Source organism: Rattus norvegicus, chromosome 8, assembly GCF_036323735.1.
Source record: "Rattus norvegicus strain BN/NHsdMcwi chromosome 8, GRCr8, whole genome shotgun sequence".
In the NCBI taxonomy this organism is placed as follows: domain Eukaryota; kingdom Metazoa; phylum Chordata; class Mammalia; order Rodentia; family Muridae; genus Rattus; species Rattus norvegicus.
Window position 1 is genome coordinate 23,878,374 of NC_086026.1, and position 144,179 is coordinate 24,022,552.

A 144,179-nucleotide genomic window follows, 5' to 3' on the forward strand; every position below is an offset into this window, starting at 1 on the left:
CAATTCCTTTACCTTCACTGGATCATTTCTAAAATACTATCCGACACTCCAGGAAGTGAGTGGCCTCCTGTAAGTCATCATAGTTTGTATCTAAAAGCCTACAGCTTAGAATAGAACTACTACCAGGGATTTTTTTTAAAGTATCAGGTTTATGATTTTTTTTTCATGTCCATGTAGATGTCTTGATTCAAATCTTAAAAAGGTCAACTCAAAATTACAGTGAGATATGGGACTTTTTGGATATTTTGAGAGGGTCTTGTTTTCTAGCCCAGGCTGGCCTAGAATTAGTGGTCCTCCTGATTAGGGGATTATTGATGTGTGTGCCCCCCCCCACACAGCAAAGATGTATTTACTGAAGTCCCACAGCTGCTGCATAGTCATTTGGGAAAAGCAGCTAGAGATGTGCAGTGAAGGTGAACCCTGTCAGACCACTGTGCCTTGTTTCAAGGATTTTCTCAGTTCTCATTCTGAAGATTGTTTCTAGTTGCAAGTTATAGTCAAGCCAGCTACCCAGCCTTAACTCTGTTCAGTGCCCTGTTACTAACGTTTTTAACGGGTTGGTTTCTACATGTTTAAACCATCCAGCAGTTGGATTTTACCTCTTGATAGTTTCCATTTGTCCCTGGTGCTGCTTTTAAAGGTATAGGGCCCTGTGAAGTGTCCAGTGGAGTAGGTACGCAGTTGGCCTGGTAATGGAAAAGCTGCTTTGGAATAGATGTTTACTTGGGTTCCTGTGCAGAACTGGGCAGCAATCCTGGAAAGCTCTGTAAAGCCTGTAAGGAAGGATTTGAAGAGGGCTGCCCTTAAGTCTTTGAACATGAAGCACTTGTGTGCATGCTGTCAAAAGACTGCAGCGATTGTCATCCCAGGCTTCCTGACCTCCAGGAAACACTTGGAGAGCACCAAGGGAAGGGAATTTGCTTGGCTTGTTTTGTCTGCTTTCTCATTTCCTTACCATTTAAACCTGAACGAAACACCCTTCTCCGGTATCTGATCCAGCAAACTCTTGGTTGGGAAGCCCTGTGTTGAATTTTGAGAATGAACCTGACTTTTCGTACAGTGCTTTACACCTGCTAAAACTTAACCTGTTAATGCAGAGGAAGACCTTGAAAGGTCAGTCATCAAATCTGGTTTGATTATTAATAGCTATCTTTTAGGAAGAAGCTTTTTCCCTCTATGTATGATGTCATACTGCAGACTTAAAATATAGACTATCAATAAAATGCACGAAGTAAAAAAAAGAAAAAGGAAAAGAAGGACCCATAGCTGAGAAAATGCCTCCCATGTGATCCAACTGTAAGGCATTTTCTCAATTAGTGATCAGTAGGTGAGGGCTCACTCCATTGTGGGTGGTGCCATCCCAGGGTTTGTGATCCTTGTTTCTATAGGAAGCCAGGCTGAGTAAGTCATGGGAAACAAGCCTGCAAACAGCAAGCAACCTTTTTCATGGCCTCTGCATCAGTTTCTGCCTCCAGATTCTATGCCTGCTTTGCTCCTGTTCTGATTTGCTTCAATGATGGATTATGATATGGAAGTACAAGCCAAATAAACCCTTTCCTCCCCAACTTGGTTTTTCGTTATGGTGCTTTGTCAAAGCAACAGAAACCCTAAATTCATTTTGGCTTTAGAGGCATCTCTGATTTCTCAAGCCTTTCTTTACCAGATGTCTATCTATGTGAGAATATGCTAAAGGCCTTGTTGGCCTGGGTGTTTCTTTCCATTGAAGTACTGAGGGAATCTCTCCTGAGGTACCCTCCTTTTCATAGACAGGACAGTGATTAGAATTAACTGAGTGGGGTTTCCATGTTCTCCCTGCACAAGAAAGCAGGTGACTTCCTACAGTGCCAGAAGTTTTATAGACATAGTCCACAGTCCCTAGGGCCTCATTGAACTTAGAGGGCAAGGGGAAAATATTCACTTTTAATCTCGATGAACATGTTAGAATAGCCTTCAAGTATGGTTATTAAACACCCAAGATCAGTTATACCAGACTGTAGGGCAAGTTTCCTTGATTTTTTTCCCTAATTTTTTCTCCAAAAAAGAGAACAAAAGCCAATCCCTGGGCCAGGATATGGAGATGAGATTTTCAGGGTAGGACAGGAGAGAAAGGATTAGGAGTTGGACCAGGCACAGGCTGACAAGAAGTTGCAGACATGCAGGTTTGCTCAGGCACCATTAGATTATGGCCTCCACAGCCTTCTGAGGCCAAGGAAGTTGGGGCAGGATTTTCTTCACCCACCTAAGGTGTAATTTCAGCTGAATATCTTATGGAACCAGAATAAGATGACCGACCATAGAAGTATTTGCCCCAAACATAGCAGATGTTTAGGTGAAGAAAGGGCAAAGTTTTCAGCAAGCCTGATGTGATTGTAGCATTGTGATTGTAGCAGTTATAGGGATTCCATCGGCTATCCAGGAAGTGCTCCCCTCTGACCTGAGTGAAATAGGTTTTAGGGTCATTTGGAGCTCAGTTAATGTGCCATTGTAGAACTCAATGCATCTTTGGACTCCTCGAAGCCTCTGAGCAGTCAGGGTGGCTGCTCTGGGTGCTAGTCCTTCAATCAAGGCAGATGTAGCCATGCTAAGGGTTTAATGACTGTTAGGGAGGCAAATTATCTCCATCCCCAACATCTTAGGTTTTCTAAGAAAAACATCACATTAAAAGAGGTGTTTACAATAAAGTCTTTTCACTATCATAAAGTGATTTTGTATTTAGTACTATTTAACTAAGAATACTACCTTTCCAAGTCCCTCTAACAAGAGGTAATTCCCTCTAACTTCTTGCAGGTGAAGCTTTAGAGTATGCATTGTCATTAGTGTAAATGAAACAGAAGTAGAGACTAGGTCAAGTCCAGGCTGAAGAAAGATACTCCAGTGTGAAGAAGCAGAAAAGAGAAATATGGACCCCTGATTGTTGGAACAGCTGTCCCCATTGTATGTGAGATGTTTCCTAATATTACATCAGTTTTATGTAAATTCTTGCTGCAAGGAGTTCTGTCTGTTGCAGATACGTTATTTTAAAAATCCATTCTCTTGCTGTTGAGTGTTTTGTTTAAATTCTAGTTGACAGCTATTATGTTTCTAGTTTCCATGACCAAAGCATACCGAGCACAGTGTGGCAGCGATGGCTGGTAGTGTGCAAGAAAATATGGTATGGCTTTGGAACAGGATTTAAATATGTAGCTTAGGGAGAACTGGAACTTGCAGATCCCTGCTGTTCATCCTCCTGATGATGGGGTTACCAACCTTGCCTGGTACAAGTTACTTATATTGTTTATATAGCTTTAATAAACACTACTCAAATGTTAGGGTAGATGGGCTAACTAAATTCCCAACGGCCTCCTTTGAAGGATCTCAGCACCTATGGTTGCTATCATTTTAATTTTAGTTAAATGATGTGTGTCTAATAGTATTTTACCGTGACTTCTTAAAAAAAGCACTTACCATCATTTAAAGAAGTTGAACATCTTGTTACATGTTTATTGATCATTTGTTTTCTCTTCTTTTGTGGAGGGACTAACCAATTTGCCACCCATTTTTCAAACTATTTCTCATGGGTTTTGTTGATATACTTTACTGGATATGTTGGGGTCCAGGAAATCGCCTCATATACATATAGGAATCTCAGTCAAGCAAGCAGTTTATTGAACACACACTATAATACTGAACATCCAGGATCTCAGAATAGCTGCACTCTTATTCTGCTCCCAGGGTAGGCTTTTTATGGGAAAAAAACAGGTTCAAAGGTTGAAAGGGCAAGGACAGGTAACAGTTAGCTCCTAAAGCAAATTATTATCATCCAACCTTTGTGCTGATTGGTCCTGAGTAAAGTAAGGGGGATGGTGCAGGGGTGGTAAACAGGGGAATTTCAGAACATAGAGATAACAGAGCATGAGTTGAGTTTTATATTCATGACCTTTTGGCTTATTAATAGCATTTTTCAGTATCAGCCACTAAAAACACAGTAAGCTTAAAAGTGGGTGCAACTATGGCTGCCTAGTAGTCAGTTCTGACTCTTGATATTTTAAACACAATAGTTTATATTGACCTTAGATTTGATGGTTCCCACATAAAGCTTTGGGGTGTTTCTTAAGAATAGCAAATCTCATACAGAACACTTAGAGCATAAAGAACAAAACAGGGTATGTGGTCAGGACGTCCTTGATCCAAGTCACTTCTCTGTATCATTGACTGGAAGGCCTGTTACAGTAACAATATGAAATAGCTAGCAAGCATAAATAAAAATGGCTACAGTTATTCTGGTGGGGCGGGGGCAGTCATCAGGCCAGAACAGGATACTAGTATTCCACATTGCTTCTCCAACACTGTAGGTTGCTCCCATATTTTTATCTTGTGTGATAAATATTAGCAACTATTATAATTAATGTGTTACAAATTATGATTTTGCCTATGTGTTTTTAATTTACTCTTTCCAAAGAAATTAAGTTCTCCTCATTGATTTTAATGTTTTCGTTCTTCTGTTTTTAAATTAGAGATCTTGATTATCCAGAACCAAAATTCTGAAGAAGAAATTAATAATAGGTTGACCTGGACATAAATTTGGGAAAGCAGAACAAACTGAAATATTGCAAGGTAGTGAATGAAGGACATTTGAAAGTGTAGAACTGAGTGACTTTTTATTCTGTGAGATGTGATTAAAGGTGAAGAATGTGTATCAGGAGAAAAGTATCCAAGCATGCTGAATGAGACTATTTGTTATTTATCTGAGCACTTGGGCAGTGTAGGCAGGAGGAGCAGACACACAAGGTCATCTATGGCTACATGGGAATTATAGCAAGTTTGAGGTAAACCTTGTGCTAGATTAAATGACTCAGAAGTAAAGTCAAACTCCCCTATTGCCAAAACAAACATACAAACAACCCACTAGAGTCAAGTACATTCCAAAGCATGGGAGATAACAAACTGCATGTTCAATCAAATCTGCATATACAAGGAGTCCAGGTTAACAATACTGAAACATATTGTGTTCTATATAAACCAATGCTAATGAAAACGGGAGACATGTGTCAGTGACATTCTTGCTAGGACTCAGGAAGGCCTGGGTTTAACTCCTGAAGAAGAAGAAGAAGAAGAAGAAGAAGAAGAAGAAGAAGAAGAAGAAGAAGAAGAAGAAGAAGAAGAAGAAGAAGAAGAAGAAGAAGAAAAAAAAAAAAGAAGAAGAAGAAGAAGAAAAAAAAGAAGAAGAAGAAGAAGAAAAAAGAAGAAGAAGAAGAAGAAAAAAGAAGAAGAAGAAGAAGAAAAAAGAAGAAGAAGAAGAAGAAGGAGAAGAAGAAGGAGGAGAAGGAGAAGAAGAAGGAGGAGGAGAAGGAGAAGGAGAAGGAGGAGAAGGAGAAGAAGAAGGAGGAGAAGGAGAAGGAGAAGGAGGAGAAGGAGAAGAAGAAGGAGGAGAAGGAGAAGAAGAAGAAGGAGAAGGAGAAGAAGAAGAAGAAGAAGAAGAAGAAGAAGAAGAAGAAGAAGAAGAAGAAGAAGAAGAAGAAGAAGAAGAAGAAGAAGAAGAAGAAGACAATGCTGATATAGCTATGAGTGATAAAGTTTTTAGGGAATTTAGACAACATTGGTCATGCAACTGAACAAGGACTGGCAGCTATCATTAGATCAAAAAGTTTGAGACACAATTCATCTGAACAGAATTCAATTCCTAGAAGTTATATTGACCTCAAAAGGCAGATACATGGGAGCTGGTTCTTAGACTATACTCAGAGATTCTGCCTATGTCAGGATAGCAGGCCAAAATCCCAGTTAGATCAATATAGCACAGGACAAAATCAGTAGACAGGCGTGCCCTGCCCCCACAAACTCCAATGAAAGGCAGTGGAGCCAGCATTTTCATTAGTCTGTGTTTTGTATGCATGGGAATTCTGATTTCCATCAGATCAGCACTGTCAAGTGAGCTTTGGTGTTCTCTGTGCCATCATTAACATTGCTCTGAAGACCCTAGTCACCCAAACTGGCTTCAGAAGTAGTTGATTTTGTTTTCTTTTTAGTGCAGGCATACTTCTTTGATTCCAATAAAATTAAGAATTAAGGAAAAAAAGTGGAAAATAGATGAGACAGCTTGTCTCTTTAGTGCTTATAAGTAGTAAAGGTTGTGGGCAGTGTGTGTGTGTGTGTGTGTGTGTGTGTGGTGTGTATGTGTGTTCCTGTTAAGACAGGATCTCTTTGTTATGTATTTGTGCTGGTCTTGGAATCCACTATGTAGTTTAGGCAGGTCTCAAACTCACAGAGATCTCTACCTGCACATGCCTCCTGAGTGCTGCCCATGCCTCTTGGGTGCTGGGATTAAAGGCATGTGCCACCAAACTTGGCTCAGGATCAATAAGCTAAATAGAGAAAATAGTGACCAGGTGGGTGTGGTGCTTGGAGCCTTTAATCCCAGTTCTCAGGAGGCAGATGGAAGATTTCTATGAGGTCCAGGCCAGCTTTGGCTGGGCTAAAAAAGAGAGATCCCATATCCAAACCGACAAAATAGAAAATAGTACTAAATAACAGGTACTGTAGTGGCCTTTCCCATGTCCTATTTTGGGAAGCTCCTTACCACACTCTCACGCATCTTCATGGCTTTACCTTTCACTGTGAGCCAGTCCCTTGTAGCAGATATTCAGCTCAATTTCCACGTGGTTCCCCCAACAATTACAGCGGAGGCTTCCCCTAAAGCTATAAACAGACTGCGGTATCCATGTCTAAACAGGGCTCTCTTTTCTGTCCTCAGTGGGAGAGGATGTGCCTAATCTGGCAGAGAATTGATGTGCCAGAGTAGGAAGATAACTAGGGTGAGCCCCACCCTCTCAGAAGAAGAGTAGGGATGGGAGAGAGCCTTTCTGAGGGATTGGGAAGGGAGTAGCCTCAGGGATGTAAATGAACATACATAAAAATGAAAAATAGTGAAATTAAAAACTAACATTCAATCCCAAATTTTATCTATTCCAGATTGTTGTACTGAAGGATTGGGAAGGAATGATTGTATTTCCCTTGCGTGAATGGGGAATAAAATATGAACATGAGGTTCAGTTTAGGAAACAGAAAATGTCAGAGATACTTAATTCCAAATAACTCCTGTACTTGGGGAAGTACTAATATGTGATTTTAAGAGTATATTTAAAAAAAACCAATGGGTATTACTGTGTTTGGTAGAATTAGTAAAAAAGGTTTACTCCATTGGGGCATTCAGAGGGATACTTTGGTTTCCTGGGAAAATGTAAATTTGGATTCTTACATGTAACGTCAGTATTTGTAAATGTAAATGTATTTGTGACTGTACTCCTCACCTGCTAATGTGCTTGTGTCCATCTCACACAACACTCCCTGTCTTTAGATTCCTTTCCCCAAACTGGGATGCCTTGTCTGGCCTCAGTAAAAGAAAACATGCCTAGTCTTATTCCAACTTGATATGCCAAGGTTGTTTGATATCCATGGGAGGCCTACTTTTTTCGTGAGGAGAAGACAGGAGGGGTAAATGACAAGTAGGAGGAGATGAGAGAAGAGACTGGGAGTAGAAACAGGAGGGGAATCTGAAATCTGGATGTAAAGTAAATATATAACTTAATTTTAGAAATGCACATACACAAAAAGAAATGTCTCTATAACATAAATTAAACGATGATGAAAATATACAGATATCCCAAACCCTGAAATATTTTGTTACTAGTGTTTTCAAATAGGAAAAAAATAATCTTGAGTTCTGGATGTACCTCATACTCAAGGGCAGGGCAATTTTCTCCCAAATGTGTGGCCCAAAGTTTGATCCCCAGCACTGCAAAGCGAAATGTTGAGTGAATTAGAAAATTAAGTGAAAGTAATGTCTAGGAAAAATTGATCCTGTTTACTTCCCTAACACCTGTCCCTGATGAACATATGCATATTTTCTAATTTTATCCTGTACAAAAAGTTTTTTGTTGGATGTGGTCATTAATACCCTTAATCCCAGCAGCCGGAAAGTAGAGATAGAAGGATCCGAGTCTCTTACAAGAAAATCACAAGGAAACCTCAAGGTCAAAGGTTTCCTGAGCTACAGAATTTCAAGGCCAATGTGTGCAATTCAGTCAAGCCCTCTTTCAAAAGTTATTGTGAAAGCACTTGGGGTATAGCGCAGTGATATAGCCATGACCTAGAAATTGCAAAATTGCAAAACTATGAAGAGAACATGAGATATAATATATAGAAAGGTATAAATGAATCTGGCCTCAATAGAGTATACTGTTATCTCATTAGCTGCAGGCAGGTGGATGTATTAATCCTCCAAGTCAGAGTTTCAGAGTGAGACTGTCTCAAAAATACAACAGAAAGAATTGGGGAAAAAAAGGGTATAAGTGAATGTCTTTTCATGAAATCATAAAAGTGGATTTTGAAGCTAGATTATATTAGAATTAAGATTCATAATATAAGCTCAGATCAAAAATAGAATTACATTTTTCCTAAGATATATCATTAGATATGAGTCTTTAAAATGTTTATATTAGGGTGTATAAGAAGGATTAATACCTTAGTCATTAGGGTAGGAACATACACCTGTATGTAATTATACCATGTTTATGAAGAGACAATAAGAATAAGAATATGTAATTGAAGCTGGCCACTGGTAGTGTGGCCCTATACTCAGGAGGCAGAAGCAGGCAGATATCTGAGTTGAGGCCAGCATGGTCTACAGAGTGAATTTCAGCCAGTGGTACACAGAGAGTTTCCTCTGTGTAACAGTTTTGGACATCCTTGAATGTAGACCAGGCTTCTCAAACTCACAGAGATCCAATAGCTCCTTCTTCCCAAATGTGTGGGATTAAAGGTGTGTCACCTCATTTAAATGTTAATTTCTCTAATAACAGTATCAATCATATTTTTTTATTTTGTTTAAAAGACTTGAGCATCCTCAATTCTCATGGGTAGGAGGCAGACTTTCCCTTGGATTGTCCATTGATCATTTTATCCACATAAGTAAAAGTTTCTGCCAGTTTATACACGGGATGGAATATCTATCAACTGATTTATTCCCTGATAGTTATAATACTCATTGGTTTATCTGAGGGTTGGGTTAGCTGAGAATTTTCTTACCTCTTTTCTATATGAAAGGAGGATTGGCGGAGACAGATACTGCCATTTCCAGCAACTCAAGCCTTGTCTGCATCTCTGCAGTGAAACCTTTAGGACAAACTCTACCACAATGGAGGAGCCTTCAGGAAACTCAGTTTCAAGCCAGCCTTTGCTAGTGAGTACTTACTGCACATTATTGTAGAATGTTCATCCTTGTCCTTTATCTTTGTATTTAAACCTCCTTAATTTAGTGCATAGTTGTACTTGACGTACCTGATGGCAGCTGTTAACTGTTTACTGGTGGAAGAAATTTACAATGTACTTCATCAGTCCAAAATGATCAGGCTTTGTTATGTGAAACACATTGTTGGATTGTTTTTTTTTCCTTGTATAGACATCCAGAGTTCTTGTACAAACTTGCATAGTGCCCTTCTGCACTAGTGATGCAGTGTGTCACTGAGGTAGTGATCTTGCACAAACTTGCATAGTGCCCTTCTGCACTAGTGATGCCAGTGTGTCACTGAGGTAGGTTTGGAGCAGCAGCACCCAGTGGCCATAAGAAAGAAAAACGTAGCATCCTTAATGGAAAATAGAGGGAATCTGTGTGGAACTTGTTTGATAGAAACCCTAACTTCATATCCTTGCTAGTCACATGAGTTAGGTGTCCTAAAAGCCTGGAAAGTAGAGTGTTTTTAGCAGCAGTCTTAGGGAGCTAGGCAATGCTGTGATCTGAGACCTAGTTCTTCAGAGAAAAGTAATAGTAGCAGATCCATAAACTAAAAAAAATTCTTTGTTACCAGGAGTAGATTTCATTCTGTGTTTAAACTTCACTCTGTTTTCAAAGGGAAGACTCACAAGAAATATGATACCCAACAAATTACAGAAGACAAGGAAGATCCGAGTGGCCCAGAGCAAGACAAAGACCAAACGTAGATCTGGTGGTACTTTCAAAGATCCTTTGAGGAGGACCAGTTGCATCTTCCCACAGCCTGTGACCCTAATAACTTCATACTCTGAGAATAAAACCAGGTACAGGAGAGATGAAGCAAAGCTGCAGAAACCCGAACAGCTCTGTGCACTGCAGAGACTGGAAAACCTTCAAGTTGGAGAAGAGGACAGAAACCTATCATGTCCACTGAAGCTTGCAAACCCTGTAGAAACAATTGTACAGGGAATGCAGGATGAAGCCAACAACCAAAGTGGTGATAAGGATCAACTAACTCCTGGACAAGTCACCTCTGACCAGCCCCCATGCTTGGAAACAACTGAGCAAGGGGCTCTTCAGCTGTCACCATCATTCTCCAGTCAAGGGGTAACAATGCCAGTACCTCTTCGTCTGTCACCATCGTACTGCCTACAAGAAGTAACTACTGCAGACATCCAGAGACAGGCCTGGAAGGTAAAGAAGGCCAGGAAGAGATTGGCAGAGGCCTTGGAGGCAGACAGGCTTGCCAGGCAGGCAGAGAATATGAGGGAATAAACACGAGTGGGAAACAGGTGTTGAGGCTTCTGTAAGTTCTTGAAGGAACTTTTGTTTTGATTAGTTTTGGTTTGGTTTGGTTTGGCTTTTCAAGTCAGGGTTTTCAGATGTAACCCTGGTTGTCCTGGAACCTTGTCTCTGCCTCCAGATTATTGAGTTTTAAGACAAGTGCCATCACCACCCAGCATTACTTGTTTGTTTTTAAATAACAAATTGAAAAGACCCAACTCACTCCTTTTTAAGCTCTGGAAAGTCAAAGAATAAACCCAGTAGTGTTTTAAATAATGTTTCCAGTTTGGATAGAAGTGTTCTGTAAGAGATTTCCTGTGAAAGCATCCTTTTGGTCAGTTGTGATCCACAGTAGGACTCTGGAATCGATTCAACAGCAGCCCACAGAGCAAAGGAAATGCCTTATTTCATAGAATTTAAGTGAGAAGTGTCTATGTACTTAGCCATTAGTTTTGTAAAGCTACTAGGCAGTTACAAAGCCTTACCTGAGGCTAATTGGTCCTTGTGGCCTTGAGGCCTTGAATTTAATCTTCTGTTGCCTTCTACCATGGGACCTACTACTGGTTAGGTGTTTAGGTTTAAGACTAGACCTCTGGTTGCCTTCAGCATGGGAAGGGACAGAAACTTCAGCACGTATGCTAATTTGCTCTGTAGTGCTATATCCATGCTTTAACAAATAGATCCATTAATATTAGATTTACTGGGAGAAGAGCTCTTTACTCAAAATTGTTCAATCTCTGGTTAGAATTTTTAAAAATCTGATGATTATTGGAATCTCACCATGTTTACCAGGTAGACCTTGAGTTTGATCCTCCTGGTGAATTTTATTAATACAGGAAGAATCCCATACCCGATTGTAATTATTTTAATTCACTTTCATTCTACAAGAATAATCTAGCATGAGGGGTTATTTAGTGTTTTATACTAAGTATTTAAGTTGTTATATTGCACTTATATTAATGAACATTGATCCATGAGATGCATCTTTCTACAGCATTGCCTTAAGACTTGTTTGTTTTTGTGGAACTCTGTTGCAATCCTAAACTATCAATAAAGATTTCCATTTTAAATACAAGTCTAGTGTATCTTTTAACTGATAGTAATTTGATGGCATAAAGATACTATTATAGATGCTGTTATACCTGTCATCTATCTGTCTATATAAGCTCTCTATTATGAGCTACATGTCCATGTCCTATAGCTAATTAAAAAATACATCCATTTTGTTGTTATATAAAGTCACATAAGGTTATTTGCATTTGAGACCAAAACATGACTGAGAGTGGTAGCATATAGCTTTGATCCCAGCAGTAGCAGGCAGATCCCTGTGAGTTTGAGGCCAGTGTGATCTACTGAGCTGGTCCTAGAAGAGAAAGAGCTTCTCAGAGAATCCCTGAGTTCAAAAATTAATAATGCACTTTGACATATTTGTTTATATCCCTCTACCATACTATCCTTCTTGTCCTATAGTCATTTCCACATCTCTTTTTTCCCCCATAACCCCCCCCATCACATCCCCAATCTGCCTTCTCCTATGAGGGTGTTCCCCCACCCATCCACCCACCCCTTTCTGCTTCTTTACCCTGACATTCCCTTACACTGGGGGATTGAGCCTTGGCAGGATCAAGGGCTTTTCCTCCCATTGGTGCCCAACAAGGTCATCCTCTGCTACATATGCAGTTGGAGCCATGGGTCTGTCCATGTGTATTCTTTGGATGGTAGTTTAGTCCTTGGGAGCTCTGGTTGGTTGGTATTGGTCTAATGGGATTGCAAAACCCTTTAAATCCTTCAAACCTTTCTCTAACACCTCCAATGGGGACCTTTTTCTCAGTTCAGTGCTTGGCTGTGAGTGTCTGCCTCTGTATTTGTCAGGCTCTGGCATAGCCTCTCAGGGGACAGCTATATTATGCTCCTATCAGCACGCACTTTTTGGCAACAGCAATATTGTCTGGGTTTGATAGCTGTTTGTATATGGGATGGATGTGAGGTTAATTTAGCTGTAACATCTGACACCCCATTGATCGCTAGGGTTGATTTGGATGATTTGACTGGCTAGGTGGGTGTCCCCTTTCTCCCTCACCACTCCTTGTGCATCCCTCCCGAAGCTGCATACTAGGTCGAAGAGTACCTTCCCAGAATAGAGGAGGACCAGTCTTTGGTCAAGGGTGCATGAGTAGCTGCACTCCCCTGCTAGACCCTCCAAACAAGTCCACTTCTTCTTTCAATTCCTCATTATATTTATGATTCTATGTATCTATAAAATCCAGGATTTAGAAACAAAATGTGTCTCTAAGACTTAAGTATCCAAGAAGATATTTTTCAGTGACCAATCTTGATGTCAGGGCTATTGCCTTCATCCCCACTTTGTCTATATCTTCTTAGATATAAATGAATTAATGTAATGAATCAGAATCCAATGGAACAGAAAGTCCTGAGGAGAGTTTGACTATACAAGGAAGGGAAATTAGCCATGTGGGCATATTGTTATGGTTATTCTTGGTTAACTTGATTAAATGGTAAGATATAAGGCATTTTTGTAGAAGTAAACTTCTGAAACAGCTTTTGGATGCCTATGAGTTCATTCACAAAGTTTATTATATCCTGGAGACTCTGTCCTAATGAATGGCTTAATGCATGAATGCATTCCAAATCTATAGAAGTAGATTGCTAGAGGTTTGTTTTGATGATTACAGACTGTTTTTCCTTGTTTTGGTTCAGTTTTTACTTTTTGAGACAGCATTCCTCTGTGTAGTCCTGGTTGTCCTGGAACACAATGTGTGTACCAGGCTGGCCTGGAACTTGGAGATATACCTGCCTCTGTCTTCCAAGTGCTGGGATTAAAGGCTAGTTTCACTACTCCTAGGCTTGAAGATTACATCTTGATAATAACTCCTACCTCTTGCCTTCAGATTACTAAGCATCACTGGGTGATCATCTGGTACCCATACAATGTATGCCCAACCTTTTGGCATTCTGATGTTATTGTTTACACAGTCCATGTTCAGGAACTGCAACAGAGATTTTAACATGCACAAAAAAGTATTTTAAGTTTGCAGTTTTATGTTGGACTGAAGTCATAGCTTTCCTTAGCTGCAAGTGCCTGCATAGTGTCATTGGGCCATACGTTGGACACACTGTCAGTGATGATACACTGATCCCGTGATGCTTTGCCACACCACTGCCCAGGAACAATAAAGAGATCTAATTATAGATTTGAACTTCTGAATCTGCTTAAAAAACTGCCTCCCTCCTTTGAACCATATTTTTTTAAAATATATGTCACAGTAGCAATGTTGTGTCTGTTCCTGTATGGTTGCCCTGTTTGTGGTGTGTGATTTTTCAGTGCAGATGCAAACAAATGTATATATCCCAGATAGGGCACCAGAGTTAGATCAAAGAAACAATTTTATGAAGCCTGCCTCGGCAAACTAAAGAATAACTGAAGATCACTTATACAAGTATAGATGACTCAGAGGCAGCTCTCACACCAAATGCCCTACCTCAGCTTGGGAGACAAAAATAACTGCATCCTTGGGGCTCCTTTACCAATCTATTGGCAGCTCCACATACAATCTTCCTCTCTAGCAGCAATCATAATGTGGGGGATGGCTTTTGAAAATTTCAAATCCTGAAAGTTTGCTGAGTTTCCTGTTCAGCTTCCCCTCCCAGTGTCATTTAGGAAATTCTTGTTTACCATTGGGTAGAATATTTTAATTCAGCAAATACCTACACTATAGTTTGCAAAACATACTCCATAGATGAAGTGGTATTAAGATAATACACTGCCTTGTATGCAAAGCAGGATTATTAGTCAGAGAACTTAGACAAGTGACAAATGTGTGCCATGTGAACTTCTTAATTGGGAATCTTGGAATAATAACTGAACACAAGGATGCTTATCCAGAGTACTCAATAGTAACCCATAAGGCACTCCAGTTTATCTATGAGAAGCACTACATAGTGTTTGACCATTTATTATCAATGCATTATAGAACTTTATTATGAAAAATGTGGTTCCTGTAAAATAAAAAATACTTCACACACACAAAAATGACACCTAATATTGAATGCAACTAGTTACAGAACAACAAAATAAAATTTAAATTGGTGAAATCAGAAGACTGTTAATCCATAACCACAGTAGATGACTACTAGGGTTCTACCACCAAATCACTTTAAGAGAAATTAGTTTGTTCATACCATTAAAATAGACTACATTCACGTGCATATACCCCATATAAACATGCAAGAGAATATATATTATTCTCAAAGAACTATGAATATCATTTGATACATAGGTTTACCAGCTAGATATAGCACTTTGCTGGAACTGAGTGTCAACTCAAAAACAAACAGCAAATCATGTTGTGTTGTGGATTGCCCATGGTGCTGTTTGTATTTTGATGCTAATTCTGCTTCCCCAAAAAGGGCTGCCCTGGACCCCAGTACTGAGGTCACTTCATGTAAACCTTTCCATTTTAACTTGTAAAATAAAAGCTAGAGCTAGTGACTGGGCAGTGGAAGAGAAAGGTGGAACAGATGGAGGGAGAGAAAGGAGAGGAAAGAGTAAGAGGAATACTGATGATGAGGAGGTGGAAGGAAAAGGGAGCAGGAGCACATGACCAAGAGAAATTGCAAGTTATAAGGAATCTCATAGCTGGGGAATGGAGTAGTATAGTGGTAGATCGGTCCAATCTAGATGCACAGCTTGTATTCATATTAATTGAGTCATGTTTTCATTGCACAGGCTTATTTGGATTAGATATTTACTGCAACAAATTGGGGCCCATCATTTTGATTAGAGCTAACTAACCCGAGATAAAAGTTCACACCCCCAACCCCCTTCCCACCAACCCCTATAAAAAGCTTAAGCATCAACTTAGGCTGCAGCAGTGTGCATATTGAAAGTTGAATGGGTCTGAAGGGCCTACAGAGAGCTGCAGAAAGGCTCCCTCCCCAACCCCCAGGCAGAGAGCTAAGGCTGGGGCAGCACCCCAGCCTGGAAGTGGACTTGGACAGTGCCATGTAAGAATCACAGGGAGGGAAAGGAGATCCTTGAGCACAACTGCCTACAAGGTAGTTTTCCGGCAGACACAGAGAGCTGGTCAGACATTCATGCCTGAGAGAGGCTTTCTATGTTCATTTCAGCATATTCTACTCTCCCTGTCCCCAACATCACCACCCTACTTCCCACCCTGCACATGTACTCAGGAAACAGAGAGCCAAATTGAATTTCCCGACTGCTTGTTTGCAGTGCAGCTGCCTGAGATCAATACACAAGCACAGGCTTCCAGCTCTAACCCTGCTGAAGTACAGAAGCAGGAGTCTTTCTACAGTCTGCCATGCCTGTAAATAAGAGAATCAGAGAGGACTGAAATGTTATGAATTGAAGAGCAGAGGGAAAAAAAAAAAAGGTGTAAAGGGCTCTGGATCAGGTAATACATTGATAATAAAAAGAGATATATAAGTTTTTTAATATGTAAAGATAAGAAACACAATAAATACATTTTGTGTTTTATGGGATGGTATTTTGAATGATTTGACAGGGATCAGTTTAAAGGAAATAGACACCCTGCACCCAAATCCCATGGGGAAGGGAGTTGAACACCCAGAAGTGCTGACCATCCTAAGAGTGCAGGATAGACTGCAACTTCTTCCCACCTTTGCCCACATTCTTTGTTGAAGAGGAAAATGCATAGTTCATAGTTCCTCTGGACACAGGAATGTAGGAAAAGTCAGCTGCCAATACCCGCAGTTCTGGTCTGTGCCCAAAACTGAACTGAACAAGTTAAACAGCTCCCTGTACCCAAATTCCATGAAGGAGAGAGCTGGACCTTCAGAAGTGCAGACATTCCTGAGAAATCAAAGGAAACTACCCTCTGCCCACATTCCCAACTCAACAGTGAATCACCTAGTGCCAGGTTTGCCCGATGGCTGCAAGAACCTAAGAACAGTCAGTGGCAGGACCCTTCCGATCCCTGCCTGTGCCAAGAGCTGAAAGACAGTCACCAGGAGTGCCTACACACCTAAGAGCAGAATACCTGTGCCCAGAAAGGGCTGAAAGAAAACAGGAAAACAGTTCTACAGGAGTGCTGATACAGAGGCCTACAGGTGCGTCAAGACACCATCAGAAACAGCAAGACAAGTTAACACTAGAGACAATCTGATGGTGAGAGGCAAATGCAGAACCTACACAACAGAAACCAAGACAACATAGTATCATCAGAGTCCATTTCTCCCACCAAAAAATATACTGGATATCCAAACACACCATAAAAGCAAGATGTAGATTTAAAATCACATTTTATCATGATGATGGAGGACTTTAAGGAGGACATAAATAGCTCTCTTAAAGAAATGCAGGACAACACAGGTAAACAAGTAGAAACCCTCAAAGAGGAAACACAAAAATCTCTGAAAAAACTATAGGAAAACACAACCAAACAGGTGAAGGATTGAATGAAACCATCCAGGATTTAAAAATGGAAATAGAGACAATAAAGAAAGCACAAAGGGAGATAACCATAGAGATAGAAAACATAAGGAAGAGATTAGGAATCATAGATGCTAGCATCACCAAGAGAATATAAGATATAGAAGAGAATCTTAGGAGCAGAAGATAGCATAGAAAACATTGACACACCCTTCAAAGATAATGTAAAATGCAAAAAGTTCCTAGCCTAAGACATAGAAGAGAGTGAAGACTCCCAACTTAAAGGGCCAGTAAATATCTTCCACAAAAGTATAGAAGAAAACTTCCCTAACCTAAAGAAAGTGCTGCTCATAAATATACAAGAAGCCTACAGAACTCCAAATAGATTGGACCAGAAGAGTAATTCCTCCTCTCAGATAATCGTCAAAACACCAAGTGCACAAAACATAGAGAGAATATTAGAAGCTGTAAGGGAAACAGGTCAAGTGACATATAAAGGCAGACATATCGGAATTACACCAGATATCTCGCCAGAGTCTTTGAAGGCCAGAAGATCATGAACAGATGTCATACAGACTCTAAGAGAATATAAATGCCAGCCCAGGCTACTATATCCAGCAAAACTCTCACTTAACATAGATGGAGAAACCAAGATATTCCATAACAAAACGAAATTTACACAATATCTTTCTACAAATCCAGCCTGACAAAGGATAATGGATGGAAAACTCCAACACAGGAGAGAAACTACACCATCCAAAAAAGCAAGAATGTAGTCTTCCTGCAATGAAACCAAAAGAAGAGAGACACACAAATATAATCCTACCTCTAACAATGAAAATAACAGGAAACAACAATCACTATTCCTTAATATCTCTCAACATCAAAGGATTCAATTACTCAATATAAACACATAGGCTAAGAGATTGGGTAATAAAGAGGACCCAGCATTTTGCTGCATACAGGAAACATACCTCAGAGACAAAGACGGACACTACCTTAGAATTAAAGACTGGGAAAAAACTTCCCAAGCAAATGGTCTGAAGAAACAAGCTGGAGTTTCCATTCTAATATAAAATAAAATCAACTTTCAACCAAAAGTCATCAAAAGAGATAAGGAAGGATCCTTCATATTCATCAAAGGAAAAATCCACCAAGACGAACTCTCAATCCTAAATATCTGTGCTCCAAACACAAGGGCACGTACATTCTTAAAAGAAACCTTACTAAACCTCAAAGCACACATTGCACCTCACACAATAATAGTAGGAGATTTCAACATCCCACTCTCATCAATTGACAGATCATGGAAACAGAAATTAAACAAAAACATAGAGAAACTAACAGAAGTTATGAACCAAATGGACTTAGTGGATATTTGTAGAACATTCCATCCAAAAGCACCTTCTTCTCAGCACTTCATGGTATCGTCTCCAAAGTTGATCATATAATCGGTCACAAATCAGGTCTCAACAGACACAGGAAGAGAGAAATATTCTCATGCACCCCATCAGATCACCACAGACTAAGGCTGGTCTTCAATAACAATAATAAGGAAAGTACGCCCACATATAAATGAAAGTTGAACAATACTCAATAATAACTTGTTCAAGGAAGAAATAAAGAAAGAAATTGAAGACTTCTTAGAATTTAATGAAAATGAAGGTACAACATACACAAACTTAAAGGACACAATGAAAGCTGTGCTAAGAGGAAAACTCAGAGTTCTGAGTGCCTGCAGAAAGAAACAGGAGACAGCATACATCAGCAGCTTGACAGCACACCTAAAAGCTCCAGAACAAAAAAATCAAATACACAGAGGAGGAGTAGATGGCGGAAAATAATCAAACTCAGGGCTGAAATCAACCAAGTAGAAACAAAAAGGACTATACAAAGAATCAACAGAACCAAATGCTGGTTCTTTGAGAAATTCAACAAGATCGATAAACCCTTAGCCAGACTAACCAGAGGTAACAGAGAGTGTATAAAAATTAACAAAATCAGAAATAAAGAGGGAGACATAACAACAGAATCTGAGGAAATTCAAAAAAATCATCAGATCCTACTACCAAAGCCTATATTCAACAAAATTTGAAAATCTGGAGGAAATGGACAATTTTCTAGACAAATACCAGATAAAGTTAGATCAGGAACAGATAAATCATCTAAACAACCCCATAACTCCTAACGAAATAGAAGCAGTCATTAAAATTTCCCAACCAAAAAGAGCCCAGGACCAGAAGGGTTTAGTGCACAATTCTGTCCTACCTTCATAGAAGACCTCATATTAATACTGTCCAAACTACTCCACAAAATAGAAATAGATTGAGTGCTACCATATTCCTTCTATGAACCTTTAATTACTCTTATACCTAAACCACACAAATACCCAACAAAGACAGAAAACTTCAGACCAATTTCCCTTATGAATATCAAAACAAAAATACTCAATAAAATTCTTGCAAACCGAATCCAAGAACACATCAAAATGATGACCAATCATGATCAAGTAGGTTTCATCCCAGGGATGCAGGGATTGTTCAATATATGGAAAACCATCAATGTAATCCACTATATAAACAAACCCAAAGATAAAAGCCACATGATCATTTCATTAGATGCTGAGAAAGCATTTGACAAAATTCAATACCTCTTCATAATAAAAGTCCTGGAAAGATCAGTAATTCAAGACCCATACCTAAACAGTAAAAGCAATATACAGCAAAGTAGTAGCTAACATAAAACTAAATGAAGAGAAACTTGACACAATCCCACTAAAATCGTGGACTAGACAGGGCTGCCCACTCTATTCCTACTTATTCAATATAGTACTCAAAATCCTAAGCAGAGCAATTAGACAAAAATATTCATAGGTGGTGATATGGAGGCAAAGTTTGGAGCAGAGACTGAAGAAACAGACATTCAGAGCCTGCCACACATGGGTATACAGCCCATATATACAGCCACCAAAACTAGATAGGATTTATGAGGCTAAGAAGTGCATGCTGAAAGGGACCAGTTATAATCTCTCCTGAGAGACACAACCAGAACATGTCAATACAGAGGTAAATGCTAGCAGCAAACCACAGAACTGAGAATGGGACCCCCTTTGCAGGAATTGGAGGAAGGATTGAAAGAGCTAAAGGGGCTTGCAACCCCATAAGAACAACAATGCCAACCAATCAGAGCTTCCAGGGACTAAACCACTATCCAAAGACTATACATGGACTGATTCAGGGCTCCAAATGCCAGTGTAGCAGAGAATAGCCTTATTGGGGCACCAATGGAAAGGGAAGCCCTTGGTCCTGTCAAGGTTGAACCCCCCAGTGCAGGGGAATGTCTGGTGGGTGGTAAGGGGGGGGTTGACGGGGGAACACCCTTATGGGGGAGGGGTAGGAAATAGGGGGCTTATGGATAGGAAACTTTTGAAATATAAAGGAATATATCCAATTAATTTTTTTAAAAAGGGAAAAATAAAGGAAATAGATGCCTTGTCATTTACCAGTATTACAGTATTTATTTTCTGGATTTACTATGTCTTCTCAAAAGACAGGGCCTTAGAAAAGAGATAATAGGTAACACGAGAACTAAAGGTTCAGGATTTTATAGTACAAAATAAGTTAAATCTAGAGGCTAATTTACTTAAGCTAGCAACTCAAAATCAGGCAGATGCTGCAAAATCAGATTTACAAAATAAAGAGAACCTAAGATTATAGAAGCGAGGCCTAGAACAGAAGATACAGGAAATTATAGAGCAGTGTGAAAGATGGAAATAAAGGTGGGAGCGAAGAGCTGGAGACGATGCTAGAACACAAAATAGAAGAGCTCACTGATCAGACTGAGCAACAAAGAGAAAATAATGAGGATTGGAAGCAAGAGTTGGAGAATAACATTTTAAAATTAATCAATCAAAATAAAATAGTAGACTATCAGAATTGCAATATAAAGAAAAAATCAAAATGAGGAGGCAGAATGAAGAACAGAGAATATAGGAATTCAAGGAACAGGAGGAGTGTCAAAAAGAGAGATATGAAGCATGGACACATATCTTAAGGGAGGAATTTAAAATTTCAATTGAGGAACATACTCAGGTAGAGACAGAAGAGATTAGAGAAGCCAACCTAAGGTTATTAGAAAACAAATTTTAGTCTATCCGGTTAATATACAACAAAGACCTCCAGATGATAATCATCCACAGTGCTATCAGGAATTTGAATAGCAACCCATGAATTTATTAGAAATGAGGAAATTTAAAGAAAGTGTCACTAATTTTGGAATGCATTTGTCATTCGTAAAACCCATCGTGACTCTTGAGCTAATGGAGTAACTTCCCAAGCCTGGAAAGATACGGCAAGAGCAATACTAGAACCTGCTACATATTTACATGTGTTCTCCAGGTGGAGAAATGAAGTTGGGGAGATATCATGACAAAACAGAGCCAGGGGTAAAGAAATTGGTGAAGGTTGCTCTGCTGAGGTATATGAATGAGGCTGTATATGATGAAGAATCTGTGGCATTATGTTGATTGCCAGTCTTAAAACCCTGGGACAAAGTCACAGAATCAGGGAAAAGAATCATTTACTTTAGTCATGTGAGGTCCAAAAGAAACCTTTCCTGACCTTTTGCAAAGGCTATCCTCAACTCTGGAAAGAAGTGTATCAGATTCAGCAGCAAGAAAGACAATAATCAAGTCTTTAACCTTTGAAAATGCAAATACTGAATGCAAGGAAGTAATCAGACCACTGAAGTCAAGGTGAATATTAATAAATGAGTGAAATAGATATACAGCTGATGTTGGGTCTTGTTAGACTGATATGACTGTGATAGGAGAAGATGCCACTAGACACCTAGAGATGACCCAAGATTTTAAATATTTTAATTGTAGTGAGCAGGGTCATCTCAGACATAACTGCATGAAAAACCAAAGTAATACCAAAAAGGGTCCTATGCCTTCTGGAATTTATCAAAGATGTGGGAAAGGCAGACATTTGATTAGGGAATGTAGAACAGCAACAGACAAATGGGGCAATGCCTTACCAAAAATCTCCTAGGGGCCCTCTCACATGCCCCAATGCCAGGCAGAGACAGTTCTCTTCCTCAGGACAATTAAATGTCACTGTTTCAAAAACAGATGTTGTGAGACCAGACAAGACTGAGGCAAGTTCTATAGACAATTCAAAAAACCTAAAAGGGAGTCAAAAATGAATTTTTTTCAAACTTCTATAGAAGATCAAAGGCCAAAACTAACAAAACTAGTAAACAATATTGAGATTGAAGGAGTGGTTGACACTGGGGCAGATGTCACCATTATCTTTTCAAAACCTTGGCCTGCAAGTTGCAATCTTCAAGAAGTAGACATCCAATTTCAAGAGTTGGGACTTTACAAATACAGAAAAGCACCAGATGGCTTAAAGGTATAAGAACAGAAGGACAGGTAAAAAACTTGGAGCCATATGTGGATGGTATAGCCATTAACTTTTGTGGAAGAGATCTATTGCAGCAAAAGAAAACACAAAATAATATCCCCTCAGTTTCAGTCTGGCCATGAAACCAGTTAGGTTGCTAAGTTAGTTAGAGAATGTTATCAAAGGCAGCTACAGAGTGTCCAAGTTGTCCATAAACTAGATAGAGCAGAGGCTGACAATTTAGCTCTACCCAAAGAAGACACTGAGGTTAAGATACCATCAGCCTTACCACTAAGGTGGTTGACTGACCAACCCATTTGGATTTATCAATGATCTATGCCAATTAAAACCTACAGGCATTAGAAGAGCTAGTCCAAGAGCAGCTGGAGGCTCAGCATATAGAGGACTCTATCAGTCCTTGGAATTTTCCGGTATTTGTCATAAAAAAAAAGGCAAATTGAGGATGCTGACAGATCTCAGAGTGATTAATAAGATTTTTCAGCCAATGGGTTGCTAGCAGTCTGGAATCCCATTGCCTTCACTGGCCTAAGAAATGGCCTATCATAGTGATTGATCTAAAAGATTTTTTTAAAAAATGATTTCTCTACATGAACACGATAAGGAAAGGTTTGCTTTCTCAGTACCTCTCTTCAATAGAGGTCTCCCAATAAAAAGATATCATTAGAAAGTTCTTCCATAGAGAATATTTAACAGCCCTACCTGTTTCAGTATTTTGTACAACAGCCATTAGAGATGATTTGTAAACAATTTCCATAATCCATTATATATCACTATGTGGATGACATCCTATTGGCTGATCCAAATGTAAATATCCTGGAAAGAATGCTTGATGAAGTTAAAAAACAAAACTAAACAAAAAACCTTGCTTTGCTAGAGATTGTAAATTGCCCCTGAAAAAATACAAAGAGGGTATTTCTATTAATTATCTAGGGTATAAAATAAGCTTGCAGGCCACATCTCCTTGCTCCAAAATCCTGTGGGAGAGAGAGCTGAACACCCAGAAGTGCAGGCAATCCTGAGACTGCATGACAGGAAAGACTGCCACTTCTGCCCACCTTTGCCCACATCCATGGCCCAAGAGGAAACTGCATAGTACTTCTGGAAATAGGAATATAGGAGGAACTCCTCCGTCCAGATCTGTCCCAGATCTGAACTGAACCAGTAAAACAGCTCCCTGCAAATAATTCTGTGGGAGGCAGGGAGAACACAGCATTTGTTCTCACTGGGTTAGTCTAAGGATATTCTAAATGACAAAGACAAAATACTGAGTCACTGACCTCAATTACCCATTTATATTTTACTTAAAACATACCAATGATTCCTTCCCTCCAGAAGAACACCTTTCAAAACTGTGTTTACTATACAAAATGAAACAAAACCAAAACCAAAACAGTCAACAACAACAATAATAAAATAATCCAGATTCTCGGGATAATCCTGTTTTCCTATCTCATTGTAAAGGCTTATCACGCTAGGCATAAAGTTCTTATCTAATTACCTTTTTGCCAATATCATTTGTCACTCCATTATTGCAGGAGCTGGGCATGAATAAGAGACATGGGGCTAACCCAACAGATAGGTGGTAAGAAGACATTTCATTAACAGGAGAATTACTTTTAATTTCATACAATATACGAAAAAGTTGCCTCAGAAGAGATGCATTTTCAGGTGACATTTTATCTAAAAGACTGAACACAGAGACAGTTATTTTAAAACAAGTATAGTCAATTTGTAAATATGAAGGAAGGGAACAGAGTAATCATATATGCAGGGTGCTTTGAAAATAAAATGAAAGAATTTGTACTCAAATTATTGCTTGAAATATTTACCCAATTCAGAAAAAAGACAAATATAATTGGAATATGAAAGTAAGACTATAAACCTTGGCTACTGTAATTCACACTGTAACTCATACTCTTTTGAAAGTGTCTTTCGTGTTGGTCAATGACTGAAACCTTTTGCTGTCTGTCAGTGTTCTTAGTAAATGTTTCTGTGATATATAATCTCTAATGTGTGTAAGCAAATGTTACTTCTATTTTGTTGATGTTGTTCAGAGTTTGCCAACAATTACCTCTGCACTGCGGCTAATTTATCTTCATCATTGACTTTTTTGGTTACAGCAATCCACTCATCATATAGTTTTGAAGTCATTAGACTTCCCTTGATGTCTTGGAGGAAGTCCTTATAAAGAGAGGAAAAATTTTTTTTGTGGAAAAAAGTTAAACATGGAAATTATTCAAAGTACATTCACCTGTAAATTTCAGTTTAGTTCCAACTTTCTTCACAGTTCCCCAAATTTCCCCTAGTTAGAATGTTCCATGATATGTGGTCCCAGTAAGTTTCATCTATTCAAACTAGAGACTAAAGAGTAAATTTTCAGATTTACTTGGACTATAGAAAAATCTTTCCTTAGCTCAGCATGCCTCTAGTGGACAGCTGAGCAAACTAGCACATATAAGTGATCGATACTTCAGTTTGAATACTATTTTTAAATGATAGAAACATGTAATTATGATAACCACAATAAAGACAACCATAGGAAGCTATTATCTGATTTCTTAGGAGCAGAAAACCATGGCTGGTACTGGAAATATGGAGGCACATGTGGTCATGGTTCTTAGAGAATGTCCTGCCCTTATTTGACTACACAAGTGTGACTCCTAACTCAATTATAGACATTTAACTTAATGTTCACAGATAATACAGCCCTTACCCATCAAATAAGGTTCTCTTTGAAATGGATGGAGACTATTACTGAAAACCACAGCTGTTTAAAGTACCAAGCCCCAGTTTGCTCTCAGCCCCAGATTGCACATATACATTATAACTCCTGAACCTTGGGCTCCAAGCATAGGTTGAGACATTCAGAAGAATTGTACACCAGAGGATAGGGACATTTTCTGTGAGACTGGATCTCCTAGAAATGAGGGGAGGGTTCACTTTTGATAGTTCAACAATCACATTGCTTAAACAATTTCTGAACAAAACATCATCCATGTTATTAACACTAACAATGGAGACTTTGAGCATATCAGATTTCTCTCATACATATCTACTGTCACTCAAGGAAATGCAAAATGAAGTAAACTACTCCCATAGACTCAGAGGAATCCTGAGGTGGATGATGGAAGGACTTTCTGTACCTTAAAGATCCAGGTCACTACATAAATTGATTTGCTTGTTTATATCCACCTCTTCTTCTGAATCCAATTTGTCCTTTACTGTTTGGAACAAAATTATACTCGGAGGTTCTATAAAAACACTCTTGGTTGTGGGCCCTTTCTTTTTTAGTATGTACAGCATGTCCTGAGAAGAAGATAGAGAAATACCTGTTAGGCTTCACACAGCACAGAGCACTATTTGCTCCTCGAGAACAGGAACAATGGTGTGCACAGGTAGTGAAAGTGCTGGCATGGACACAGAGGACCTCAAGCTGGTTTTTGCCTCAATCTTTTGTTGTACATGTCCCACCCTAATGTTGACCCTTAAAGGTCAGGCAACATTTCTTCATATCAGATTTTCCAAAATAGTTAAGAGATTAAATCCAACTTTTCCAATAGATGGTTTCTGAATAGCCCTCTCTCATCTTCCTATTGGAAAGCCAATGATTTGAGACACAATTTTTACTCCACATAGTGATAGAAGTGAAGGGGTCAGGTATTTAAGAAGCAGGATTTTGTCTTAGGAGAGCCAGAATGTGAGACACACCAGAATTGCTGAAGGCAGGTCGCCATCCTGACAAATGGAACTGAGTTCTCTTCCAAACAGTTTTCCTCCCTTTTTAACTGGTGTGATGGTGCATACTTGGTCCTGGTCAGGCACAGAGCTCCTGTCCAACCGAGATGTTATAGAAGTTCTTTGTTTCTTTAAAGTTTTTTTTTCTTCATATATGAGAAGTTGAGATCATTACATGAGATAGTATAAGTTATAAAGATCTTTTACAAAACCAAATTTCAATTGCAAAATGTCCCTTATTATAATGGGTTAATCATCCTGTTGTGTTTATGTAACTTTCTTCCCATATTCCCTACACTGTTATTAATATTAGTGGTGTCTCTAAGACATGGTCCTGTGTTCTGTAGTGGTAATTCTCACAAGATGGTGCTGTCAAACTCCATACTGTATCATGAAATACTAGATACATTGGATGAACAAGCACCCTGAACTTTGTACAGGCTGTTGCTTCAAGAGTTACATCCATTTTCATAGCCACCCTCACTTTTATTCTCATTTTAAAATTTTCTATTTTTTTCAAATGTCATAGTGAAGCTCTTCTCATCCTTAGTTTTCTTGTTCAGAATTTTGAAGAACCATTGTTAAGTTTATTTCAGCAGCAGCATGTCCCCCTCATGAGAAAATATACATGACTGTACACTATAGTGTAAGTTGACAGCTGAAATTAAAGTTTCTTTTTCCCTTCTGAGTTTTCTTTTAGAATATTGGACTATAATACAATTTTAAATGTTACTTAAAGCAAATAAATTAAAAGTAAACAAATGAGTCATATAACACAATATAAAAGTCTTCTTCACTGTAGAACATATTGTCTGCCTGGCTATCTAATTCAAAATTATGAGGACTGAAATCACAAGTAATATTATATAGATTGACAAAGATGTCTGAGTGAGTGTTTGTGTGTGTGTGTATGTGAGTGTTTATTTATATATATGTATTGATATATCACATATCAAAAACACATACCAAAACACATATCAAAATTTTTGACTCAGAATTGTTTCTGTCTAAATGCATGGACAAAAACTGGAGCAGAGACGGGAGGAAAGCCATTCAGAAATTGCCTCAACTTCTGATCCATTCTAGGCATAGACACCAAACCATGACAGTGTTGATGATGTACTGATATGCTTTCAGACAGGAACCTGACATGGTTGTCCTCTGAGAGGGTATACCAGTTTCTGACTGAGACAGATGCAGATACTCTCAACCAACCATGTGACTGAGTCATGGGACCATGAGTTAGGGGAAAGAATGAAGGAGGAGAAAGGGATAGCAACCCCATAGGAAGAATAATAGTATTAATTAACTTGACCCCCTCAGAGCTCCCCAGGTCTTAGCCAACAACCCAAGAGCATACATTGCCAGTCTGCAGTCCCTGCTACATATGTAACAGATAGCTGTCTTGTCTAGCCTCAGTGGGAGGGGATGTTCTTTTTCCTGTGGAGGCTTGATGCCCCAAAGAAGGGGGATGCTAGAGGGGTAAGGTGGGAGTAGGTAGGTTGGTGGGGGAGCACCCTCTTAGAGGCAAAGTGGAAGAGGGATGAGGTGGGGTATTCTTGGTAGGGAGACCAGGAAGGGGACAACATTTCAAATGTAAATATAATAATTAATAAAAAATAAAAAAGCAAATTTTAAAAGAAATCAAGGGTATAAGTGGGAGGTTTCAAGAAAGTAGAGTAAGGAGAAATAATAAAAGTATTCTACCACTTGAAAAAATAATTCAAAAATTCCAGTCTATCAATGTTAGGGCCATTTTGAATCTAGATATAGGTCTAAAAGATATTTTTATATGATTTGAAATGAGATTAGAGACTGGGCTACAAGCCTAAGGTGATTTCTATTCAAGCCAGCAACAGATTATCTTCAATCCCACACATATAGTTTTTCTATGTAGATTTCATTGCAATAGTTTGTCAAAATGTAGTTCATAAGTAATTTTGATGGGCAACATATCAGGATCAATTTCTTAGAGCTGCTATTCTAATTGGACAAAAATGTGTGTACATAGTGTCTTGGCATACCAGTTTATGGTGAATATCTGGCTGGAAAAAATGAAATGTTCTCCCTATAACCCAGACTAGTCTTCACATCAGAATTTAGAGTTCTCTTAATATGGACCTGAAACATATTGTTTTAGTGTTTTGTATTTTTTTTACAGTGCCCCTTTCCTAAGCAAGAAAATGATAGTATGCTGTGATATTTTATGACAAATTAAAATGGGAACTAAGAAAAGCCACCTGAAGGAAGATGATGGACTCACTTTTATGCTGCTGGCTTCTTGCTGAGTTTCGGGGCTTTAAGATGAATTTTCCATGTTTATCAGCATTTAGATATTTCATGATTACCCCAGGTAGGGAAGGGAAATCTGTTAAATTTCTTAAGTTCCGTGAACTGAAGTTCTTTTGAATATTTATCATTCTAATGTCATGTGGATACTCATGCCCTATGAGAAAAAAAAAACATGAATTGTAACTAATGTAACTGAATATGGGAAACCCTTCTGATACCATTTAGAATGCTTTGCTGTATTTCTCCTCCTCCTCCTCCTCCTCCTCCTCCTCCTCCTCCTCCTCCTCCTCCTCCTTCTCCTCCTCCTTCTCTGTCTCTTTTTTCTCTTCCTCCTCCTCCTTCTTCAGGATAATGTAGACTGTACACACTAGAACACTAGAACCCTTACAGGGATACTATAATAAATTGAGCTGATAACTCTAAAAATAATGAGAAACTTTTCAGTGTATCACTTTGTTTAGGGAATAAAGACCTAAGAGTGCCCTGTGTAGGAGGGACTTTTGCTGTATTCTTCTCTAACCATTTTAAGACACGCTTGTTCGACTATTAATATCAATAATATTTTTACATCGTAAGAATCCTACTTCACTTCTCTAGCTTTATATCATGCAACTTAAATATTTCACACTGCATACATAAAATAAAATATGAGCACTAATTGCCTTCACAAAGATAATTGTGATATCGTATACTACCAACTTAAAGCACAATGAAAAACCTAGATGAAAAAGAAGAAAACAAACCAAAAAGAAGCAAATGGCAGGAAATAATATTAGGTCTGAAATCAATTAGAAACAGAATGTGTAAAACCAGGATCCTGTTCTTTGAAAAAAATCAACAAGACACATAAGCCTAAACTAACTAAAATTCTCAGAAATAGCATGCAAATTAACAAAATCAGAAATGGAAAGGGAGACATAATGGAAATTGAGGAAATTAAAAAAAACCATCAGGTTTTACTACAAAAGACTATACTTGACAAAAGTTGAAAAATCTATATGAAATGGATGATTTTCTAGACAGTTACAATATACCAAAGTTAAATCAAGATCAGATAAACTAATCAGTCCCATAACACCTAAGTAAATAGAAGAATTCATTAAAAACAATCAATAACAATAACAGTAATTAAAAAACCCAGGGCACGATGGTTTTAGTGCATAATTCTACCAGACTTTCAAATAAGAGCTAAAACCAAAACTCCTTAAACTATTCTCAAAATGAAAGTAGAACTACAGAACTTGCTGGTGAGATTGTAGAGAAATGGGGATGCTCCTCCATTGCTGGTGGGATGGCAAATTCCACAGCCACTTTGGTAGTCAATCTGGCTGTTCCTCAGCAAAGAGGAAATAGTTGTACCTGAAGACCCTGACAATACTGTTCCTGTGCATATACCCAAAAGATGCTACACAGTAGCACAAAGACACGAGCTCTGCTATGTTATTAGCAGCCTTATTTGTAATAAGAAGCAACCCCCCTTCCTGGTTGCTGCCGCCACAGAGAGCCCGTGGGCAGCACCCCGCGAGCAAACTTGAGCCTCGGGACCACAGGTAAGACCAACTTGTCTGCTGCAAGAGAGCTGCCTGGTGAGATCAGGACACACAGAGACAGAGTTCATCTAGGACCGGGCACTTCCTGTGTTTGCTGGAGGTCCCACGCCCGCGGATCCCGGGCCGCAGCAGCTCTCTGCTCCCAGACCCCTTGGGAAAGAGGCCTCACCGCCTGGTCAGGTGGGCACTCCTGAGGCTGCAGAGCGGAAGAGACCACCAACACTGCCCACCCCTGCCCACATCCCTGGCCCAAGAGGAAACTGTATAAGGCCTCTGGGCTCCCGTGGGGGAGGGCCCAGGAGCAGCAGGACCCCTGCCTGAGACACCGCCGGAACCTGAGGGAAACAGACCAGATAAACAGTTCTCTGCACCCAAATCCCGTGGGAGGGAGAGCTAAATCTTCAGAGAGGCAGACAAGCCTGGGAAACCAGAAGAGACTGCTCTCTGTGCACACATCTCGGACGCCAGAGGAAAACACCAAAGGCCATCTGGAACCCTGGTGCACTGAAGCTCCCGGAAGGGGCGGCACAGGTCTTCCTGGTTGCTGCCGCTGCAGAGAGCCTGTGGGCAGCACCCCATGAGCGAACTTGAGCCTCGGGACCACAGGTAAGACCAACTTTTCTGCTGCAAGAAAGCTCTTGGTGAACTCAAGACACAGGCCCACAGGAACAGCTGAAGACCTGTAGAGAGGAAAAGCCACACGCCCGAAAGCAGAACACTCTGTCCCCATAACTGACTGAAAGAGAGGAAAACAGGTCTACAGCACTCCTGACACACAGGCTTATAGGACAGTCTAGCCACTGTCAGAAATAGCAGAACAAAGTAACACTAGAGATAAGCTGATGGCGAGAGGCAAGCGCAGGAACCCAAGCAACAGAAACCAAGACTACATGGCATCATCGGAGCCCAATTCTCCCACCAAAACAAACATGGAATATCCAAACAGACCAGAAAAGCAAGATCTAGTTTCAAAATCATATTTGATCATGATGCTGGAGGACTTCAAGAAAGACGTGAAGAACTCCCTTAGAGAACAAGTAGAAGCCTACAGAGAGGAATCGCAAAAATCCGTGAAAGAATTCCAGGAAAACACAATCAAACAGTTGAAGGAATTAAAAATGGAAATAGAAGCAATCAAGGAAGAACACATGGAAACAACCCTGGATATAGAAAACCAAAAGAAGAGACAAGGAGCTGTAGATACAAGCTTCACCAACAGAATACAAGAGATGGAAGAGAGAATCTCAGGAGCAGAAGATTCCATAGAAATCATTGACTCAACTGTCAAAGATAATGTAAAGCGGAAAAAGCTACTGGTCCAAAACATACAGGAAATCCAGGACTCAATGAGAAGATCAAACCTAAGGATAATAGGTATAGAAGAGAGTGAAGACTCCCAGCTCAAAGGACCAGTAAATATCTTCAACAAAATCATAGAAGAAAACTTCCCTAACCTAAAAAAAGAGATACTCATAGGCATACAAGAAGCCTACAGAACTCCAAATAGATTGGACCAGAAAAGAAACACATCCCGTCACATAATAGTCAAAACACCAAACGCACAAAATAAAGAAAGAATATTAAAAGCAGTAAGGGAAAATGGTCAAGTAACATATAAAGGCAGACCTATCAGAATCACACCAGACTTCTCGCCAGAAACTATGAAGGCCAGAAGATCCTGGACTGATGTCATACAGACACTAAGAGAACACAAATGCCAGCCCAGGTTACTGTATCCTGCAAAACTCTCAATTAACATAGATGGAGAAACAAAGATATTCCATGACAAAACCAAATTTACATAATATCTTTCTACAAATCCAGCACTACAAAGGATAATAAATGGTAAAGCCCAACATAAGGAGGCAAGCTATACCCTAGAAGAAGCAAGAAATTAATCATCTTGGCAACAAAACAAAGAGAATGAAAGCACACAAACATAACCTCACATCCAAATATGAATATAACGGGAAGCAATAATCACTATTCCTTAATATCTCTCAACATCAATGGCCTCAACTCCCCAATAAAAAGACATAGATTAACAAACTGGATACGCAACGAGGACCCTGCATTCTGCCGCCTACAGGAAACACACCTCGGAGACAAAGGCAGAAATTACCTCAGAGTGAAAGGCTGGAAAACAATTTTCCAAGCACATGGTCAGAAGAAGCAAGCTGGAGTAGCCATTCTAATATCAAATAAAATCAATTTTCAACTAAAAGTCATCAAAAAAGATAAGGAAGGACACTTCATATTTATCAAAGGAAAAATTCATCAAGATGAACTCTCAATCCTAAATATCTATGCCCCAAATACAAGGGCACCTACATATGTAAAAGAAACCTTACTAAAGCTCAAAACACACATTGCACCTCACACAATGATAGTGGGAGATTTCAACACCCCACTCTCATCATTGGACAGATCATGGAAACAGAAATTAAACAGAGATGTAGACAGACTAAGAGAAGTCATGAGCCAAATGGACTTAACGGATATTTATAGAACATTCTATCCTAAAGCAAAAGGATATACCTTCTTCTCAGCTCCTCATGGTACTTTCTCCAAAATTGACGATATAATTGGTCAAAAAACGGGCCTCAACAGGTACAGAAAGATAGAAATAATCCCATGCGTGCTATCGGACCACCACGGCCTAAAACTGGTCTTCAATAACAATCAAGGAAGAATGCCCACATATACTTGGAAATTGAACAATGCTCTACTCAATGATAACCTGGTCAAGGAAGAAATAAAGAAAGAAATTAAAAACTTTTTAGAATTTAATGAAAATAAAGGTACAACATACCCAAACTTATGGGACACAATGAAAGCTGTGCTAAGAGGAAAACTCATAGCGCTGAGTGCCTGCAGAAATAAACAGGAAAGAGCATATGTCAGCAGCTTGACAGCACACCTAAAAGCTCTAGAACAAAAAGAAGCAAATACACCCAGGAGGAGTAGAAGGCAGGAAATAATCAAACTCAGAGCGGAAATCAACCAAGTAGAAACAAAAAGGACCATAGAAAGAATCAACAGAACCAAAAGTTGGTTCTTTGAGAAAATCAGCAAGATAGATAAACCCTTAGCCAGACTAATGAGAGGACACAGAGAGTGTGTCCAAATTAACAAAATCAGAAATGAAAAGGGAGACATAACAACAGATTCAGAGGAAATTCAAAAAATCATCAGATCTTACTATAAAAACCTATATTCAACAAAACTTGAAAATCTTCAGGAAATGGACAATTTCCTAGACCGATACCAGGTACCGAAGTTAAATCAGGAACAGATAAACCAGTTAAACAACCCCATAACTCCTAAGGAAATAGAAGCAGTCATTAAAGGTCTCCCAACCAAAAAGAGCCCAGGTCCAAACGGGTTTAGTGCAGAATTCTATCAAACCTTCATAGAAGACCTCATACCAATATTATCCAAACTATTCCACAAAATTGAAACAGATGGATCACTACCGAATACCTTCTACAAAGCCACAATGACTCTTATACCTAAACCACACAAAGACACAACAAAGAAAGAGAACTTCAGACCAATTTCCCTTATGAATATCGACACAAAAATACTCAACAAAATTCTGGCAAACCGAATCCAAGAGCACATCAAAACAATCATCCACCATGACCAAGTAGGCTTCATCCCAGGCATGCAGGGATGGTTTAATATACGGAAAACCATCAACGTGATCCATTATATAAAAAAACTGAAAGAACAAAACCACATGATCATTTCATTAGACGCTGAGAAAGCATTTGACAAAATTCAACACCCCTTCATGATAAAAGTCCTGGAAAGAATAGGAATTCAAGGCCCATACCTGAACATAGTAAAAGCCATATACAGCAAACCAGTTGCTACCATTAAACTAAATGGAGAGAAACTTGAAGCAATCCCACTAAAATCAGGGACTAGACAAGGCTGCCAACTCTCTCCCTACTTATTCAATATAGTTCTTGAAGTTCTAGCCAAAGCAATCAGAAAACAAAAGGAGGTCAAGGGGATACAGATCGGAAAAGAAGAAGTCAAAATATCACTATTTGCAGATGATATGATAGTATATTTAAGTGATCCCAAAAGTTCCACCAGAGAACTACTAAAGCTGATAGACAACTTCAGCAAAGTGGCTGGGTATAAAATTAACTCAAATAAATCAGTTGCCTTCCTCTATACAAAAGAGAAACAAGCCGAGAAAGAAATTAGGGAAACGACACCCTTCATAAAAGACCCAAATAATATAAAGTACCTCGGTGTGACTTTAACAAAGCAAGTAAAAGATCTGTACAATAAGAATTTCAAGACACTGAAGAAGGAAATTGAAGAAGACCTCAGAAGATGGAAAGATCTCCCATGCTCATGGATTGGCAGGATTAATATAGTAAAAATGGCCATTTTACCAAAAGCAATCTACAGATTCAATGCAATCCCCATCAGAATACCAATCCAATTCTTCAAAAAGTTAGACAGAATATGCAAATTCATCTGGAATAACAAAAAACCCAGGATAGCTAAATAAAATAAATAAAAGGACTTCAGGGGGAATCACTATCCCTGAACTCAAGCAGTATTACAGAGCAATAGTTATAAAATCTGCATGGTATTGGTACAGAGACAGACAGATAGACCAATGGAATAGAATTGAAGACCCAGAAAGGAACCCACACACCTATGGTCACTTGATTTTTGACAAAGGAGCCAAAACCATCCAATGGAAAAAAGATAGCATTTTCAGCAAATGGTGCTGGTTCAACTGGAGGTCAACATGTAGAAGAATGCAGATCGATCCATGCTTATCACCCTGTACAAAGCTTAAGTCAAAGTGGATCAAGGACCTCCACATCAAACCAGATACACTCAAACTAATAGAAGAAAAATTAGGGAAGCATCTGGAACACATGGGCACGGGAAAAAATTTCCTGAACAAAACACCAATGGCTTATGCTCTAAGATCAAGAATCGACAAATGGGATCTCATAAAACTGCAAAGCTTCTGTAAGGCAAAGGACACTGTGGTTAGGACAAAACGGCAACCAACAGATTGGGAAAAGATCTTTACCAATCCTACAACAGATAGAGGCCTTGTATCCAAAATATACAAAGAACTCAAGAAGTTAGACCGCAGGGAAACAAATAACCCTATGAAAAAATGGGTTTCAGAGCTAAACAAAGAATTCACAGGTGGGGAATGCCAAATGGCTGAGAAACACCTAAAGAAATGTTCAACATCTTTAGTCATAAGGGAAATGCAAATCAAAACAACCCTGAGATTTCACCTCATACCAGTGAGAATGGCTATGATCAAAAACTCAGGGGACAACAGATGCTGGCGAGGATGTGGAGAAAGAGGAACACTCCTCCATTGTTGGTGGGATTGCAAACTGGTACAACCATTCTGGAAATCAGTCTGGATGATCCTCAGAAAATTGGACATTGAACTGCCTGAGGATCCAGCTATACCTCTCTTGGGCATATACCCAAAAGATGCCCCAACATATAAAAAAGACACGTGCTCCACTATGTTCATTGCAGCCTTATTTGTAATAGCTAGAAGCTGGAAAGAACCCAGATGCCCTTCAACAGAGGAATGGATACAGAAAATGTGGTACATCTACACAATGGAATATTACTCAGCTATCAAAAACAACGACTTCATGAAATTCGTAGGCAAATGGTTGGAACTGGAAAACATCATCCTGAGTGAGCTAACCCAATCACAGAAAGACATACATGGTATGCACTCTTTGATAAGTGGCTATTAGCCCAAATGCTTGAATTACCCTAGATGCCTAGAACAAATGAAACTCAAGACGGATGATCAAAATGTGAATGCTTCCCTCCTCCTTTAAAAGGGGAACAAGAATACCCTTGGCAGGGAATAGAGAGGCAAATATTAAAGCAGAGACTGAAGGAACACCCATTCAGAGCCTGCCCCACATGTGGCCCATATATATACAGCAACCCAATTAGACAAGATGGATGAAGCAAAGAAGTGCAGACCGACAGGAGCCGGATGTAGATCGCTCCTGAGAGACACAGTCAGAATACAGCAAATACAGAGGCGAATGCCAACAGCAAACCACTGAACTGAGAATAGGACCCCCGTTGAAGGAATCAGAGAAAGAACTGGAAGATCTTGAAGGGGCTCGAGACCCCATATGTACAACAATGCTAAGCAACCAGAGCTTCCAGGGACTAAGCCACTACCTAAAGACTATACATGGACTGACCCTTGACTCTGACCTCATAGGTAGCAATGAATATCCTAGGAAGAGCACCAGTGGAAGGAGAAGCCCTGGGTCCTGCTAAGACTGAACCCCCAGTGAACTAGACTGGTGGGGGGAGGGCGGCAATGCAGGGAGGGTTGGGAGGGGAACACCCATAAGGAAGGGCAGGGGGGAGGGGGATGTTTGCCCGGATACCGGGAAAGGGAATAACACTCGAAATGTATATAAGAAATACTCAAGCTAATAAAAAAAAAAAAAAGAAGCAACCCTGATGTCCTTCAACAAAAGAATGGATACAGAAAATATGGTTTATTACACAATGGAATACTATTCAGCTACTAAAAACAAAGGACATGGATGGACCTAGAAAATATCCTGAGTGAGCTAACCCAGACTCCAAAGGACATGAATAGTGTATGCTCCTTAATAAGTCATACTATCCAAAATGTTCAGAATATCCATGACACTTAAAATTAAACCATAAGGAAAGCCCAAGTAAGGATGCTTCGATCCCACTTAGCAGAGGGAAATAAATAACCATGGGAGGCAGAGGGAGGGAGAGATAAGTGTGACAATGGAATCAGGGGAGAACAGGTCAGGATGAGGTATGGGGGAGACATGAGAGAGGCCAAGGGACCCAGGAGAATGAATGGAAATATATAGCTTTCAGGGTTGGTGGGAACTTCTAGAATATCACAGAGACATGGGATAGGGGTGCTCCCAAGAGTCAAGGTAGGAAATTTTGCCAAAAATGCCAAATCATGCAGATGTAAAATTTGAAGAGACCACCTTTTTTAATCAGACAGGACACTTGTGGATGGATAGGGACACTAACACATCTACAAAACTTTCAACCTCAAATTGCTCCTATCTAAAAGAAACACAGGATAAAAAATGGAATAGAGTCTGAAGCAGTGACCAGTCAGTGACAGGCTCAACTTGGGATCCGTCCCATGATTAGGCACCAATCCCAAACATTACTGATGCAATGTTGTGCTTGCAGCCAGTAGCCTAGCATGGCTGTCCTCTGAGAGGCCCTGCAAGCAGCTGACTAAAACAGATGTAGATATTACATCTACCATTGGACTAAAGCGACAACCTCTATGGAAAAGTTGGGAGAATTGAAAGAACTGAAAGGATTGGAAACATCATAGAAAGACCAACAATATCAACCTGGACCTCTGGGATCTATCAGAGACTGAGCCACCAACTAAAGGGCATACATTGGCTGTGCAGAGGCCACAGGCACCTATGTACAAGAGATTTTATCTGGCATTAGTGGGAAAGCATGCTCTTAAATCTGACTTATGTCACTTGTATGAAGGTCAACTTTATGTGTTTGAGCTTCAAATTTTCAGTACCTTTTAAAAGATTAGCTTTGCAAGCACACTTGGTGATCTCAAATTTTTAATTCTTATTCAAACTTTCATGATAATTTTATTACTATTATTTATTTGGCAATAATCTATTGAGAAGTAAAAGAAGGCAACAAACAGAATAGCTGTAATTAAGTCAGGTTGTCTCCAAATTTCTGAATACGATCTCACATTCAGTTGCAGAATTACTGGTCATAGGAGATGTGAACTGAATATTTTACATGGATTCGGAGAAATGGCTACATTTCTAATATTCATTGCAAAACAATCTACATAATTTGGAATAAATAAAAAATTGAAGATTTTACATTTTAGATTTAAATTTGTTTCTGTGTGTAAGTTTTTTGCTCACATATATACCTGTTTACCATGTTAGACTTGGTGTTTGTGCAGGTCAGATGTGGGAATTAGATCCCCTGAAACTGGAGTTATAGATGGTTGTGAGCTGCCATGTGAGTGACAGAAATCCTTGAGATATCTAGTGAGGTTGATTTTCTGTAATGATCACCAAATTATTTTTTAAAATTGTTTTCTCTAGAAACAATATGTCGAGTTTTGTTTTGTTTTTCTTATCAGGAAAATTCTGTTTCTCAAATAAAAAGCATAGAAAAATTCCTGTCATTCTCAGGCTGTTGCTTATGGGATATTAAATTGTGTCTGAAGGTTATATTAGTTATTAATTATGATTTAAATGAATGAAATTATATTTAAGACATTTTGCTTTAGTGTTTATTTAAGTTTAAGACTAAATAATGAAAATATTGAAAATTCACCAAACTCAGCTATTCCCTCCTTAGATTTCCCTGTTATTACCTTGGAGTGCTCTTGGAGCTTCCCCAGGGCCAGGACAGAACCACAGTTGGTAATCTTCAGTGTTCTGGAAGGCAAAAAGTACCAACAATCACAAATAAACTGATATCAGAGTCTTGAAGAGTCTAGCAATTTCCTTTAATTACCATTTCTAACTCTCTAGCAGGGAAATTATTTAGACCAGTATTAATGATATTTCTTCTGACCACAGGTTTGAGTAAATAGGACTGATTTCAGGAGAAAACCTTTGGGTACTTTCCTTTCCTCTTGGAGGGAGTCTTGATCTACTGATCCACAATAGAATAAGAAGGTGCATTCAGCCATTACCAATAACCAAGAGAAATAGTATTATGAAATTTCTTATGGCTGTGCCGATTGTGTGTGGTATATTGAACTTCGACTTAACATGAGCACACAACCTAGTGCCCACAGAGACATATACTCACAGTGACTATGATGAGTTTAGCAAAGTTAACATTCAAAAGATATGATAACTTTGACAACAGTGAACAAAATAGTCAAAAACAGTTTTTGACTGTGCCTAGAAGTGAAAACAGCCTTTGACTTTAATTGAGAGATGTCCAGTCTGTGGAGATAAAGGACATGTGTCCTGGAAAATAGGCCTGATGCTGAAAAGAAGTTCTAGAACATAATTACTGCACACAGTGTTATGTATCCAGTTGAAACAATCATCTAAGTAGAACATTCTGTTGAAATATTCAGCACAATCCAGGAGTGACTCTAACTGGACTTATTATTATTTTGTCTCATAGAGTTTTTAAGTATTAAACTAGCAGACAGAAAACACTCAAGCAGACACACCAACAAATACCCTTCTACACCTCAACATACAAGGAGAGGTGATAATGAAACAGAAAGAGAAAGAGAGTGAGACAGAGAGGGAGGCAGAGGTAGAGGGGCATAAAAACAGAGAGGCAGACTGACATGTGGATTCTCATTGTACAAACTCACAGAAAGCGATAGGGATGCATAAACACAGAGAAACACACACACACACACACACACACACACACACACACACACGCACACACACTTATAGAGATACACATCCCCATTTAAAAATAGAAAGACATATATACACAGATATGTATGCACAAAAGACATAGAAATGTAGACTCATTTATTAAAGATTTATTAAAAGTTAAAAATAAACACACTAGAACATGTATACTTACACATCCACACAGAGAAATAAAAACAAGAAGAAATGGGAAAGACGACAGAATTACATACCAAATAAGGAATATAGTCTAAATTTCAAAAAACAGAAGAAAGAAAAACATTCCCTCTAACATTGGCATCCTTTAAATTAGGTGTGAACATATGAAAAATTAATCACAATTTATTACACTGGATATTATCAATTGAAACTCAACATACAGCTCAAACCATTGGGGTATGAGTTTCATTTCACATAAAACTAGACACGAATTCAAGAAAAAATGTCACTGAAAGGACTATTATTATGTCTTCAATACTTCAGATTAAAAAGGAGGCATTTGTAAAATATGATTTGTAAATGTATCATGATCAAATTTCATCTGTATTTACACATTTCCACATATGTGGATCTCAAAAGCAAAATTCAATTTTAACTCAAAGTAGATTGAAAGTAACTTACTTGTTTTCTTATCATTGATAGAAACTTGCTGATTATGTCATTCACTGTATTGTAGTTTGTTGCTGTTAAATATAGAGGCTATAGAATGTACAGAGAGAAAAAAATGCTATAAAATAACCTGAAAGCTTATGAATACAAAATTACTATGATCTAATCATTATTTACAATTTTCTTCCCATAGGATAAGTCTGGAAGACACTCAGTCTAACATATTTTTCTTAGAATTTAGTTCTTGGGTACTGAAAAATCAAACATAACTGTAACAGTTTGTGTATGATAAAGAGTGACTGAGAAGCCATGGGTGCTTTCATTATGGCAGAACGTAGTCAGGGAAGGCACTTAAAAAGAGAGCAGAGACGTTTGCTTCCTCTCCAACTGGACTTCCATCATTAGAGCCTTACTTCCATGAGCTTCATATGCACAGTTCTAGGAAAATGAGGTTGAGAAGCAGCATGATTATTTCTATAAAAATTAAAATTAGTGGGCACTCTTATCATATCAGGGTTTGTAAATAATTAGATGGCATACAGATATAATGTGTTGAAATCTATTATGGTGATAGATCTAGGAATCCAAAATGTATATTTTAGAAACAAGACCCCATTTCTTAACACCCCCAGGAAAAAACAAGGTACTTGTACTATTAGCTCTCTACTGCCTCTCACATTTAGAATCTGCTCCAGAGACCTAGGAAAATAGCAGCAAGAATATAGCATGAAATCAAAGCATAGTAATTGGGCAAGAAACCACTGATATACTGGAAATCTAATAATTAACCAGTGAGTAGATAAGTATATTTTTATGAACAGAGTTCTTATATTATTAGATATCTTTGATGAGGATTGTAAATATCTAAGAAACAGTCCCTTAAATAAGAAACACAGGTTGGGGATTTAGCTCAGAGGTAGAGCGCTTGCCTAGCAAGTGCAAGGCCCTGGGTTCGATCCCCAGCTCCAAAAAAAAAAAAAAAAAGAAAGAAAAAAATAGAAAAAAAAGAAAGAAAAAAAGAAAGAAAGAAACACAGCACATGTGCTCTCTCCCTATCCATAACAACCTTGAACCCAAACCGAAGAAAACCACTTCACAAGTATCTCTTTCACAGAGGTTTCATTCATTATTTTTTAATTTTTACTTTTTATTAATCAACTGCTATGTATAACCTATTACTTTGAAAATTATATGAGTGAGTGCGTCTGTGTCTGTGTGTGCATGTGTGCGTGTGTGTGCGTGTGCGTGTGTGTGTGTGTGTGTGCGTGCGTGCGTGCGTGTGTGTGTGTGTGTTTGAGTGGTTCTGTTGATTTATCCCAGACCCCAGTGCTATATGTCAGCTTAGTAGAATTCTATGAACAAAGACAACTTACACTAATTGACTTTGTATCTTGGTATGCAGAGGCTAACAATTATGCAAAAGCATCTTAGAATATGAAAAAAAAACAGCTCTTATCTTGTAGTTGGAATGTAACAAGAAAGGAACCAATGTAAAGCTTTGTTCAGAATGTAAAATTAATCATCTATGGGTGAAAATATAGATCAGGGCTCAGAAATCATATATTCCAGAAGGAAATAAACACCTGTAAGTTTCCTTCTTATGGCACATTGAAATATATACATATATTCATAAACCGCATACTCCCAGGAACACAGACACACATACATACACACATACACAGACACACACACAAACACACACACACACACATACACACACAAATAGACACAGAGACAGACACACATAAAATGTGAGCATAGAACATTAAAGAAAAGTAAAGCTTCTGATATTGTGATGAATATCTGAAAACATTTGTATAATTTTAAGACAGCAAATTTTTATTTTAAAGAATTCCACACATGAGATAGAGTAATAATTCACATAGGACTTTAATTCACATTATTGTAAAATATTTTGTTTTCAGAGCATTAGAAACATATTATTGTCTAATTAATGATTGCAAAGATGTGTACATCTCTTCCTGATGGTGATTTTGTTGATAAAAACAAATTTCTATAAGGCCTCTGGGTTCCCGTAGAGGAGGGCCCAAGAGCAGCAGGACCGCTGCGTCTGAGACACCGCCAGAACCTGGAGAGATCTACCGGATAAACAGTTCTCTGCACCCAAATCCCATGGGAGGGAGAGCTAAACCTTTAGAGAGGCAGATATGCCTGGGAAACCAGAAGAGACTGCACTCTGCACACATCTCTGACGCCAGAGGAAAACACCAAACGCCATCTGGAACCCTGGTGCACAGAAGCTCCCGGAAAGGGCGGCGCAGATCTTCCTGGTTGCTGCCGCCGCGGAGAGCACATAAGCATCACCCCACGAGCAAACTTGAGCCTTGGGACCACAGGTAAGACCAACTTTTCTGCTGCAAGTGACCTGCATGGTGAACTCAAGACACAGGCCCACAGTAACAGCTGAAGACCTGTAGAGAGGAAAAAGTACACGCCCGAAAGCAGAACACTCTGTCCCCATAACTGGCTGAAAGGAAACAGGAAAACAGGTATACAGCACTCCTGACACACAGGCTTATAGGACAGTCTAGTCACTGTCAGAAATAGCAGAACAAAGTAACACTAGAGATAACCTGATGGCGAGAGGCAAGGGCAGGAACCCAAGCAACAGAAACCAAGACTACATGGCATCATCAGAGCCCAATTCTCCCACCAAAACAAACACGGAATATCCAAACACACCAGGAAAGCAAGATCTAGTTTCAAAATCATATTTGATCATGATGCTGGAGGACTTCAAGAAAGACGTGAAGAACTCCCTTAGAGAAACACAGGAAAACATTAATAAACAAGTAAAAGCCTACAGAGAGGAATCAAACTCAGAGCGGAAATCAACCAAGTAGAAACAAAAAGGACCATAGAAAGAATCAACAGAACCAAAAGTTGGTTCTTTGAGAAAATCAACAAGATAGATAAACCCTTAGCCAGTCTAATGAGAGGACACAGAGAGTGTGTCCAAATTAACAAAATCAGAAATGAAAAGGGAGACATAACTACAGATTCAGAGGAAATTCAAAAAATCATCAGATCTTACTATAAAAACCTATATTCAACAAAACTTGAAAATCTGCAGGAAATGGACAATTTCCTAGACAGATACCAGGTACCGAAGTTAAATCAGGAACAGATAAACCAGTTAAACAACCCCATAACTCCTAAGGAAATAGAAGCAATTATTACAGGTCTCCCAACCAAAAAGAGCCCAGGTCCAGTCGGGTTTAGTGCAGAATTCTATCAGACCTTCATAGAAGACCTCATACGAATATTATCCAAATTATTCAACAAAATTGAAACAGATGGAGCACTACCGAATTCCTTCTATGAAGCCACAATTACTCTTATACCTAAACCACACAAAGACCCAACAAAGAAAGAGAACTTCAGACCAATTTCCCTTATGAATATCGACGCAAAAATACTCAATAAAATTCTGGCAAACTGAATCCAAGAGCACATCAAACCAATCATCCACCATGATGAAGTAGGCTTCATCCCAGGCATGCAGGGATGGTTTAATATACGGAAAACCATCAACGTGATCCATTATATAAACAAACTGAAATAACAAAACCACATGATCATTTCATTAGATGCTGAGAAAGCATTTGACAAAATTCAACACCTCTTCATGATAAAAGTCCTGGAAAGAATAGGAATTCAAGGCCCATAACTAAACATAGTAAAAGTTATATACAGGAAACCAGTTGCTAACATTAAACTAAATGGAGAGAAACTTGAAGCAATCCCACTAAAATCAGGGACTAGACAAGGCTGCCCACTCTCTCCCTACTTATTCAATATAGTTCTTGAAGTTCTAGCCAGAGCAATCAGACAACAAAAGGAGGTCAAGGGGATACAGATCGGAAAAGAAGAAGTCAAAATATCACTATTTGCAGATGATATGATAGTATATTTAAGTGATACCAAAAGTTCCACCAGAGAACTACTAAAGCTGATAAACAACTTCAGCAAAGTGCCTGGGTATAAAATTAACTCAAATAAATCAGTAGCCTTTCTCTACCCAAAAGAGAAACAAGCCGAGAAAGATATTAGGGAAATGACACCCTTCATAATAGACCCAAATAATATAAAGTACCTCGGTGTGACTTTAACCAAGCAAGTAAAAGATTTGTACAATAAGAACTTCAAGACTCTGAAGAAAGAAATTGAAGAAGACCTCAGAAGATGGAAAGATCTTCCATGCTCATGGATTGGCAGGATTAATATAGTAAAAATGGCCATTTTACCAAAAGCGATCTACAGATTCAATGCTATCCCCATCAAAATATCAATCCAATTCTTCAAAGAGTTAGACAGAACAATTCACAAATTCATCTGGAATAACAAAAAACCGAGGATAGTTAAAACTATCCTCAACAATAAAAGGACTTCAGGGGGAATCACTATCCCTGAACTCAAACTAGGGATGTATCTGGAACACATGGGCACTGGAAAAAATCTCCTGAACAAAACACCAATGGCTTATGCTCTAAGATCAAGAATCGACAAATGGGATCTCATAAAACTGCAAAGCTTCTGTAAGGAAAAGGACACTGTGGTTTAGTACAAAACGGCACCCAACAGATTGGGAAAAGATCTTTGCCAATCCTACAACAGATAGAGGCCTTATATCCAAAATATACAAAGAACTCAAGAAGTTAGACCGCAGGGAGACAAATAACCCTATTACAATTGGGGTTCAGAACTAAACAAAGAATTCACAGCTGAGGAATGCCGAATGGCTGAGAAACACCTAAAGAAATGTTCAACATCTTTAGTCATAAGGGAAATGCAAATCAAAACAACCCTGAGATTTCACCTCACACCAGTGCGATTGGCTAAGATCAAAAACTCAGGTGACAGCAGATGCTGGAGAGGATGTGGAGAAAGAGGAACAATCCTCCATTGTTGGTGGGATTGCAGACTGTTACAACCATTCTGGAAATCAGTCTGAAGGTTCCTCAGAAAATTGGACATTGAACTGCCTGAGGATCCAGCTATACCTCTCTTGGGCATATACCCAAAAGATGCCCCAACATATAAAAAAGACACGTGCTCCACTATGTTCATCGCAGCCTTATTTATAATAGCCAGAAGCTGGAAAGAACCCAGATGCCCTTCAACAGAGGAATGGATACAGAAAATGTGGTACATCTACACAATGGAATATTACTCAGCTATCAAAAACAATGACTTTATGAAATTCGTAGGCAAATGGTTGGAACTAGAAAATATCATCCTGAGTGAGGTAACCGAATCACAGAAAAACACACATGGTATGCACTCATTGATAAGTGGCTATTAGCCCAAATGCTTGAATTACCCTAGATGCCTAGAACAAATGAAACTCAAGACGGATGATCAAAATGTGAATGCTTCCCTCCTTCTTTAAAAGGGGAACAAGAATACCCTTGGCAGGGAATAGAGAGGCAAAGATTAAAGCAGAGACTGAAGGAACACCCATTCAGAGCCTGCCCTACATGTGGCCCATACATATACAGCCACCCAATTAGACAAGATGGATGAAGCAAAGAAGTGCAGGACGACAGGAGCCAGATATAGATCGCTCCTGAGAGACACAGCCAGAATACAGCAAACACAGAGTCGAATGCCAGTAGCAAACCACTTTACTGAGAATAGGACCCCCCGTCGAAGGAATCAGAGAAAGAACTGGAAGATCTTGAAGTGGCTGGAGACCGCATATGTACAACAATGCCAAGCAACCAGAGCTTCCAGGGACTAAACCACTTCCTAAAGACTATACATGGACTGACCCTCGACTCTGACCTCATAGGTAGCAATGAATATCCTAGTAAGAGCACCAGTGGAAGGGGAAGCCCTGGGTCCTGCTAAGATTGAACCCCCAGTGAACTAGACTATTGGGGGCAGGGCGGCAATGGGGGGAAGATGGGGAAGGGAACACCCATAAGAAAGGGGAGGGGGGGAGGGGATGTTTGCCCGGAAACCGGGAAAGGGAATAACACTCAAAATGTATATAAGAAATACTCAAGTTAATAAAAAAAAGTAAAAAAAAAAAAACAAATTTCTAGACAGAGACATTTTAAATAAAATATTTCTGCAAATAATGTTTTTAAAGCATGAAAATTAAAATAGAACAGGTAGTTTTATTATATATGTTAAAATATTTCTTGACTCATGATAAACTACAGAAATGCAAGCAATTCTTAAGAGAGAAGATCTACCTTACAATAGCTCGCATGTTCCTTCTATGAGGAATAAAATTTTTTGATTGTTCAAAGATAAATAAAAATATTTAATGTAAATATATTTAACTATATTTTCAGACAGAAATAACTTTAAATATTGAAATTACATATTAATAGACTAAATGTGCAACATGAGGTGATACTATCACTAATAAGGTATGAATTTTAAAACAGATTACTAAAATCATGTAGGCATGTAGTAAAATGCTGTCGCCAATCCATGGCATAAGCATTGACTGAGGAGGACAGTGCAGTTGTTTTCTATACAATGCTAAGACCAAAAGTCAATTTTTTATACATTGATAATTGTTGAAGTCAAGAGAAGGAAAGAACATGAATATAGGGAAAGGTTTGGAGATATCTCTGCGACTGTGCAGGTGATTTGGCATTTCTATACTTATATGAAATTATCGAAAAAGATAATTCTAAAATCATCTGCATCAATCTATTTTAAAATATAAGCAGAGTCTGGGAGATCTACATTCAATCTTAAGAGTAAAGAAAAAAGAAAAATTAGGCAGAAAAATCCTAATATCAAAATAGTTAAAACATTTTCCTAATTTATCCATAGAAAAACTTCACAGGTTTATCTTAAGTGTAACGAAATACATTGATGATTTAAAGAATTTTCGAAGTATAAGAAGAAAAGGCTAAAGTATAAACAAAAATAACCAAAGAAAACTAATAAGAAATTGATATATACATATATAATATATATGAAGGATTATTTCTGAATACTCACTAGAGAATATGGAGAAAGAAAATAAGGGAGGATATTTAAGAAAGGTAGAAGAATGTTTTGATGATCTGATAATATCTCTTCAAAGACAAAAAGAAAAAAATATGTAACATGAATAAAAGTTAAAAATTATCTATTACCAATCTTCTGAACTACATGGAATGTTTTTAATAATTATGGTAGGATAAAATATTAAAAGCACTAGAGTCATGGAAGAGAATTAGTAAAAATGTTCATGTTAAAGGAAATGGATCCAATTCATAAAAGTATACAATGCTGAGCATATGCAACAGCTGAAGTCAAACAGCAGAGGCAAGAGAACATTTCCCTATGGGACGTTCTGCTCTTCTGCACTTCTCTGTCCTGAGGACACATATGGTTCAGCCAAGCTAATGAGTGTTCCCTGATTTATGTCCCTTTCTCAAAATCTATTTTATACTATATTTAATTACTGTTTTATATAACGTAGAGCTGGTATGAATAAGAAATTGCTTGGTGATCTAAAATATCTTCATTATATTCACCTGTGCAAGTCTAGTGCAGTGTCCACAGTGACGTGTTAGAACACTGACTCTAGGTCCATTTTATATCCATTAACATTTATGAAAGAGAGAGATGGTGTTCCTCTAAGCCACATTTTATTCTGCTTACAGTAGGAAATGTCTTCAATGCTCTACATGCTACATAGTAGTTAAATTTCTGATCTGCACTAAACCCAATACTGGAAAGTGGACAGTAATATAAGCATTAGAAAAATAGATAATTATTCAATAGATATTTATGTTTAACTCAATGACAGAACTACTATATAGTAATGTGTGGTTGTGAGTTTTATCCTAAACACTATACACAAAGATGAACGTGCGCGCGCACACACACACACACACACACACACACACACACACACACACACACTCACACCACTTTTAAATTTATAAGGGTCATTTCTGAACAGAAGTTACATGCAAAGATACCATCATTACTAGATTATTCAAATGAACATGAGGATAAAAAGCCATGACTTTGTATCTGGTATTCAAAGGCAGGTATGAGGATGCACAGTAAGATACTTAGAGAAATAGCACAGGATGGAGATAAAAAGCTAATATATCACTGAACACTTAGGTATGGAGAGAAATTGTAATGCTTTATGATAATATTATATAAGAAGAATTGTTTACTAGACATAAATATTTTAAAATGAATAAGGAATGGTGGAAACAACACACAGGTCTATATATAAGCAATAAGGCCTCAGGAGGTGGCAGTTTAACTGTAGTAATAATACTTCGTTGAAAATATATGCTATTGGAACTATTTGGTTCAAATTTCAGTGATATTACAAAAAGTATTTCCTCCTTTTGGATCTCTAGTACATGAATCTGTCTTGTTTCATGTTGCTTTCTACATATCACATATGAGAGTCCTAGGTCTGCACTGAATCCAGATATAATTTCCACATAATACTGTCTAAATCCTGTCCCTCTGTCCCACTGTCCCTCTCTCCCCATCCATGCTCTTCTTATGTCTCCATCTTCCATTACTTTACAGACTGTCTCTCTCCTAGCCATGAACCTGGAATATTAGTTTTGGTTTTGTATTCACATACAGTGTCACAGCCTGCAATGTCCTCAGTGAATATCCGCATGGGAAGTTCCATTGTGTTGTGTTTCTTGGCTTCACGAATGGATCTGCCAAATGCAACAAAACATACAATACAGCAAAATTAATTAGTAGCTTATTTCAAGCTAATCCCTGTTAATATTTTTTCAGAATCATCTTAACTTTCAATATAAGAAAATAAGTTCAGCAATATTCATTATTCAACTGGCGAATACTCCAAAATGTTTCAGAAACAGATATAGTCAGGTAGTGACACATTGACCTAAGAAGTATAGCCAGTCCTCAAAATGATGTGCTTGAAACAAACGGAAGGTAGAAATCTGCTTGACCTCAAAGGAGGAAGCAGCAGATGGTTTGAATGTGCATGCTAGAGTGACATCTACTTAGTGGAATTTAAAATAAGACTTGAGAGTACTGTTTACTCTAATACAAAGAGGAAATAATAAATGCAAATCTTCCACAAAATTAAATAAAATAAGGAATGGACAGGAGAATACAAAGCATGTGTGTGTATGTATATATATATATATATATATATATATATATATATATATATATATAACTAAAATGAAGCACATACTGCCATTCCAATATCACCAAGGAATTAAAATATTAACACAAGTAAAATACCTTTGTAGAAAGAAGTACCACCAAATGGTCTGTTCCATGGAACTGTAAATTGAAAAAATTAGAGTCATGATAAATGGTAAAATTATTAAGGTTATTATGCATAAAAATATCTTACGTCTGTGGCCATAACTTATGGTATAAGTGTATTTGGTAGTCTCCACATGACTCCACTTCTTAATGAGCTAATTTTTTGTACTGTCATGCTGTCATGTGACACTTTACCATCCTTAAATTTAATACTTCTCATATTCAATAAGAGAGAAACACTAAGCATTAAATAACAATCTATAGAGATTTAACTAGAGGAGTAGAAAATATTCAGATAACAAAAGGTGATTTTATCTTTTGTCAGGGTCTATGACAAATGCTTTTCAATTTAAAGAGCAAAGTCACAGAGCCTAGAATGCTCACAAAACTTGTGTTTGTGTTATTTGAGTCAACTGTGTGATGACACTAAGTGTTTGGATAGAAGAATGAAAAGAGCTCAAATTTGGGGTATGCATGAACTTTTCATGTGGAAAGAAAATTTGAATTTTGGTGTATGTTTGATTAGAGCAGAAGTTATATGCTACACAATCCCTGTGATTTCATCAACTACACTCAATATAATATCAATAGGCATGAGCACATCTTCTCATGAAAGATTAGAATGCAAATTTGAAATTTTCCTGAATTCTGAAAATTAAACCTGAGTCTGATGGTCTAATGACACTAGTCCTTTTTAATTGACTATAAACAAGTGATATTCTGCTACACAGACATTCAAATAATTGAGTATTGCATGAGTAACTTTTCATCATTCAATTTAATACTAATTTTTAAGAAAATGTGGGAGTGTAGAAAGTATTTGTCAAATTTAATTATACTACACAATATTATTGGAAAGAGATAAATCTGTGTACTTTTAAAACACAGATAAAATCAGATCATTTTGGGGAGAATAGTGTCTAGGATAAGAAAGATCTTGTCCTGTGCACCTCTGTTCTGCCCCATGGATCTTGTGGACTCTTTTTTTTTTTAAAGTTATTAGTTTATTCCCAGTACTTTCCCCAGTACTCTGCTGTTCCTAAGAATCAGTCATAACTGAAGCTGTCAAACCAGACACAACAAGGGGTTGTTTCTTCCAGATGGAAAAGTCACTCTCTATTGAAGTCCAGAAGAGCCAACAAACCACAGGAAGACAGTTCTCTAGGCGTCTGCTTGAAACCAACAGCTACAGTACGACTGCTGGTCTTCAGTGAGAGCCATGTCTTGTGAACTCTTAATGAACATCGCAGATCAAAACATAAAGGGCGCTGGTGCTGGGTGGAGGACCCGTTTGTCCGGTTCTGTGGGCTCACAGGAGGTCAGAGGTAGCTCGTGGCGTCCTGCTGCGCAAGCGCCTTTAAGATGTCCTACATGCTTCCGCATCTACACAATGGCTGGCAGGTAGACCAGACCATCCTTTCGGAGGAGGACTGCGTGGTCGTCATTTGCTTTGGAGGCGTCGGAGGCCCCTCTTGCATGAAGATGGACGGAGTTCTGTACAGCATCACCGAAACAACATGGAAGATAGTGAGAGATCTTCCTCATCTTGTATGAGTTCTGTATGGATAACCCAGCTGTCTGAAAGCAAACGGTGCTGGTGTCGCTTGTGCCCTGTGGCATCCTCTCTGATTCTCCGGAGTCTGATAGGCTTTTCTGCCTCCAATATGAACATCCACTTGGACAGATGACCTGATGAACATACAACACTGCAACCTGCTCTGCCTGCCCGAGAACTACCGGATGAAGTACTACTATCATGGCCTCACGTGGCCCCAGCTCCCTACATTGCTGAGGATGAGGTTGGGAAGATCGTGGGTTCTGTTCTGCCAAAATGGAAGAGGATCCTAATAATGTCACTCATGGACACATCACCTCACTGACTGTGAAGCGCTCCCACTGGCGCTTTGGCCTGGCCAAGAAGCTATTGAACCAGGCCTCCCAGGCCGTGATGGAGAACTTCAGCGCATGCCAGGAGCAGCAACCGAGCAGCTTTGCACCTCTATTCCAACACCCTGAACTTCCAGGTTAGTGAGGTGGAGCCCAAGTACTATGGCAGATGAGCTGAGAAGGCAGCTGGTGCTGAAGAAAGGCAGACGTGTGGCTTTGGGTTCCAGGGAGAATCAGGGTATCACACTTCCTGGTTCCCAGAGGCCTGTCAGCAGGAGAACCTGGCTTGCGGTGACAGTGGCAGTGATGGCAAAGATAGCACTGATGTCCAAGACAGCTTGCAAACCTTGGGGTGTGCCTCTTAGAGCCTGCCTGAGCACTACACATCCTTGTATTTTAGTCATATTGTTCTTGGGAACCTTGTTCTGCAGTCCTGTGACCCAAATGGCTCTCCTCTCAATGCTTAGCAACCTTCTGCATAACCTGTGTGATCATGGGGGCACGCCTGGACACAGAATCTGTTGTGCGGGAGTCAAGGAAGCCTGAGGACTGTCGTGCATTGCCTTTCTTGACTTCTTCATGCTGCCATCAGATTCTGTTCAGTGCTGTACTGGTTCTGTATATCTTGCAGGTTTCCAAAGACTGGGATGCTTATCAGGAAGTGGGCACTACTTGAGAATACAACAGCGTTCTGCCTTTGCCATTGTTTATCTGGGTTTTCCTTGGAGAAGAACCGTCAAGCTAGTCCTCATGCCCTCTCCCTTGTGGGGAGTTACCCACTCTTGCTTTCTGTGGGAACTGCCTGGCCTTGTTCTCCTTCCTTTTGAAGAAGAATGTTCCCTTTACCAGTAGGAGACGGTGATAGGTTCTGGACTAATATGAGAGCAGAATTTGTAGATCTTAAGGAAAGGAGAAGCAGAAATTGCTATCTCTAACCTGAACAAATAAAAATATAAGGAGAACAAAAATCCCCCCCCCAAAAAAAAACAAACCCAACAAAAAACCCAAAAACAGAAACGAAACAAAAAACCATAAAACACCTACCTACATGTGGAAATGGATATAATGAAAAGTATAGAAAATCTAGTATCATCATAGAAGGGGGAAAGTTGAGTTGGCATCCTGTATACAATCAGACTAAAATTGACTCTATTTTTGCAAACATTTTGGGATGATGAAAGCATTTGGTGAAAGGAGTTACTAGATAGATACACACTCTTCAATGGTCACCAATAGCCATAGCCTGATTATTGTTTTCTAATTGGAGAATATTAGAATGAGTATACTCATTCACTGGGAAGTGAATTACACACCATTAGTTTGACCCACAATTTCTGAAGTTATCCTCTTGTGATCACAGGTCCGAACTCTAGTTCTTACCGAAAGGTGGCAACAACATGTCCCATCGGCCAGTATAGGTAAATGGACTTGGAAGCAGCAGTGTTGTCTGACCTGAATGCGTCCACTTCATCACCAATCCACAGGTAAGCCAATGGAATGACATGTTTTATCTTAAATTTCTTCTTATTCCTGTAAAGAGAATCAAATATCTGTTAGTTTCATTTGCATTGTAGTTGGAATTGTGGTAAAACCCAGTTCTTCCTGCCCCAGGGCAAAAAAGGACACATCCATTGCTAAATCTAAGCACAGCGGCATTTACAGAAAGCCACCTATTTCAATATGTCTTACCTTGATTTAGTTAAGGAGTAACTATTTTGCTTTGTTTTTTCCCCAAAATACACAAAGGAAATTATTTCAAGATTTTTTATTTTAATTAATTACATGTAAAAATCTTTCCAGAAAAAACAAAACAAAACAAAAATAGCTCCTTTACAAAACCCACAACGTACATATCACACAAGTAACCACAAAGGCGATCCTTTTTCCCATTAATTTAGCTAAATAATAAGAATAATGTCTTCCTATCAAGCATTCTGATATTATTAGAGGTGTTTTTAAGAAACAATAATCTTTGAAGCATAAATTTTCTTCTTTTGTCATTCTTTTTATGAGTAATTTGCTCTCTAAGAATTCTACATTAAAATACAATGCATTTGATGATTTTTTTGGTCACTTTCTCCTTTCCATTCTATCTCCTGACAGATCTCCTCCCCACACTCATGATTTTTTTTTGTGTGTGTGCTTTCTTAATGATGGACCTAATATTATCTGGTGCATTTGCTGTATAAGCTTAGGTATTGAACTTTCTTTCGAATACTCGTGAGCTAATATGTGTCTACATAACTGAAGATAATGACTCCCTTCTCAAATTCAGGGGACAGAATATCACAAGAATAAATCATGGTTCGTAAATCCTGTATATAAACCTTTAATATTCAAAACATGGGAAGACTAATTGCACTACAGAGAAAGATGTAACATGCTATAGTCCAAATACAAGCCATCATGTAACATTTACTTCAAGATATACATATACACAATGAGACATTTATATTTACATTTTATATTTACCATTTAAACATCTAAATGTACATATACGCATATATAAAAACCAAAATTCTCAAAAAATGCTTGAACCTGAAACCTCTAATTCCAATGTCTGATAAGATAAACTTCCTTGAAAATGGAAATAATGGTAATCGCTTCTTATAAGCTTGATAACCTTCTTTCCATAATGTGAATGAGAATTTCAAAATAGTTTTAATTACTATTGCAACACAACAGAAGGGACCATATATACTGCCTTTAAGAAACCAAACATTTGTTTCCTTTATTCTCAATACAAAGTTAAGTTCACTTCCTTACATCAACTACACTTATATGGCAAATGATCAGTTTGTTTCTTTTTACATTTCAGATGAGTTGATTACTATCTTTTAAAATAAAATGTGAAGATTTCCCACTGTGGAAAGAAAGGGAGCTGAGTAGAAAAAAACAAGAAAGATGTCTGTCTGATAAATTCATGTACTTATGAGAACACCACTTAAGATATTTACTTGATAATATGAAGGCTATGATCATGACTAGTGGATATTATTTATGATGGGTCCCAGAAAACATCGCTATGGTCATAAATTCTAATATAACCAAGTACACAATTTCATTCAATCACATCAGTTTACTCTAGTGTCTACAGAATCACCAAGCAAGACTCAGTGCTAGCAGTTTCCCTGGTTAGTGGAGGGATAGGAGCTGCTTCCTATCTCTTCATGCTAATGTGGAAGCTATGAGGTCAGGAGGCTTACATGTGTACCCCTTATGACCATCTATCTTGCTTCTGCAATCTATCTGTAAACACCAAGCAAGAAGGCTCCTACTTATCATGAGTTTAATATTTTATTTAGAGAAATGTGTCACTGTATAGTTCACAGGGCTCTCATTATGAGTTGTAATGCTCCTAAGTTAGTTTTAAAACATGCTAGAAATGTGGGCACATGCTAGCATAACGGTCTCTTTGGTAGCTTGTCGCTAATCTTTCACCAGATTCTAACAGCAGAGTAGTACCTTAATTAATTTTTTAAATGTGAGCAAAGAATGTGTCAAAACAAATTGAGAAATATATAGGGGTAGTCCAGTAAGCATCAACTCTACTCAAAGAAGTATATGCCACTAAGGATACTTGAGAGTAAGAGAAATCTCCCCTAGGATTGTCAATTGGATTGCTTATTTAATACCAAATACACACTCCTGAAAACACAAATACAAGCAATATTATACTGCCTGAGCAGGTTATATTTAAGTACTATCTATTATGTTTGTGTAACTTATGGTAGCTTACATATAAAATAATGTGTAAGAATAAGTAATAAAAAATACAAAGTCATGATTTTAAAAAAGAACAAGGAGGGGTATATGGAAGAACATGGAAGAGGAAAAAGAAGGAGAATAGTGAAGTAATTATAATATCAAAAATAAAGGAAATTATAAATAGTTTTGTACCTTAAGGCCTTTCCAATGTGTAGCCTCTTAGAGTAAGGAAGGCATGATGCATATACTTACAGTTTACTGGATACAACAAATACATCGTTGAACAGGGTCAGATATCGTTTCTTTCTTTTCCAGCCTTTTCGGATAACCGCAGCGCCTTGGCAAACCACTGTTCGACCTTCTTCTCCTACATCCTCCTCAGTCATGTCTATGTTGAAAAAGAGAGAGTTCTCCTGATACAGACAGAGCTCCACCTAAAGAACAAGTATTCAGTGGTAAGTTATAAAACCGATGTTCATACGATATTCCAAAGGGTGAACGGTGTTAAAATGCAGACTCAGTTTTCCAAGCACAATTCTGTTGAGCTATAGACAGCTTTAAAATGTAACAGAAAATATGTCATGTATGAAGGGAACTATTGGGAACGTATTGAAGAAGTAGGATCTTTTCAGAAGTGGGACCCTTTTCAGAAGTGTCATAGGACTAGTTCAAAGAAGTGTAGTTGGTAGGATATAGAGCAATGGTTCTCAAACTGTAAATGCTACAACACTTTAATGCAGTTCCTAATGTTGTGGTGATAATCTCCAATAAAATTATTCCATTGCTATTTTATAACTGATATTTTGAAACGTTTATAAATCCTAATGTAGATATATATTATGTAAGATGTCAGATATGCTACTCTGAGAAAATGCTGTAATTAACATTTGTAAGCTAACATTGTAGAGGTGCTGAAAATAATCAGGTAATCTTGATTTAAACCAGTTAGGTCTCTGGGAGAGTCCCAGAAATGCCAGGCTTGGTCCACCTCAAGATATAGTAAAAAAAGATTGCTGATAGTTACAAACAAACACCAGTAATAATAAAAATGAAAAAAAACAAGCATTCATCAAAAATTTGTGAAATTGTTCTTGTCTAGCAAAGGTAGACATTTCCCTTCACTGTGGCAAAAGGGACATATGGCTCTCCATTACTTGATCATATTAGGATATCAATTCTCATTTCGAATTTCTTTAATCCTGAAGGGGGGTAATCATATTTGTTATAAATTTAAAATCCCCCATCTAGATTATAGACATTTTCCAACATCCCCATCCCCTTCTTCATTATACTAACTCCTAACATGTGTTAGAACATCCTCCCTTTTTGTGAGTCCTTTTTTTGTGACCAAGCTATTCACATTTTTTTCTCTTATGATAGTCTTCAGTGTCTTTTCCCAGACTTGGTCATATCAAGGCAGTTTCTTTTCTCTATATTTTGAAATTTCCTATATACCTCTGAACATTTTTTCTTTCTTATCCATAATGAAATTGTTCCCTGTAATAAGGGAATGGCTTCTATTTGGTGGTTTCTATATGGTGCCCTGTTCGTTCAGTTTGAATATTTAAAATATATAGTTACTCAAGTGACTATAATTCATCCCACAATGTTACATCTTTCAAAGAATATGTACAGAAATGTCATAGCTTTCACTTAGAAAGGACTTAAGACTCACATGCATCAAAGAGAGAATAGCCAGTATCTGCCATCACCCACATCAAGTATTATTATAAAGATGTGTTTAAAAATAGTACTACCTCAGCTTCATGAAAAAAAATTTAAGGAAACGACCATGTCATTAAAGCTGTGCATGTCTAATCTGAGTCAATGTTAAATTCTGAGCATTAGATTCCAAAGGGCACAACGTGTGTTGGAAATGATAACAATATCTTGAAAAACAGAGAATTCTTAAATTGTGGGTTAGATTTACCAGTTTCTTAAAAAAATTATGTTCAGTCATAGGGGGAAAAGTAATTGTACTGAGCATAAAATAATCCTTACTTCTAACTTGTACACTTTGTAAAACTTTACAGAAATTATTCTCCTGTGCAGCTCAAAATATACCCCTCTCCATGTGATAACTTTGGTTCTGTAGAAGATATGTACTGAATATTTCTACAATGATTACCTTTTCAAGAAGCCACTGCTGAGTTGAGAGTTATTTCATATGATCTTGAATAATCAAGACAGAACACATTGTAATACCATAATTCTATCATGAGATTCAAATTATATAAATGTATACCTTTTTAGTAGAGCCTGGAATGAAGAACTTATCAAACAATGTGAAATTTCTGTTTGCCTTCCTACCTCTAGACACCAAACTGGTGACTGTAGTGGCTAGAAAACTACTGAAGTCTGAGGATTCTGTAGTTGTCAGGCTGAAGAACCATTGTGATGTCAATATTCTAAGGCACATGTCATCAGACAAAGTGGCATGTGCATTTCATTTTCTCTGCCTGTGGCTTTAAAACATATCTTTTGTACACAGGTAGAGCCACAAGTGTTTGTAATGAATAACAGTTTCACAACTATAAATATACATATAGTTGTAGCTATACCTATATGATATATAGAAGACAGATACATGGATAGATAGATAGATAGATAGATAGATAGATAGATAGATAGATGGAAAGATAGACAGATAAAAGTGTATAAGAGCATATTGGTATAAAATATTGTGAAATGTATATGAATCTTCAAATATTGTCAATTCTTGTTTTGTTCAACATAAGGTTCCTTATGAAAAAGGTAGCATGGAGACTTCTTTAACACTGAGAACCTTAGAGCTGAATAGACACAAAATCACAAGGAACTTTGAATTGTAATGTGCTTTACTGTCATAGAATCAGAAACCTTCACACACTTCGGTGAAGCCAGATTACTTTGAAGGATACAGAGGAGGACACACAGCTATCAATATATAGTAAATTTTATTGAGTAAAGCCTAGAGACAAAGAATTGTGATTGAAACAATATGGGAGATACTCTGTAAATCTCAGAATTAATTATGTAGTATACCAGAGAAATGTAATGATTCTAGAATATCATGTAAGATTTGAATGTCTGTATCTTTAAAAAGATGGAATTTTGATGAGAGTAGTAAATTATTCATTCTGCAACTTCATAGTTTCACTGGTATATGTAATAATTCCATACTTATTAAGAGTAAAATTCTATCAAATTGAAGCTTTTTGTAAAGATTTGCTGCTGCTTAAATCTGATTTCAAATGACTGATATATTGAAGTGCAGTAAATAATAGAAAATCATGAAGAAATTTAGGTATTCAAATGCCGCAAATATCAATTTGTAAGCTTACATGAATAGATGTGAAGAAATTATTTAGTTTTTAATTAATTATTTAACTAGTTAGGTCTCAAAAATTTTAAATATCCAGACGCCAGACTCAATCTCCCATCTAGATATCCATCCCTTTTCAAAACTTCCTGTCTTGTTCTACAGTTGGGAAACTCAAATGTTCTAGAATATTTTCTTTATGAAGGCAAATTTTATTCTCACCCAATGACTTTCAATTTATCTCATGATTTTCTCCCTTCTTTAGCAGATAGACTTGGTCACATAAAATTGTTTTTCTCTCTGCCCTGAGTTCTGTATATTTGCACACTCTCATCTATAATAAAAGCCTTCCCTCTACTAATATAGTCACTACTCATTCGGTGGTTTCGCAACTATGTCCTGCACACATAATTTGAATATTTAAAATATATCTTTACTTAAGTGAATAAAATTTTGATTAAATCATATGTTCCCTCTTTCAAGAAATATCGAGACAGCATCATTTTTACTTAGAAAGCCCTTAAGATCACTGAGAATCAGAGTCCTTATATGCATCCAACAATAACATAAAGATAAGGTAAAAGAAATAGGAACAAGTCAGTTCCATGTTAAACAAAATTGAAAGCCAATGAGCATGCTTTCAGCGTCATTCCTGTCTTTCAAAATAATGTTAAATTTTGTTGAAAACAATTTGCAGAAAAACAGAGAGTTCTTATACTTTGGGTTGTAGTCTGAGATGTTACAGAAAATAACTTTGTAATCATGGTGTGTAAATAACTGGATTGAGCATAAAATAATTCTCACTCATAACTTGGACAGATATTTTTTGAAGGTTTACAGAAACCTTTCACCTGTTTATGTCAATGCATTCTACTCCTCACATAACTGTCTTTCTGTAAGGAATTGGTAGGGAATATTCCTAACATAAATAGCTTCTCAAGACACTAGTGAATAGAGTTACTTCACATGATCTGAACAAATCAAGACAGACCACGTCCTAATACTATCAGTCAATCATGAGTATCAAATTTGTTATTAAAATTACCTTTATGGTGAGAAGATATAGAATGGAGAACTCTCAGTTTGTGTGAAATTTTCTTCTGGCACTGAATACCAAACTATGTACAGCAGTTAGTAGACCAACTACTGAAGTCTGAGGACTCCGTAGCAGTCAGGCTGACAGAATATGATACAATAGCAGAGTTCTCATGTACTTTGTGAGATTGTGACACATGTGTTTTTCCTCCTACCCTTTGGTTTTAAAGCATATACAGATATACATGTATATTTAGAGATCCAGATGCCAGACTATCTCCCATCTAGATATCTGTCCCTTTTCAAACCTTCCTTGTTCTACACTTGGGAACTGCATATATATATATATATATATATATATATATATATATATATTTTTCTTTACTATGCCCTGCTCATCCTGCTTGGATATATAAAATATATAGTTACTCAAGTGACTATAATTCATCCCACAATATTTTACATCTTTCAAAGAATATGGACAGAAATGTCATAACTTTCACTTAGAAAGATCTTAAGACTCACATGAATCAAGAGAGAACAGCCAATAGTTGTCATCACCCACATCAAGCAATATTGTAAAGATGTGTTTAAAAAATAGTACTACTACCTCAGCTTCATGAACAAAATTTTAAGTAAATGCCCATGTCAGGAAAGTTGTGCATGTCTAATCTGTGTCAATGTTAAATTCTGAGCATTAGATTCCAAAGCGCACAACGTGTGTTGAAAACAATAATAATTTCTTGAAAACCAGAGAATTCTTAGATTGTGGGTTAGATTTGCCCGTTTCTTAAAAAAATTATCTGCAGTCATGGGGGGGTAAAATAATTGTATTGAGCATAAAATAATCCTCACTTCTAACTTGTACAGTTTTTAAAACTTTACAGAAATTATTCTCCTGTGCAGCTCAAAATGTACCCCTCTCCATGTGATAACCTTGTTTCTGTAGAAGTTTGGTACTGAATATTGCTACAATGATTACCTTTTCAAGAAACCACTGCTGAGTTGAGAGTTATTTCATATGATCTTGAATAATCAAGATAGAACACTTCGTGATATCATAAGTCTATCATGAGAATCAAATTACATAAATATATACCTTTTTGTTAGAGCCTGAAATGAAGAACTTTTCTAACAACATGAAATTTTCGCTTACCTTCCTGCCTCTGGAAACCAAACTGGTGACTGTAGTGGCTAGAAAATTACTGAAGTCTGAGGATTCTGTAGTTGTCAGGCTGAAGAACCATTGTGATGTCAATATTCTAAGGCACATGTCATCAGACAAAGTGGCATGTGCATTTCATTTTCTCTGCCTGTGGCTTTGAAACATAATTTTTGTACACAGGTGGAACCACATGTGTTTGTAATGAATAACAGTTTCACAACTATAAATGTAAATATAGATGTACATATACCTATATGATATAGGTGAGATAGAAGACAGATACATGGATGGATGGATAGATAGCAATATAGATAGATGGATAGACAGATAGACATAGATAGATAGATAGATAGATAGAGAGAGAGAGAGAGAGAGAGAGATAGACAGACAGATGGACAGGCAGATGGATAGATATAGATGTGTATAAGAGGATATTGGTGTAAAATATTATGAAATGCATGTCAATCTTCAAATATTGTCAATTCTTGTTTTGTTCAATATAAGGTTTTTTATGAAAAAGGTAGCATGGAGACTTCTTTAACACTGAGAACCTTAGAGCTGAATAGACACAAAATCAAAAGGAACTTTGAATTGTAATGTGCTTTACTGACATAGAATCAGAAACCTTCACACACTTCTGTGAAGCCAGACCACTTTGAAGAATATAGAGGAGGACACACAGCTATCAATATATAGTAAATTTTATAGAGTAAAGCCTACAGACAAAGAATTGTGATTGAAACAACCTGGGAGATATATAGTATACCAGGGAAATGTAATGATCCTAGAAAATCATGTAAGATTCGAATGTCTGTATATTTAAAAAGATGGAATTTTGATGAGAGTAATAAATTATTCATTCTGCAACTACATAGTTTCACTGATATATGTAATAATTCAGTACTTATTAAGAGTAAAATTCTATCAAATTGAAGTTTTTTCTAAAGATTTGCTCCTCTTAATTCTGATTTCAAATGACTGATACATTGAAATGCAGTAAATAAGAGAAAATAATAACGGTATTTAGGTATTCAAATGCCACAAATAACAATTTATAAACTTACATGAATAGATTTGAAGAAAACAATTAGTATTCATAAGAGGAGATATGGAGACAACATTTGAAGCAGAGACTGAAGAAATAGCAATTCAAAGCCTGCCCCACCTGGGGGTCCATCCCATATGCATATATATATATATATATATATATATATATATATATATATATATATATATATAATATAGCCTCCAAATCCAGACAATATTGCTTATGCCAAGAAGTGCATGCTGACGGGAACCTGATATAGCTGTCTCCTGTGAGGCTTTGCCATAGCCTGACAAATATAGGGGAGGATGCTAGCAGCCAACCAGTGAACCGAGAAAGGGGTCCGAGTTGGAGGAGTTTTAGAAACGATTGAAGGAGCTGAAGGGGTCTGCAAGTCCATAAGAATAACAGTACCAACCAACCACAGCTCCCAGGGACTAAACCACTACCCTAAGAATACCCATGGGCAGACCCATGGCTCCAGCTGCATATGTATAAAAAGATGGCCTTGTTGGGCTCCACAGAGAGGAGAAGCCCTTGGTCCTGCCAAGGCTAGACCCTTAGTGTAGAGGAATTTGAAGGCAGAGAGATGGAAGGGCTAGGTGGTTGGTTGGGGAAAGGGGATAACATTGGAAATGTAAATATAAAATATATATGTGAAAAAAAAGATAAAAATGGCCCTACTGGATTTCAAGTGTTGAAATGGATAAAATCAAGGTATGTAAAAAGCCATATACTTATCAGATTACTGTGTATCAGGACAAGTGATTTAGTTTTCAAGTGTACTAAATGTGAATTAGGAAAATCCAGCTTACAACTCAATGTGACTCTACAAAGTCTGAGATTATGGGATTTGTAATAAAATTTCTTTCAAGTTTAATTTAGGAGTAATTTCAGATTGACTCACTGAGTACAGGTCTATTGTACTGAGTTTAATTCCCAGCAACTATATGAAGAAAGGAACTGATTCCCATGAGTTGTCCTGTGACCTCCACATGTACTGTGAGGCACAAGCATGGGCACATGCTCACGTTCCAAATAAATAAATAGAAATAAAATATAGTTCTCATATTTCATCTTCTCAAATTACTTCAAAATTTGAAATTAAATAATTTGCTACAAAAATATAACACAATGCAAAAATTGACACACAGGAAGGCAGAGGAAAAGGAGAAGAGATGGAGGGGATAAATACCTTTATCATAAATCATAAATTCAAAGTGCTAAGCAAAGTAAACAGGTTAGTTCATCAGTATAGAAAACAGTATTAATGGTAGAAAATTCAATGCCTAGAGAAAAATGTATAAGCTAATAACTGTGATTTGGGGCTTTCAATTTGTAAGGAAATCTGTTTATGTAACAGTGTGTTCTAACATTTTTGACCTTATCAAAAATTATGAATATTTAAAGTTGTCTGTATTTTCCATTCTTTTTCATCCTTATTTTCAAAGGTTAGTGTCAAATTAACATCTTATGATGAGGTCTAAGAATAACAAAGTATAATAAACAATTATATTTATTGAAAAATATTGTTTTTTGAATATTTGCATGTTATTTTTGGCCATTCATGTTTTACGTTTAGCAAGACAATTACTCAAAATTGCCAGTTTTTAACTTGACAATTTGTTATTTTGAGCCATAACATTTTGTTTTATTTTCAGGTATACATTTTTCTTTGGATAAATTATTTAAAGTGCTTTATTCTAAATAATTTTTTATTTTCTGAGTATTGTCTTTTGAAAAATAAGATTTTGACTGAAGGAACACCCATTCAGAGCCTGCCCCACATGTGGCCCATACATATACAGCCACCCAATTAGACAAGATGGATGAAGCAAAGAAGTGCAGGCCGACAGGAGCCGGATGTAGATCGCTCCTGAGAGACACAGCCAGAATACAGCAAATACAGAGGCGAATGCCAGCAGCAAACCACTGAACTGAGAATAGGTCCCCCGTTGAAGGAATCAGAGAAAGAACTGGAAGAGCTTGAAGGGGCTCGAGACCCCAAAAGTACAACAATGCCAAGCAACCAGAGCTTCCAGGGACTAAGCCACTACCTAAAGACTATACATGGACTGACCCTGGACTCTGACCCCATAGGTAGCAATGAATATCCTAGTAAGAGCACCAGTGGAAGGGGAAGCCCTTGGTCCTGCTAAGACTGAACCCCCAGTGAACTAGACTATGGGGGGAGGGCGGCAATGGGGGGAGGGTTGGGAGGGGAACACCCATAAGGAAGGGGAGGGGGGAGGGGGATGTTTGCCCGGAAACCGGGAAAGGGAATAACACTTGAAATGTATATAAGAAATACTCAAGTTAATAAAAAAAAATAAAAAAAATAAAAAAAAAGAAAAATAAGATTTTAATTTTGATGATGTCTGATTTTATAAGTTTTGTTATCACTTATTTTCATATAGTATTTAAGAAATAATTGTTTATGAAAAATCAGCAATATTGAACATCTATCTAGGTAAGCAACATCTCTTAGTATTTCATTATGTTAGCACTTTTACTTAACGATAGGATAATTCTATGGATGGATTTTGAGAATATCATCCTCAGTGTGGTAACCCAGTCCCAAAAGGACATATATCACTAGCAAGTGGGTATTAGCTGTAAAATAAAGAATACCCATGCTACACTCCACAGACCCAAAGTGCTGGATAGGAAGGAAGGCACAAGCAAGGATGCTTGAGCCTGACTTGGAAGGGGGAATGGAATTGAAGGGGAAGGCAGACGGTGGGAGAGAACTGGGTGGGAGTGGGATTCTGGTTGGCTATTGGGAGGGGCATAGGGATGCTTGAATGTTTATTCAAGGGAGTAAATAAAGATCTGCAACCAAAGGTGAGGTGTTGAAGTCTCCCACTATTGATGTGTGGGGCTTCATGTGCAACTTAAGCTTTACTAATGTTTCTTTGACAAATGTGGCTGCTCTTGTGTTTGGGGCATAGATGTTCAGAATTATGATTGATAGATTTTTCCTTTGATGACTATGAAATATCTTTTCTTGTCTCTTTTGATTAATTTTAGTTAAAGCTCTATTTTATTAGATATTAGAATGGCTACTGTAATTTACTTCTTGGGTCCATTAGCTTAGAAGTCTTTTTCCCGCCCTTTATTCTGAGGTAATGACTAACTTTATTTCTGAGATGTGATTTTTATGTATGCAGCAGAATTAATGGATCCTGTTTTCACATCCATCCTTTTAGTCTATGTCTTTTTACTGGGAATTCGAATCCATTAATGTTCAGAGATATTAATGACCAGTGATTCTTAATTCTTGCTAATTTGATGTCGGTGGTATTGGTGTGTGTGTGTGTGTGTGTGTGTGTGTGTGTGTGTGTGTGTGAGCACACGCAGATTTGTGTGCTTTTTGTGTATGTGCTTCCCTTGTTTTTGCAGGTATGGAAGGTATATATGTATGTATTTATGCTCTTTAATGTGGAGTTTTCCTTCTAGTATTTTCTGCAGGACTGGGTTTGTGGATAGATACTTTTTATTTGGGATTTGTCTTGTATATCTTGTTTGTTCCATCTGTGGTAATTTAGCGTTTTGCATGGCATAGTAGTCTAGATTAGCATCTGTGGTTTTTAGAGCTTGCAATATGTCTGTCTAGGCCCTTCTAGCTTTCAGAGTCTCTGTTGAGAAATCATTTGTAAGTCTGCCTTTATATGTTATATGGTCTTTTCCTTTGCAACTTTTAATTCTTTCTTTGTCTCTTATTTTTAACTCATAGCGTTTGAAATTCGTTTCCTTTGACATTACATCAATGCTTTTTACTCTTTGGTTCATGTCAATGGCTACTTTACTGTAGAGAGAAAAGTTCATTTCTACTCATGTATTACTTTAAATAATTGTTATATTATGAAAATATAACCTGATCCAAAACAGGGAAGGAAGTCTCCCATACAATTACTTGTTACTAAACTGGCAACAGAAAGTGGAACTGATGATAGTATTTCAGTGTAAAGTGATCCAATAGGTCATGAACATTTAAAAAATTCTCTCAATCTGTGTCTTTCTTCATGTAATAAACCTATCACCAAAAAAGAAAACCAAATAAAGAATACCTATATATAAGTCATATGTTCTCAGATCCAATTGCACTAGGGAAATGACTTATATTGTGGAAGATTCTGGATCGATTCTCCATTATGAATAACCAGCTTAACAAACATTTAAAAATATATCCCTTCCACTCTTGAACCTCTACTCAAAGGATACTGCATCTTACCACAAGACATTTATCCAACTATATTCATAGTGACTTTATTCATAATAGCCATTAACTGGAAACAATCTGGTTGTCTTTCAACTGAGGAAAGAATAAAGTAAATATGGTCCATTTACACAATGGAGAATTACTCAGCTGTTAAAAATTACACCATAAAATTTGAAAGCAAATGGATGGAACTAGAAAAAAACCATCCTTAGTGTGGCAACTCAGACTAAGGAAGACAAACATGGTATGTACTTACTTATCATTAAGAAATAATCATGATAAAATCTACAGACCCACAAAGGCTAAGTAACAGGGGGACTCTTATGGGGATGCATAGATATATCCAGGAATGGAAAATAGAATAAATTTTGAGGATGGACTGGGGTCCAGTAGGAATGGCTTCAGAAATTAGACTGGGAGTGTTGGTGGCAGAATAAAGTATGGGAAAAATAACTGGAATTAGAGGGCATTTGGGAGCTAATGTGGAAACCTAGTACAGCAGAAACTCCCAGGATTCTAAAAGTCTGATCTTAGCAAGAATGTCTAGTATGGAGGATATAGAGCCTGAACCGGCCATCTTCTCTAATCAAGCAACTCTCAGTTATGGAACTGGGTCACCAACCCAGACATAAAACATTTGACCTTCATATCATGCCTGCTACATGTCAGGGAGCAATGGAAGTGCAGATATTGTGCAAATGCCCAACCAGTGACTGGGCTAACTTGAATCCCAAGTCAAAATGGAGCCCATCCCAAACACTTCTTAGAAGACCAGGAACCAGAGGATGGATAGGCCAGAGACCTAGGATAGAAACAAAATAATTCTAATGATACTTTGTCTTGTCCTTAGATCAGTGCTTCACTTAATAACATTAGAGATGCTATAGTCTATGGCCACCATCCTATGAGAGCATATACAGAGACCCATAGCCAAACATTAGGAGAGCAGAATGAACACATTAAAGGTCTCCATTGGGTCCTACTCCTTGGAGATAGAGGAAACGCGCAGAAGTGGAGGAAGAAATGTAAAAGACAGAGGGATTGAGTTTGCCAGGAGAACATACCCACAGAATCAACTACATAGAGCTCACAGGGGCTCACAGAGACTAAAACAGCAATCATCAAGCCTGCATGGATCTGTGCTAGGTCTTCTGCAAATACGTTGTGGTTGTTAGTTTGTTGTTTCTGTGGGACTATTAACAGTGGCAGTGGAAGTGTTGCTGACTATTCTGACTGCTCTTGGGACCTTTCTTTTTTTACTAGGTTGCCTCATCCAACCCTCATATGAGTGGTTTCTCTTATTCATATTATAACTTACTATGCTTTGTTTGGTTGATATCCTTGGGTGGCCTTATCTCTTTCTGAAAGGAAAAGAAGTAGTAGGTATAAGTATGGGGGAGGGAAGATAAGACAGAATAAGGACCTACAAACTTATCTTATTTTTTTTCAAGATTTAATCCATCACTACTTTGTACAAACCCTTTGCAGAATCAAAGTCAGTATACTGGTGACATTTTACCCAAAAATATTTTTATTTTATTAGTGACATAAGGATAAATTTCTGCACACATACTTACTTTTTTTATATTTATTAACTTGAGTATTTCTTATTTACATTTCGATTGTCATTCCCTTTCCAGGCCAACATCCCCCTAACCTCTCCCCCTCCCCTTCTATATTGGTGTTTCCCTACTTTTTAAATACTTGTAGATACAAAAAAAAAAAAAAAAAAACACAATGAAGCTCAACATTTCTGATTTTTAGATACAAACATAAATATTTTTAGACCAGAACAGTTGGTCTGTTTTGTAACCCTTTCTTCTGAGATTGAAGCATGCTATCCTGTAGGAAAGCTCCTTAAGCAGGAAGGTAAACAACTCAAAATAGCCTCAGGACATCTCTGAATACCACAGACCCTCTTGGCCTTTCCCTGCTAGAGTAAACAACAAAAGTTGAAAATACTTTTACAAACAAACAAACAGTTGCAAAAAAAAAAAAAAGAAAAAGAAAAAGAAAAAGAAAAAGAAAAAGACTCAGACAAACCAAGGTGCAAAGTAGAATATGAGAGCTAACCAGCTTCCTGAATGAATAAAACCCATCCCTGCTATCTGGAAGAGGTTTTTAAACCAACTGAAGCATCTGAGAGGACACTCCAAGCCTTTGAGCAGCCTGCAGGCTGTTCTGTGTCTTTCAGATTCCCAGCTTTTGGGAGTTGTCATCTGTGCTAAGGTTGGTTTTGGTAACCCTTCTTTGAATCATTTCTGCTCCTGTAAGAAACCCCTCATCCATATTTCTGCAAGTAACCTTCCCCAAATAAAAATCCCTGTTATTTCACCAAGGGGAACATTGGTGGCATCCATACTTTAGTTTGCTGTTGGCGCTCTAAGGTGAGTAGACATGATGTGTGTTGCATCTCCCCAGGAAGGTTGGTCTTACAACACCTTCAGAAGTAGGTAAAAGTGTCAGATGACACCAATTTGTATTGATAAATCTAGTATCGTGGATATAGTGGGTTTAATGCTGATGATGAAATAACCTAGGGGACATGTTGTACTATGTTTTTTTTTTGTTTGTTTGTTTGGTTTTTTTTGAAGAATCTAATCTAGACAAATTCTGAACTAAAACAAAAGAACCTTGTCTTTGTGCAGTAAGGTGGAGGAATTATTATTCATTTTGTGCCCTGCCTTGGGAGTATAATACACATTCTTCACGTTACTGAATTTTACCAGTATAGTCATTGGTTTCTATCCAAAGTCTGCTCCAAATCATTATTCTCCATTACACTCAAATGGGTTAAACACATTTCTTAGAATGAACTGAAAGATCCCACGCAGAGAGACCCTTACTCAAGTCTTGGGAAATCGCGGACCCCAGACACAGAGACACCATTTTGGATGTAATAAGAAAAGGCGAGGTTTATTACGGAAACTTATTACGGAGATCTCCAGGCCGACATGTATCCCACGCAGGAGACAGAGGTGTCGACCTGGACTTTTAGAAGCAAGGGGTTTTTATAGGGTGAAGAACAGGGGGATGGGGAGAGTTGGCGCGGGTATAAGTGATTGGCTCATTTAAACATAGCAGGGAGATTACAACACAGCAGAAGAGTACGGGCTAGAAGTCAGGGGCTTATCAGGGTCTGGAGCACATCTGGTTAAAGTGTGACTCTGAGTAAGCTGGGGGAGATGCCCTCCTGCCAGATGGTTTATGAGTCAGTACTGATAGCTTGGGCTGATTCCTGTATTCTTTTTCTTTATCTTTATGGTCTATTAGTCTTAGCGGCAGGGTGGGCCCTGTCATGCCTGGACTTGTCTGGGCTTGTTTTTCACAGTGTCTAGCCCTGAGTCTGTGAATTTTGAAACTTACTCTTTACATTTTATATTTTTAAACCTTAAATCTGTATAATTTTCCATTCAGAACCAATTCAGAACATTTTGAGATAGTTAAATATTACTGTCTATAAAATTTTTTAGTGGAAATGTATCTGAAAGCTACTTTTAAAAGCATATCAAGTTAAATACTCCACTTAAACTGCTTGCTGTTAAAATAATGAAATATATTTGACCTATTATATTTATGAAAAATGGTCAAGAACATCTTTTATTTGGTTCTTGGTCCATCAAAAATTCCTGGTTTTCATCAAACAATTAGATTTTACAATTTTAATAATTGATAACTTATAGAAAATAATTCCTATGTGCTGGATACAAGAAGTAATATGAGAATTTATATGGTTAATTTCAGATTAATTTCTGATGGAATAGTTTGTTGTTTTAGTAAATTATTATTCACCTTTATTATTACAGCTGAATTAAAACCCCATAGCAGATAGATAAAGTTCTGGGTGTGTCTGAGAGTGTGTTGAGTTGACAGATTGATTTAACTTAGGATATTTAGACCATGTATGAATGAGTTAACATTCCATAGACTAGGGCCTAGACAGAATAACAAGTTAAATAGAGAAAGCCTACATCTTATTCTCTGTCTCCTGTGGTACCTGAACATGACTGTCATTCTCACCACCACACTTTCCCACTACTATGATGTGTATTCATCCTCAACATTCGAGCCAAAATAAAAACCTTCTTTTTAAGAAGCTTCAGTTGAGTATTGTATCACAGCAATGGTAAGTGCAATAAATATAGCTTCATATTGCTATTATGACTTCTTCTGGGGGGTCATGGAAAGAACTAATGTTGATTTTTCTTTTAACTTTTAGCTGTTCAATTTGATTCCATGGTCATATTATCCTGACATCTATTGTGTATTTGTTTTCTGATATTCTGCATAAATATTTTCAACTCTCTTAAAGTTCTATATTAGCTGCAATTCTTTTTTTGTGTTATTTTTTTTTAATTTTTTACTTTTTTTTTATTAACTTGAGTATTTCTTATATACATTTCAAGTGTTATTCCCTTTCCCAGTTTCTGGGCAAACATCCCCCTCCCCCTCCCCTTCTTTATGGGTGTTCTCCTCCCCATCCTCCCCCCCTTGTCGCCCTCCCCCCAACAATCTAGTTCACTGGGGGTTCGGTCTTAGCAGGACCCAGGGCTTCCCCTTCCACTGGTGCTCTTACTAGGATATTCATTATTAGCTGCAATTCTTAATTGGCTCAACTAATACATAGCAATGTAATGGGTCAATGTATATTCCCTTGACTCTGTAACATTATATTACAGAATATTTGGCCTTGTGGTCCTTTTATATAAGAATAAAACCAACATTTCAAATTCTAAATTGGAAGATATTTTTGTTATGTAGCCAGGAAGGGAAGAATAGTTATACACTGTTTCCCCTGCTTTCAGTGTTTATCATACACTCCTTTTTTCTGTCTATAAGGAAAGTGCGAAAAGGAAAATAAACCTGTGTGAACAATTAAAAGTCTTTAAACAATTAATAGTCTTTAAAGGTTAAGTGAAAGAAAATTATCAGTAATAGGACTCAGTGACAAAGTCTAAAGACAAGAAGACATAAAAACATTAAAAAAAGGACAACTTCATGACTTGCATTCCTAGAACTTTTATGAAAGACAAAATTTATAATAAAATCCTGTATAAAATACTTAAAATGTTTATACTGATTTTAAGATATTTCAAAAAACTATCATAAGACTTGGTTTTTGTACATAATATAACTTTTGGAAATTTGGATCAATGAACTGAATTAATCAATTAATGCACTTAATTACTTAATTAATTGAAGTAACTAAGTATGGTCTATTGAAATATTTCAAAAATTTATATTGGTTCCATTTAGCTTTATTTTCAGGTAATTTTTTAATGCAGACATTTTCAGATCATTTTTAATGCAGGCATTTCTTAACTAAATCAGTATGGAAGCACTAGCCATATATTTATATATGGCATGTACAAAATTAAACTACATGAGAGTGATACCAATGTGCATAATACTGTAATCTTTTGTATCTTTTAACATCCTTGCATTTTACTGTTGACTGCATTTTCCTTCAACGCCAGTAACAATAACAAAATAATTGTTTTTTATCCTCACAGTCTCACAGTTGAGTTGCAAAAAATTTATAACATGCTGTGAAGTCTGAATTGTGCCTCTGATCTGTGCTTAAATGGGGTCTCTCTGAGTAAACTACATCACGCTCAGCTCTGCTATTTGGTACATTACTTCTGTGAAAAGCTACCTGGGGTCATATTCTGCACTAAGTAGGTTTAGTTTGTTAAAATACTGTATTATTCCATAAAAATAAATTTACATTTTATAGTTAATATGAAGAAAGGAAATACAGTCAGCTAACATTTATAATAGTAGCCAAATCAAGGGGAAAGATATTTTGTTGGTTACAATGATATATAAATAACAAAACTGCATTTAGATTAAAACAAGTAAGTTTTAAAAAAACAAAAATAAAAAATAGTATACTGTTATAAACAGTGTTTTTATGGCATAACGAAGCAATGGTTAGAATTAGAATGATTATTTTAAATCTCTGGTTCTTAGTTTCCAAATCAATTTATACATTATTAGCTATAATTCAACAAGTCTCAGCTAATATCTAGAAATAGTTTTTTTCCTGAGAAATATAACTGAATGGAAGTAACAACACATTAAACTGCAAGGGAATATGCTAGATTCTGGTAGTTGATTACACATATTTTTAATAGATGTCATATAACTGAGAAATCAAGCACTTCCTAAACCTTGTGTTGGTTATGTCCAACAAAGAAATGATGCTATTTTAAATAACTATCACATAATAACCAGCTGAGAACCTCATGTCACCCCCTCTGAGACCCCACTGCATATTCCAAGTAGAAGGGATCAGAGAATGGGTTACATAATGCATGCTCTAGTTCAGAGTCTAATAGAGTATGTGTGATTCTCAGGTTGAGAGACGAGAAGTTGACCAACACTACAATAGAGGTATTAGTTCACTTGTGTTGGAACACCTTTGAAACTGTAGATTTGGATGATTTAACTTTTCTGTGCCTGAGTTCTTGTGCTGTTTTGATTTTTTTTTAATTTTGCAAAAGCAAGGGTCATCTTAGAAGAGAGAACCTTAACTAAGAAAATGTCTCCATCTAATGAGCATGTAAAATATTTTATTAAAAATGGCTGGTGTGGGAGGCTCTAATCCACTGAAAGTTGTAACACCCCTGTGGTGGATGATTTGGAGTTGGATAAGAAACCACACTGTGCAAACCATAGAGAAGAATCCAGTAATGTCATTTTTTTCTCACTCTTATTGAAAATAGATTCGTTTCTTAATATATATATATATATATATATATATATGGTTTGCCAAATACAGTTTCTACTCAATTCTACCACACCTTCCCTCCCATCGAGATCCACACCTTTTCTATCTTTATTAGAAAAGAATAGGTTTCTAATGGATAATAAAACAACAGTGACAAAAAAATAGTAGAATAAAACAAAAACCATCACATAGAAGTTGGGCAAGGCAAACCAACAGAAGGAAAAGTTCTCAAAAAAGGCCACAAGAACCAGAGACCCATTCGTTCACATACTCTGGATTTGCATAGAATACACATCAGACATGATCCAGATCTGTGCACATCTTTTGAATGCTGCTTCCATCACAATGAGTTTATATGAACTTTGATCCATTACTTTGCAGTGATTTTCAACCTTCCTAATGCTGTGTCTTTAACAGAGTTCATCATCATATGGTGACCCCCTCCTCCAACCACAAAATTACTTCCATCTGTTCTTCTTAAGTGCAGTTTTGCTACTGTTATACAGATAGAGGTTTGCAAAAAGAGTTCTGATCCACGGGTTGAGAAGCACTGATTTAAGGTACTTGTGTTCTCCTGGTACCCTACATCCCTTCTGGATCTTACATTCTCTCTGCTTCCTCTTCTGTTTTCTGAGCTCTGAGGGGAAGGGTTTAATGAAGGCATTACATTAAGAACTGTTCCAAGGACATACAGCATAGAGGATCCCTCTCTCTCTCTCTCTCTCTCTCTCTCTCTCTCTCTCTCTCTCTCTCTCTCTCTCCTCTTTCTCTGTCTCTGTCTCTCTCTCTCCGTTTCTCTCTCTGTCTCTCTGTGTCTCTGTGTCTCTGTGTCTCTGTCTCCCCCCCCCCCCGGGTGTGTGTGTGTGTATAATATGTACCAATGGGCCTCTGTATTTGTTCCTGTTTGGTACATGAGGAAGGTTCTCTGAGAGCTTAATTAATCACTGCACTGTGACTACACAAGATCATTACGGTCATTTTTTATATATTTTATGAAGTTTCTACTGTACTGGGTTGTCATGCTACAAATCAAATGGCCCTTACTTCTATCTTGCCCCACATTTCTTTCTCTTTTTTTTTTTGTCTTTTTTCCTTTTTTTTTTTTTTTTCGGAGCTGGGGACCGAACCCAGGGCCTTGTGCTTGCTAGGCAAGCGCTCTACCACTGACCTAAATCCCCAGCCCCTTGCCCCACATTTCTTAACACAACTACCTCCTTTTAACATCTAATTTATTGTGTCCCTATTCCATAAAAAGGTATCCTATGTCTTTCTCCTAGAGAGATCTATGTGTCCTGACAGTGGTTTTCTCTACACCTAACTTCTCTGTTTCTTCAGGTAGTAGCTTACTTATCATTTCTTTATTCTTTATTATTTTTAAATATCTTTATATAAGTGGATATGAGCCATATTTATCTTTCTTAGTCTAGGCTACATCTTTCAGCAATTTTTCTAATAATAATTTTTATATAAGCAGACTTCTTACATTATATTTAAAAGGATCACTAGAGTTTAATAGATAATTCAAAGAACAAAGTCATCCAGGTCCTGTGAAATCATAAAACATTTAGAAAGAGAACACTGTATTCTTCCTTACACAAGGAGATATTATCTTGTTTATACTTCTGAACATAATAATGGATTGTAAAATCTATTGAAAAGTTTCAAGTTTTTAACTGTTTTCCCAGTGTTTGTGAATCTGAACTACAAAAATAATTTAGAAAGGTCTCATTTACTGGAGTGTTCTCTTTTCTGTTTAGTGCTTTCTAATTAGTGTGATTCCAATTCATTTGGTTGTGAATGGCTTTATTAAGTCTGAAGTTTTTTTCTGATTGCTTATATTGTCTTGTTTGCTGGCCATATAATATTTCTATTCTATAGAATGCCTGCCTATGTGGTAATATTTTAAGCATTTAGTAACTGATGATGGAAAAATCAACAGAAATCAGGCCAATCAGAATGCCTGGGTGGAAGGGATACAAAGAGTATTGTACTTTTCTGAATGAATGCATGTTTTTATGTATTCCATCATTTTCTATAAGTGTACAAACAACATTGTTTTTAATATGTATTTCATATATTTTAATCACTGATATATATTAGATCCAGATGCAATGTTCATTTCTCTTTTCTATAACATAATTTTATTGTTAATTTTAACAATTTTTATTAAAATTATTTTCATTTCTTGCCCTTTCTTTATCTGATACTTATATTAAGGAAATCATAAGCCAGGGTCTGAAGCAGATCCCTTCAAAGGTTTTCTTTTAAGTATTTGAGGCATTATAATTATATTATTAAAGACTTATGCCATTAGGGTTTTATTTCCATGTAAAACAAATCACATGACTATCATCCTTTTTTTATTTATAAACAATAAACATTTGTACTCATTTAACTCCCTATATTTATCACATGTATATGATTTTCCTTGCTCTACCTCATTGATTTTGGGTCTTTGTCTATTTAGTGTTCTGCCCCTATAATTGCACATTTACTTCCTTTTGCTTGTCTGGACACTTTATAAGAAAATTCCTCTGTGATAAGGGTGCCACAAGTTTGGAACTTTGAGAAAATTAATGACTAGAACTTTTTCCAACACTTGTTATGGCCCTTTTGGCATTTTAATGGAGTCTTCTGACTATCTAGGCATTACTTAAGCAAATGAACATCTTAAATGAGGTGAGAGGCAGTACATAGATCGAATGTCACCAGATTATATTCAGTATATCTCATTAAAATGTACATTTGTATGTAAGATATTTACATACACACAACTACAATAAACCTTTATTGGAATAAGAAAATAGCTAACAATACTAAGGGTGTGATATATAGTGATCTAACTTGCTGAGGTAACTACATTCTACCATACTGCTGGGAAAGGTGGGATACTTTAATAGGTCCCTCTCTATATTTTTTCAGATGTTCTCCCTTGGAGTATTGTTAAAAATTTCCTCTTTGCAATCTACATTTACAGTCAAATATTTTTAATTATATATCCTCCCAAACTTCTGTTGCTATTTATGTTGTAATGTTTAATTTGAGAGTGGTATATCCCTCCAGTTGCTTTAATATCCCAAGTACTGTTTTATTTCTACTCTCATGAGTTCAAAATAATGAAGGCTTATTTAATGAGTCTTTGCTGTGTAAATACTTCTTTCATATGCTATTTACTAATAGTAATTAGGGATTATTAAAAATTTTAATACACCAAAACTAATTTTAGTCACCCAATCTAAAATATAATGTTTAAAAATACATGAGTAAAAATTCCTCCTGGTTCGACCAGGTAGACTAATAATATTTCACATATGTATGTCCCTTTTAGCAGTATTTGTACAATATTTATACAATTAAAAATGAATTGGAAGGTTTATGACAAAGTAGTCTCCAGATATTGATTCATATAATGAGCATAGTCTGAATGGTGTACCTTCATATGACTGTATAATCTTTACCATTAATTAATCAAATATTTAATTCCATATTAATAAATAATTTTTAATCTGGTTGAGCTCTTTAAATTCTTAGTGGTAGATCTGGTGAATACAGATATGGTCTTGTATTTGCTCTTGAACTTGTTTCTCATGTTTTTGCCTCTGTAAACATATGTTATTTTTAATCAATGCATTTTTCCCTTTAATGATAAAAGCTAAAATGTGAGTCTAAAATCCAATTACTTCAATTTTACTCTAGTAATCATGCAATCATTAAATGTAATTTCAGGTTAAAATGGCAGTTACAGATGATTACATATATATGTATACGCTCATGAATATATGTATATATTCATGAGTGTATATGTATATGTATATGTAAGTATATTGATCAAATTTCTATGTGTGTTTAACGATCAACTTTATGTATCTGGTGTATTCCTTCCTCAAATTTTGTCATTCCTTCTGACTAGAAGATTCCCAGAAGTCTTTCCAACTTGTGTGGATAAGTAAACATATATATATATATATATATATATATATATATATATATATATATATATATATATATATTTCTTTCTTCCTCATCATACTACTTTTTTCTTGTTTTTTTATTAAGATAATGCATTTTTGACAACTTCATACATGTTATAACTCACTATTACTGTGAAAACACACTTTGATTTTTCTCTTGTATATAAATGCCACCCCTTTTGGCCCTACAACTATTAACTTTTCATTTCATATTCTGTCCCACTGAGTTCAACCCATGTATATGACCATTGTTTGGAACTATTCACAGAGCCTACTGAGTTCAACAGTGGCAACATAAGTGATTTCAAAGTCTCTTTCTCTTCTGGGATCTGTTACTTGCCAATAGTTTTGTAAATAGTTGTAGAACTCCATGTACTTCTCTTTTTCTCTAGCTGACTACTCTTTGGGACAGCCTTGTACAGGACCAATACTAGTAAATCCATGATGGTTGTGGTCCTCTTATGCTTAAATTATGATGTTTTGCAACCTTTCTTCAACTCTTTTCTTCTTTCTACTTCTTAGAGATGAACTTTGAGCTTTAAGTGTATGATCAAAAGTCTGGTTTAACACAGCTTCAACATTCAATTATTCTCAGTATCTGTATAGGGATGAATCTCCAAATTCCGCTCCTTATACTGCAAAGACTGTCTTCTATGATTAATGTTGTAAGCCTCTGTCTAGGTTAAAAGCATAGTTGTTTAGAAGGTATTTTGATACAATGGCAGTTTAGATAAGCAGCAGTTGTCAATTCCTCACTACCATCTTAGATCTCCTTGGCCATGGGTTTCTATATTTTTAGGATAGGCATGTGTTCTTTCTTGTCAAGCAAGCCCCAATAACAGTTAAAGAGTTGTTGGTTGCTCACATAAAGTTGTGGCACTATTTGCCCCCTGGACATATTTTGCTTGAATGGTTGGAGTTCAAAGTTGGCTAAGAATTGATGCCTGCATAGAGTTGCCTGGAGCTGTGAAAAATGGCAGAAAGAAAATTTCTAATTCAGCTCCAGCTTGATTTCTGTATATCTTGCATCCAAAAAAGATTATGTCTTCAGATATCGGAATGTATCAACTAATCCTGGTGGGAACGCAAGCAACTTGCCAATGGCAAGGTACTGTATTGGTATAGTTTGAGGAATACTTTTTATCTTTTATTATGTCTGAAATTTAAGTGCTTAAAGCAATGATTCTCAATGGCATTTGGCATTTTGGCATTTAAAGACCTTTTTAGAGGGGTCATCCAAGGTCATCAGAAAACGTAGATATTTACATTTTAATTCAAAATAGTAGCAAAATTACAGTTATAAAGTAGCAACCAATGGTTTGAGGTCACCACAACATGATGAACTGTCTTAAGGGTCTCAGCAGCTTTGAAGTGAAATTGAAGTGCAGTCATGTCTTTTTCTCTCAATTACTATTTTGTAATATTTTCAATTCAATTAAATGATTTGTAGTATCATTTTCATTTTTAGATGAATCCAAAATGTTTCTTGATATTTCACTTTGGGATTTTATTTTTATTTTATGCATTACAGTTTGATTAGGTGGGAGCAACTCAGTGACAGGAGATTTGGATATCATGTGTTAAAGCCTGAGAATAATCCTTTGAATTTTTCAACATGCAGTAAGTATTTAAAAAAAGGTGTTTTCTTTGAACATAGGATAGCATTTATTTTGTTTTCAATTAAATTTTGTTAATTTTGAAATTCCTTCACTAAAATATGTTAAAGCATTTTGGAATATTGACTTTCATGCAAAAGTATATTAGATGACATGAAGGGATAGTCATTCACTATGCCAATCCTCATTTTTTAAAATAAATATTTGAAGAAATATCATTATAAAATGTATTTATTTTTGAAGCTTTTAAAAATATCTCTCTGTCTCTGTCTCTGTGTCGGTCCCCATTTCTCTCTCTCTCTCTCTCTCTCTCTCTCTCTCTCTCTCTCTCTCCCTCCCTCCTCTCTCTCTCTCTCTGTGTGTGGGTGTGTCTGCAGAGTCCAGAGGGAGTTGGGAGTTAGACCCATGAACTGGAGTTACAGTTAGTTATGAGGTAGGAGATGAGTTCTAGTCTTTTCTACAAGTGTACTCTTATCACCAAGCTTCTTTTAACTTCATATGTGTGTGTGTGTGTGTGTGTTTGTGTGTGTGAGTGTGTGAGCGTGTGTATTCGGGGTTGTGTATGTGGGCATAATGTCTGGAGGTCAGAGAACACTGCAGGAGTTGACTCTGTCCTTCAAATGCATGAGTTCATGAGGTCAAACTCAGTTCTTCAGTTTAGGTAGAAAGTACATTTACCCTATAAGCGATTCAAAGACCCAAAATATTGTTGTCATTATTATTGTTATTATTATTAATCATTATTATTACTACTATTTAACTTAGTACAAAATAGAAATATATGAAATTAAAGCATTATAAAAAGTATTTATTGTATAATTCTTTAATTGTTTTCATAATCTTTTTGTTACTTTTGTTCCATTTTTATTTTAAATGTTGTAGGATCTTATATATTCCAGCCTGTCTAAGGATTCATTCTGCTCATTTGTAGAAAAAGATGACCCTGAACTCTTGGTCCTTTTGTCTCTTCCTCTCAAATTCTGAGAATTTAATTTTTTGAAATGGTTGTTTAATAATAACAATGATAATAATACATTCAGTTTAAAATAATAATTAATTATCAATGTATTGTTAGTAATATAACATTAATATTAATAAATTCAGTTTAAAAAATACTGAATGATGAGACAGTGCCCAGATCTGAAGGGACCCAGTCAACAGCTCCCTGCACCCAAATCCAGTGGGAAGGAGAGCTAAACCTTCAAAGGGGCAAACACACCTGGGAAGCCAGAAGAGACTACACTCTGCCCACATTTCTGACTCCAGAGGAAAACACCTAAGGACATCTGGGACTCCGGTGTACTGAGGCACCTAGAAAGACAGGGCAGGCCCTTCCGGTTGCCACCCTCACAGAGAGCTCAAAAGCAGCCCCCCAGGAGCAAAGTCAGCCCTGGAACCAGAGGTAAGACCAACTTTTCTGCTCCAAGTGACCTGCCTGGTGAACTCAGGACAAATGCCCACAGCTGAAGACCGGTAGACAGGAAAGACTACATGCCTGAAAGCAGAACACTCAGTTCCCATAACTGGCTGAAAGAAAACAGGAAAACAGGTCTATAGCACTCCTGACATACAGGCGTATAGGACGGTCTAGACACTGTCAGAAATAGCAGTACAAGGTAACACTAGAGACAACTGAGAGGCAAGTGCAGGAACCCAAGCAACAGAAACCAAGACTACATGGCATCATTGGAGCCCAGTTCTCCCACCAAAGCAAACACTGAATATCCAAACACTCCAGAAAAGCAAGAACATGATTTCAAATCACATTTGATCATGATGATGGAGGACTTCAAGAAAGACATAAAGAACTCCCTCAGAGAAACACAGGAAAACATAAATAAACAAGTAGAAGCCTATAGAGAGGAATCACAAAAATCCCTGAAAGAATTACAGGAACACACAATCAAACAGGGGAAGGAATTAAATATGGAAATAGAAGCAATAAAGAAAGCACAAAGAGAGACAACCCTGGATATAGAAACCCAAAAGAAGAGACAAGGAGCCGCAGATACAAGCATCACCAACAGAATACAAGAGACAGAAGAAAGAATCTCAGGAGCAGAAGATTCCATAGAAATCATCGACACAACTCTCAAAGATAATGTAAAATGGAAAAAGCTACTGGTCCAAAACATACAGGAAATCCAGGACTCAATGAGAAGATCAAAGCTAAGAATAATATGTATAGGAGAGAGTGAAGACTCCCAGCTCAAAGGACCAGTAAATATCTTCAACAAAATTATAGAAGAAAACTTCCCTAACCTAAAGAAAGAGATGCCCATAAACATACAAGAAGCCTACAGAACTCCAAATAGATTGGACCAGAAAAGAAAGTCCTCCTGTCACATAATAGTCAAAACACCAAATGCACAAAACAAAGACAGAACATTAAAAGCAGTAAGGGAAAAAAGTCAAGTAACATATAAAGGCAGACCTATCAGAATCACACCAGACATCTCACCAGAGACTATGAAAGCCAGAAGATCTTGGACAGATGTAATACAGACCCTAAGAGAACACAAATGGCATCCAAGGTTACTGTACCCTGTAAAATTCTCAATTAACATAGATGGAGAAACCAAGATATTCCATGGCAAAACCAAATTTACACAATGTTGTAAAAATATAAAAATAAAAAAGTAAAGTTGTCTTTTACCCCACTAGCTCTGGCACCATAGTGTCCCAAGATGTCTGCTAGATATCTTGGTGGAATCACATCCCAAGTCTGCAGAGGTCCATTGTCTGCTGCTGATGCACACTTTCCTACACTCAAACCGTCACATAAAAGAACACACAACCCAATAATTTTTGACCCAATTGGTAAGATATAATTGCCCACTCAAGCGTACAATGCCCAGTACCATCCATCCCTTAGGAACATTGATAATAACCCGTAAATACACAGAGCAGAATCTAAACATCACCTGCCATGGCTTCTCACCCTCTCCTCTCCCTCTCTGCTCTAGTCTCCTCCTCTTCCTTCAAACTTCTCTCCCGCCCATTGTTCGTTCTCCTCCAATGATAGGCCTCCTTCTATCCTGTACCTGACCCTCACCTGTACTTTACAAATTCAAAGGGGAGGTGCTTCTGGTGAAGTCACCTGAGTTCTAGGTATGTGACTGAGCAGCTGTCCTTGCGGCAGTGGAAATAGCATCAAAATACAAATAATTTCAGGACAATCCACAACAACACAATATCTTTCTATAAATCCAGCCCTACAAAGTATCATAAATGGTAAAGCCCAACACAAAGAGGCAAGCTACACCCTAGAAAAAGTAAGAAACTAATCATCTTGCAACAAAACAAAGAGAAGAAAAGCACACAAACATAATCTCACAACCAAATACTAATATAACAGGAAACAGCAATCACTATTCCTTAATATCTGTCAACATCAATGGCCTCAACTCCCCAATAAAAAGGCATAAATTAACAAACTGGATACGTAATGAGGACCCTGCATTCTGCTGCCTACAGGAAACACATCTCAGAGAAAAAGACAGACACTACCTCAGAGGGAAAGGCTGGAAAAGAACGTTCCAAGCAAATGGTCTGAAGAAACAAGCTGGACTAGCCATTCTACTATAGAATAAAATCTATTTCCACCAAAAGTCATCAAAAAAGATAAGGATACTTAATATTCATCAAAGGAAAAATCCACCAAGATGAACTCTCAGTCCTAAATATCTATGCTCCAGATAAAAGGGCACCTACATACATAAAAGAAGCCTTACTAAAGCTCAAAGCACACATTGCACTTCACACAATAATAGTAGATTTAAACACACCACTCTCATGGATGGACAAATCATGAAAAAAGAAATTAAACAAAGACATAGACAGACTAAGAGAAGTCATGAACCAAATGGACTTAACAGATACTTATAGAACATTCTATCCTAAAACAAAAGGATATAACTTCTTCTCACCACCTCACAGTACTTTCTCCAAAACTGACCATATAATTGGTCATAAAACAGGCCTCAACAGAAACAGAAAGATAGAAATAATCCCATGCGTCCTATCAGACCAGGACGGGCTAAAGTTGGTCTTCAACAACAATAAGAGAAGAACACCCACATATACATGGAAGTTGAACAAAGCTCTACTCAATAATAACCTGGTCAAGGAACAATAAAGAAAGAAATTAAAGACTTCTTAGAATGTAATGAAAATGAAGGCACAACATTCCCAAATTTATGGGACACAATGAAAGCTGTGCTAAGAGGAAATCTCATAGCTCTGAGTGCCTGCAGAAAGAAATAGGAGAAAGCATATATCAGCAGCTTGACAGCACACCTAAAAGCTCTAGAACAAAGAGAAGCAAATTCACCCAGGAGGAGTATAAGGCAGGAAATAATCAATATCAGAGCTGAAAACAACCAAGTAGAAACAAAAAGGACTATAAAAAAATCAACAGAACCAAAAGTTGGTTCTTTGAGAAAACCAAAAAGATAGATAAACCCTTAGCCAGACTAAAGAGAAGACACAGAGAATGTGTCCAAATTAACAAATTCAGAAATGAAAAGGGAGACATAACTACAGATTCAGAGGAAATTCAAAAAATCATCAGATCCTACTACAAAAACCTATGTTCAACAAAACTTGAAAATCTGCAGGAAATGGACAATTTCCTAGACAGACACCAGGTACCAAAGTTAAATCATGAACAGATAAACCATTTAAACAATGCCATTACTCTTAACGAAATAAGTGCAGTCATTAAAGGTCTCCCAACCAAAAAGAGCCCAGGTCCAGACAGGTTTAGTGCAGAATTCTATCAGACCTTCATAGAAGACCTCATACCAATACTATCCAAACTATTCCACAACATTGAAACAGATGGAGCATTACCGAATTCCTTCTATGAAGCCACAATTACTCTTCTACCTAAACCACAGAAAGACCCAACAAAGAAAGAGAACTTCAGACTAATTTCCCTTATGAATATCTACACAAAAATTCTCAATAAAATTCTTGCAAACCAAAGCCAAGAGCACATCAAAACAATCATTCATCATGGTCAAGGAGGCTTCATCCCAGGCATGCAGGGATGGTTTAATATACAGAAAACCTTCAACGTAATCCAGTATATAAACAAACTGAAAGATAAAAACCACGTAATCATTCCATTAGATGATGAGAAATCATTTGACAGAATTCAACACCCCATCATGATAAAAGTCCTGGAAAGAATAGGAATTCAAGACCCATACCTAAACATAGTAAAAGCTATATATAGCAAACTAGTAGCCAATATTAAACTAAATGGAGAGAAACTTGAAGCAATCCCACTAAAATCAGGGACTAGACAAGGCTGCCCACTCTCTCCCTACTTATTCAATATATTTCTTTAACTTCTAGGCAGAGCAATGAGACAACAAAAGGAGATCAAAGGGATACAGAATGAAAAAGAAGAAGTCCAAATATCACTATTTGCAGATGATATGATAGTATATTTAAGGGATCCCAAAAATTCCACCAGAGAACTACTAAAGCTGATAATCATCTTCAGCAAAATGGCTGGGTATAAAATTAACTCAAATAAATCAGTAGCCTTCCTCTACACAAAAGAGAAACAAGCCGAGAAAAAAAATTAGGGAAAAGACACACTTCATAATAGTGCCAAATAATATAATATACCTCGGTGTGACTTTAACCAAGCAAGTGAAAGATCTGTATGATAAGAATTTCATGCCTCTGAAGAGAGAAATTTAAGATCTCAGAAGATGGAAAGGTCTCCCGTGCTCAAGGATTTGCAGGATTAATATAGCAAAAATGGTCATTTTACCAAAAGCAATCTACAGATATAATGCAATCCCCATCAAAATTCCAATCCAGTTTTTCTGAGAGTTAGACAGATCAATTTGCAAATTCATCTGGAATAACAAAAAACCCAGAATAGCTAAAACTATCCTCAACAATAAAAGGACTTCCAGGTAATCACTATCCCAGAACTCAAGCAGTATTGCAGAAAAATAGTGATTAAAAACTGCATGGTATTGGTACAGAGACAGACACATAGACCAGTGGAATAGAACTGAAGACCCAGAAATTAACCCACACACCTATGGGCACTTGATTTTTGACAAAGGAGTCAAAACCATCCAATGGAAAAAAGATAACATTTTCAGCAAATGGTACTGGTTCAACTGGAGGTCAGCATGTAGAAGAATGCATATAGATCCATGCTTATCACCCTGTACAAAGATTAAGTCCCAGTCGATCAAGGACCTCCACATCAAACCAGATACGCTCAAACTAATAGATAAAAAAGTGGGGAAGAATCCTGAACACATGCGCACAGGAGAAAAGTTCCTGAACAAAACACCAATGGCTTATGCTCTAAGATCTAGAATTAAGAAATGGGACCTCATAAAACTGCAAAGCTTCTGTAAGGCAAAGGACCCTGTGGTTAGGACAAAACAGGAACCAACAAATTGGGAAAAGATCTTTACCAATCCTATAACTGATAAAGGGCTTATATCCAAAATATACAAGAACTCAAGAAGTTAGACTGCAGGGAGACAAATAACCCTAATTAAAAAATGGGTTTCAGTGCTAAAGAAAGAATTCACAGCTGAGGAATGCGGAATGGCTGAGAAACACCTAAAGGAATGTTCAACATCTTTAATCATAAGGGAAATGCAAATCAAAACAATCCTAAGATTTCACCTTACACCAGTGACAATGGCTAAGATCAAAACTAACATGACAGAAGATGATGGTAAGGATGTGGAAAAAGAGGAACACTCCTTCATTGTTGGTGTGATTGCAGACTGGTACAACCATTCTGGAAATCAGTCTAGAGGTTCCTCAAAAAATTGGACATTGAACTACCTGAGGACCCAGCTATACCTCTCTTGGGCACATACCCAAACGATGCCCCAACATATAACAAAGACACATGCTCCACTATGCTCATAGGAGCCTATTTATAATAGACAGAAGCTGGAAAGAACCCAGATGCCCTTCAACAGAGGAATGGATACAGAAAATGTGGTACATCTACACAATGGAATATTACTCAGCTATCAAAAACAATGACTTTATGAAATTCATAGGCAAATGGATGGAACTGGAAAATATCATCCTGAGTTAGGTAACCTAATCACAGAAAAACACACATGGTATTCACTCATTGATAAGTGGGTATTAGCCCAAATGCTTGAATTACCCTAGATGCACAGAACACATGAAACTCAAGAAGGATGACCAAAATGTGAATGCTTCACTCCTTCTTTAAAAGGGGAACAAGAAGGAATAGGCAGGGAATAGGGAGGCAAAGTTTAGAACCGAGGCAGAAGCAACACCCATTCAGAGCCTGTCCGACATGTGGCCCATACAAATACAGCCACCAAACTAGATAAGATGGATGAAGCTAAGAAGTGCAGGCTGACAGGAACCGGATGTAGATCTCTCCTGAGAGAAACAGCCAGCATAAAGCAAATACATAGGTGAATGCCATTAGCAAACCACTGAGAACTGAGAACGGGACCCCCGTTGCAGGAATCTTAGAAAGGACTGAAAGAGCCTAAAGGGGCTTGAGATCCCATATGAGCAACAATGCCAACCAATCAGAGCTTCCAGGGACTAAGCCACTACCCAAAGTCTATACATGGACTGACCCTGGGCTCCAACCTCATAGGTAGCAATGAATAGCTTAATAAGAGTACCAGTGGAAGGGGAAGCCCTTGGCCCTGGCATGACTGAACCCCCAGTGAATGTGATTGCTGGGGGGAGGGCTGTAATGGGGGGAGAATGGGGAGGGGAACATCGATAGAGAAGGGGAGGGAGAGGGGTTAGGGGGGATGTTGGCCCGGAAACTGGAAAAAGGAATAACAATCGAAATGAAAATAAGAAATACCCAATTTAATAAAGATAAAAAATAAAAAAAGATTGTTTTGTGTTTATGGAAATAGAAAAAAAAGATACAGAGTGCTCAAGAATCCCCACTTCTGGGTTATTCTTGTTCTTATTTCTTTATTCGTTAGTATAGTGAATGGTCTGCTTCATAGTCTGATGGTACTGCACTTGTCCTTCTGCATAGACCTAGAAATGTTCCACTTCTTCTGTGTGATTGTACAAATCCTTAAGCTTGCTTGTTCTTACAGTCTCATCAACAACATCTTGATATTCACTACAACTTCAATATTTGCTGGTGTTCCTCTGTTTGGAATAATTTTATCTTATTTTCACATTATTTCTACAGTATTGAAAATGCCATCATCAGAAGGAAAGTACAAATCCTTCTCCACTTGTGGGTCTCATTTGTTGGTTGTTTCCTTGTTCAGTGGAACAGGATTTGGTGTACACATTACCTCAAATGTAACTGATGCACCACAAGAGATTGATGTGGCTTCAGTGATGTATTCAATAGTTCCTCCAATGATGAATCCTTTTATATATAGTATGAGGAACAGGGATATAAAAGAGGCACTGAAGAAGGTAATTGGTAGGCCAGTTTCTCTTCTGTGATACATGATGAACCTTCAGCTTGGCAGTCTAGTGTAAGTCAACATTGCAGGATTTGTCTTGAGCCAACTTGTTTTTTCATCTGTGTTGATTTGATTGTACTTCCTTGAACCTTTACACAGAAATTTATATCTAATATAAGTCTACTTCATTCTTTTTGTTTGGATATTTTACCTGTATGCATGTAAAAATTTCATGATTATGCCTAGTTCTCATATACAGCAGGAGAGTGTGTCAGATACCATGGACCCAGAGCTTCAAATGATTGGTAGCCGCCAAGGAGAGGATTTAGACTGAATCCAGGTCCTCTAGTGGAGCAGGCACTGGTTTAACCACTGAATAATTATCTATCCCATTATAGTTTTGCTTTAGTAACATTTATATGTGGATATGTGTATATGTATATATATGTGTATATATATATATATATATATATATATATATATATATATATATATATATCATATTCAAATATGTACTGAGACCAGGAGAATTATTTTGATTCTGTTGAGCTGCTCAGCTATAGTGCTGAGACAATAACCTCTGGAAAAGCAGCATGTACTATTAAGAACTGAACCACTTCTTCACTCAATTGACACATGCTTTGAAACCTTGAAGCAGATTTTTTATGTATTTGCCTTTTTTTTCAATTCCCAGGCAAGGGGCTGCTTTGTGGACTTTTAATATTACCTCCTCCCCCCCCCTCTCTGTGTGTGTATGTGTGTGTTTGTGTGTGTGTGCACTGTTTGTTTGGATATGGGAACCAATCCACCCCATCTCTGTCTTAGACTTAGTTCTCTCGTTAAGGAAAGATGTAGACGTGGGAACTCTATAAAGGTGTCACTGCCACAAAATGATTGGCTAGGATTATCAATCCTTTCACTTTATTATTGGTACATTTTTATTACCTGATAAACAAAATAGTTTGGGATGGTTGTGAGGTATTTGAATTTCTTCAACGCATATTAAGGATTTTAAATATTTTTGAGAATTTCATACCCATTTCCCATATCTTTCTATTAAACTGCCCATACTTCTTCCTGAAATCCTTTCCAAGTCCTCTCAATATCATCTTTATTTTTAAAAGCTACTGAATAAATTATGGGTTTGAAGAATAGTCATTAATTTCAACCTATTTATGGGAATATACACAATTGAAAAGAAGTTACATGCTTGTAGAAAATAGAATCTCCATTAGAACTTACACAGTGAAATAATCATAGCCATATTGATATGTGTTACTAAAACCATACCTGACTTAAAGAATACTATGCAACAAAGCATAAGGCTCCACTATCCTCATGTAGTGAACAAATACTTGTACTGTGTTCTCTTTCATTTTCAAGGTGAGGGAGAAATTGCAGCTGTTACATATAGTGAAGATGACAGATTTAGAGAATCTCGGGCCATCTCCTGCCTGCTGATAATTTTTTTTTATGGTTAGACTAGATTTTATTTTTCAGTAAACTTAATATGGTACCTACAAGAAAGTCTAATGTTTGTCTTTTTTATAAAAGAATACATTATTATTCATGATAAATGAGAAAAATTCTACCTGCAGAAGATAATGAAATTATCAATGTGATCTAAAATGTAAATTATGTATTTTATTGTAATATAAAAGTATAGAATAAAGCAAAAAGGAAGGGGCATGTTAATGGAAGAAAAAGTAATTTTATTGGTATATTTGGTATTATTGGTATCTGTAGATTGATTGATTTAAAGGTGCTATTTGTGCAGGGTGGAATAGTTCTATCAACTTAGGTATTCACTTTATTGTCAACTTGATTACATTAGAAACACCAGGATACATTGGAGATATTTCTATCAGGGCATATTGAGAGGGTTTCATTTGATTGGGAAGATGCTCCCTCAGTGGATACTATCCTAGGGGCTTATATCTCAGACTAAATATAATAATAGAAAGGAGAAAAGAGAAAGCACATTGACCACTGCCATCTCCCCTTTCCTGTTTATATGTGTGCAGGTGTGGGAGACCACTATTGCCATACATATTCATCATGTTGGACTAAACCTTAAAAAAAATGAACCCCAAATAATCTCCCTCCTTCAAGTGATTTTTATTAGACATTTAGTCACAATAAAAAGCAATAACTCAGAGTACCTGTGAATGTGTGATGAATTTTATGATATATAATGATATAAACTCGGTTGTTTGACTTTGTCAAACATTTGCTGAAATTTTCAATTCTAGATAGACTCAGATTCTCTGGTAGCCAAGGAAATAAATCACATTAGATACCAAACTTATAATTTAATGAATGAATTAAATGTGGTGTTATCTTTTCTCTTATGCTTCCATGACTAATTATTATAAAAAAGTTGAACGGTGGTTCATTTATTTGTTAGGCCTTTGCCTAGTAGTAAACATCCAAATTAGTAAAATCAAAATTAAGAACCATTTTTTATGTTGGTATAAATTTTTAATCTAATTTTTCTGGTTTGGTGTGTAAATACATTTTAATATTTTCCTACATATATTCTGGAGGACATAGAAGGTAGTTTTATTTTTCATTTTTCATTTTCTTTTATTGGATATTTTCTTTATATACATTTCAAATGTTATCCTCGTTCCCAGTCCCTCCTCTGGAACCCCATCCTATCCCCCAACCCCCTGCCTCCCTGCTGGTGCTCCCCCACCCACCAACCCATTTCCTTCTGTCTCCCTGCCCTCCCTTACACTGGGGAATTATGCCTTTACAGAACCAATGGCCTCTCCTCCCATTGATGCCTGAAAAGGCCCATCCTCTACTGCAAATGTGGTTGGAGCCATGGGTAGTTCCATGTGCACTCTTTGGTTGGTGGTTTAGTTCCAGGGAGCTATAGGGTGTTTGTTTGGTTGATATTGTTGTTCTTCCTATAGAAAGTAATTTTATAAATGGAACTTTTTTCCTCCAGGAAGGTACAAACTATCACTAAATGATTGACTCAATTGTTTTCTTATTAACTGAATTATTACCAACCAATCATCACATGAATATGAACCTTTCTCTTAGCAATCTTATGGGTGTATTATATCCAATCATTAATTAAAATTCCTTACATCCTAGAGTTGTTTGTGTATGTGTGTGTGAGTGTGTGTGTGTGTGTGTGTGTGTGAGTATGTGTATGTGTATGCACACATGCGTGTGTGTGTATCTTTGCCTGTGTGTCTTTTTGCCTATTTGATGACATGTCTATGGAGGTTAGTAGAGTGTATTGCAATCTCTGGAGCTGGCCTTAAATTTCTGAGCAATTCATAGTTGTTTAGAACTGAACTCCATTCCACAGAAAAAGCAGAAAATGCTCTTGACCTTACAGCAATCTTTCTAGCCCATATGAAACTTTTAATAATTCAATATAGAATATGTCCATAATTTATTTCTTTATTTCTGTTTTAGAAATTAAGTATAGCATTTAGTACATACAAATCAAGTAATCCATCACTGACCTTCAACTCAGGGACTACAAATGTTCAAGTTTTGTAATGGATATCTCATATGTACTCTGTATTCGTGATGAACTAAGCTTTCAACAAGGTACTTTTGTGGAGCAGATTTTTATTTAATTTCCCAGTCTGGCTGGGAACCTACTGCAAAGTCTAGGTTAGCAATGTTTCCATACCACATTCCCCTAATGATGAGATGAAAATATCTTATAAATCTTATCAACGAATTTTGTGATAATTGTGACTCAAAAGACATTTATTGAAGGAAAATAAAAACAAGGTGCATAAACAAAATCAGCTCTTGTGTGAGTAATCATTGTGATGAAAACAGGCAGAATGTAGTGTTATATTGTTTATGATACTAATCTTTAGGAGTCAAGAACAATAATGTAACAGATGTTTTGCTTCATGCTTTATACTAAAAGAAAGACTCAGTAATGAGCAGTTTGCTCCCTTAATATAATATTTGTAGTTTTGCCTTTTATTTTGGTGACTGAAATTATCTAGAAATTTTTCTCTTGACTTTAAAAATATATTCAATCTTACTCCAAATATTAAGGAGATCATCCATTAAGTGAAATAGAAAATATTTAAATACATAGAAATTTGATAACTTATAAAGAATATGTTAAAAGCCTGTAATTTAATTGAAAAATATGTAGTAAATAGAAGACACATTGGATATATATAGTCTTTCCAAATTAAAGCATGAGGTTATAAATAGACCAAGCATATCTATGAAAAAAATGATATTGAAGCAAGAGTAAACAGTCTCATTCAGAAGGCTAAAGTGTAGAAGACAGTGAAAATCACCCTGCTAATGGTTCTCATTGGGAATATGACACTGAATTTTTATATAAAAATAAACTTAGATAAACTAATGACAAAATTCTGATGAGACAGATACTCGAGAAGTATGCATTTTAGTTAATTTTTGTTTTAAGATGTCTAAGTAAAATTTAATATTGATTCATGCAAGGGTTTCAACATAGTGCATATAAGTCAACCTCTTGTAATTCTCAAAATATAAACATTGGAAAGAATATATGAGGATTATGAAGATGTCTCTTGATAAAGCACTTGCACTACAAACATGAGAATAAGAGTTTTGATTCCAGAATTCACAAAAATATATACTAATGGTAAAATGGAAATTCTCAGCCAAAGAACTACTTATAAATAAAGATAACTGAAAAAGAATTACTCATCCCTAAAGATGAGCCACCTAATTGGTTATCCAATAACAAATGTAGATTTTTGAAATTAAAATCATACATATAACACTAAACAGATTAAGTTGATACATATATTTTCAGTATACATGACACTATATGATTGCTTTCAGTACTTAACCTTTTGGTACTACATGAAAAATTGGTGTCCTTTTTTCTGGGAAAGACCACTTCTCAACTCACAGATCTCTTCAGTTGCAAATAATGCTTTTTGTAGAATTGAGGCCTTGTGAAGTTTTCCCTGTCAATATTGACATTTTAACAAACTTTCTTTAGTGATGGGATTTTCCAGCTTGAATGTTATTGCAACATAACAGTTTAATATCATCAAATTCCATGTGGGAAACAAATGGTAGCAAAAGCTTGCCCACATCTGCATGCCGGGGTATAGAAAGGATTGTTATTTTTTTACTTTGTCTTTTCTTTATTTTTATTCAGTGTGGGACAGAAGTCCCTGGGATCTTATATTAAAATTTCTAGCTAGATCATTTCTCCACAGATAAATATCTCTGGAAATGTTCAAAGACATCTGTGGAGGTATTTATTAAATATTATCAAGTGTGGGCAAGTTGACAATGAAGAATATTTATAATGGGTGGTAAATCGCTTTAATAACACATACACCTGACTCTGGTAATAAATAGCAACTGAGGTAATATGCTTGGTCCAGAGAGTAACAGTAATAGGATTGTGGCCTTGGTGGGATATGTGTAGCCTTCTGGAAGAAGTGTGTCACTGTTAGACATGGGCTTTTAGACCTTCCTCCTAAGCAGGTCAGAGCCACACTTCTGTCTGCCTTTATGCCATGATGTAAAACTTTTGGCTCCACTAGTTATATGTCTGTCTGTAAATGGTCAGGCTGTCATCTGGCTTTAATGAAAATGGACTGAACCTCTGAATTTGTAAACCAGCACCAATTAAATATTGTTCCATATATGAGGTATCTTTGTCATGATGTCTCTTCACAGCAATGAAATTCTAATTAAAACACTAACTAACATGACAAAGTTTTAGTCATATTGCTGCTGGTGGCTTCTATTTTCCTAGTGCATTTCTCATTTCTTTTTTGCAAGAAAATTTGTAATTACATTTGTGAGTCAACTTCGTAATCCCGGAGAAGTCATTTTTTCAGGGTAGAGATTTTCCTCATTCACCATGGAACATATTTTTCTTACTAAATAAATTGTTTATTGGCACAAACATTTCACAAAATTCAAGTTATTCCTTCCATTGGTAACATTAATGTTGTCTAGATTATCCAATACCAAGTAAAATATCATTATATCAAGGGAAGTTCTCTCAGTTTATAGATCTAATATATTGAGATTTGACAACATTCCAGGGATTTGCTGGACAGTTAGTCCATGGGTGAATTCAGGCAAGGTGTATGATTGAAATTGCACTCTCAATTCTTTGGTTGAGAGACATCTGACTTGTTTCCAGCTTCTGGATATTCTAAATAAGTTATGCACACAGTGGAACACTTGTCCTTGTGGTATTAGAGCATCTTTTGGGTATATGCCCAAGAGTATTATAGCTGGGCTTTCAGATAGAACTATTTCCAATTTACTGAGGAATCACCAAATTGGTTTCCAGAGTAGTTCTTCCTGAACAGCAAAGGAGGAGTGTTCCACTTTCTCCACATCCTCACCTACATATGATTTCACTTGAGTTTGGATCTTAGTCATTCTGTGCAAGGTGGAATCTCAAGCTCATTTTGAATTGAATTTTCCTGATGACTAAGGATATTGAAGATTTCTCTTTAGCTCTGTATTCCATGTTTTAATTGGGTTACTTGGATTTTGGAGATTAACTTCCTAAGCTATTTGTATATTTTGGATATTAGACCACTATCATATTTCTCAATCTATAGTTTGCCATTTTGTTCTATCAATGGTGTTCTTTGTCTTCAGTTTCATGAGATTCCATATGTTAATGGTTGACCTTAGAGGCTGAGGCATTGGTGTACTATTCAGGAATTGTCCACCTGTAATAATGAGTTTACAGCTCTTTCCCACTTTCTCTATTATTCAATTCAGTGTATCTGTTTTTATATCAGGGTCCTTAATGTATTTAGACTAGAGCTTTGTGCTCTAGTAAATAAGTGTAATAAATAAGAATCTTCTCATTCTTCTCTATGCAGACCAGCAGTTAGACAAGAAACATTTATTGAAGGTGTTCTTTGTTTCACTGTATGTTTTTGGCTTCTTTGTAAAAGATCAAGCGTTTATAGAAGTGTGGGTTTATTTCTGGATCTTCAATTCTATTTCATTGATTGAACTGTCTGTATCTGTACCAATACCCTGTGATTTTATTGTTATTTTACCTTACAGATTGAGATCAAGGAAGGTAATTTCCCTCAGACATTCTTTTTTGTTGAGAACTGTTTTTTTTTTTTTGCTAACTTTTTTCCCATATGAAGTTGAGAGTTACTCTTTCCATGTCTGTGAAGAACTGTGTCGGAATTTTGATGGGGATTGCATTGAATGTGTAGATTGCTTTTGGGAAGGTGGCCATTTTTATTATATTAATCCTACCAATCTATGAGTTTGGGGGGGTGTCTATCTTCTCAGGTCTTCAATTTCTTTCTCTGGGAATTTAAAATTCTTGTTATACAGATCTTTCACTTGCTTGGTTTGAGTTACACCAAGATATTTTATATTATTTGTGTTGTTTTGAAATGTGTTGTTTCTTCAATTTCTTTCACTGCCTGTTATCACTTGTATAAGTGAAGACTACTAATTTGTTTAAGTTAATTTTATATTCCACCACTTTGCTGAACTTGTTTATCAGCTGTTGTAGTTCTTTCATGGGATTTTAGAGGTTACTTCTTATTTTCCAATTTTTTTGCCTTATTCTCCATTTGTTGTCTAATTGCTCTAGCTACATCTTCAAATATTATATTGAATAGATAGTAGAAAATTTGGTAGCCTTGTATTCTTCTGCTTTTAGTAGGGTTTGTTGTATTTTCTCTCTATTTGATTTGCTGTTGGCTGTTGGTTGATACATATTGCTTTTATTTGGTTTAGATATGTGTGATGTATTCCTGGCCTTTCCAAGACTTTTAACATAAAGGGGTATTATATTTAGTCAAAGTATTTTTCAACATCTAATGAGATGATTATGTGACTATTTTACTTGAGGTCTTTTATAATGTGTGCTATGTTGATGGATTTCTGTATATTAAATCATCCCTGCTTTCCTTGGATGAAGCCTGTTTGATCATAATTAGTGATGGTTTTGAAGTGTTCTTAGATTCAGTTTCTGGAATTTTCTTGAGTATTTTCCATTCATTTTCATAAGTGAAATTTTGCTTACACTCTCTTTATTTGGTGGGTATTTGTGTGGTTTAGGTATCAGAGTAATTATGGTTTTATAAAATGAATTATGTAGTCTTTCTTCAGTTTTTGTCTGTGGAATAATGTGGGGAATATTAGTTTTAGCTCCTCTTATATTGTCTGGTAGAATTCTGCACTAAATCCATCTGGCCCTGGGATTTTTGTTCCTGTTGTTGGGAGGATTTTAATGACTACTTCTACTTCCTTATGTGTTAATCTGAGGATTTTTTGAATTTCCTAGTTGTTTTTTCTCTGTTTTCATTTCTGATTTTGTTAATTTGGAAACTAACTATATGCCCTTTAGCTTATTTTGCTAGGGGTTACATATTTTACTGATTTTCTCAAAGAATCAGCTCTTAGCTTTCTTGATTCTTTGTATTGTTCCCTTGTATCTTATTGGTTGCTTTCAGCCTTGAGTTTGACTATTTCCTGCCATCTACTCCTCTTGCTTGTATTTGATTATTCTCATTCTAGATGTTTCAGATGTGCTGTAAATTGCCAGGATAAGATCTCTCCAATTTGTTTATGAAAGCAGTCAGTACTACGGATTTTCCTCTTAGCACTGCTTTCATTGTCCAAAATTTTGGGTATGCTGTGTTTTTATTTTCATTTTTATACTTTAAAGTCTTTAATATCTTTCTTTATTTGATTTCTGCCAAGTTATCATTGAGTAGAGATTTGTTCAATTTCCATGATTATTTATTGTCTGTCGTTTTGATTTATTTTGATGTCCAGCCTTATTCCTTGGTGATCTGATAGAATGCCTGCAATTATTTCAATCTTCTTATGTCTGTTGAGACCTGTTTTGTTTCTGATTTTGTTTCATGACTTATTGAAAAGACAGTATATTCTTTGGGGGTAAGTGAAATATTCTGTAGATATGCTAAAATCCTTTGGTTCATAACTTCTATTAGTTTCCCTGTGCCTCTGTTTAGTCTCTGTTTCAATAATATGTCCAGTAGTGAGAGTGGGGTGATAAAGTTTCCCACTCTTAATGTATGATGTAAATATGCCTTTTGAGCTTTAGTAACATTTTCTTTACAAATGTGGTAGCATTTAAAGCATAGATGTTCAGAATTGACTCTGTTTTTTCCTTTGATGTGTGTGAAGTATCCTTCATAATCTCTCTGGATAACTTTTGATTGAAAGGCTATTTTATTGAATATTAGAATGGTGACATCAGCTTTTGTTTTTTTTCCCTTGGGACAGTTTGCCTGGAAAACTTTTTTTTCCAATGCTTTACTCAGAGGTAGTGACTGTATTTGTCAGTGAAGTATGTTTCTTGAATGTAGCAAAATGCTGGGTCCTGTTTACATATATAGTCTGTTAGCCTCAGTCTTTTTATTGGAACACTGAGTCTACTTATGTTGAGAGATTTTAAAGCAAGATGATAGTTAGTTTATGCTATTTGTGTTGTTGTAAGTGGTATTATGTGTGCATGATTCTATTCTTTTGGGATTGTTGTGAGATGTTTAAGTTCTTGTCTTTCCTTGGGTGCAGTAACTTTCCTTGTGTTGGAGTTTTCATTCTAGTAACCTTGTAATATTTCTTTAGTAGAAAACTATTCTTTAAATTTGTTTTCCCATGGGATATCTTGGTTTCTCCAACTCTAGTAATTGAGGGTTTTGCTGAGTATTCTAGCTTTGGCTGGCATTTGTGTTCTCTTAGTGTCTGGATGACATCTGTCCCAGACCTTCTGGCTTTTAGAGTCTCTGTTGAGAATTTCATGTAATTCTGATAGTTCTGCCTTTACATGTTTCTTGGAATTTTTCCCTTGCAGCTTTTAATGTTTTTCTAGGTTCTTTGCATTTACCGTTTTGATTATTATATGGCAGGAGTACTTTCTTTTCTCTGTCTAATCTACTTGGTGCTTTGTAGCTTTCTTTTACATATAAGGCCATCTCGTTAGGGAAGTAGTCTGTAATGATTTAGTTCAAGATGTTTTCTGGCCCTTTGAGCTGGAAATCATCACCCTCCTTATTTCTTTTTATTCTTAGGTTTGATCTTTTCTTTGTGTCCCTAATTTTTTTGATGTTTTGTGTTAGGAGCTTTTCCCACTTTGTGTTTTCTTTGACTAATATGTCAATATCTTCTTTGGTATCTTTTATGCCTGAGATTCTCTCTTCTGTTTTATCCTGATGATGGTGCTTGCATCTGTAGCTATTGATGTCATTCCTCCTATGCCCATTTCAAAGGTTGCCTCAATTTGTCATTTCTTTATTATTTCTATTTCCATTTTTAGGTCTTAGGTAGTTTTGTTCAACTCCTTCACCTGCTTGATTTTATTTTCCCATATTTCTTTAACTGATTGATTTATTTTGTCTTTAAGTGCATCTACCTATTTCCTACATTTTCCTAAATTTCTTTAAGGGGGTCATTTATATCTTCCTTAAAGGTCTTTATCATCTTCAGTGGACAGAATTTCTGGTCAGAATTTTGCTTTTCTGGTATCTTTAGTGTATCTAGTGCCTGCTGTTGTAGGATAATTGGGTTTTGATGGTCAAGAATTGCATTGGCTTATGTTACTTAAATTCTTGTGCTGGCCTCTTGCCATCTGGTGGCTTGGATGTCTCTGACTGGAGGTGAGTTCTTTGCAGGCTGGTGTAGCTCTGTGAATTGACTTTGAGCAGGCCTCCTGGGAGGCAGGCTGTGCTATCTCTGGTTGGTGGGCATGTCTCCTGTGTCCCTGGTTAGAACAATCCTCCTGTGTCCTGGGTTTGGGCAGAACTTCTGTGTTCCAAATGGAGAGAGAATATGTGGTTAATTTACAGAATGAAATAGTATTAGCTATTAAAAATTAGCATACTATAAAATTTTCAGGCAAATTGCTATAACTAAAAAAAAAGTCATCCTGAGTGTGGTAACCTAGAATCAAAAAAGAGTATGAATCATTGTATGTATTCACTGGTAAGTGTATATTAACCAAAACAAGTACAGAATACCCAGAGTAAAATTCACACATCATCATAAAAATTTAACAAAAAGTAGGTCCAAAAGAACATGCTTTAATCGCACAGAGAGGAGAACAAAGTAATCACAGGAAGTGGAGGGAGGGAGCAATCTAGGTAGAAGAGGGAATGGGAGGGGAAAGGGGACCAGGATCAGGTATGCTGGAACGGAAAGAAGCCCAGAGAGCCAGAAGAATGAATAGAATTATGCAGATTCAGGAGCTTGTACGTGGAGATCCTCTAGAAAGCCTCAGAAACTTCGGATATGAGAGACCGCCAAGACTCAATGGGGCTGATATTCAAAATGCCAAAGTGTGTAGGTAGTGTCTCAGGTGGAGGGAAAGGGTTACCAACTCATAGTCAAAATTTCTGACCCAGAATTGTTCCTGTATAAAGACCAAAATAGAGAAAAACATGAATGAAAAGGATGTCTAGTGATTGATTCAACTTTTAATTCATCTCATGGGGAGGGGAAACAAGGCTGGATACTATTACTAATGTTATGAAGTGCTTTCAGACAGGAGTCTAGCAAAGCTGTCCTCTCAGAGGTCTTACCAGCAGCTGACTGAGACAGATGCAGATGCTTACATCCAGACATTAGAATGAAGTTGTGTGTGTGTGGGGGGGGGTGGAGCGGCTGGAGAGATGGCTCAGTGGTTAAGAGCACCGACTGCTCTTCCAGAAGTCCTGAGTTCAATTCTCAGCAACCACATGGTGGCTCACAACCATCTGTAGTGAGATCTGATGCCTTCCTCTGGTGTGTCTGAAGACAGCAACAGTGTACTCCTATACATTAAATAAATAAATTAAAAAAAAGACAAGTTAAAAAAAGAATGAAGTTGGGGGCCCCTATGGAAGAATTAGGGGAAGAATTTGAAAGAGATTTTGAAGTGGAGGGTGACCACTTCATGTGAAGAACAGGAGTCTCAACTAAATCAGACCCCTGGAAGTTCCCAGAGAGGGAGACACCAACCAAGCAGCATACGTGGTCTGGTCTGAAATTCCCTGGGACATATATAGAGGAGCACTGCCTGGCCTGGCCTCAGTGGGAGAAGATGTGCCTAATCATTGAGAGACTTGAGGCCCCTGGGAAGGGGGATTCCCAGGAAGATCAACCTCTTGGATACAAGGGGACATTATGGTGAGGAAATGTGAGGGGGCCCGGGATGGGGACTACAGGTGGAAGGTAAATAAATAAAATAATTTATAAAAACAAAGAAGTTGTACTTTCAATCTCCTACTGAAACACAATTATAATGAGATTTATGTCTATGTTCTTTCAACACACTAATGTTATTTCTCTATTTAAAACATAAGACACATAAAATAAATAGTTTCATTGTTGTTTCAGTCTATATTATTAATAGTGTGTACAAACTTAAAACGATATTATGAAAAATACAGGGGATTATAATGTATGCTATTGTTATATTATTTGGAGAATGTTCTTCCTCCAAAAATTTGCTCCAGTGATACCTTCACTATTATCAATATTGACTTCTTGTGATAACATTAGACCTAAACCTGGGATGCAGCATACATATACTTGATTAGATGGTTATGTTAAAGTTGTTCTTTAGTTGTGGTTGAGGCTTAGCTGTTCTTGCCATGATGATTTCCTTTAGCTAGTTCCTTTAGAGAGGCCATGAAATAGGTAAAATTATAGTCCCTTCTTCTAAATTCTTCTACATTATTCTTGAATAAAAAAGCTGTCTTTGTAGAATTGAAAATTATGCCTCTATATCAAGGAGATTGAAGTTAAGCAAACATAGGTGGAATGTCAAATTAAAATAGTTGGGTTACTCTGTTGAAGAAATCATGTGTCAGAAGTATGAAGCATTCAGGATCAAACAAATCTGCCCTTTTCATTTAGTATAGAAACAGGAGTTAAAAGCAATTCAGCCATCACAAAAATAAGTCATCCTACTATTTTACCTCAGTGCCTTCTTTGTATTTCTGTTCCTAAAATTGTAGATGAAGTGGTTTGTCATCACAGGAGCCACAGAACATGTGACCAAAACAACTGCCATCTAACTGGGTAAATCAATAATTTCTGAGTTAATATATATATACTTCAAACTTTTCATATACCAGACCTGACTGAGGCAGTCTGTGGAAATTATGCTATTGATTCTCAGGTTATATGTTCTGCAACATTTGAGGACAGAGTTGTTGCATAAAGAAATGTTGTTAAAAGACAGATGAGAGACAAAGTATTACCTTGGAAAGCCAGAGCTAAAGGCCAAGATGAATAAAATGTTGCCCAACACTGTGATCAACTATACTCACAGGAGGGAGCTAAAAATGATGAGCTGAAGCTTTGAATCATTTGTCAGCACTGATAAAATGAATTCATAAATATTGGTTTTGAAGTTTTAGGTACTTATTCGCTGGTATACATGAGGTCACAATTAGGCTTTAATATCCATGTTACCATACCAAAGTTTCAGAAAACTACTGATGACAGGCGGTTCATGGCAGACACAGATTTCCTCCAAGGAGACCCACTAGAGGAGATATGACTTTAAAACAAACTTTACTAAATTATTTTATTATTTATATTTCAAAAAGTTACCCCTTACTGTTCCCTGTCTCCCCTCCTCAAGTTTTTCATCCCTCACCTCCACATTGGGAGGGTGCTCCTCCACTGGTCCACCTACTCTCAGTTTGCCTCCACCAGTCTCCCTCTTCCCTGGGGCATCAAGTTTCCATTGAATTGAGTGCACCTACTCCCACTGTGACCATACAAGGCAGTGTTCTGATACACATGTGCTGGGGCCACGAAACAGTTCATTTATGATCCTTTGTTTTTGTCTTAGCCTCTGGGAGGCCTGAGGAGTCAGGGTCATTTGACACTGTTGTTTTCCTATGAGGTTGAATCCCCTTCAGCTCCCTCAGTCCTTGCTCTAACTCTTTCATATTTGTCCTGTCATCAATGCAATGGCTGGCTATAAGTATCTGAATTTGTTTCAGTCAGTTGCTGGTAGAACCTCCCCAAGGACAGGCCTGCCTGGCTCCTGTCTGAATGTATAATATGTCCTCAGTAATAGTGTTAGGACATAGTGTGCGTACATGGGATGAATCCCAAGTTAGACTGGTCACTGTATGGCCTTTCTTTCAGTCTCTGCTGATTTTTTGTCCCTGCCTTTTCTTTAGACAGGAACAATTCTGGCTTAAAATTTTTAGAGAAGGGTAGGCAGCCCTTAGCATGTGTACCATGTCTATCTACTGGAGGTGTCTTCCAGTTTCATCTCCCCACTGTTGGACATTTTGGCTAATGTCATCCCTAGTGAGTCTTGGTAGTAGCAGGTCTCTGGGACTTTCCAGAGGCTCCCTTTGTCCCTTTACCCTCACTGCTGCATATTTTGATTATTCTCCTTGTTTTCTGGGTGTCTCTCCTGTCTCCCCTTTTCCTGACTCTTCTTTCCACTCTCCACCTCCACTATCCCCTCAAGTTTCCTTTATTTTTCTCTGCTTCCTTGGATTATTCCATTCCTCTTCTAAGTGTGTTTCGGGTATTCACACTTGGGACTACCTTCTTTCTAAACTTCCTATTATCTGTGAGAAGTCTGAGATAGGGTGTGATGACTTAACCTATAAAAAGAAGAATATATTAATTAGATATTGGTCAAGATAGATAACATGAATCACAATAAGACCTTCAGGATTGGGAATGTCTAAATGTGTTTTATGATGCCAACACACTAAGTAAAATTGTGTGTGTGTGTGTGTGTGTGTGTGTTTGTTTACCATGAAACACACCATTCTGACATTAACACAGTTGTCTATAGTCTTTAACTCATGGTGATATACTTAAAGCAGTGGAACTTTGGAGAATTGCAGACTTATGTAGTACTTGATCATTGGTAATGGACCTCTGAAGCCTGTACTTCTACTCTACTTCTACTCTATTTTCTCTGCCTTGTTCTTTACCTTATAAGAGGTAAAGAAGGAGGTAAATGATCATGGTAAGGGAAGGGATGGATAAGGAAATACAGGGAGGGATATGTAAAACTAAGAAGAACTTGAGGTGTCATAAGGAAACTTAATAGAGTAGAAATTTTATTATCTACCCACGTACGAAATAATATGAATAGAATCACCACACAACAGGAGAGATAAACATCAACAAGATACCTCTCACCAAAAGAAAAACTTCCACTGTGAGACAGTGTTTATGTCTAATCAAGTTGTTAGCCAAAAGATTAATGTGAAAACACTCAAATAATCCAGGCTATTACAAATGCTGTATATTTTATTGTTGTAATTATAATTTGTTTGTAATAAAACAATAACAAGTATAAAATAATGGCTAAATCTAATCAGATGAGCTATCAATGTAACATACCTATGATTCTGTTGGTTTAGTTTTTAAATTACCATTTCAGACAGTCTTAATGGTACAGGCCTATAATCATAGCTGCTTGGTATAATGAAACACTAGGGTTTTGTATTGAAAACAAGCTATTCTTGCTTCAGGCATATGGTGGTCAATTTTGTGTATATCCTGTGGTAAAATTTATGAGGTAAACTTTTGCTTGATCCCAATTTAATTTACTACCACAATAGACTAATAATTCAATTCTGAAATTAAATTCAGTCTTTTTTATTGCATATATTTCTTAATTTACATTTCAAATGGTATCTCCTTTCCCTCTTTTCTGTTCATAAGCCCCCTATCCCCTCCCCTCCAGATCTCCCATAAGGGTGCTCCCCCATCAACCCCCCCTTAACACCACCCCCGACATTCCTCTGCACTGTGGTCCAACCTTGGCAGGACCAAGGGCTTCTCCTTCCACTGGTGCCCAACAAGGCCAACATTTGCTACATATGGAGTTGGAGCCATGGGTCAGTCCATGGGTCAGTCTTTGGGTAGTGATTTAGTACCTGGAAGCTCTGGTTGGTTGGCATTTTGTTTTTTTTTTTTTGGGTTGCAAGCCCTTTCTCTAATTCCTCCAACGGGAGTCCAATTCTCAGTTCAGTAGTTTGCTGCTAGAATTTGCCTCTGTATTTGACATGCTCAGCTTGTGTCTCTTAGGAGAGATCTCTATCTGGTTCCTCTCAGCATGCACTTCTTAGTTTCATCAATCTTATGTAGTTTTCGTGACTGTATACACATGGGCCACTTGTGTGGCAGGCTCTAAATGGCCATTCCTTCAGTCTCTGCTCTAAACTTTGCCTCCCTCCTATACAAATATTTGTTCCCCCTTTTTAGAAGGAGTGAAGTATCCATATTTTAGTTATCCTTCTTTTTGAGCTTCATGTGGTCTGTAGATTGCATCTTGGGTAATTTGAGGTTTTGGGCTAATATCCACATATCAGTGAGTACATACCATGTGTTTTTCTGTGATTGGGTTACCTCAATTTGGATGATATTTTGTAGTTCAATCCATTTGCCTATGAAATTCATGAAGTCACTGTTTTTGATAGCTCAGTAGTACACCATTGTGCCGATGTACCAGATTGTCTGTATTCATTCTTCCATTGATCAGATGTAGGAATGATAAAGATCTTTTCCCAATTTCTTGGTTGCCATTTTTTCCTAATGACACTATCCTCTGCCTTAGAGAAGTTTTGCAGTTGTATGAGGTACCACTTGTTGATTCTTGATCTTAGAGCATATGTCGTGGCTGTTTTCATCAGGAAGTTTTTCCTAGTGCCCATGTGTTCAAGACTCTTTTGCACTTTTTTGTCTATTAGTTTGAGTATATCTGGTTTGAAGTGGAGGTTCTTGAACCGCTTTAGCTTTGTACCGGGCTATAAGAATGGCTTGATTTGCAATCTTTTACATGCTGATCTCTAGTTGAACCAGCACCATTTGTTGAAAAAGCTATCTTTCTTCCATTGGATGGTTTTTAGCTCCTTTGTCAAAGATCAAGTGACCGTAGGTATGTGGGTTCATTTCTGGGTCTTCAATTCTGTTCCACTGATCTATCTGCCTGTCTCTATACCAATACCATACAGTTTTTTTAAATTACTATTGCTCTGTAATGCTGCGTGAGGTCAGGGATTGTGAATCCCCCAGAAGATCTTTTATTGTTGAATACAGTTTTCGCTATCCTGTTTTCTTTTTTCTTTTTTTTTTTTTTTGCTGTTCTTATTCTAAATGAATTTTCAAATTGCTCTTTCTATTTCTATGAAGAACTGGGTTGGAAATTTGGTGGGGATTGTACTGAATCTGTAGATTGCTTTTGGCAAAGTGGCCATTTTTACTGTATTAATCCTGTCAATCCATGGGCATGGGAGGTCTTTCCATCTTCTGAGATCTTCAGTTTCTTTCGTCAGAGACTTGAAGTTCTTGTCATAAAGATCTTTCAATTGCTTGGTTCAAGTCACACCAAGATATTTTATATTATTTGGAAGTATTGTGAAGGGTGTCATTTCCCTAATTTCTTTCTTACCCTGTTTGTCCTTTGAGTCAAGGAAGGATACTGATTTGTTTGAGCCAATTTTATACCCAGCCCCTTTAATGAATTTGTTTATCAGGTTTAGTAGTTCTCTGGTGGGACTTTTGGGGTCACTTAAGTATACTATCATATCATCTGCAAATAGTGATATTGTGAATTCTTCCTTTCCAATGTGTATTTGTTTGACCTCCTTTCATTGTCTGATTGCTCTGGCTAGGATTTGAGTACCATATTGAATAAGTAGGGACAGAGTAGACAGCCTTGTCTAGTCCCTGATTTTAGTGGGATTATTTCAAGTTTCTCTTCATTTAGTTTGATGTTAGCTACTGGTTTGTTGTATATTGCTTTTACTATGTTTGGGTATGAGCCATGAATGCTGATCTTACTGGACTTTTATCGTGAAGGGTTGTTGAATTTTTTTCATATGCTCTCTCAGAATCTAATGAAATGATCATGTGGTTTTTATCTTTGAGTTTGTTTATATAGTGGATTATGTTGATGGATTTCCATATATTGAACCATCCCTGTGTCTCTGGCTTGAAACATACTCAATCATGATGGATGATCATTTTTATGTTCTTTTGGATTTGATTTGCAAGCATTTTATTCAGTATATTTACATCGACATTAATAAGGGACATTAGTCTGAAGTTCATTCTTTGTTGGATATTTGTGTGCTTTAGGTATAAGAGTAATTGTGGCAGGTTGGGGATTTAGCTCAGTGGTAGAGCACTTGCCTAGGAAGTGCAAGGCCCTGGGTTCGGTCCCCAGCTCTGAAAAACAAAAAGAGTAATTGTGGCTTCACAGAAGGAATTTGTTAGTATTCCATCTGTTTCTATTTTGTGGAATAGTTTAGACAGTATTGGTATGAGGTCTTCTATGAAGGTCTGATAGAATTCTGCTCTAAACCCATCTAGTCCTGAGCTCTTCTTGGTTGGAAGACTACTTCTTTTTCTTTAGGAGTTATGGGATTGTTTAGATGGTTTATCTGTTCCTGATTTAACTTTGGTACCTGGTATTTGACTATAAAATTGTCCATTTTCTCCTGACTTTCCAGTTTTTTTTGAATATAGGCTTTTGTAGTAGGATCTGATAGTTTTTTGAAGTTTCTCAGATTCTGTTATTATGTCTCCCTTTTCATTTCTGATTTTGTTAATTTGTTTATACTCTATGTGCCCTCTGGTTAGTCTGGCCAAACATTCATTTATCTTGTTGATTTTTTCAAAGAACCTGCTCCTGGTTTCATTGATTCTTTGTATAGTACTTTATGTTTCTACTTGCTTGATATCAGCAGGGGTTTGCTTCTATCTTCCTGTATCTGTTGAGGCCTATTTGTGACTGATTATATGGTCAATTTTGGAGAAGTTGCGTGTGGTTCTGAGAAGAAGGTATATTCTGTTTTTGGATGAAATATTTTATAGATATTTGTTAAATCCATTTGGCTCTTAACTTTTGCTAGTTTCTCTATGTATTTCCTTAATTTCTGTTTCCATGATCTGGCCATTGATGATAGTGGTGTGTTGAAATCCCCTACTATTATTGTGTGAGGTGCAATGTGTGATTTGAGTGTTAGTAAGGTTTGTTTTATGAATGTACATGCCCCTGCATTTTGAGCATAGATATTTATGATTGAGAGCTCATTTTGGGTCAATTTTCCTTTAATGACTATGAAGTTTCCTTCCTTATCTTTTTTAATGACTTTTGGTTGAAAGTCATTTTTATTCAATATCAGAATGGCTATTCCATCTTGTTTTTTCAGACCATTTACTTGGAAAATTTGTTTCCATCTTTTTACTCTGAAGTAGTGTCTGTCTTTGTCTCTGAGGTGTGTTTCCTCTCTGCAGCAAAATTCTGGGTCCTCTTTCTGTATCCAGTCTGTTAGTCTATATCTTTTTAATGAGGACTGGAATCTATTGATGTTGAGAGATATTAAGGAATAGTGGTTGTTGCTTCCTATCATTTTCATATTTAGAGGTAGAATTATGTTTGTGTATCTTTCTTCTTTTGGTTTCTTTGCAAGGAGATTATTTCCTTGCTTTTTCTTTGGGGTAGTTTCCCTCCTTGTTTTTGAGGTTTCCGTTATTCTTTGTAGGGTTGGATTTGTAGAAAGGTATTGTATAAATTTGTTTTTATTTTTCATGGAATATCTTGGTTTCTTCATCTATGTTAATTGAGAGTTTTGCTGGATTTAGTAGCCTGGCCTGGCATTTGTGCTCTCTTCGGGTCTGTATGACAACTATCCAGGATCTTCTGGCTTCACAGTCTCTAATGAGAAGTCTTGTGTAGTTCTTATAGGTCTTCCTTTATTTGTCACTTGACCTTTTTCCCTTACTGCTTCTATTATTCTCTCTCTCTCTCTCTCTCTCTCTCTCTCTCTCTCTCTCTCTCTCTTTCTCTTTTTAATTTGGTGTTTTGACTATTATGTGATGGGAGTAATTTCTCTTCTGGTCCAATATGTTTGGAGTTCTGTAGGCTTATTGTTTGTTTATGGGCATCTCTTTCTTTAGGTTAGGGAAGTTTTCTTCTATAATTTTGTTGAAGATATTTACTTGTCTTTTGTGTTGCGAGTCTTCACTCTCTTCTATACCTATTATCCTTAGGTTTAATCTTCTTTTTGTGTCCTGGATTTCCTGGATATATTGGACTAGAAGCTTTATGTGTTTTACATTATCTTTGAAGATTGTGTCTTGTTCTTTATGGAATCTTCTGCCCCTGAGATTCTTACTTCAATCTCTTGTATTCTGTTTGTGATGCTTGCATCTATGTCTGCTGATCTCTTCCATAGGTTTTCTATCTTTATGGTTGTCTCCCTTTGTACTTCTATTATTGTTTCTATTTCCATTTTTAAATCCTTGATGATTTTCTTCAATTCCTGTTTGTGTTTTCCTGTAATTCTTTAGGGGATTTTTGTATTTCCTCTTTAAGAGCTTCTACTTATTTACTTGTTTTGTCCTGTACTTTTTTCAGGGAGTTATTTATGTACTTCTTAAAGTCCACCATCTTCTTTATGAAATGTGATTTTAAACCTAAATCTTGCTTTTCCAGTATTTTGGCTATCCAGTACTTGCTTTGGTGGGAAAACAGGGCCTTGATGCTGCCAAGTAGTCCTGGTTTTTGTTGCTTAGGTTCCTGCACTTGCTTCTTGCCATCAGGTTGTCTCTGGTGTTAGCTTGTCCTACTGTTTCTGACAGTGGCTTGACCTTTCTATAGGCCTCTGTGTCAGCACTCCTGTTAGACCTGTTTTCCTGTTTTCTTTCAGCCATTTCTGGGAACAAAGTGCTCTGCTCTCCAATGTGTAGGCACTCTTGGTGACTGTCTTTCAGCTCTTGGCACAGGCTGGAATAAGAATTGCCCTGCCTTTGACTGCTTCTAGGTCCCTGTGCCCAGGGGACCCAGATGGCACTATGTGATTCCCTCTTGGGTCAGGAATGTTGGCAGAGGGTAGTCTCCTCTAATTTCTCAGGAGTGTCCACACTTCTGAGTTTCAGCTCTCTCCTGCAAAGGATTTTGTGTGTAGGAAGGTGTTTGAACAGTTCAGTTTCTTCTGGGAGCAGACTGGAACTGCAGTTACCTGCTTCTGACTGCTCCTGTATTCCTGTATCCAGAGGCACTATGCAGTTTCCTCTTGAGCCAGGGTTGTGGGCAAATGTGGGCAGAAGTGGCAGTCTGTCCTGTGGTCTCAGGATGGTCTGTACTTCTGGGTGTTCAGCTCCTATTCATAGTCTTACTAAGTGAGGAAAACTATTATATAGATAAAGAAAGAGATAGGTAAAACTATTCTATAGATAAAGAAAGGACAGTTGTACTGGGCACTGTCCTCTTTTCAGTTGCCTGCCTGTGGATCCTATTAACTTATAGGACTCCTTAAATTGGGAGAGCATGCACTTTGTCCTGGGGTGACTTCATGTTCCAGGGTAGAATGCTAACCCATGGGTGCTTCCCCTTTCTCAAAGGGGAAAGGGAGGGAAAATTGAGAACAGTAGCTGTGCCCATGAGCACTGGGAGAAGATAGGTGCAGATATTGGGATATAAATAGAATGAAAAAGATATGGAAAAAACATGTTTCCAGAGTGCAAAAATCAACAGAAATGACACATCAAATCATTTATTGTAGGTGTTGTCCAACAATTAAAATAGATAGGTAGGAGCACTAATATATTGCAAATTATGGGGGAGCTTTTATTACATGCATTGTAAAAGGGAGTAAGCATGTGCTGGCTATTACTATGTTGGCATATATAGGTTGGTAATGACTCGCAAGTTCTAGTTGAGTGCTCTAGGCCAGATGGTTTGGAAGAGTAGATGGTTAATCTATCAGACCATAACTAGGCTCAAACTTTAAATTTGGTAGTACAGGTATCCAAAGATGAGAGAGGTGGAAGCAGAGGGAGACACATCAGATGTATTAAAAATGTAGCCTAAGGAAGACTACTTTTAGAGATGAGTTATAAGGATAATTAGTTTGGTTTGGTTTAAAGGTATCACTCACATGCCTTCTTACTCTTTTAATAATAATCAACTTTAAATAAAACAACAGCCAAAACAAATAAGTTAAATAAAATTGAACACAGAATATAAAATTACAATTATAAAAATCTCCTAAATTAAAGACATTGCCTTCTTTCATGTGAAAAATAATTGCAAACAATTATGAAAAATATGTTTCACAAATTCAGTGTGTGGGGTAACAGTATTTGAATACTATTTTATTATCAGCAGTGTTTACAAGAAACAGACAAGAAATGTACAGCAGAACAAAAGACAAAAATTGTAATTCAGATCAGAGATATGATACATGGGGAACACGACGTTGTTTGATTTTTTATGATAATTGAAAATTTGAACATGTACTATTGTGTACACATGAATAGAACATGTTGATAAAATATAGTTGGATATGGACTAAAAGATATCATGGAAAAGATAAAGAACCTCTAGCTTTTACAGAATCTTATAAAGGATGTGTGAAAGCAATGAAAGTAGTAGCATATTTTATGGATCTAATGTTATGAAGTGTGGGAAGAAACTGTTGTGTTCAACAGGTCTTCGGGGTCTGAACATCAAATGTTCAAAATTGTCCATTATTGTTTGTACTAATCTTTAAGGATATGAACTCAAGGGTTTAGAACAATAGTCATGTAGTTGGTCTAATGAGGATCTTTCAACATAAAACTCCTGAGATTAAGAGAAACAAAGCATTCAACTTGTGGTCTACTGAACAGCATTTCAAAAATCTTGAAATACCTAGGACTCAGTACAGAAAAAAAATTATCTTTAACCAGAAAACTTTTCTTTACTCGAGTCTGTTTGAGATGTTTTCCATTTGGAACATATAGGTGAGATATGTATATTCTGAATTACTGAATTACAGAATTATTTAGAGATCCCATGAATAATCTTTAGAAATGAACCAGGGTTTTTTAGATTATCAGCATGGTGAATCAGAAGAACATTCATCAGATGATTAGAGAACATTCCACATAATTGTCCTCCCATTATCAAATTACTATTCAATCCACTACCATCAACTTTTCTACTGCAACACAATCTGGATCATTCTTTTATTGTTGTCCTTTTGTAATGGTGCCATTTCTTTAAGAGCAAAAAAGCTCTTTTCAAACACAATGACTTGTAATATGTAGTCAAGTACATGTAACCATTCCTGTAATGATAGTAGAGGTAAGTTCACTATGGGTATTAATTACTGGATATCCATAACTATGTAGGACAAAGTAGATAGTGTTGCTTTCAAACTAATCTCCTCACATTCCATTCCTAAAATAAAAAGAGAAGACTAAATTTGAAACACTGAGACTCAGATAATGTTCTTCTCTAATAGCTCATTTTAAAATTCTACTTGTATTTCCTATATCTCAGTAACTTTTTGTCCTATTTCCTTAAGATTCATGTCTAACATGGAAGTTAAAAACAAATCAGTGGTTTTGGATATTTTTCTTCGTGGACTCACAGATGATACAGAGCTGCAGCCCTTCATCTTTGGCTTTTTTCTGTGTATGTACTTGATCACCATCTTTGGAAATCTTCTTATAATATTGGCAATCACCTGTGATTCCCAACTCCACACTCCCATGTACTTCTTTCTCTGTCATCTTTCCTTTAATGACATGTATTTAATTAGCATCACAGTCCCAAACATGTTGTGGAATATACAAACACAGGATCACAGAATCACTTTTGCTGGCTGCCTCAGCCAGGGATGCTTTGTGGCTGTTTGTGTCATCTTTGAGTCTTTTCTCCTTGGAATAATGGCCTATGACTGCTATATAGCCATCTGTTTTCCATTAAGATACACAGTCCTCCACTGTTGTTAGGACAAAACGACAACCAACAGATTGGGAAAAGATCTTTACCAATCCTACAACTGATAGAGGACTTATATTCAAAATATACAAAGAACTCAAGAAGTTAGACCGCAGGGAGACAAATAACCCTATTAAAAAATGGGGTTCAGAGCTAAACAAAGAATTCACAGCTGAGGAATGCCGAATGGCTGAGAAACACCTAAAGAAATGTTCAAAATCTTTAGTCATAAGGGAAATGCAAATCAAAACAACCTTGAGATTTCACCTCACACCAGTGAGGTGGGATTGCAAACTGGTACAACCATTCTGGAAATCAGTCTGGAGGATCCTCAGAAAATTGGACATTGAACTGCCTGAGGATCCAGCTATACCTCTCTTGGGCATATACCCAAAAGATGCCCCAACATATAAAAAAGACACGTGCTCCACTATGTTCATTGCAGCCTTATTTATAATAGTCAGAAGCTGGAAAGAACCCAGATGCCCTTCAACAGAGGAATGGATACAGAAAATGTGGTACATCTACACAATGGAATATTACTCAGCTATCAAAAACAATGACTTTTTTAAATTTGTAGGCAAATGGTTGGAACTGGAAAACATCATCCTGAGTGAGCTAACCCAATCACAGAAAGACATACATGGTATGCACTCATTGATAAGTGGCTATTAGCCCAAATGCTTGAATTACCCTAGATGCCTAGAACAAACGAAACTCAAGATGGATGATCAAAATGTGAATGCTTCACTCCTTCTTTAAATGAGGAAAAAGAATACCCTTGGCAGGGAAGAGAGAGGCAAAGATTAAAACAGCGACTGAAGGAACACCCATTCAGAGCCTGCCCCACATGTGGCCCATACATATACAGCCACCCAATTAGACAAGATGGATGAAGCAAAGAAGTGCAGACCGACAGGAGCTGGATGTAGATCGCTCCTGAGAGACACAGCCAGAATACAGCAAGTACAGAGGCGAATGCCAGCAGCAAACCACTGAACTGAGAATAGGTCCCCCGTTGAAGGAATCAGAGAAAGAACTAGAAGAGCTTGAAGGGGCTCGAGACCCCAAAAGTACAACAATGTCAAGCAACCAGAGCTTCCAGGGACTAAGCCACTACCTAAAGAATAGTCTGACCCTGGACTCTGACCCCATAGGTAGCAATGAATATCCTAGTAAGAGCACCAGTGGAAGGGGAAGCCTTCCACTGGTGCTAATGAATATCCTAGTAAGAGCACCAGTGGAAGGGGAAGCCCTGGGTCCTGCTAAGACTGAACCCCCAGTGAACTAGACTATGGGGGGAGGGCGGCAATGGGGGGAGGGTTGGGAGGGGAACACCCATAAGGAAGGGGAGGGGGAGGGGGATGTTTGCCCGGAAACCGGGAAAGGGAATAACATTTGAAATGTATATAAGAAATACTCAAGTTAATAAAAAAAATAGATTTACTTATGTGTGTTTATCTACAAAAAAAATGGGGTTCAGAGCTAAACAAAGAATTCATAGCTGAGGAATGCCGAATGGCTGAGAAACACCTAAAGAAATGTTCAACATCTTTAGTCATAAGGGAAATGCAAATCAAAACAACCCTGAGATTTCACCTCACACCAGTGAGAATGGCTAAGATCAAAAACTCAGGTGACAGCAAATGCTGGCGAGGATGTGGAGAAAGAGGAATACTCCTCCATTGTTGGTGCAATTGCAGACTGGTACAATCATTCTGGAAATCAGTCTGGAGGTTCCTCAGAAAATTGGACATTGAACTACCTAGCTATACCTCTCTTGGGCATATACCCAAAAGATGCCCCAACATATAACAAGGACACATGCTCCACTATGTTCATAGCAGCCTTATTTATGATAGCCAGAAGCTGGAAAGAACCCAGATGCCCTTCAACAGAGGAATGATACAGAAAATGTGGTACATCTACACAATAGAATATTACTCAGCTATCAAAAACAATGACTATGAAATTCATAGGCAAATGCAGGGAACTGGAAAATATCATCCTGAGTGAGGTAACCCAATCACAGAAAAACACACATGGTATGCACTCATTGATAAGTGGCTAATCGCAAATAATTAATCAAATTATTGTTTCTTAAATGTAATGACCAGGGGTGGGGATTTAGCTCAGTGGTAGAGCACTTGCCTAGCAAGCACAAAACCCTGGGTTCAGACCCCAACTCCGAAAAAAAAAATGTAATGATCACCAGGAGTAGGCCTTTGTGGGTTATGACAGCTTCTAATTCTCATCTTTTTTTTCCATGCCTTGTGGCCATTAAAATTTTTCTTCTTTAACACACATATTTTAATCAAGATATCCATACTCTGCACATGAGATTAAGCAAAATTCTCAATTAACATAGGTGGAAAAACCAAGATATTCCATGACAAAAACAAATATACACAATATCTTTCCACAAATCCAGCCCTGCAAAGAATAATAGATGGAAAAACCCAACACAAGGAGGTAAACTAAATCCTAGAAAAAGCAAGAAAGTAATGTCCTTGCAATTAATCCAGAAGAAGATTGCTACACAAACAAATTCCACCCCAACAGCAAAAATAACAGGAAACAACAAACATTGGTTCCCAATATCTCTCAACATCAATGAACTCAATTCTCTAATAAAAAGACAGAGACTAAGAGATTGGAAACATAAAGAGGACCCAGTTTGTTTCTTGAATACAAACAAAGACAGACACTACCTCAGAGTAAAAGGCTGGAAAACAATTTTCCAAGGAAATAGTCCCTGGAGTAGCCATTCTAATAGTCAATAAGATCAACTTTCAACCAAAAGCTATCAAAAATATAAGGAACGACACTTTATATTCATTGAAGAAAAAATCCAACATGAGGAACTCTCAATCCTGAATATCTGTGCTCCAAATACAAAGGCACCTACATTCAAAAAAATTACTAAAATTCAAAGCATAAATTGCACTTCACACAATAATAATTGGATACTTCAACGGCCCACTCTGATTAATAGGAAGATAACGGAAACAGAAACTAAACAGAGATATAGAGAAACAAATAGAAGTTATGAACCAAATGGATTTTACTGATATCTATAGAACATTTCATACTAAAACAAAAGAATATACCTACTTCTCAGCATCTCATGGTACCTTTCCAACATTGACCATATAATCTGTCACAAAACAGGCCTCAACAAATACAAGAAGATTGAATTAATTCCATACATCCTATCAGATCACCATGGACTAAGACTAGTCTTCAGTAACAAGAAAAAGACAGAAAGGACATATACACATGGAATTTGAACTATGTTCTAATCAAATAAAGAAAGAAATTAAAGACTTCTTAAAATTTAATGAAAATGAAAGTAAACCATACCAAAATTTATGGGACACAATGAAAGCAGTGCTAAGAGAAAAACACATAGCTCTGAGTGCCTGCAAAAAGAAACAGGAGAGAGCATACAACAGCAACTTGAGAGCACACCTGAATGCTCTAGAACAAAAACAAGCAAATACACCCACGAGGAGTAGAAGGCAGGAAGTAATCAAACTCAGGGAACAATCAAGTAGAAACAAATAGAGCTATACAAAGAATCAACAAAACCAGAAACTGGCACTTTGAGAAAATCAACAAGATGGATAAACCCTTAGCCAGACTAACCAGAGGACACAGAGACAGTATCCAAATTAACAAAATCAGAAATGGAAATGGAGACATAACAACAGAAACTGTGGAAATTTAAACAAAACAAACAAAATGAAATGAAACAAAACAAATCACCATCAGATCACACTACCAAAGCATATACTCAACAAAACTGGAAAGTCTGGATGAAATGGACAATATTCTAGTTAGTAATCAGGTACCAATGTTAAAAAGGATCATATAAAACTACTAAAACAAATAGACTCATAACTCCTAAAGAAATAGAAACAGTCATAGAAAAGTCTCCCAACCATAAACAGCCTAACACCAGATCGGTTTAGTGCACAATTCTATAAGATCTTTATAGAGGACCTAATATCAATATTCTATAAACTATTCCACAAAATAGAAATGGAAGAAATACTATCCAATTCCTTTTATGAAGCCACAATTACACTTAGAACTAAACTACACATAGACCCAATAAATAAGAACAACTTCTAACCAATGTCCCTTATGAATTTAGACACAAATATACTAAATAAAATTCTCACAAACTGATTCCAAGCACACATAAAAATAGCCATCCATCATGATAAAGTTGGCTTCATCCCAGGGATGCATGGATGGTTCAATATATGGAAATCCATCAACATAACCCACTATATATAAACAAACTCAAAGAAAAAAATCCACATGAGCATCTCATTAGATGCTGAGAAAGAATTTGACAAAATTTAGCACATGTTCATGTTAAAAGTCTTGGAAAGATCAAGAATTCAAGGTCCGTAACTAAACATAATAAAAGCAATATACAGCAAACTACTATCCAACATCAAATAAATGGAGAGAAACTTGAAGCACTCCCACTAAAACCAGGGAGTAGACAAGACTGCCCACTCCCTCCCTACCAATTAAATATAGTGCTTGAAGTCCTAGTCAGAATAATCAAGCAAAAGGAGGTCGAAGGGATTCAAATTGGAAAGGAAGATGTCAAAATGACACTATTTGGATTTGATAAGATAGTATACATAAGTAATTCCATAAATTCCAACAAAGAACCCCTAAACCTGATAAACAACTACAGCAAAATGGCTAGATATAAAATTAACTGAAACCAATCAATAGCCTTCCTCTACTCAAAGGACAAAGAGCCTGAGAAAGAAATTAGCGAAATGATACACGTCACAATAGCCACAATTAATTTAAAATACTTTTGCATTCTTTTAAACACTGACTTCCAATTGAACCAGCACCATTTGTTATCTTTTTCCACTGTGTGGTTTTGACAGCTTTGTCAAAGATCTAGTGACTATTTAGGTGTGTGGGTTCATTTCTGGGACTTCAGTTCTATTCCATTGATGTACCTACCTGTCTCGATACCAATTACATTCAGTTTTTATCACTATTTCTCTGTAATACAGCAAGAGGTCAGGGATGATGCTTCCACTCAGAAGTTATCTTTTTGTTGAGGATAGTTTTCACAATCCTCTGTCTTCTGTTATTCCAAATGAATTTGCAAATTGCTCTTTTTACCTCTATGAAGAATTTTGATGGGGATTGCTTTGAATGTGTAGATTGCTTTTGGGAAAATGGCCAGTTTTACAAAATTATTACTGATAATCCATGATCTTGGGAGATCTTTTCATCTTCTGAGATCTTCAATTTCATTCTTCAGATATTTGAAGTTCTTGTCATACAGATCTTTCACTCTCTTGGTTTTACTCACACCGAAGTATTTTATATTATTTGTGACTATGATGAAGAGTGTCATTCCTTAATTTCTTTCTCAGTCTGTTTATCCTTGTAGTAGAGGAAGACTACTGGTTTGTTTGAGTTAATTTTCTATCCAGCCACTTTGCCAATGGTGTTTATAAGGCTTAGGAATCCTCTGGTGGAACTATCATATTGTCTTCGAATACTGAAATTTTGAATTCTTCCTTTTCAGTTTTTATCCCTTTGACCTCCTTTTGTTGTCTAATTGTTCTGATTAGGACTTTCTGATCTTTCCAAGACTTTTAACATGAATAGGTGTTGAATTTTGTCAAATGCTTCCTCAGCATTTAATGAGATAATCATGTGGCTTTTTTCTTTGCGTTTGTTTATACAGTGGATTAGGTTGTTGAATTTCCACATATTGAACCATCCCTGCATCCCTGGGATGAAACTTACTTTATCCTGATGGATGATCCTTTTGATGTGTTCTTGGATTCAGTTTGTGAGTAATTTTGCATCGATATTCATAAGGGAAATTAGTATGAAGTTTTCTTAATTTGTTTAGTCTTCGTGTGGTTTAGGTATAAGCATAGTTTGTTGCTGGGAATACAAGGCTTTGCAACCACTCTGGAAATCAGTCCAGAGGTTCCTCAGAAATTTGGACAGCAGTACCTGAGGACCCAGCTATATCAGTCCTGGGCATATACCCAAAAGATGCACCAATATACAACAAGGACGCATGCTCCACTATGTTCATAGCAGGCTTATTTATAAGAACCAGCATCTGGATAAATCCCAAATGACCCTCAACAGAGGAATGGATACAGAAAATGTGATACATCTACACAATGGAGTACTACTCAGCTATTAAAAACAATGACTTCATGAAATTCATAGGCAAATGGAGGGAACTAGAATACTGAGTGAGGTAAACCAATCATTAAAAAAAAAACACATGATATGCATTCACTGATAATTGGATATTAGCCCAAAAGCTTGAATTACCCAAGATACAATCCACAGACCACATGAAGCTCAAGAAGGATGACCAAAGTAGGATTGCTTCAATCCTTCTTAGAAGGGGCAACAAAAATATTAATAAAAGGAAATATAGAGACAAAATTTGGAGCAGAAACCAAAGGAAAGGCTATCCAGAGACTGCCTCGCCTGGGGATCCAGTCCATATGCATAAAGTCACCAAACCTAGAAAATATTGCTGGTTCCAAGAAGTGCATGCTAACAGGAGTCTGATATAGATTGAAAGGCTCTGCCAGAGTATGACAAATACAGAGGTGGATGCTCACAGCCAACCATTGAACTGCGAATGGAGCCCCATTGGAGGAGTTAGAGACAGGAATGATGGAGCTGCAGGGGTTTGCAATCCCATAAGAATAACAATACCAACCAGGGACTGTACCACCATTGAAAGAGTTCACAGGAACAGACCCATGACTCAAGCTAAAATGTAGCAGAGGAATGCCTTGTTGGGCATCAGTGGGAAAGCCCTAACTCCTGTGAAGGCTTGACACCACCCCCACCCCAGTGTAGGGAAATATCAGGGTTGGGAGGCAGGAATGGCTGGTTGTGTGGGTGGGGGAACACCTTCACAGAAGCAGTGAGGGGGATGGCATAGGAGTTTTATGGATGGGAAACTGGAAAGTGAATAACATTTGAAATATAAATCAAAAATATCCAATAAAAATTTACAAATCCCCCTAGTTGTTGAAATTTATGTGGTAGAACTGATCGATGACCACAATTCAGTATAAATCCTTAGTCTTTCCATTGTCTGAATACTTACAGACCCATGCTCATTTTTCTCCAGTACCTTCTTTTAGAGTTGTACCAATTTTATTATGAGTTTTCATCCAAATACACTGAGGAATGAAATAATTTTCCTTTTGTTTCTTGGGCAGGAATAGCTTGGCTCTGAAAGGGTTCTGAGAAGACAGGGTGAGAAGTGAAATCAGATGTAGTGTGCATGATGGCAGAGGAAAGGAGAAGAGTCTATAATTTATGCTAATTCACTGGATACAATGAACTCTCCCAACACTTCTGTGCAGATTTACTCAAGGCAGAAGGAAAAGTAGGATTGGGACTGGAAAGTGTGAGAGTCAGATTGATATGAAAGAATAGCACATTTGGAAATAACATGAAATCATGAACATGTAGAAACTTTATTGTTAAATATATGTATTAGCTGTACCATCATAAGTTCTTGTCATATAAAACAGTTAAAAATAGACAAGGAAAAGAGACATTTCTCAGAAGAGTGACTTTTTATTCTGAGAATATAAATTTCCCATCCTGAGATTCATTAATCTCCCCTATCTTCTCATCAGTGTTAACACTGCTGAACACTAAGACATTTCAGTACACTTTTTCAGATTGTCTTATAGCCTTTTTAATATCTAAAGTATCATTTTATTTTATCTAAAATATTTTTCCTGTAATTTTGTCAAATATAAAAATGTAAAAATGTCCATAAAATATGATAAATTTCAACATTAAGACATTAATTTAAATATAAAAAAGCTGCCTTTATAAGTTGCCTGCCATTTTTAATTAGATCCTCAGTATATACTGTGTTTCATTAAAATCTATTTTTGTTAATGGATTTTCACATATTGAATTAACATTGCATCTCTGGGATGAAGCCTACTTGATTGTGGCGAATGATCGTTTTTTGAAGTATTCTTGGATTCAGTTTGCAAGAAATATATTGAATATTGTTGCATAGACTTCCATAAGTTTCTCAAGTTCTTTTTTTTTTTTGGTTCAGTCCTTGTGTATCAGAGTAATTGTGGCTTCAAAGAATGAATTATCTAGGGTTTCTTCTATTTTATGGAATAGTGTGAGTAGTATTGGTATTCGCTCTTCTTTAAACATCTGGTAGAATATTGCACTAAAGCCATCTGGCCCTGAGGGTTTGTTTTTGTTTTTGTTTTTGTCTTTCTTTTTGTTTTTTTTTTTTTTTTTTTTTTTTTTTTTTGGTCGGGAGGATTTAATTACTTCTTCTATTTCCCCAGGGGATACGGGCCTGTTTAGATGGTGTACTTGCACTTGATTTAACTTTGTCATGTAGTATTTGTCTGGAAAATCAGCCTATACACACACAGCCACCAAAACTAGGCCATATTGATGATGCCAAGAAGTGCATTGTGATAGGTGTCTGATGTAGCTCTCTCCTAAGAGGCCCTGCCAGAGCATGACAAATACAGAGGCAGATGCTCACAGCCAAGCAATGAACTGAGTCACGATTGAAGGAGCTGAAGGTCTTTGCAACCCCATTAGATCAACTATATCAAACAACTAGAGCTCCCAGGGACTAAACCACAATCTAAAGAGTACACCTGGACAGACCCATGGCTCCAGCTTCATATGTAGCAGAAGATGGCCTTGTTGGGCACCAATGGGAGGAGAAGCCCTTGGTCCTGCCAAGGCTGGAACCCCCAGTGTAGGGGAATGTCAGGACAAGGAGGCAGGAAAGGGTGGATTGTTTTGTGGGGAACACTCTCATAGAAGAAGGGGGAGGCAGATAGCATAGGGTTTTCATTGATGGGAAACCAGAAAGGGGATAAAATTTGTCTTTTTTTTTTCCAGATCTGAGGACCGAACCCAGGGCCTTGGGCTTGCTAGGCAAGCGCTCTACCACTGAGCTAAATCCCCAACCCAGGGGATAAAATTTGAAATGTAAATAAAATATTCCAATAAAACATTTAATTTATATTAGAAAACTCCTCTCTCTGTCTCTCTTCCTCTTTCATTCCCTTTCTCAATAATGATGTCTGACTATTGCTTTCTGTATTTATTTTCATCTTCTGTACGATACTCTCTAATGATAGCTGAATAAAACACCAATCTGTGTGTATAGTAGAATAACTTTAAGGTTCATCTTATTGCATCATTTATTAAAAAATTTTAGTCCATTATTGTTCAGTCTTTTCCTAGACTCTGCAATATCTACTCTCTGTTTTAGGAAAACCCAATCTGTTTTATGTGTGGGTTCTGTTTGGCAGTATAGGTGTTAGTACATAAAATTTGCAAGTGTGTATTCATGGATGTGGGATCACTTTAAGAGACTTGTATTCTAAGACTTTGCCCTTTTGTAGTTGCTTGAATGATAAATGATAATTTTATTCCCACAAAACTGTTTAGAGCAGAGGGTATGTGCATAACCTCTGTGAACCCACCCCTAGTTGCTTCTGATTGGTAAATAAATATGCTAGCAGCCAATTGCTCTGGAGAAGAGACAAAAAGGGTTTTTTATTATTTTTCTGGGCTTGGGACTGGTATGAGAGGAAGAAAGGAGATTGACTATGATTTAGAGTGTGGAGAGAAGAGAGACAGTGGCCACCATTGGGTAGAGTAAAAAGGAGAGCACCTCAGTTCTGGAAGAAGAAAGCACAGCCCAGGGGCTGCACAAATGGGTCCAGAGTGGCCAAGATGGAACACAGAATTTAATAAGTAGTAACTCAGAGTTATTGGTAGAAGTCAGATTCTAGCCGCATAGAGGCTAGGAGGTTACTCAGCTATTGTGCTGCTTAAGGAATATCAAGATATAAGTGATGTGTGTCTCTTACTCATGACCATAAATCACTGAGACAGGTAGCATCTCCAAATGGGACATATTTATTAATTAATACAACATATCACATGCTTAAGTTAGGCAAAAATCTCACTTTTAAAAGTAATTGGAGATTTCTGAATGGAATGCATATGCCTGCCCATTAAGATTAGGAGGCAAGAAGAATTGGTTTCTCAGGCAAGTAGAGATGAACCAATGGTTCCTCCCCAAGATATGCATCTCCAGAACTAGTATAGAAATTTCTACTAGTGTAGCACACAGAACTCTGGAGTACATGGCTTAGGTCTAGAAACACCCAGGTTTACCCAGGGATTTCAGAAGCAGCCTAGGGATTTGCCTGGACTCTTAGGTTCTGGGCTATGTGCAGAGCTTAAGCTGTAGAAATGAGAACTCTTGATGAGATAACTATTATTTTGCACATTTTTTATAGAATGACCTTGACTAAATATTAGAAATAAATATTGATGGAAACAGTTATACAATCTTTTGTTAAAAATAAGTCTATCATTTTTAGTTCAAGTTTTTTGTTTTTATAGTGAAATTCACATTAATAGTTAGGATCTATGTACATAAACCATGAAAATCTCTACTATTCAATACTCTCCTCTCTAATATCTGACTTTTACAATTTATCAAGTAAAATGATTTCTTCTTCATGACCAGGAAATATTCCCATATTTAGGGCCAACATTTTATCCTCATTTGAAATTCAATCTCATAATTCTGAAAACATTAAGTATAGAAATACTACAAAAAAGGAATTATTCTCCATATTTTCTGTACTATCTACTGATGAAAGGCAAACCACTACTGTTGTGGGAAAATTTTGTGGAAAACAAAATGATGCTAAATGCTTTTAAAATGGTTTATCTTTTTTCTTATTATATATTAGTAATGAAATTTAAATCACTAGGATTTTATCCTACTTAAATAACTATTGTGGTTAGGTATAGAGTGAGAGAGCAATGTAACGAAATGATAACCTTAAATGCAGGAAATAGAGTAGGTAATTGTGGATGGACAAATGTTGGGTGAATGTAAATGGGAAGATCAAATAGGAAGAGGAAAGAAAGAGGATGTAAAGAAGAGACTAGAAGAAATGAGATGCAAATTTGAGGCCAAATTGAGGTGTAGCATAAAAGTATGCTATAGTAGAAGCTTCTTAAAAAATATATATATTTAAATATATATTTACATAAATCCACATATTTAGCACATACATGTGTGTGCATGTGTGTGTTTGTGTGAGAGAGAAATAAGCCTAAATAGAGTAACCCACCAAAAGTGTTGATAACAAAAACAAATTAAATATTTCTTGTTAATCATAAGACATCCATTACAGGAATGTGTTACATCTAATTGTATACTTGGCAGAAGGAGTATCATTGAATAATAAAAACAAACAAGCCTATAGCTGAGTCTATTAGTTGCTGAAAACCAATCATGCATAACTTAATGAAAACTGTGAAATTTAGTTGATACCACCAAGAGACTCCTACTTATTAGTGTTTATAGTACTAGAAGGTACTCTGCTACCAAACAAAAAAGACAAACAACAACTAACCTATAAAACTTGTTTTTTTTTAATTTTTATTAGATATATTTCTTTACTTACATTTCAAATGTTATTCCCTTTCCCGGTTTCCTGTCCACATGTCCCCATACCCTCTCCCTCCCCCATACGAGTATTTCCCCCATCCATCTCTCTTACTCTCTCCCTCAACATTGGTAACATTACTGTAAGGTATGCTGTTGAAACTGTGGTGTAAAGTTATGGAGATAACTAGCCCATAATAGAACAACTTTAGGTCTTTCTTCATGAGATGGAACCCATCTCTGAAACTACTCAAGTGTCTACTAACCAGGGACTAGTTAAGCCATGGCCCTAGAGGAAATAATATACTACTGTTCTGCTAAACACATTTAACAAGAGAGTTCTAATGACATTTTGGTATCTTTATGTGTCTAAACATTGTTCAACCATTCTAAATATTGCTTTTATTTACTCAGATTGAGGAATGAGATGAGCGTCAAAACCAAGCCACATATGTATATGTATGTATATATATTATATATATATATATATATATATATATATATATATATATATATATATATTCTTGTGCAGAGATCAGAGTCCTTCTTTCTTTGTCTTAACTATCCCTAGTCATAGTGCTAGCAGTTTCTAGCCTCCACACAATCTATTGTTCCAAGCTGACTGACTGTTTCAATCTGGCTTTTCTCTACTTTTGTTTAAATTGCTTTGCTTAATTTCATACTAATGTTGGTAATTTGTCTTAATTTTCTGAATCCTTCTTAATTTTTAGTCTGTCATATCTTTACCTGTATCTAGATTGTTCTCTCTGCCTCCTGTCTTTGTAAAATTATTTTATAAAGTGCTACACATACCACCTTTCTTGTCATTTGCTTCTCTATATTAGTCTCCCCTTCCCTTTTGCCCTCATGACGGTTGGGTGTATCCTATCTCTGACTTCTGTTAAATCTTCTGTTATCTTAAGTCTTTCTGATTTATACCTTTGTCTGTCTCTCAATTAGATGTACCATTAAAACGTATTTGTTTCCTTCTGTAAGCTAACCATTCTTTCTTTGTTAGGATTAAAGGTATATATTATGGGTAGTTCTGCATTTGAGACCAATATTATAATACAGATTGTATTTGTATTCAAGCCAGATCACATAGACCTAAAGCCCTTGCCAAAGCAGCCATGTTGCTGGACTGTTTTTTATTTTTTATTTGTTTTATTTTTTAATTTTTTTAATATATATTTCTTTACTTACATTTCAAAGGTTATTCCCCTTCTCGGTTTCCAGTCCATAAGCCCCCATTCCCTCCCCTCCCCCATACAGTTATTCCTCCTATACATCCCCTTTATTGCCCTCCCCCATATTCCCCTGCACTGGGGATCCAACCTTGGCAAGACCAAGGGCTTTCCCTTCCACTGGTGCCCCAACAATGAGAAGCTTCTTTCTGCACTAGATGGGAATATATATAGATGACTTCAACTGAACAATGTTCAGAGAATGGATGTCCTTAGAAGAGTCTTTTTGTAATGGTAATTTTACAGCAAATTTCTTTGCTCATAGCTCCTGGAATGAGGAAGACAAGGTGGAAATATTGTATAATCCAGTAAGTTAAAGAAATCAAGAAAATAAACCTTCTAGATACAATGGGTCCGAAGCACATATAAAATCATTAATGTTTCAGCCTTTACAAGACCTGAATAGCTCTGAGGAAGAAGAAGTACCAGTGATGGGAGGAAAAGTGGACACAAACTATGATCGCTAACATAGAAGTTATAAATTGACAAATTAGTCAAAAAGGAAAAACTTAGCTTTCTCAATAGTATATCACTAGATATGCAAAACATCACTAAATGTAGGTCTCATGTCCAGGATTATATGAAAAACATAACACAAATTCAAAATTTTTGAGGATTTTTTATTTACAAATTGTCTATTGTACTTGCCAATTTAATGTTTTAATCCAATTTCTGTGTGTGGAAATATGACTCTCTGTGTGATTTTGTCTTCTTTATCATTAGCTAATTTTTTACTGTTTATTTGCCTTTTCCCTATTATGCTTCATTTTTAGTTCATCTTATTTTATGTTATATTATTATTATTATTTATATGAGTGTCAATTTTCTAATGAGAAAGAAAGAGGAGAAATGGGTGTGCATTTGTGTGGGTGGGGAGTTGATAATCTAAGAGGAGTTTGGGTCAGGGAAAGTAAAATTAGAATATGTCATATGAAAAGCATCTCTTTTCAATAAAAAGAAATAGTAAGTTATTAACTAGTTATTACATGTTTTTATTAATTTTCTCTGTGAACTAAATATAAATTTACTCCAAGGTCAAGATTTATATGTTGAATTCTGAAATTATTAATATTTTCTTATAAATAAACTACTGATGATAGCACTTCATGTAATGAAAGTTCTTAATGGTTCTCATGATAGTGTATGTCAAGATTGCTTCAGTCTCCTGTCAGCAAGCACTTTTTTGCATCAGATATGGATGTCTCCTGAGAGACTCTGCCAGAGCCTTACTGATAGTGAGAGGAATTTTGCAGCTAACCATTGGACTGAGCACAGGGACCCCAAAAGAGGAGTTAGAGAAATGATTGAAGGAGCTGAAGAGGTTTGCAACCCTAAAAGAAGAACAACATCAACCAACCAGACCCGTGCCCCAGAGCTCCCAGGAACTAAACCATGTACAACCAATGAGCACACATGACGAGATCTATGGCTCCATCAACATATGTAGAAGAAGATGACATTGTCTAACATCAATAGGAGGAAAAATCCTTGGACCTGTGAAGGCTTGTTTCCCCAGAGTAGGGAAAGGACAGGACATTGAGGTGGGAGTGGGTGGGTGGATGTGGGAGCATCCTCTTATAAGCAGGGGGAGGGGACAAGGTAAGGGAGAGTGGGGAAAGGGGATATTTGAAATGAAAATACATAAAATATCCAAAAAATAAAAAACATTCCTTGTATATAAATAAGTGTATCTGAATCTTCAGGATTCTAGCCATTCTACTATAAACATGGCCGTTTTGTTTAAGCACTAAATAAAGAAATTGTGTTCTGTAATCTTAAACAATGTGAGAAATAGAAAATTCAAACAAAAACCACAAACAAAACAAGAGAAAGACCTACACACAATGCCATTAATAATGCAAATACTGATCATAAATATCTAATCTAAGTGTCAGAGTAATGAGTCATTCTGACTACTTACCTTACTTACTTAAAAAAAAATACACATTAGAGTTTAGAGTAATCTATTGTGCCAATGAATTGTTTCAACATATTCTTTATGTCCAGAATTTGCTCCTATGTGTATGTGATTAGGACTGAACATTTGGAATTAACTAACATATTAATAAAAATTTTATTCTTTCTCTGCAAATCTGCAACTCTTCTTTTATTAATGGGTCCTTGTGAGATCTTTCACATTCTTGTTGGCATTCCAAGTAGTATTGTAACTGTGAACTAACTTTCAATCCATGGATATATATATATATATATATATATATATATATATTTAATATATTTAATATATTTATATATTTTATATACATATTTCCATCAGCTAAAGATTATCACAGAAATCCACAATTGACCTAAATTAAGAGAATTTGCCAAAAGCTAGGGCTTGTTCCTTCAATAGCTCACAATTTAATATCTAATGTATTTTATTCTATGAATGCCACATGGTCGATTACCTGGTTCATTTCCTAGTTTCAAGTAACCATCTTCCTCTGTGTCCATGATTAATCTGGTTTTGTGCCTCTAATTATATTCCAGAATCATCTTTTTTATCTCTGTTGGATATCCCATCTTCTAATATTGTCTCAGCTCCTTAGTCATAGTCTTTTTACATTGACACATGAAGCTGACATACATTGCACAAAGAATTATCTCTCCATAGTATTGTAATTGTGTATATTTTGTATACCTTATGGCTGCCGTTTCATGTGTGCTGCTTTCCTGTCAGATGTAGAAATAGTATCTAATACCTAACAGACATCTTATTCTTATTGTTGAAGTGTTTATCCTTCATCTTCCTGATGCTGTCTTCATTAGGGTTTTATTGCTTTGAAGAAACACGATGACCAAGACATTTTTATATATAAAACATTTATTCTGCATGACTTACACTTTCAGTGGTTCACTCAATTATCATGTTAGGAAACATGACAGTGTACTTGTGGACATGTTGCAGAAGGAGGTTACAGTTCTGCATCTTGATTGAAAGGCAGCACCATAAAAATGTTCTCCACAGAATGTGAGGAAGAGACTTTCTTCTGCATTAGAGGAGTCATCAAAGCCCACCTGCACACACACACACACACACACACACACACACACACACACACACACAAACACACACTCTTGATAGACTATGTCTATCAGTCATACACTGCTGAAATAAATGTTGCACAAATAATGTCCTTTGTGTTTGTTATGCAACATTGCTTGGTTAGTTTCCTGCTGACTTCATCTCATTTTCAGATAGCTTTCTGTTGATTGTTTCTCATGCTACCCCGGAAAACTCTACGTAGAGTAAGGTACTTATTAATAAATTTGTTTACAGAGCCATTATTTTATGAAGGATTCGCTGATGCCAAATTTACCTCCCTTTTTTTATTTCCCATTCCCTGTCACTATAGATCTATTATAGTATAATACATTGCAATGAGTAACATGGCTGAGGAAATACCCTTGGAATATTGAATATGCCAAGCAGTGGTGTAACTGTATCAAAGAACTGATCAATGTAATGTTCCTCTTTCTGAGAACTATTTCAAAACCTCCCACAGACTGACATAAGGTATACACAAGTCACAAATCCCACAAAAATGAGATTGCAAACTGGTACAACCACCCTGGAAATCAGTATCAAGGTTCCTCAGAAAATTGGACATTGTATTACCTGAAGACCCAGCTATACTACTCCTGGGCATATACCCAAATGATGCTTCAACAAATGCCAAAGATACATGTTCCACTATATTCATAGCAGCCTTATTTATAATAGCTAGAAGCTGGAAAGAACCCAGATACTCTTTAACAGAGGAAGGGATACAAAAATTCTGGTAAAATATACAATGGAGTACTACTCAGTTATCAAGAACAATGACTTCATTAAATTCATAGGCAAATGGATGGAGCTAGAAAATATCATCCTGAGTGAGATAACCCAATCACAAGAATACACACGTGGTATGTACTCACTGATAAGTTGATATTATTTCAAAAGCTAAAATTACACAAGACCACATGAAGCTCAAGACGGGTAACCAAAGTGCAGATGCTTCAATCCTTCTTAAAAGGGAAGAAAAATATTTATAGGAGTAGATATGGAGACAAGATTTGGAGCAGAGACTTAAAAAATAACCATTCTGAGTCTGTCCCTTCAGGGGATCCAGCCCATGAATATACAGCCACCAAAACTAGACAATATAGATGAAGCCAAGAATTGCATGTTTATACAAGTCTGATATAGCAGTCTCCTGAGAGGCTCACCCAGATCATGGCAAATACCGAGGCGAATGCTAGCAGCAAACCATTGAACTGAAAATGGGGTCCTTATTGGAGGAGTTAGAGAAAGAACTGAAGGAGTTGAAGGAGCTTGCAACCCCATAAGAACAACAATACCAATCAAACAGAGCTAAACCAGGGACTAAACCACTACCCAAAGACTACACATTGGCAGACCCATGGTTCCAGCTGCATATGTAGCAGAGGATGGCCATGTTAGGCAAAATGTGAGGAAAACCCCTTGGTCCTGCCAAGGCTGCATATCCCAGTATAGCGGAATTTCAGAATAGGGAGGCAGGAAGGGGGTTATTTGGGGAGGAGGAACACCCTTATAGAAGATAGGGAGGGGAAATGCAATAGGTAGTTTATGAATGAAAAACCAGGAAAGGGAGTAAAAGTTGAAATGTAAATAAAAATATCCAATAAAAAGTACTCAGAATAATAAAAAAAGGATTCAGCATGTTTAAAATTCATGAAACAATGGTGGAAGCATATCATTGGACAGTCTAACTATGTGAGAGATTAGTAGATAGAAGCTCACATCTTGGACACATCAAAGCTAATAGAGAAAAAGACTAGATAGCAGGAAGTTTTCAAACTTTAAATGCCATCTCCACTTACACTTCCTATGAAGCAATATTTTCTAATTGTTTTCATAAAAACAATTCTATCAAGTGTGATATCCATATATGCAAGCATCTTAACGTATAACTTTCATTCTCTTCCTAATTACAACATCCCTTATTTTTGTCTGACAAAGCTGGATGTTAACATATAAAGAAAAAATGTAACAATTATGATAAATTCCTGAAAACAGAAGCATCGCTGCTTATAAACCTTCATTGGAAAACAGAACAGTGCTCTTTCATTATTCATATTAGCTGATTTGTTTATTCAATAAGGTTTATAACATATTCATGCCTGCTATCCATATTTACTCTTCGTGTCATATAAGTATAAAGTTAAGATGATGAATAAAACTCACCCAGTTGTCCTCAAATATATGACTCTGGTATGTGCCATGGGAGTGAAGGATTCATAGTCAGCTGTCTGGGAGTCAGATCTGAATATGCAAACTCAGTGTCTGTAACATTAAGCATGTGCACAGGTAAATGTCATTATTGCTTTTGTTGCTAGATGTCACTTTCATAATAAATCTCCAAGGATTTGCTTTATTGTCAATGTTGACAATTTGTTGAAAATATAGTTTATGTATTAAAACACTATGTGCAAAACAGAAACTTCACTCAGAACATAAAGAGAAGTTTATGATATCTATACCTGCTCTAAATGATACTACTATTAGCTATTATTCTCACCCAAATAGTTGTCCATTGTTATTTATATTCATAATGTAATATAAAACACAGTTTTTTCTCCTCTAAGACAAATGAAAGGATAGTATATAAGATTTTGACACAAAGGAATGATAGGTGAAAGATATTTTTTAGACTTTATATTTATAGAAAAATATGATGTAATACCCCAATACTAATATTTTTGACAAAGGTAATATGGGAAAATGATACAAACTGGAAGGATATGGAGAAAAGAAAGAAAAACACATCTTAATAGGATACTGGGAAGAGATAGTTGTGAAGTTCTGTTATATATCATTATTAGTAATATTGGATAAATACATTATAACTCTATTTGAAGAGTCACTTTTCATTTATTTCTCTGAATTTAAAAACATATACTTTGTAAATTTTATTAATGATTATGATAAAATACTGTCATATCATTTTGTTCTTGTACTCTCTCCACATATTTCCCCACATCCTTTCCAATTCAATGTACTTTCTATAGGAAAAATACTGTTTCTAGTTTGCTCGCCTTTCATACATGGATGTGGAGACATCTACAGTATGGCTGAACACTTGACACATTCTCAAAAATGAATGATTCTTCCTCTTCCTCTCCTAATTCCAAGTATCTTTTAAGTAAGAAGTTGGGCCTGGAAGTTGCCTACTGGATCTATGCAAGACTTTTGTCTGTCTTGATTATGCATAATTATTGTGGAAGTAATGACAATCTTTGAGATTTTATGTGATTAATATCATGGCATTTACAGAGATAGCATTTCCATGTACTTATAATCATTCAGTCATTAAGTATTATATTCTTTCTTCCTTGTCTTCTATTACATTCACAAATCTGAACCTTTAGCCATGCTAATGGTGTGCTTAATATAGGTGTGTCCCTTATGAATGAGAAAGAATATTTGTTTTCAGTCCTTTGGCCAGTTATGTAGAACACTGACTACTGCCTCTATCAAAAACAAACAAACAAACACACACAAAAATAAACCCAACAAAAAAACCTTCTCTGACCATCAGTGAGAGCACTGCAAGTCTAAGAAAAGACCACAGAAATATAAAAGGAAGTCAGCATGAATTTTCAATATAACAACAGCAGCAAAATAATAATAACTCATAGGCCCTATGACATCCCTTCCCTATTGTAGGTTTCAGTGCCTACTTCACTAGTAAAACACTAAACTATCTCATACTTTTTTTGATTTTTATTTAGAAATCATGCCTTCTTGGAGCAAAATGTCCACTCACACATAGCAAATGTAGTATTATTTATCATTAATTATAATATTGTTGTTATCAGTATTATTTCTACTTCCAATACACAAAAGAAGCAACCAAGACAAGAATCCATTGATGAAGAGAGTTCTTTAAAATTGTGATAAGATTGCTGAAGTGCAGCTCCTTATAACTCATGGCTTCAGACAATGAGTAGGGGACGATCTTTGTTATTTTTAAATGGTTGGTCACTGGGAGTTTGACTGTTCTCCAATAAATATATGAGGAATACAAATTGTACTTAGTGTAATTTTTTCTATTTGTGGAAGGAGGGAGGGCACAAGGTTTAGAGGGTGGACCTGGGAAGGATGAGAAGCAAATGTGATTTGATTTCACTTTATGAAATTCCCAAATAACACAGAATATATTATGTAGGAAAATACATTATAATTACATCAATTATGTTTTCATTTTTCCCATAAACCCATAACCTTATATTTGTCCTATTGCCAAATGTTTTAAAATTTTTATCTTTATTTCTGAATCTGAGTCTTTAACGGAGTTTGTTTTCTCTTCTTGGTCTTGTCCTGTGAGTTCTGTTATATTAGAAGTTAATTTTCATTGTGGGATGATGAGTCTTTATATTGATATTAATCTACGTTACCTCTTTCTCATTGTGTACATTTAATTCGCCATCTTAATTTTTTCATGTTTCTCATAATTTTCAAGACATCTTATTTCTTTTCAATGGCTTTTCAGATAAGAATATTCTTGCACATTATGCCACTCCAGAGCTCTCTGTTATGTAGTCTAATGATTACATATATCTACATATACAATTGAATCAGGAATTAAATTCCCCATGAGTCTCAATATATAAGATACATATATTCAGTAAAAAATGTAATAAAAAACCATAAATATGTAATTATTTTAAAAGCTACCAGTAGATGATTAATTAGCTTTATCAAGAGAAAGTAGATTATATTTCTAAAATATTTTTATAATCAGATTAAAATTAAAATTAAAATTAAAATAATTTCCTTTTAATTTAAATTTTATACATGGATATAATATGCTTTGGTCAAATCCACCAAAATTAATTACTCTCCAATTTTCCCTCTAACATTCCACCACTTTTTGTTCCCTAAGACATACACTATGTATTTGTTTGTTGGAAAATTAATTTACAATTATTATGAAGAAGCAAAGGAAAACTATCTATAACCTGCTCTATAAAACTATAACCCTACTTCCTATATTCCTGTATAAAAACAACAGTGTTCTATTTTAATTCACTGATATAAAGATCAATTTAATTTTTTTGTACTGATGGTACATTGACTATCCATTTTAAGGCATTGTGGATCTAAACTAGCTGATACATTCAATGAAGTAGGTTTTATTAATGACACATTATGATAGATATTCTTACTATGCCTGATTTTCAGTAAACATTTACTAAATTCCTTAGAATCTAAAAAACAAGGTACAATTATTTGGCCACCAAAAATACTATCAAATAGTAGCAGTTGACTTTCATGTTCAGGTTACCAACTGTAAATAATTTTGAGAAATCAACTGTGAATATCTAATATCATGGCAACTGTAATAATCTGTTCAGTGTATTAAGTGCTACCACACATTCATTTCAGAGTGTTCATAGTGAAGAAATGAATAAAACCAAAATGCGATTGAAACCTAAGCATAGTGAAGAAAATTCAAATTAAAACTTTTTAAAAGTGCATTTATTGAATACGTTATGTGGATATATCTTGAGGGTGATAAAACTGTATTACACTTAAAACAGTCATAACAAATTGAACATAATCAATATTGGAAATAAAATGCATGTTGCCCCAATCCAGAGCCTCAATGATCAACATAAATCATGATGTTCTTTTGTCTGTTATACTTGGAATGGTATCAAAATAATATTGTCAGAGACACAAAACAAAACAAACAAAAAACCAAAACCTCCATTCTCCTTTTACTAGTTCTGTTGTGTCTAATATTCAAAGAATACTACAACATGTAATCACATCTAAATGACAGGAAAACTAGACAAGGATTTAGAGCTAACACTGGGTATAGTACTGAGAGGTAATTTGGCAACTATACTTTTTAGGTATTTGTAAAAAAAAGGAATATGGTCAATTTTAATTCAGAATTTAAATACACCTGCCCACACACACACTGAGACAGGAATTGCTTCATAAAAATAACAATATCAAAGTCCACACAGTACTCAGTACTCTGACTGTACAAGAATTAATATTTGAATAATAGAAAACAACCTTTTCATAGTACACAAAAGATTATCCTATCAATAATATTTAATATATTACATACTTTGACTGTGATATTAAGAATGATTCTCAGTATAACTGCCTAGTTAATCAGTATGTCCGGAAGAAGTTTCAATTCCTCAGTAACAAATTCTATCACATTGATGCAATTTTATTTCAATAATATCTACACAATATAAACTTTGTAAATAGTACCTACTTTTGTGTAATCAATAGGGAAATATAACACAACAATAACTTTAGTTTTAGGATGTGTTCCTGAATATTGTGAATAAAGCCACTACTCTAAGATCTAAAGAAATAGATGGAAATTAATCCAGAGAATATATCTAATGAAGAGAAGTATGCCAAGTCAACACATTGCAGATATTTTAGTGACTATGGGGATGTAGAAAATTTTAGCTGACTACAATCTCATTTAGTTTAGAATTTCTCTAAACTGCCACATCCATGTCAAGATGATATTACAGGAGATAAATGATTCTATTAACAACTTTCCTCAAGAATTCCCTTATCCCCCTAGTTAGATGATAGTTCCACAAGGAAGGAAACATTATACATCATGGAAGCCATTGTATTATTTCTGAGAGAATCTGTCAAATCAGAATTGATACCTATATATACAGAACCACAAATTTACCAAGTGTAGGGAGAATACCTTGTGTATTAAATGGATCTATGACCTATCAAATAAAAAGACTAAGTCCGATGGCTTAGTCAGAAAATAGAAATGGAAAAACTAGAAAGAAGAAAGGATCCTGGGATAGGGCCAGGTGAGGGAAGATGATCTGAGAAGATATGAGGATACAGGCTAAGCACAGGTAACCAGCCATGTGGCAGGATATAGCTTAAAATAAATGTGATCTTTTAAGTTAGATCCACTTGGAAAAGAGCCTTGTTATATGGCCAAGGTATTATTAAATATAGCTAGTTCTGAGTTTTATTTCTTGATTTATGAGATTAGAAGGAAGAAATGGCCCAAGTCCTACAACCAAGTTGCTCAGACTCTAAGGAAAAATTACAATTCTCTGGTCACCAATAATATTACCACATGGTTGAAGTTTTGCTTTAGTGATATTCATACCATTTAAAATATATCAACTGTAGCTAATTTTGACAAACCAACAGAGAAAATATAACACCCTGACAACTGTAATTTTAGAGTCACTTTCTGCATATTATGATGAAGCAACTACTCTAAGAAATAAAGGGAGAGATGGAGATTAATCCATATTATAGAAGTTAAGCAAATTTTAACAGGAGTTGAAGACCACCAAGTACAGATTGGAACAATTTTAACTAGTATGAGATAGTGGAGAATGTTCTCTTAATAATATTCTTTTAAAAACATTTTTTTTGTAAAATGCCACATGGATATCACATGATACATCACACAAGATAAGTTAGTTTAACAAAAAGTTTTCTCAAAGCTTCTTTTATTTCTCTATTTCTTAGACTATAGATAAAGGGGTTGAGCAATGGGGGAACCACAGTGTACATTACGGAAGCTATTGCTGAATTTCTAAGAGAGTCTGTCACAGCAGAACTGATGTAAACCCCAAAACCTGTCTCATAGAACAAAGAAACAACAGACAGATGTGATGCACAAGTAGAAAAAGCTCTGTGCTTTCCTTCAGAAGATGGCATTCTCAAGACAGATGACACAATGTAGATGTATGAAAATGCAATTCCACAGACAGGGCCACCCCCAAAGACAATAACTGCAAGAAATATCAATAAATTATTAAGAAATGTATCAGAACAGGCAAGCTTGATAATCTGAGCCATCTCACAGACAAAGTGTGGGATTTCTAATTCTGTGCAGAAGGAAAGCCTCAAAATCATTAGAGTGTGGAGTAGGGCATCTGTGATGCTAAAGAGTAGGGAGAGTAGAACCATCACGACACAGAAAATAGGGTTCATGATGATTGTGTACCTCAGGGGTTTGCAAATGGCTACATAGCAATCATAGGCCATCACTGCCAGGAGAAAATTTTCCATGTCCCCAAAAATTGAAGCAAAGCAGATTTGAGTTAGACATTCTATATAACTTATCCTTTTGTCCTGTGCTTGGTTGTTCACCAACATTTTTGGAATTGTGACTGTACTCAAACAGATGTCATTAATAGAAAGAATAGAGAGAAATAGATACATGGGAGTATGCAGTTGTGACACAGAGCTGATAGTCATGATGATAAGTAGGTTTCCCAAAATTGTGATCAAATACATGGAAAGGAACATGGCGAAGATGAAGGGTAGAAGTTTGTGATTGTCAGTTAATCCAAGTAGATGGAATCCTGAAACTGCTGTTTGGTTTTTCAGTTCCATATTTTTTAATGAACTTTCAAAATGATAATGTAAAAAGAACATGAGCATTTGTATCAGAGTCATAATAGTATGTGTTAGAATAGCATTAAAATAGAACTATCTACCATAGTTCTAATGATAGCAACTTGTATTTAAGACACTCTTGAAGAATGATAGTTGGTCATAGTACTTAAAGTACTCCCCAAACTTCTCTCTACAGTGTAAAAATTCAAGAAAAGACTATACTATTTTGAAGAAAAAATTGTTATTGAGAAAAAACATATTTCTCACTGGAGAAAAATTAGACCTGTACTTGTCCAGAATACAAAACCTGTAAAATAAAACATTAGTTAATATTTGGTTAAATTCATGAGACCATGTGAAAGAAAAGACACAAATCAATCTCTTTACATATTTCACTCTTTTTTTCACTTTCTTGTTATTTCAGGATGAAATTTTCATAAAATATTTCCCTAGTTTAGATTTTTAAAATTTCCTTGTGAATTTACTGATAAATACCCCAAAGCCTCTCATGTCTCCCTTCCCTCACTTTTTCTGTCCTCACAATTTCCCCCATACCAACTGAGAACAAAATCTTTGGAAGGTATAGAGGGTATCTGCATGTCCCACAGTAATTTCTTCTGTCCTGATCTCTTTGTTTGTTAATATTCATTGCAGTGGCTCATTGGTATGGTACGAGCCTTTGTTTTTGTTACTCTACCAGTACTAAAACTTCACTGTGTCTCCTCTTAGGTATATTGCTGCTACCCAATTTCCATGGAGAATCAGTAGTTTTGAATTTTCAGAATTGGCCCCTTTATGCATTACAGTATTTCAACAATGTGGTAGGTGTTTGGTTGGCCAATTCAATGCCCTGAATCAAGGGGTTAGAAGTAAGAGATGTCAACTCACCAGCTTTCAAACTTTAATTTACTTTGTTCTGGCTCATCTGAAATATAAGGTCTAACTCTAATCTGCTTTCCAGGTGAAGTAAGGGGTCTACTTACCCCAGTATTATCATCAGTGCAAGACATGGTCATTTCCCTCACTCTCATAACCCTGGAGTCAGTTCACATTTCAGCTGTAGATGGTAAGGGATGATGAGGAGAAAAGGATGTCTTTCCCCCATCGGTGACACCACCAACAAACATGACTTCTTTATTTTTTTGAGCTCACATGAACATTGGAAATTGAGTATCTGTACTCAAGAACTGATATCTTAAAAGGACCAAAAATGTTTGTTTCTAAGAGTGTAGGCACTATATTTTAAACTTATACCACACAACAATTACACAGCTTCTTTTCTCATGGGGGATAAAATAGCAAAGCTCATTAGTCTGTTTACCGATGTTACTGGTGTTCTAAACCCCACAATGCCTACGGGGATAAAAAGTAGTATTCCAACTGGCTTATTCTCTGACTCTGGAGATCAGATCAGAGACATCTTTAACTATTTATTTATTTATTTATTTATTTATTTATTTATTTATTTATTTATTTATTTATAACTTTATATCCCATTTGCAGCCTCTATTTTCCTGCCAGTCCCAACCCTCATAATCACTTTCTCTTCCATTATCTCCTTTCTGCTCAGAGAATGGAAAGCCCCTCCTTGTATACTACCCCAACCTGGAACATCATGTTACAGGAGGACTAGGTGCATCCTTTCCCACTGAGACTGGACAGGGCAATCCAGCTAGGGCAAGGGGATCCATGGCAGGCAGGAGAGTCAGAGCAACTCCTACTCCAATTGTTAGGGGACCCAACTGAAGACAAATTTCTGCATCTTATACTTTCTATTTAGTTCATTGCCCTTGTTTCACAGAAGTGACTGGAGAATAGATGAAAAATTATTCTCAGCTGTCATGTAGTCCTGCATCCATTATACTCATCCTAAGCACATTTGTCAGACAGTCATAGAGTCAATTCTCTGAAACTATGATAAAAACCCTAAAATTTGTATTTTTCCTCCTTTTTTCTAATATTTTCAGTGCTAACCTAAACTGTTTATAACTACACTGAGTAGCTTTTCACAAACCTATCATGAATTTACACACATTATATCATAACTAGATAAACAAATAGGAGGATAGATGATTAATGGACTTATGCTTAAAACATAAATTGTGAATATTTAAGGTATTACCCCCATTTCCGAGTTTACGTGGGAGGACATATTTTGATTTATATTTTCCAATGTAATATTTTTATTGATTATTTGGGAATTTTGCATTATACCCTCCTCCCAAATTCACTCTCTGTTCCTTCCATGTGCCCCCCCCAACACTTCTGGCCTCTCCAACAAAAAAAAGAGGAAAAAAAATCAAACAAGTCTAATTAGTCTTTATTACATTCCCTGGAGCATGGTAAAACTCTTACTGGCCTGTCTCTTAAATAGAGCTGAATACTTCCCCTCCTATATCTCTCCAGAAGTAATCAATTTGGAGTGGTACAATTCATTATCCTTATCACACTTCTGAAGAGTTCTCTTCAATGACTTACTGTTTGGTTGTTACTTTGATGGGTTGCTAAAACAGACTGTGAATAGGAGTTGTCACAGAAACATTTCATGTCTTTCTTTCTCTATTGTGTGTCCACAGTCATTGATATCACTGCCATGGAAGTTTCTTAACGTTTTACAGTCAATAGGAGTATGGATCATGGGATTCCATATTCTTTGTTAATAGCATAGACCATAAACACAGACCCAGCTACAGAAGAACCACAGACCAAGACAGGGCCCTAAAGACAGCCTGGACCACAAATATCTTCAGGGCCTGAAGTGTCAAAACATGCCACTCAGATCAATAAGGAAACACATTCCACACAGTTCTGCCTGACCTTTACTAGTAACATGGGCCATAGATGTCAACATAGACTCTAGCTACTGCAGGATCTTGTAACCAGTCATGGCCTTAAGCACAGACCTGCATATTTCCATGGCCCCAGATGACAGGTGCAGGACATTTGTATTAATATGGACATTGGTGGCAGGAAGGCCCACAGACATCAATACAACATCAGGTTGTAGCACAATTGATAGATATCTGCCTAGCTTATGTTTGTCACATGGGGCATGGACATCAGCATAAATCCCACAGCTATAGTAGGACCTTAGATCCAGAGATGGCCCTCAGTGTCAGCCATGATCCAGGACACCAGCATTGCAAGTGGTTGCAGCACAAGCTACTCATATTAATGTGGACCCAGAAAAGCACAGACTATGGATATTTCCAATCTGAACTAAAGACTATGGATATTAACACAGACACCAGCTATGTCACATTGTGGTTACATGGGCAACACATATTAACACAGACCCCAGAATGAACACAGCAAAGATCTGGTCATCACCATGGTGATGGATATCAGTAAAGTCTACATATATCGAATGGAACCAAGCAGCAGACTCAACAAACATCAACATGGCATCAGGCCACAGCATAAACCATGCATATCCATGTGCCAGTATGTTGCAACATAGGTCTTGGACATCAACTGTGTCCCTGGCCATATCATAACCCTTGGCCAGACATGGTCTTCAGCTACATCTTAGACTACAGTGGTCTGTGTCAGGTCCAATACAGGAAGTGAACTATTCCTTATTTCAGGTCTTACTCATTGCCCTAACCCAGAGCATTCTAGCACCTGGGCAACATGTTTTTGGAGCTAATCTCCAATGCTGTAAGACCTAGGCATCTGCAAGAGGCAACTACATGTTTTTGTGTGGACCTCAGTCCTCTCTCACACCTGCCATACCCTTCACATCACCAGTTTCATCTTCACAGTGCTTGTACTGTTTTGTTCTTCCATTTTTTCCCACCTCTCCATTGCAAGGTGGCAGGTGATGAAAGGTACCGTGATCCCTGGTTGACATCGGTCCAATCCCCAGGGAACCCCAGTGATGGCAGGAGCATTCCAAGTCTTCCAGGATATCAGGCCCTTCTCACACATCTACAGCCCCCCACAACCACCTGTAGAACAGTTTGAGACAGATCAGTCAGGTAAGGCAACACCTGATCCCTTCCTCCACAGGTGAGGATGTGACCACATGTCATGTAGGCTCAAGCTGATCAGTTGTAAAAGCAGAACCATGCCTCCAAATATGGAGATGAGGTATTCCAAAGCTCTCAGAGCAAACCAGTAGGAAGTACCCCCTACCAGACCCTGACCTATACTGAGACTGTATTTAAGAATCCTGTGGCAGTGGAATGAGGTGGAGCAGCACCATCAGTAGAGGTGGCAAAAGATGTCCCACCTTCTTGCCTGAGTTCTCTCCCCTTCATCTGAACCCATGCACCAGGCCAGATCAGAGTTCTCTGTGGAGAGCCCATTGCATAGGCACGGACTCCGTCACACAATGTTTATTGTAGTGATGCCTTGACGTCATATTAAATTTCTCCATTCTGTAAACTTCCCTGCACCTGCTTAATGCTTTAATTTTAAGGCTAAAATTTGATTATTAAATATACTTGAGATATTAAGCCCCAAACAGCATAATTTTGTGAATAGAGTTTTCATTTATGTACTTTCTTTGTCCTGATGTTTGATTCTATTTATATACAACAGTATTTACTTTTATGAGACTAATTAGTGAATTTGGTATGTAAGGTGTCTGTTTATTTAAGGAAGTAATATTAAAGGACAAATATTACTTCTAATCAGAGAGGCTTCCTTCAACTGCTGATGGGAGCAGAGAATCACTGCCAAGCATTATGAAGAGAGAAAGAGAGCACAAATTCAAAAGCTTCATCTGGTCCCACATTACAGAGCTGTTTATCTGTTTTCTTCAGAGCTCAAGGAATCCCAAGAAAGAGTGGGAGGAATAATTGTACAAGACAGAGAAATCAAGGAAACCATGGCAAGACATCCCACAAAATCAACAAAATCAGAATCATAGGGGCTCATAGAGACGGAAACAATAATCATGGTGCTTGCATGGTTCTTCATTATAAACTTGGCATATATATTAGAGTCGTTAGCTTACTGTTTTAGGACTACTACCAGTGGGGATGAGGGATGTCTCTGACTCACACGATTTTAGGACCCCTTTCCTTTCACTATGCTGCCTTGCCCTTGTATAAGGGTTTGCCTGTCATTCTTATGATATGTTCCCATGATATCCCTGTGAGGTCTGCTCCCTTCTAAAGAAAAACTAAGGAATAGTGGATCTGTAGAAGAGGGAAGGTAGTAGTTGCAATGAGAGTGGTAGTGAGGGTTTAAGGGTAGGAGCTATGGATAGAAAAGTAACTATAGTCAGTATATATTATATAAGAAAAAATTTGAAAAATGAAGAGAAAATAGTACCATAAAATATTATTTCAGGTAATTTCTTTAATTATTTCCTTTATTTATATTTCAACTGTTACCACTCTGGTACCCCCTCCCATAGTTATTCACCCCATTCCCTGTCCCCTTAACCTCCGAGAGGGTACTCACATTGGGCATCTCTGTTTCTGTGGCATCAAGTATCTACAGATTTAAGAAATCCTCTTCCATTGAGGCCAAACAAAGAGGTCCTCTGCTTCATATGAACTGGGGCCTACAACAAGCCAGTGTGTGCTTTTTTGGTTGTTGGCTTAGCCTGTAGGATCTCCAAAGTGTCTAGGGTTAGTTGACATTGTTGGTCTTCTTTTGGGCTTGCCATCCTCTTCAGTGCCTTCAATTCTTCCCCTATGTTTTCCACAAGGATCTCAAACCACAGTCAAATGGACGGCTATAAGTGTCTGCACCCATCTCTGTCAGCTGCTGGTAGACCTTCTCAAAGGAGAGCTGTGCTAAGTTCCTGTCTACAAGCACAAGAGTAATAGTTTGATGCCTTCTCATGGATGAATCCAAAGTTGGACCAGCCACTGTTCAGCGATGTGGTTCATTTATACAATCAAATACTATTGAGCTATTACAGAAAAGGACATTGTGAACATTGCAGGCAAATGGGTGGAACTAGAAAATATCATCCTGATTGAGGTAAGAAAGACCTAAAAGGCCATGCAGGGTATTTATCCAAATAAGTGGATATTAGACAAAAAGTACTTATTACCCATGATACACTCCACAGATCTTGATAAATTAAACAAAAAGAAAGGCCCAGTGGGGAGGATTTAATCCTATGTAGAAAGGCGATCAGAATAATCACAGTGGACAGAGGGAGGGACAGATTTGGGTGGGAGAGAAGAGAGGAATAGAAAAAGGGATCAGGTACTTGTTAGGGACCGGATGTCCGAACTAGGCAAAGCTAAAACCCTCCCCTGAGAAGATTCCTGAGAAGGGCTTGACCTTTTCAAAGAACTTGTCCCCAGAAGAATGTTGCCTCAATGTCTGAGGAGAATATCTTGCAGTTTAATGATTGACCTTATGTCCTTGGGCACTTCCCAGTACTCCCCCACCCTAAGCTTCAGTTCCTGCTTCAATTCCTGCTTCAGAGCTTTAAATGCTGTACATTCCTCTCAATAAACGAGACCTTGACAACAGAACCTTGCTTGGTCTCCTTCTTTTCTCCCCCCCTTTACCCTCAGGTAGCGCCTCTTCGGGACCTGCTGGACAGGTCAAGTGGCACCTGAACAGGGAACCAAAGCACGGCCAACTAACGGACCACAGAGACAGGAGATCTGTGGAGAGGTTGAGGACTCTTCAGGCCACATCGCTCGTGCATCGCTGGAAAGGGAGGTAAGATGGGTCGAATAATTGTCGTCCCGTTGTCATGGGGAAGATATTTCTAAGGAAGCTTGTTTCATAGGAGAGATCAAGCACTCACTCAGGAAGAGAGGAATAAGAGTTAAGAAAAAGGATTTCGTTAATTTTTTTTTTGTCTTTGTGTCAGAAATTTGTCCTTGGTTTATTATTGAAGGACCAGAAATTAGCTCCTATAGTTGGGACAAGGTTGGAAAGTGTTGAAATGACATATTGTAAGAAAAAGGATCCGAGGCGGTTCCGATTCCGGAAATAGTGACTGTGTCTTTGTGTCTTTGTGTTTTGTGCCAGCTAAACTCTGGGTCTGTATTTGCTACTCTGGGTCTGTATTTGCTTGCAAGTTCTGGAGTTCTGGTTTTGCAGTTGCTTCCATCTCGGGCTGAGAGGGAGGCTCGTGTCTCAGGAGAGACTCAAGTGTGAGTGGTAGATCTGCCAAGGGCTCACCAATTGCTCTGCCCTCGGAGACATCCCAGGAGGTGAGAAGGGACCCCAGGGACGCCTGGGAGATTCCCGTCTGGGTGCCAATGAGGATTCGGTGATTCTCATGGATTGGAGAAAAGACCCGTCTTTCCGGCTCTCTGTATTTCCAGAGTGGTCCTTGTCTGTCTGTCTTAGGTCTTTGTTTTGTGTTACTTGTGACTTTGACAATGGGATGATTCTGGTTGGGAAGGAGGAGTGATGTGGAATCTGCTCCTCTTCATCTGTCTTTGGTGAGCTCATGGAGGCTCCCATCTGAATCAGTTCAGGTTTTGTGGCAATCTTGCGGTGGCTGCTTGTTTTCTATTTTTGTGCGCACTTATGTTTTTTGCTGTTAATCTTTTGATTGTCTTTCTGTGTGACTGTATGCTTTTGCCCTCTTTGCCAGACCTCTATTTTCTGGACTCTCTTCTTGTTTTCTCACCATCCCACTTGGGATGCTTGTTAGTGGCTATTACAAGAAATCTATAATGCTCACTTGAGTGTGCTTTAGAAACAAGAATTTCATGTTTGCCCTGGGTCCATTGGTATAGGTGTGGGGATAGGCTTGATTTCTATTGCAAATGATGTAACATTGCATATGTTAGTACTCTTAACACTCCTTGGGACTGTGCCTCAGGAATCACAACCTGTATAAGTTTAGAAGTTCTAAAAGACGGTCATAACCTTGGTGTATAGCTTCAGATAGTGTCCATATTGGAATCCTGATGCTAAAGACTTAGTAAGACACAAAAGAGAGTTGAGAATTACTTAGGGCTATCTTAAGGAGGATCCTAGGTGCTGTAAGGGCAGCTACAAGGACAGCTGCTGTTTCCCTGCAACACAAGGATTATGGAGAATCCAGGACTGCCATTGACTTAGATATAGAAAGAGTAAAAAAGACTTTTTAGCTGACCTCCAAAAATCCCTAACCCCCTCTCAGAGATAGTCCTTCAGAATAAAAGAAGATTAGACCTGATATTCCTTTAAAAAGGAGGTCTGTGTGCTACACTAAAAGAAGAATGTTGCTTCTATGTAGACCATTCAGGAGCAATTAAAGACTCCATGAGTAAACTTAGAAAAGGTTAGACAAAAGACAGAGAGACAGAGAAGCACATCAGGGATGGTTTGAGAGCTGGTTTAGTAGATCTCCTTGGATGACTACTCTGAAATCTTCCCTTATGGGACCCTTCTTAAGTGTGTTTCTGTTTCTGATTATAAGTCCTGTTGTGTTAAATAAGCTAGTTACCTTCATTAGAGAAAGAGTAAGTGCTGTTCAGATTTTGATGTTACATCAGCAATATCATGTTTTAATTTAGTTCTATGATTAGAACTAGCCACTAGAAGAAGTGGGGAATGAAAGGTAGATTTTTTTTTTCTTTTTTTTCTTTATTAACTTGAGTATTTCTTATTTACATTTCGAATGTTGTTCCCTTTCCCAGTTTCCTGGCCAACATCCCCCTAGCCCCTCCCCCTCCCCTTCTATATGGGTGTTCCCCTCCCCATCCTCCCTCTATTACTGCCCTCCCTCCAACATTCATGTTTACTGGTGGTTCAGTCTTGGCAAGACCAAGGGCTTCCCCTTTGACTGGTGGTCTTAATAGGCTATTCATTGCTACCTATGAGGTTGGAGCCCAGGGTCAGTCCATGTATAGTCTTTGGGTAGTGGCTTAGTCCCTGGAAGCTCTGGTTGGTTGGCACTGTTGTTCATATGGGGTCTTGAGCCCCTTCAAGCTCTTCCAGTCCTTTCTCTGATTCCTTCAATGGGGGTCCCGTTCTCAGTTCAGTGGTTTGCTGCAGGCATTTGCCTATATATTTGCAGTATTCTGGCTGTGTCTCTCAGGAGAGATCTACATCCATTACTTGTCGGCCTGCACTTCTTTGCTTCATCCATTTCATCTAATTGGGTGGCTATATATGTACGGGCTACATGTGGGGTAGGCTCTGAATGGGTGTTCCTTCTGCCTCTGTTTTAATCTTTGCATCCCTATTCCCTGACAAAGGTATTCTTGTTCCTCTTTTAAAGAAGGAGTGAAGCATTCGCATTTTGATCATCCATCTTGAGTTTCATATGTTCTGTGCATCTAGGGTAATTCAAGAATTTGGGCTAATAGCCACTTATCAATGAGTGCATACCCATACCATGTGTGTTTTTCTGTGATTGGGTTACCTCACTCACGATGATATTTTCCAATTCCCTCCATTTGCCTGTGAACTTCATAAAGTCATTGTTCTTGATAGCTGAGTAATATTCCATTGTGTAGATGTACCACATTTTCTGTATCCATTCCTCTGTTGAAGGGCATCTGGGTTCTTTCCAGCTTCTGGCTATTATAAATAAGGCTGGTATGAACATAGTGGAGCACGTGTCTTTTGATATGTTAGGGCATCTTTTGGGTATATGCCCAAGAGAGGTATAGCTAGGCCCTCAGGTAGTTCAATGAACAATTTTCTGAGGAACCTCCACACTGATTTCTGGAACGGTTGTACCAGTCTGCAATCCCACCAACAATGGAGGAGTGTTCCTCTTTCTCCACATCCTTGCCAGCATTTGCTGTCACCTGAGTTTTTGATTTTAGCCATTCTCACTGGTGTGAGGTGAAATCTCTGAGTTGTTTTAATTTGCATTTCCCTTATGACTAAAGATGTTGAACATTTCTTAAGTGTTTCTCAGCCATTCGGCATTCCTCAGCTGTGAATTCTTTGTTTAACTCTGAACCCCATTTTTTAATAGG

At 37.0% G+C, this 144,179-nt stretch overlaps 3 protein-coding genes, 1 non-coding gene and 4 pseudogenes across 17 annotated transcripts; 4 read left to right on the forward strand and 4 right to left on the reverse strand.

Moving 5' to 3' along the window:
* Mbd3l2 (methyl-CpG binding domain protein 3-like 2) lies at nt 5,436–12,005 on the forward strand (annotated as a pseudogene).
* LOC102555809 (rho GTPase-activating protein 20-like) lies at nt 23,989–60,511 on the reverse strand. 13 transcript variants are annotated; one of them, XM_063266291.1, is made up of 11 exons: nt 60,380–60,511; nt 55,140–55,321; nt 52,560–52,709; nt 49,266–49,307; nt 48,622–48,703; nt 40,038–40,115; nt 38,399–38,462; nt 28,389–28,571; nt 26,099–26,271; nt 25,534–25,696; nt 23,989–24,571 (listed from the first exon to the last, which is right to left on the reverse strand). In XM_063266291.1, exons 1-10 carry the CDS (start codon nt 60,494–60,496, stop codon nt 25,535–25,537), a joined length of 1,233 nt encoding a protein of 410 aa, XP_063122361.1. In that variant the 5' UTR covers nt 60,497–60,511; the 3' UTR covers nt 23,989–24,571; nt 25,534. The 13 variants fall into 13 exon arrangements, 10 of the variants coding, with proteins under 10 accessions (XP_063122361.1, XP_038938168.1, XP_038938166.1 ...); XM_039082240.2 differs by lacking the exon at nt 60,380–60,511 and adding an exon at nt 59,234–59,414; XM_039082238.2 differs by lacking the exon at nt 60,380–60,511 and adding an exon at nt 57,133–57,485.
* On the reverse strand, nt 50,378–50,513 carry LOC120094465 (small nucleolar RNA SNORA2/SNORA34 family). The gene has a single exon (XR_005488774.1). It is a non-coding gene; the product is annotated as a small nucleolar RNA SNORA2/SNORA34 family (small nucleolar RNA).
* Nucleotides 50,655–52,663, forward strand: LOC120094085 (N-alpha-acetyltransferase 11-like). 2 transcript variants are annotated; one of them, XR_010054089.1, is made up of 2 exons: nt 50,655–51,316; nt 52,540–52,663. XR_010054089.1 is itself a non-coding variant. In XM_039082245.2 (2 exons), the coding sequence occupies exons 1-2, from the start codon at nt 51,124–51,126 to the stop codon at nt 52,599–52,601; spliced, it is 255 nt and encodes an 84-aa protein (XP_038938173.1). In that variant the 5' UTR covers nt 50,941–51,123; the 3' UTR covers nt 52,602–52,663. The 2 variants fall into 2 exon arrangements, 1 of the variants encoding a protein (XP_038938173.1); XM_039082245.2 differs by having other exon boundaries at nt 50,941–51,316.
* On the forward strand, nt 85,875–86,453 carry Or7g21c-ps1 (olfactory receptor family 7 subfamily G member 21C, pseudogene 1; annotated as a pseudogene).
* Nucleotides 99,447–99,785, reverse strand: Olr1113-ps (olfactory receptor pseudogene 1113; annotated as a pseudogene).
* On the forward strand, nt 109,739–110,143 carry Or7g21b-ps1 (olfactory receptor family 7 subfamily G member 21B, pseudogene 1; annotated as a pseudogene).
* Nucleotides 133,381–134,319, reverse strand: Or7g23b (olfactory receptor family 7 subfamily G member 23B). Its single transcript, NM_001000885.1, has one exon. The coding sequence runs from the start codon at nt 134,317–134,319 to the stop codon at nt 133,381–133,383; it is 939 nt and encodes a 312-aa protein (NP_001000885.1).
* Between the last annotated feature and the right edge of the window lie 9,860 nt (nt 134,320–144,179).

Bases quoted from the DNA above. Each gene is read 5' to 3' on its own strand.
- LOC120094085 (XM_039082245.2), top strand. From the start codon at position 51,124: ATGGAAGAGGATCCTAATAATGTCACTCATGGACACATCACCTCACTG. The intron at 51,317-52,539 runs GTTAGTGAGGTG...TTGTGATCACAG, and splicing joins CCAACACCCTGAACTTCCAG to GTCCGAACTCTAGTTCTTAC.
- LOC102555809 (XM_039082238.2), bottom strand. From the start codon at position 57,306: ATGTGCCTTAGAATATTGACATCACAATGGTTCTTCAGCCTGACAACT. The intron at 49,308-52,559 runs GTAAGAACTAGA...TTCAATTTACAG, and splicing joins CATGTTGTTGCCACCTTTCG to TTCCATGGAACAGACCATTT. The intron at 38,463-40,037 runs GTAAGTTACTTT...TTTGCCTTCCAG, and splicing joins TATCAATGATAAGAAAACAA to AACACTGAAGATTACCAACT.
- Or7g23b (NM_001000885.1), bottom strand. From the start codon at position 134,319: ATGGAACTGAAAAACCAAACAGCAGTTTCAGGATTCCATCTACTTGGA.